The 135,979-nt window shown below is 35.1% G+C and overlaps 1 protein-coding gene across 1 annotated transcript; it reads right to left on the bottom strand.

Annotated features, from left to right (window-relative positions):
• Positions 1–34,362: 34,362 nt before the first annotated feature.
• LOC101891345 (protein encore) lies at positions 34,363–104,405 on the bottom strand. The gene is made up of 18 exons (XM_005181332.4): positions 104,215–104,405; positions 101,361–101,633; positions 101,165–101,299; positions 58,539–58,703; positions 54,277–55,438; positions 54,069–54,225; positions 53,841–53,991; positions 53,439–53,762; positions 53,163–53,371; positions 52,767–53,015; positions 43,110–43,462; positions 42,872–43,047; positions 42,537–42,803; positions 42,412–42,471; positions 42,033–42,357; positions 39,776–41,970; positions 36,171–36,276; positions 34,363–36,108 (listed from the first exon to the last, which is right to left on the bottom strand). The coding sequence occupies exons 4-18, from the start codon at positions 58,674–58,676 to the stop codon at positions 36,047–36,049; spliced, it is 5,934 nt and encodes a 1,977-aa protein (XP_005181389.1). The 5' UTR covers positions 58,677–58,703; positions 101,165–101,299; positions 101,361–101,633; positions 104,215–104,405; the 3' UTR covers positions 34,363–36,046.
• Positions 104,406–135,979: the final 31,574 nt, after the last annotated feature.

Genomic DNA, 135,979 nt, shown 5'->3' with positions numbered 1-135,979 from the left:
GAGATACAGAAGCTCAAATAAGGGGAAAGAAAGCATCTAGGTATCAAGACAACAGGATGCAGTGACAGCTGGGATGGCAATCAATGAATGAAATGTGTAAAATAATTAAAAAATGAATAAATAAATATTTTTTACCATTGAAAAAATAAGCTTTATAAAATATTACTTTCGTAAGCTTATTCTGCAATTACAAGAATAAGCTTATGAATAAGGGTTCCTTTTCGATTATTCTATAATTGTTAAACAAACATTTCTCAATACTTTCTCAAGATTTTCTCAAGCTTTAGGCTTATGTTTGTAAGCTTATTAAAATATTATTCTCAAGTCAATTTGGTATGTTGGGAAGTCATCGGCTGGCTTCTTCGTAGATGAACAAAGGAGTTTTAGGTTGACATAGGCCCTAGGCTCCTTTGTTCATTTCCGAAGAAGCCAGTCGATAACTTAAACCAGCCAGATAAGCGCTTTATGTATTTCCACCTTAAGGGCTGTATTCACAACAGATCTTGTGTTAGCAAAAATATTTGTATGTGTGAAATTTGAAGGGAGTTGAATGCTCATTTGGCTTACTTTGAGCATTTGGTTTCTAAGGAGTAGTCCGATCAATCTACCATCTTTATAACCCATCTTGTGTTGATGGAAATATTGAGATGTGCCAAAACTGAATGGAATCGGATATTAATTTCGCGCTTTATAAGCTCCATGGATATTTAAAATTTTGACCCTTTGTGTAGGAGGTAACAGAAGGAGTAGACCGATATGTCCCGTCTTCACAACAGATCTTGTGTTAGTAGAAAGAAAGGAATGTGTGAAATATAAAGAGAACATGATGCTTATTTCGGATTTCATAAACCTTTTTTGTTATTCAAAACTTTGAGCCTTTGTGGGGAGGTACCAGAACGAATGGTCCGATCTCTACCGCCTTTAAAACAGATCCTGTGTTGATAGATATAATGAGGTGTACCAAGTCTAAATGAAATTGGATGTTTATTTCGCGTTTTTTTTTTGAGATTCATGGATATTCAAATGTTCGACCTTTTGGGTGTGGGAGAGGTACAAGAAGGAGCGGACCGATAAATTCCATCTAAACGCCAGACCTTGGGTTAATAAAATTATTGGGATGCGTGAAATTTTAAGACAATCGGACTTTTACATCACATTTTATTGTTCATTTTTGCACCTGACCTAGCACTGACGCAAATGTTAGGGTTTGCAAAGTTGGAGCAGACTCAGATTATCGTTGGTCTTTCTGTGCAGAAAATATATTTTTTGAAAATTTCGACCTGTTGTGGTGGAGGTACCAGAAGGAGTGGATCCGCATTGCCCATCTCTGAATTCGATATAAGTTTGACAAAAAATTACGTTGTATCAAGTTTGGATACTCCCTTCAAGAGTTATGATGCGCACCAGCCAGACAGACGGACGGACGGACATAGCTAGATCGACTCCAAATGTCCTGAAACAGATTTGGTCCAAAGAGACCTAGGGTCTAAAACCATTATTTAGATGAGGCACGTTTTGGCCGTATCAAATGATATATACCCTCTGTAGCCATATGGCTGAGGGTATAAAAATTAAGTCGTCTGTTGTTGAATGTACCCACGAACGATGTGTTAAAGTTGAAATTGAATCCCAGATAGAGGGACAATATTTAAAATTGTAATATTACCCATTAACATGGAAAATTTGACTTTAGTTGCAACTGTATTTGAAACTTCAAACTATTTTCATTCACAATTGTGTTTTTTAGGTTATTTAGGTTATGAACATGATACAGACTTTTTACGTATATAATAATTTTTAATATTTTATAAGCTTGTAATTTGGAGGTCATACACACACATACACAATTTGGGACTCGGAAAAAAACAAGCCTACGCTAGTGCATATGTACGTTCTAATGAATATATACATATATAACGGAATGCTCAAAAATGCCACCGTGTAATGCACACGTACGTTTTTATTGGATTGAGACAAAATTTTCCGTACAATATTTGTTGGCCCCAGGACGAACCCTTTTGAAATTGGTGAGAATCGGTTCAAATTTAAATATTGCTCCCATATATATCTTCAACCGATTTCGGATTTCGGCACCAAATGACCTGAATTTTGCCACATCCGACCGATTTCAATCTAAAAGCATACACATACAATTTGGAGACAATCCTTTCAGATATAGCTATAGCTTCCATATATATATTTTTCATCCGATTTGGGGTTTTAAGTCCCTCACTTGCGTAATATGCACTCCACACGAATGATATTTGGTAAATTTTTTGCCAAATATTATTGAGATCGGTTCTGAATTTTATATACATTCGAAATGCATCATCCACCATATATATAATATCAGACCAAATTGGATGCATTTTTTATATTCGGTCTGGTATATCTATTGCTCCAATAAATAGTTTTTAATAAAATCCTTATCGAAGGCAGAGGTAGAGGTACGAAAGCCTCCGTCAAATTTGTTGAAAATCGATTCAGATTTGGATATAGATCCCAAATTGTGACTACTCTAAAGCCATGATACGCATCCATATAAGATTCATAGTTGGTTTGATCTACTTCAAATTTTAAAATTCCCCAAAATGTTATATTTTTTAATTGCAAACATTCCATTTTCTGCTATTATTAATTTCTGTTTTAAACACGTAAGAAAATAAATTGTCAAATGTCAATGTAGATATTGCTCAACATTGAAGATACTAGATAGATATACTCTTAGATATATTAATCCTCATGACTTTTGCTCCCATAAACTGTAATGCACACAGGTAATGCAATTTATTTAAAAAATTACTTGAATTTTTTTTTTTTTTTTTGTTGTGTATGACATGAAATTGTAGCTCTATAAAATAGGAGTTAGCCCGGCTATTGTAAATATCAGTAACAAACAAAACATATTGAAACTCTCTCTGGCGTCGAAGTCAAACGAAAATGGAAACATGACCATTGACAAGATAATAGGATCCCTCTATTGAGGTAGATAAGTATATCTGATATAAGGTTTGAGGGATGAATTACCACGCACCCTCCTACAAGTGGATGACAATGGAATTGCCCACAATCTCTTTATTTCATTACATCAGGTCGACACACACACATTTAGTTGGCTATGTTTTGGTGGTACCTAATGCCACTGACAACAGGTGGATGAAGGTCAATCTGCCATTGATGTATTTTTTCTATTTGTTTTGGTAACCGCACATTTTCTTCGAGATGCAATTCTAGTAAATTTGAGGCATCAATTAAGCAACAAAAATATATGTTAAAGACATCTAAATTCTGGCATTGAACAATACAATATTGGACCTCTGAAGCAGCCAACACATGTTTCCTCTTTCATGTAAAAAAAAGAAACCTTTGAGAAGATCAACAAAAAAAGACCATATCGGTCAATAGACAGGGACGAATAAACACGAATCAAAACGCTTGGACGACGTTACACGTGTGGTCAATGCAAAAGATTTTGAATTAGTTTCTGTGATTATGTTTTTGTACATTTGTTTGTAACGCGATAATGGAAATGAAATAGACTGAGATTTTTTGAGTAAATAAACAAAAAAAAAAAACACGAAAACGGAATGAAGGGCCTATATTTGTTTACAAAATCACATCCTTTCAATCGTTAAAGATTTATTTCAAATATTTATTTATTTTTTATACCCTACACCACATAGCGATAAGGGCATTTTGTCTTTGTGCATTTGTTTGTAACATGAAGATCTTCACAGAATAAAGTTCTAAGTTGATTTATGCATGTCAGTCCGTCCGTCCGTGTATTCTTTTGAACAAAATGCAGGTCGCAGTTATTATCCGATTGAGATGAAATTTTGCAAACAATATTTGTTTAGCCCAAGGAAGAACCCTACTGAAATTGGTGATCAGATTTAGATATAGCTCCCATATATCTTAATTGTGTACCAATTGGCTAATATAAGTCCAAATGACCTGTATTTTGGTACATCCCACCGAATTCAGTCCAGAAACCAGAAAATCGGTTACGGGAGCTCTACGAAATATGCATAGTGGTGTAGGGTATCATATAGTCGGCCCCACCCGACATCTGACTTTTCCTTACTGTTTTTTTTTTTTTTTTTGTTTTTTTGAATAATTGTCATATAATATTATACAATGCACTCAAGAACACAATTGAATTTGACATTTTTTCAAGATGTTAAAATCACAGAGCTCCTTTGAATTGTACTGCTTTTTTTGTGTAAAGAATTTTCAAGTACAAATTTGAAGATGTGAAGGAACAGAGATTTTTTACGAAATTGAAAATATTTTTATGTTTCGCACATTTTTTTTTTTATTTTCCAATTCCAACTTAAAACGTAATTATGTACTTTGACAGAGTAGATGGAACTCACTTGGGCTTTATGTGTGATTTGCTCATAACCGTGGTCTATAAAGCAAAAAAGAAAAGAAAAAGAAACCAAGGCTTTCGTAAAGTCGACCAAGAGGACTGGTTTGACAACAATTTGTCAATAACTTGACTCACTTTGAATTTCAAATCACAATATTTCTTTTGACGGCAAACTTAGTTGTCAGATGGTCTTACTGGCCGAGGATGCGTAATTAAAAATAGTTTGAATGGGTTTTCGATTTTTTTATGGATTCCCCGCAAAAAAACTCTTGGCGGCACGACTTTTAACTATATACTGGGTGAGATGAAAAAAACTGCAACAAACTTCAGACTGCTGTCATTTCCAAGGCACTCGTCCGACAGCTGTTAAAATTATTTCAGTGACAGCTTATTATATTGTTTACAAGCGTACAAAAGAATTTTGGTGAGAGTTTTCCAGAAAAAAAGTTATTCCTGATGGAATTCAAGCGTGATAGTGAGATTTCTTTATATTACGCTGGAAAACCATAAGTGGCTATTGTTCTAACGAGCATTTAAATGATAATAAATCTTTTGTGTCTCGTACCATCGCTCGTTACCGTGATATTGGTGGTAAACGGAAAGTAAAGAAGCGACTTGATCGAAACCCGCGTCGTTGTGGCTGAAAAATGGCTCGTGAGCTGAACATATCGCAATATTCCATTCTGCAAAGATTGAAAAATGAGCCATTGAAATTCCAAAAAGTGCAAGAACTTACACCGCAACGGAAAGGAAATAGACTCAAAATAGCTAAAGAGTTGCTTCGCTTCCCGAAAGTGGTAATCTGCCCATTTTTTTCAGATGAAAAAGCATTCATTGTCCAGTAGTTTGTAAACAAACAAAATGATCGTTTTTACTTGCCAAAGAGGTCAGCTAAAAATGTGCACCTTCGGTTGGCCATCAGAACTCAAGCGCCGGCCATGGTGAGTGTGTGGACCGCCGTAACAGCCGGTGGTCGTTCTCCGCTCATATTAATCGCCATTGCATCAGAATAAATGCTGAATATTATCGCGAAAATATTCTCGAGGATGTATTAACGCCTTGGGCACGCAAACATTTTGGCCGCAGACCTTGGACATTCCAACAGGACTCAGTACCATCGCAATGAGAAGGCGCCACCCAAGAATGGTTGCAAAATGAAGTTCCTCGCTTCATTTCCAGCGCACAATGGCCACCAAAATCTCCGGATACCAATCCGCTGGACTATTGTGTCTGGAGTATTTTGGAAAGCACGTTTGGCACTAAAAATATCAAAGTGTCGATCACCTCATGCAAGCGCTTCGCCGGGAATGGACCAAAATACTTCAGAGCAACATTCGGGCAGCGTGTGACGGTTTCATTGGCCGGTTGAAGGCCATAAATCGTGCCAAAGGTGACCAATTCGAGCAAATCTAAACTTATTCAAAAATTTGATGCTATTTCCGGCATTTTTTGCTTTCATTCAATAAAATTTAAAAAAAAATGTCATAATTATGGCGTTTGACTTTGTTAAAGTTTCTTTATCTCACCCTGTATAATGTACTGATTTTTTTTTTAATAAATAACATTGTTAGAAAAATTCTGCTTTAAATAAAAATCATTTATTTATTTCATTTATCATTTACTAGCTGGCCCGGTCCGCGTTGCCGGCCCGTAGTTTTTGTCTATTATGCATATTTTCCCAAGCATAATTATTCACTGATATGACTGATATAAGTGTTCACGTACTGGTCGATTAAAAGTGTTTTGAAATACCTGTGCCTATATTTAAGCCGTGGGCTTTCATATTTAAACCGAGGGCTTCAAATGTGTGGATGTACAAATCTATTAAAAAGTATATATTAATCGTATCCCCATGTAAGGGATTAAATTAATTTTTAGTATGGTAAAAATCGTAGCAAAATTTTCCAGTCAAATGAGCAATAATTTGGAATTTACTGTATTTTCTACACCTCATAACTGAGGGCCGAATGATTTAAGAATAGCCAAAGTTAATTACTTTTTTAAACCCAGTAACACCTTACATTGTGCATTAGAGTCCTCATAAGTCCCACTAACCATGTCTGTCTATTTGTCCACCAAAAGGTGAACTTGAGGGGGTACTATTACATGGAGAAAATTCTAAAATTTTGTAGATATCTTGAAATGTTTGTGTAAGATTTTCACCCCGCAAATACACATTTTTAGCCAAATCCTTAGAAATATGGTAAAATCAGGAGGTACCTTTATATGGGCACTACTCCGACCTACATTGAAAACTTTCTTCTACCTCTTATAATCCAAGATGACAAATAGAGGCCAAATTAAAAATATAGCGGAACAGCATAGCATGTCAAACTGAAAAATTCGAGTGATTTAAATAAGTAAAAATAGTTTTATCCACCTCATAAATGAGGACAGAATGATTTCAGAATAGTCAAATATAATTACTATTTTACACCCATTACCGTAAGATGGGAATTAATTTTATTTGCCATTTAAATTGTAAGTTGGAGACCCCATAAAGACCATATTTTTCATCATAGTATAATTCAGTGACGACTCAACAAATATTTGGTCCCGTGCTACTTTCTTATATTTGTAATTTGTTCATGTTTTCACAAATTATTTCATATAGATCTACATCCCAAATATACGTTCCTAACCAATATTCTCCTGGGGGTCACAAATTCAATAGAATACAATATTTTCTTTTCTGACCACACATTAGATGTGAAAGTGGACTTGGGGATACTCTAATATGGGGACTTTACTTAAATAAATTCCTATGTGGCACTCTGTATGATGGTTCCCCACCCCAGAGTAGCATAAATACAATTTTTTAGCCAAATCAATTGATGAATGTGGTCAAGACAAATATTGACCTTATTCTGAAAATTTCAAATTTTATGCGAAGAGGTTCTCTACCCCTTAGAAACAAAGATGCCAAATAAGGGCCAAACAAAGAAAAAAGTGGCCAAGACCGCAAAAATATCTTAAATCATACGGAGGTTATATAAATATGGGTTAAATAGGGTTGTACCCTTATCCGAGAATTATGATCGATATCATGACCTGCAAAAGCGATTTAAGGTATATTGAATGTTTGGAAAGGATATAAATCCTTTTCTTACTAAAAGTCCCATTCGCTCTACTATTTTGCACCCTTTATATTTGGTATTTTACTGATTGCACTCCCAAAGAATTTTGCATTTTGAGCTCTCATTGGACGGATTATTGTCACATGAAAGAAGTAGGTCCAGGCTTTGAAATGAGCCCCATTAGGTTTTTTTCGGTCATTTTTGTTTGTTTAAATGTGTTCGCATCTTCCAGCTGAAAAACGGTGTAGGCCCTGGAGTTGAAAGGTAGATGTCAGTTTACATAGTATTTCGCACTTATTTAATTTTTTGGTAAAAATTATATAGATTGAAAAATTATTCTTTATTTTGTTCACAAAAAATTCCATTGAATTCAATAAGATAATACAAATTGAAAAAATCTTCAAGTTGTTCGCTGAATTTTTACAGCAAATGTTTAAAGATCCTTGTAAAGATTGTCAATAGAATGTACTATTATTTTTAAATTCGATTCCAATGATTTTTTTTAGATTTTTTTCCGATTTGAGAATTTTTGCAATGAGATCTCTTTTTTGTGATTTTTTAGCGATTTTGAAAAAGTAATTATCTTTAACTTTGGTGTGACCGCGTTCAATTATTTCGATATTCCATTTCGCCACCACCTAATTCGGCACTACACTTCCATGTAACCCGCCATCAATATCAGTTCTCAAGAAATCAAGTCAATTAATTCAAATTAAAAATTCAAAAATAAAATATAAAAAACACTACAAATGTACATTAGAAAAAAGTAAGTCAAAATGGAAAAAAATCATGCAAAATAAAACATTACTATTGTACATTTCAAAAGTCAAAATGAAAATGTTAATATATCACATTTTACGTGATTTTTTTGGATATTATCCTTTTCGGAGAGGAGACAATTCCGAATTTGTGTGAATCGTTAAAATCAGTCCAGCGATTCTTAAGTTATAAGCGTAGTAACTAACACAACTTTCTTTTATATATATAGATTTGTATTTGATTATTATCAAACCCAAATAAATGTTGACTAAATATGTAAAAATGTTTTGTATTTTGCCTTAAAATTCTTCCTTTGACAACGGGAATACGATTTAAATCCGAGCAAAAACAAAGACTTTGATAAACACACATCTTATTGAGTATATTCTGAAGAATAACCTTGGAACATCCCACATCATTCGCATTACCATCTGAAAGAGCACTGTTCCTAGTAAACTGTGTGACAACTTATTTAACTTAAACAATATTTTACAAAAATAAAAAAAGTGAGCGTGTGACCGACCACAGAAACCTTACTCGGCCACATGAAATGGCCCGATGTACCTGAGTCGCTGTGCGTGTGTGTGCGCAGTACTACGCCAGAACGAGTAATATGCCGCAAGAAATACCAACAGGAATGCTGGCTGCAAAGACAAGTGAAATGTCAAAGTATGGAATTTGACAAGGGTCAACCTGTTGGTCTATCGTAGGATAATAAATTTGTTGTAAATTCTCCAATGGCATCTGAGAGTGCCACTAAATGTCTACACCTTCGCTTAGCTGTATCGTTGTGGGCAATGTCTAGATATCTAACAAAGGTCACAGATGAAAGGATGAGTGCGACGCTGCCATGTGTCTCTCTTTGTGTTTCGTTCTTCAAAAATCTCGCAAGGCCAGCACTGTTTTTGTCTGAGGCTGGTAGTTGGGTAACCGATAGATGCATAGATAGCGCCCAAGCTGAACACAAATTTATTGGAAGCAGCTCAAGATGTCATGTCAACACTTACCCCCATACTACTGCACCAGCGCAGCGGCCAAATCAAATGGATTAAGATTAGCTCTATCGCCGCTTCACATTGTTTCTGGTGACATTTAAAAATGTGGGCTGGTAAATGGAACGAAACGAAGCTGCCCCTGTGCGTGCCTGCTGTTTGGATTGTTTGATGGGCATCCATAATTTAAATTTATTGATATTTGCTGGAAGCCTTTGAAACTCCTATTGTTATTTAAATTTCGTATTGGTTCGAATCGTAAGATGCAACTTGGTAGACATATATCAGAATTCAAGCTTTACACCAAAAACCAATAACTGATGACATATTATTTGGTGAATTATGACTTCTTTAGGCAATGGTCTTAATGTAGCATAAAAGGTAAACTAAAACTAGTAAAGAAAGGCCACAAGTCGGAAGGGACCGAATTTATGATACCCTACTCCACTTTGCATATTTATGTAGTAGCACTACCCATAATAAATAAAAGTTTTTATGGGGAATTTATGCGAATTAAATCATACCAAATATGATCATGTTGGAATGCGTATTATGCAGTATGCGTATTATTACAGCATTCATAATCTGAAGCAGAATGGAACTAATATTTGGGAGGTATATCCTACTCTGATTCGATTTCCACTAAATTAGACGAAGGCATTTGAGCCTGAATCTATTCTCATCAAAATCCATCCTTTTTGAACTTTGTAGGCACTTTAAACGTGAAATCGGATGAAGACATATATGGGCACCAGCCATACATTTTAAGGCAATACTGTTATATGGAGGCCATACCAGCTCGAAGTTTAATATGTCCCATTTCAATACAGATTACAAATGACAAAAATGCATTAGAAATATTATATAAATATGTTAATCCGAAATCGCCAAAAAATGGCGGAAACCCGTAAAGAGAGGCATCGAATATGATATATGTGGACTCAAAATATATTCAAAAGGATTTTCGTATACAAGTAAAAAAACATAAGTTCGACCGGGCCGAACTTTTAATACCCTCCACCCTAGGGTAAAGGAAACATTAGGACCCATTATGACCCACAAATACCAATTTTTAGACATATTCGTGGGGAAAATGTGGCAAAAATCATCAAAATATCGAATATCGGGAGGTACCGCTATATATGGCTATACAAAAACGTGAACCTAAACATACAATGTTTCGCCACCGCAGCTAGAACCTATTAGAACACACAAATACCCTTTTTAGACAAATCCGCGAAGAATTGTGACAAAAACCATCAAAATACCGCAAATCGGAAAACGTGGAACTAAAAATGCAATGTTTCGCCACCGGAGCTAGAACCCATTATGACTAACAAATATCAATTTTTAGACAAATCCGCGAAGAAATGTGACAAAAACCATCAAAATACCGTTATATGGGGGCTATACCAAACCGTTATATGGGGGCTATACCAAAACGGGAACGACATATCTCATTTCAATACCAACCATCCTAGACACATTACAAGTTGATCTCCTATATTTTGACGCTCTACGTCAAATAATGTGGGCTGTATCGGCTGTTTAGGCAGACAGACGAACATCGTTAAATCGACCTAGAAATTTATGCTGATTATGAATATATTTACTTTATGGGGTCTACGACGAATATTTAGGGATGTTACAAACGGAATGACAACGTTAAAATACCCTCCTTTGCAAGGTGGAGGTTATAATAAGAACATGGTTGCGAGGTTCTGACTGACTGAAATGTTGGTTTTAAAGGATTGCCATCTAAATTTAAAATTTTTACTAGTTTTCTGTTTCCGTACTTTATGGGCGGAGCAGTTCTCTCAGATCGAATTTAACATGTCTCCCTTTTTTTAGTTTTGAGAAATATCTCCATATCTACTGCATACTAAATGCAAATATTGAACTTAATTGCTTCTCTTTGCGAACAACATCTTATCTGTTAATAATATTTTTTTTTAATAAAATTTTTTCCATGCATATTGAACAGTTTATATACATTTCATTCTTTATATAATGTCACATAGCCCTTCATTTACGCCCTATGTCGTGTTAATTGGTATTCAAAAAAACATTTGAAAATGTCTCTATATATTTCCGATATTTGGCGATATTTATCAACCAAGTGCTCCTCATGTATTCGTGATGGCGGCAATTTTGGTATTTTGTCACACATTATTATCCGATTACTAGCCAAAACGCTTAACTTCAGCGATATCTTAAACATTAACCTCGTAAAAAAATTCATGAATATTGATCATTGGTTGACAACTGTAGGGTGACTGCAATATGCAGACAATTTTATCCAGTTTTGGTCGAATTCAAACCCTTAATATTTTGAGAACATCTTCCAAAACAATAGCCTTATATTCTGACCTCGTAGCGTGATTACTATTTAACATGGATAGACGGACGGACGGACATACACAGCTAAATCGGCTCAGCTCGGCGACATAGGTAGATCCATACATAGATTCCTATGTCTTGGAAAATATTTCGGGGTATTACATAATTTTTGGCCCCGGCAATCTTATAATACCCAAAAACATAGTGTTTTAGGGTATAAAAAAAAATATGGGAACATTTAAAAAAAAATTATCAAGAAATGTTTACCAGTAAATTATATGGAGGCCTCACTGATATACCGAACCAAGGCACCGTATATGGAAACTCTGTTTACCCTGTAAAGCACAATGTCAAAAAGTGTTTCGTTCCAAAGATGACGGTAAAAAACCTAAGTCAACGACTGTCATTTTCGATTTTTCGACAAAGCAAAATGAACCAAGTCAGTGTTTTCTACAAATGGATAGTAATAATAGCAGTGATAGTGATATTTCCAGTAATGAAGATGAGGAATATTTGCCTGCCCCAAAAATGATGAAGACGGAAATGACGAATTTTTTATGTGTAAATATTTGTTGAAACCATGGTAAAATGAAGAAGGTAAAGTCATTTCAAATAAGCATATCCATCTCTGCATTTTGTGTAATTTACTCTGTCAAATTTCCCTGGCTAGAAAGCAGGTTCCCATCTCTGATTTGTATGTACAATCTATATATATAAAAACGGGTAGACCGATTTGAATAATTCGTCATACCCCGAGTTAGGTTTTTAAAGAAAAAATATTGACCACGCCTACTTTTACGCCGACTATTTCGATTTATCTAAAATCCTTATATTTCCCAAAATAATGAAGATATCGGTTTGAGAATTATTACACGAGATACTGTTGGCTTTCCATCCAACCCTAAGTATTTATTTAGGGGCTGACGAACGCGCCTACTTTTAAATCTGTCTCTCTATATGTAAAAGAAAGATGTGTTAGTTACTACGCTTATAACATAAAGACCGCCGGTATGATTTTAACGATTCAGACAAATTCGGAATTGTCTATTGGTAGAAAAGCATAAAATCCAAAAAAAATCATTTTCATTTTGACTTTTAAAATGTACAATAGTAATGTTTTATTTTGCATGATTTTTTTTTTTCATTTTGACTTACTATTTTCGAATGTACATTTGTAGTGTTTTTTTTTTTTTTTTTTTTTTTTTTTTGGAATTCTAATATGATGTGTAGTTTTTTTGGGTAGTATAAAGCGACACGCGAACGGATAAAACTGTTATTTATAGATTTTATGTATTTATTGGATAATACGAATAATATCATTTCAGAAGAGAATAAGATATGAAAATTCTAAAATCGGGAAAAATAGAAAATTTTTCAATGGAATAATAATTTCAAAATAACAGTACATTCTACAGACAAACTTCATAAGGACCTTTAAAAATTTGCCGTAAAAAAATCAGCGAACCAGTTGAAAATTATTTTTCTTTTTTCAATTCTTTCTTTTTTCTATATTGAAGTGTACATTTCCTATTGTTTTCAATTCTGAATGAATAATATTAAAAATGAAATGAGTGCGTAATACGATGTTAAATGTCGATCTTTCATGTATAAAATTGGCATTTAGCTTTCAACTCCAGGACCTTCAGCTGGAAGAAGCGAACACATTTATACAAACAAAAATGACCGAAAAGCGTTATGGAGTTCACTTCAAAAAGTGGACCTGCTTCTTTCATATGACAATAATTCGTCCAATGAGAACTTAAAATGCAAAATACATTGGGACTGCAATCCGTGAAATACCGACTATAAAGGACGCAAAATAGTAGAGCGAAGTCCTTCCAGAAAATTTTCCTAAACATTCAAGATACCTTTAATCGTTTTGGCAGGTCATGATATGGGTCATAACCCCCGATAACGGAACAACCCGATTTCAAGTATATTCTACATTTTAACCATAATTAAAAAAAAAACCATCCTTGCAAAAAATGAACGTTTTAGTATCACCGGACAACCGGACAGATGGACAGCCGGACGTACCTCGCTAAATCGATATAGAATTTTATGCTGATAAAGAATATATTATGGGTTCTAAAATGTATATTTCGAGGTGTTACAAACGGAATTACAAACGTAATAAACCAAGTCAGTGAAAGGTATAAAAATGTAAACATATAGTTGCATGACTTTACCTTCTTATTTTTTGAAACCTTAAATGTTCCTTTATCTCTGTTAACATTAATTTATTTAAAAAAAAATAATAATTTATTTTATTTTCCTAAAAATCGCAATGATTATCAATTACAATAGAAGCACCCGCAGCTGCCAGCTGCCAGTCGCCAAACCAAGACATGACTTAAAATAAAACTCCGAAACTAGTGGGTAATTAATCGCTAAAGTTAACTATATTTAGTCATATAACGAACACTTTATTTTATTTTTTTGACTTGGTTCGCTTTAGCTGTGAAACTTTGAAATTTTATTCAGAGTAATAATGAACCAAAGTAGATTTTTTTGTTTTTGAATATTTTTCTGGTAATATATTTAAATTATTTTTATTTTAAATTAATATCATTAGTTAATTTTGAATATAGGCTTTTACATTTTCTTTTGGTAGACTAAAATATTCCTTCCAGATATTAAAGGCAGTGCATTTACTTTACCTCTAAATATCTTCGAATTATGTTTTTATGACTTAGTTCGGTATAACTGTGAGCCCTTCATATCAAGTTAAGGGATCAGATTTTTAGAATTGTGTTAATGACAGTTTACTTGAGATCGTTGAGTAATTCCATGAAGTTGTACTAAAATGCATAATCATCACCGCCTCTACGCTTACCTGCACGAAATTTGATTTATTAACAAATGCTATATTTGGAAAAAATTTATAATTATAGATATTATTCATAAAAAAATGAATATTTGGAGATGAAAAACGTGGTATTTGTTTTATATATTTTTTGCAAATTTTGCATTGCTTTTATTTTCTTTTTTCAAGATTTTGAGCTATATAGCAATGCGAAAGCGCATGTGTGAGAATTTTTTAATTTCTTCACATCTTTTCAAATTTTCCCTCCGCATTTGGGTAATACGGTCGAACAAAGAGCATTTTGTATGGTTCTCAACAGAAATAAACAAAAATGTAAATATTGGTTCACGTACCGGCCAATTTAACTGTTTTCAAGATCGAGTAACATGACTGTAATTTGATGTTTTGCAATCTTCTGCGCAGTAGACTTCTTGAGATTGCAAAGCCAAATATTCGTTTGAGAGATATGAAAGTATCCAGAATGATAATAGTACATATTGTATCATTTTGGAAAGGTAAACCCCTTTTTGACTTTTTGGAGTTTTTTTTAAAAAAAGTCGGGTACAAATATCGACACTTTAGATATAACTCCTGAATCGCAGTAAATTACCCCATAATGTCACCACATGTTGAATAAGTATAGTATATCCGGATCAAACCCGGTCCTTGGTCGCGGACTTTTGTGTCCAATATCCGGGTTAGTCCCGCAAAGTAAAAAAATCCCAGAGGTTTTACTAAACTATAATTGTCCCCATGATGCGACCAAATCGAAACAAAGGTTTTCGACTATAGGTCTCTTTGGACCAAATCCGTCTCAGGACATTTATAGACCATATAGGGGTGTCCGTCCGTCTGTCTGTTTGGCTGACTGCTGCGCACGATAAATCTTGAAGGAAGTATCTGATTTGGTCCAAACTTGGTACATCGCAATATTATTGTCAAACTTAGATCGAGTTTGGACATGGACAACATCGGTCCACTCCTTCCAGTCAAAAATGGTGAAATCAGAGTCCAGTTGTCTTAAAATTTCACACATCTTAACACTTTTATTAACATAAGATCTGGTCTGATCTTCTGGTACCTTCCCACGAAGGGTCAACATTTTGAATAGCCATGAAGCTCGTAAAATGCGAAATGAGCATACGATTCCTTTCAAACTCGACAAATGTTAATATTTATATTTGGTATAACCAAAACGATAATAAAATGTGAATTGAGCATCCAATTCTCACACATCAAGTCAATATCTGTATAAAACGGACTTTGGCGGACGGTACACATCTGTCGGCAAAATCGACTGATAGTTTCTAACTTGTTGAAATATGGATTAATAAATAGGAAATCACGAATTAAAATTTATAAAATGTTAAATTACAATGCTGCCTGTGATCACTCCTGCGAAAGTATAGTTGTAAGCTGAAAATGGATTAAATCTTATAATCCAGAGACACGAGCGCATGGATCTGGGCCCGTAATGGTTACTTCTACACTTATGTGCCTCCTTACTATGGAAGGCATTTTACGTTTGTCACTCCGTAATACATATATTCTAGATCAGCGTAAAATGCTAACTTAATTTAGCTATTTTCGTCCATGTATTGTGATTACGTGTCACAGGAATCTAAGATTTTGCACAGATCTGTTTTCAATTTGCAGGTTCACGACATCATATGATTTTAGCCAAATTCGTAAAAAGCAGATATACCTCTGTCATTTTGTATTTTTACGTTTTAACCAGTATTTCCTAGAGAATTGTTTAAAAATCAGCTAAGATCACGTAATGGGTTCTACCTCCTAAGGAAGAAGCATATAGTGAAAAAATATGGTGCGATAAAAATAAAGGCGTACAATAACTTCATTGGGAATTTCGAACTATAAATTTATATTCGAATATTTATGCCCTACAACACTATGTGTTCGGGGTATTATAAGTTTGATTGGGCCCAAAATTATGTAACCTCTCGAAATATAGGTTTCCCACATAGGAAAGTATATATGTATGTCCTGTCTAGCTATGTATGTCCGCCTGTCCATGTAAATTTTTAATCACTCTACAGGTCGCAGTTATGGCCCGATCCTTACGAAATTTAGAATTGAGGTGGGGCTAGGGCCAGAATTGAAGACTATTGCTTTTGGAGATAATCGCACAATATTTAGGACTGACAATTTTCCTGATTTTGCAGTTTCTCTCCAGGTCGCAATTATAGACCAATCAACGCGGAAGTTAGCATGGGGCTAGAGCTTAAGGCTGGGCAGAAGCCTTCCAATTTTAATGGTCATCGGATAATATTTAGTGGGTGAAATAGACCATAACATTTTGTTAAATAAAAGTCAAATTTTCCATTAAACCGCGAATATTTTTAATTGCTGCAAAATCACAAATAGACGAACAGGTCAATTCTGACCGTTATGTAGATACCGATAGTAAATATATCGTATATATAGCGAAATATATACAATGTGTATATACAAAGGAAGGGGATGTAAGCTAGAATGCTTATATCTCAAGAATGGCTGGACGGATTTTGACAAATTTTGTCAATTCAGAATGCCCTCTTGGCATAAAAGAATAAAATATAAAAAAATCGCATAAAATCTGAATAAATCTTTTTTGTCTCGTACCATCGCTCGTTACCGTGATACTGGTAGTGTAGCCCGACGTCAAGGAAGTGGACGGAAGAAAACAGCAACATCTTTCTGCTGATGTTGCTGTTTTCTTCCGAAAAGTAAAGAAGCGACTTGATCGAAATCCGCGTCGCAATGTTCGAAAAATGGCTCGTGAGCTGAACATATCGCAATATTCCATTCGGCAAATATTGAAAAATGAGCTCTGGATAAAGCCATTGAAATTCCAAAAAGTGGAAGAACTTACACCGCAACAGAAAGAAAATAGACTCAAAAGAGCTTAAGAATTGCTTCGCTTGGCCGAAAGTGGTGAACTGCCGAATTTGGGTTTCTCCGATGGCAAAACATTCGTTGTCCAGCAGTTTGTAAACAAACAAAATAATCGTGTTTACTTGCCAAAGAGGTCAGCTGAAAATGTGCACCTTCGGTTGGCCACCAGAACTCAAGCGCCGCCCATGGTGATGGTGTGGGCCGCCATAACAACGTCGACGTTTTAAGAAACCAGAGCAACGCGATCTTTGGTCTTACGGATCGACGAAATGCTAAATCATCCGCGCATATGTTAAAACGAATAACAAATTAAAACTAATAAGGAATGAACAAAATTCGGGCGTACCAACTACATGATATCCTACACCTCTATGCATATTTAATAGCTCTTTATGTGGAATTTGTGCAAAGAAAAGTATGTCATCCATTATAGTTGTGGAATGAATATAACGGCTATGGAACTTATACACGGAGCTTAAATATGAAATGGTACGATTTGGGTAATACTTGGTAAATTGTGGATATTGTTTTTAAGACAATTATATACATTTTTGGCATTTCCTACAGTGGATTTAAATCACCTTTTTTGCTTATGTGTGGCCTCCATACAATTTCGCTTGGTCCTTGTACATGTAAAACAAGTTAAAAATTATCAGTCGGTTCTGCCGACAGATGTATATCCTCAGTCAATGTTCTGTTATGATTATTCAAATATATTTGGACTATATTGGTTATTTCCTACACTTTTTATGCAATATGCGATAATTTTTAGACAATTTTAAAATGTGCGTGAGGTACCAGATGTAGTCGCCCGAAATATTCCATTTTCATAATTCATGTTGTGTTGATGGAAATATTGAGATCTACCAAATTTGAATGGAATTGGATTTTAATTTAGCGTTTTATGAGCTTCATGGATATTTAAAATGTTGACCCTTTGTGGCTGAGGCACCAGAAAAAGTGGACCGATATATCCCATTTTCACACCAAACCTTGGGTTAATAACAATAATGTATTGTGTGTAAGTTTAAGACAGACAGACTCTTTCATCACATTTTATAAGAGTTATAATTATTCAAAATTGTTACCCATTGTGGGGCAGGTACTTGATGGAGTGGACCCATATTGCCCATTTTCTCACCTGACCTAGAACTGATACATATATTAGGATTTGCAAAGTTGAAGCAAAATCGGACAATCCTTTCTCTTTGTGTACAGTAAATTACTTTCTTTGAGGGAGTGAACCGAGGTTGCCGATCTAAGTTTGATAATGTACTTAGTTTGGACGAAAGCGGATTCTGCCTTCGAGAGTTATCGTGCGCACAAGTCAGACAGACGGACGGACATCGATAGATCAACTCCAAGTATCCTGAAACGGGTTTTGTCCAAAAAGACCTAGGGTCTAAAACCGTTATTTCGATGAGGCACGTTTGGCCGTTTCAAATGATATATACCCTCCATATAGCTAAGGATATAATAAACTCTATGCTAGAGTCTTGGAATGTTGGAGTTATTCCACAAAATAGAATCGAAGAGAAAAGGATTAATTGCAAAGTCGTTACATCGGCGCTTTTCACTACAAGAGCTGAATACATCTATTTACATAAATGCTACCGAAATACGTCGGGCGTACAAATATTCACTGTCGAACAACTTCAACATGTTTGGAACTTTTTTTGAGCTAACCTTGCTTTTATTTGGTTGAATTGAAAATATGAACCATTTTACTATAATGCGGACGAAGAGTATTTTTGAACGGTACGTTGGGCATTAGTTAAACCTGTATCATCTTCTTCTCTCGAAGACCGCTGAACAGATTTTCCTGGAAGTTTCCATTGACTGAAAGTAACATAAGCCATACACATTTTTGAAATTTCACTTGGAACTGAGGATATAGCGTCAGAAACGGAGGTACCTCCAAAAAATTTAGAATTTATATGTACATATCTATTGATCGATTACAGATTCGCCAAATTATATTGAAATCGGTTAAGATTTGGATATAGCTCCCATATATATTTTCGGCCGATTTCATATATTTGATGGATAAAACACGCTGTGTACGCCAAATTTCAATGAAATTTGGTGGAATTTATCTAAAAAATATTTTCCAAGTTATATTGAAATCGGTTCAGATGTAGATATAGCTCCCGTATACATTTTCGGCCGATTTCATGTATTTGATGCACCAAACACGAAATGTATCTCCAATTTCAATGTAATCTAGAAATAAATTTGTAAAATAACATTGAATTCGGGACAGATTTGGTTATAGTTTCTAAATACATTTTTCCCTTGATTTAGTGTATTTGATGCACCAAACACGCTATGTATGTCAAACTTCAATGAAGTTTGAAATGTGTAACAGAATTTGGCTAACTAGGCTAACAGTAAAAAAATCTACTTAGTTGAGGCTACGTTTATTACCGGGAAATATGTAGGTTGATAGTATTGCTACCGAGGATCCCTCCAATAGCTACAAAAATGACGTTTAGCTTGGTTGGCATTTGCTATGACAATTAATAAATCCCAAAGACAAACTCTTCGTGCTTGCGGACTAAATGGTTGAAAAAAAATATATATTGTATATCCTAAAGCATTACAAAACATTTTGAAGCGCATCGGGTTCTGCTAGCTCATATGTAAATACATATGTTCAACTTGAGTTGAGAAAAATTAAAAATAGGTACCTAGCAAAAGTATGGATCAAATAATACAATTCATTCGCCGGTGCATGAGTCGTCCAGTCCATTTTGTTTCTATAGCATGAATAAAATGCACTCTTTGGAATGAGTCGCAAGGTATAATCGAAAAAACTTCTATTCATTCGTTCTAATGAGATTCATTCTATTTTAATGAGATTCATGGTATAATGAAAAATTCAGTTCCTTCATTAAAAGCAAAAATCTGATATAGATTTATATCGAATAAATTTTTATTCAAAAATTCACCATTAAAACGTCTTCTTATTGTTCATTCAAGTGAGTAAGGATTGTTTGCGATTCTGGAACAAATTTCATTTCCGAAGAAAACTGAACCTCAGTTTTCAAATACAATGGCGATGACAAAATGGTGAGACACATAAAGGGATTTTAATATAATCTTTGTTTAGGAATGATGTGCCCCTATAAATCCCCCAACTCAACTGTCCACAAGACGTTTTTTGACCCTTGGAGCTTTTGAGCACCATGGATGGCCTGTAAGAAATTGTGACATATATGACGTATCATACATTCTTCATAATAAGAGTTTGTGGCAGAAACACGGTGATTGAATATTTGTTAAGCTTATCATCTGAGAAATCACCGCACGCATTTCATAAGCAGCTGCTTTCTGTTTCGGTGCAGGGTGCAGAGAGCAAAACTAGAACGATGAACAATAAATGCAATTTGTAACGAGGCAATTCATAGAATTGTGTTCCAGAACCTGCAAGAATCTATTAGTTTTGCGATTTTTCGATATCATAAAGGGAATATCGGTTATTATAGTAAAAACTTTTATATACTTGCAGTTCTGGAACAGATCATAAATGTTGTATTTGTTTAATTATTTTCCACTTACATTGTGACTAATTGTTTGCTTGTTCGACTTAAAGTTAAATACATCACTGTAATTGAAGATTATTTGCCTAACTTTTACTCAAATTATATTTTATTGGAATTACTAGCTGGCCCGGTCCGCGTTGCAGGCCCGTACTTTTAGTCTTTAATGCGTATTTTTTAAAGCATAATAAATCACAGATCTGACTACTAGGTATCTTGAATGTTTACGAAAAATTTCTGGAAGGAATTCGCTCTACTATTTTGCGTGCTTTATAGTCGGTATTTCACGGATTGCAGTCCCAATGTATTTTGCATTTTAAGTTCTCATTGGACGAATTATTGTCATATGAAAGAAGCAGGCCCACTTTTTGAAGTGAACTCCATAACGCTTTTTCGGTCATTTTTGTTTGTATAAATGTGTTCGCATCTTCCAGCTGAAGGTCCTGGAGTTGAAAGCTAAATGCCAATTTTATACATGAAAGATCGCCATTTAACATCTTATTATGCACTCATTTCATGTTTAATATTATTCATTCATTGAAAACAATAGGAAATGTACACTTCAATATAGAAAAAAGAAAGAATTGAAAAAAGAAAAATAATTTTCAACTGGTTCGCTGATTTTTTTACGGCAAATTTTTAAAGGTCCTTATGAAGTTTGTCTGTAGAATGTACTGTTATTTTGAAATTCGATTCCATTGAAAAATTTTCTATTTTTCCCGATTTTAGAATTTTCATATCTTATTCTCTTCTGAAATGATATTATTCGTATTACCCAATAAATACATAAAATCTATAAATAACAGTTTTATCCGTTCGCGTGTCGCTTTATACTACCCAAAAAAACTACACATCATATTAGAATTCCAAAAAAAAAAAAAAAAAAAAAAAAAAACAAAAAAAAAAACACTACAAATGTACATTCGAAAATAGTAAGTCAAAATGAAAAAAAAATCATGCAAAATAAAACATTACTATTGTACATTTTAAAAGTCAAAATGATCAAAATTTCACATTTTTACGCGATTTTTTTGGATTTTATGCTTTTCTACCAAGAGACAATTCCGAATTTGTCTGAATCGTTAAAATCATACCGGCGGTCTTTATGTTATAAGCGTAGTAACTAACACATCTTTCTTTTACATATAGAGAGAAAGATTTAAAAGTAGGCGCGTTCGTCAGCCCCTAAATAAATACTTAGGGTTGGATGGAAAGCCAACAGTATCTCGTGTAATAATTCTCAAACCGATATCTTCATTATTTTGGGAAATATAAGGATTTTTTTCTTTAAAAACCTAACTCGGGGTATGACGAATGGTTGTACAAAAAATTATTCAAATCGGTCCACCCGTTCTCAACTGATTCCATTACCAACGAACAACAATTGATTTTTATACCCTACACCACAAGGTGGTCAGGGTATTATGTCTTTGTGCATTTGTTTGTAACAGGCAGAAGGAAACGAGATAGACCCATAGTTCCTTTTGATGATCTGCATAGAATCACATTCTGAGTCGATTTATGCATGTCCGTCCGTCCGTCTGTCCATGTATTTTTGTAAACAAAGTACAGGTCGCATTTATTGCCTGATCCAGATGAAATTTTGCAAAAATCTTTTGTTTGGCCCAAGGACGAACCCTATTGAAATTGGAGATAATCGGCCAAAATTTAGATATAACTCCCATATATATCTTCGTCCGATTTGCCTTTAATTGTGCACCAAACGTGTAATATCAGCCCGAATTGTATGGAATTTTGCATATTTTGATCGAAATCGGTTCAGATATAGCTATAGCTCCCATATATATTGTTCATCCGATTTGCTATTTTTGTCCACCGCCGCCGTAATATGCACTCTGCAACAACAAAATTTGGGGAAATATATCAAATACAGCTCAGAAATACATTTGCTAAATTTTATCGAGATCGGTTCAGATTTGGATATAGCTCCCATATATATCTTTATCCGATTTCAAATTAATTGTGCACCAAATGGGCAATACAATTCCGAATTTAAAAGATACAAATGCTTCGGCATATTTAGTACTTTGAACTTTAAATTATAATTATAATCATAGCGTGTATGATTGAATTCTCCCATAAAAACTTTTAATTGTTATGTGGAGCTGTACTTAATTAGCAAAGTGGTGTAGGGTATCATAAAGTCGGCCCCGCCCGACTTGAAGACTTTCTTTACTGGTTATGAAGTAAGTTCTTCTTTTAGCAAAGTATCACCTCGTGCCAAAACCCACAAACCCATACAAAACTTACCGTCCTTGATGAAGATGAACTGTATGCAGGAAATGTGTTCGATAGCACCAATATCGTGACAATATTTAGATGGATACTGACGGATAGATAATCAATTATACAGGATGAGATGAAACAACTGCAACCAATTTCAGACTGCTGTCCTTTCTTTCCAAGCCACTCGTCCGACAGCTGTTAAAATTATTCCAGTGACAGCTCATTATAATGTTTACAAGCGTACAAGAGCATTTTGATGAGAATTTTCCAGAAAAAAAATTTTTCGTGATGGAATTCAAGCATGGTTGTGTGATTTGGCTGGAAAACCACAAGTTGCTATCGTTAGAGTACTCCAGCATTTAAATGTGAATAAATATTTTGTGTCTCGTACCATCGCTCGTTTCCGTGATACTGGTAGCGTAGCCCGACATCAAGGAAGTGGACGGAAGAAAACAGCAACATCAGCAGAAATGGTTCGAAGAGTAAAGAAGCGACTTAATCGAAACCCGCCTCGCAGTGGCCGAAAAATGGCTCGTGAGCTGAACATATCGCAATATTCCATTCGGCAAATATTGAAAATTGAGCTCGGGGTAAAGCTATTGAAATTCAAAAAGTGCAAGAACTTACACCGCAAGAGAAAGAAAATAGAATCAAAAGTGCCGAAAGTGGTGAAAGCAGTTTGTAAACAAACAAAATAATTGTGTTTACTTGCTAAAAATGTGCACCTTCGGTTGGCCAACAGAATCAAGCGCCGGCCAGGGTGGTGGTGTGGGCCGCCATAACAGCCGATGGTCGATCTCCGCTCGTATTAATCGACCGTGGCATCAGAATAAACGCCGATTATTATCGAGAAAATATTCTGGAGGATGTATTAAAGCCTTGGACATTCCAACAGGACTCAGCACGCGCCACCCAAGAATAGTTACAAAATGAGGTTCCTCTCTTCATTCCCAGCGCACATTGGCCACCAAAATCTCCGGATACCAATCCGTTGGACTATTGTGTCTGGAGTATTTTGGATAGCAAGGTTGGCACTAAAAAATACCAAAGTGTCGACCACGTCAGGCAAGCGCTTCGCCGGAAATGGGCCAAAATGCCGCAGAGCAACATTTAGGCAGCATAATTCGGGTCAAAGGTGACCAATTCGAACAAATCTAAACTCATTCTAAAGTTTGATGCTATTTCTGACATTTTTTGTTTCATTCAATAAAATTAAAAACAAGTAAAAAAGCTGTAAGTCCGGTCGGACCGAACTTTGAATACCCTCCACCATTTGGAACGAATTTGGTAATTCTCAAAAACAATAAAATCCGTTAAAAATTCTGTTAAAATCTTAAAAAAAAATCACATGTAGCTGTTAAATTAGGTTTTATATGACGACATGGACCTGCACAGATAATAACACAGATAACACTCTGAACATCGAATACCCTATTTGAAAGAATTCAGGTGAATAATGTCGCTAAAATCAACAAAGGCACAATTATATGGGACCTATACAAAGACGTGAACCTGCACGAGAATTTTCTGTCTGAGGCTGTAGTATCCAATACAAACTTCAAATACCAAATTTTAAACAATTCTGGTGAATAATATAGCTAAAATCATCAAAATATCGAATATCAGGGGGTACCGTTATGTGGGGGCTATACGAAGACGTGGACCTGCACAGAAAATTTTCTGTCATAGGCTGTAGTATTCATTTCGTACTTCAAATACCAAATTTGAAAAAATTTCGATGAATATCGTCGCAAAAATCATCAAAATACCGAATATCGGGAGGAACCGTTGTGTGGGCGCTATACTGGAACGTGGACCTACATTTTCAATACCAATAGTCCTGCAGACATAATATACATTTGAGTAAAATTTTATCAATCTACTTCAATTCGATCGGATGATTTCCACAGACGGATAGACGGACGGACATCGCTAAATCGACATAGAATTTTATGCTGATCAAGAATATATATACATTGTGGGGTCTAAAATGTATATTTCGAGGTGTTACAAACAGAATGACAAACTTAATATACCCTCCATACTATGGTGGAGGGTATAAAAAAAAGGTAAAAATTATGACGTTTGACTTTGTTGCAGTTTTTTTTTTTTATCTCACCCTGTATATGTGTACATCAGTCGTACGATGAATTCCGGAAAAAGAGGTTCAAACCCCGTAGAGTGGGCAGGGAGTTCCCCACGTTAGGGTGAAATCTCCGAAACGATTTCACCTCTGCCTTCTAGAATTCCTTGCCTTACAAATGTCTCGTATCGTATGTGGATGATTGCACGATCATGGCATTGGGTCCTGTCGTTGATGGCTTACGTTTTTGGTTGAACATATATTTCAAAGAGTTTGATGATGCCTGCCAAGCGAGGAATATGAAAATATCCGCCACAAAAAACGGCCATACTCTTTCATATATTTAACTAGTAGTGCACATCCAGAAACACATAATTCCGACCACAAACTATCCACAACATCTAAATGTGATTCCTGGCATTCAACAGTATGTTGAGCTATATACTATATGCGATAAATTAAAAAGTAGGAAGAATGTCTTTAAGGCGATAACTTGCAGCTCTTGGTGCGCATGCTGGTGCAACGCAGTGGAGAAGAATTCAGATCTGCCAAAATGCCGCTCACAGGACAGCATGACACCAGTGGACTATTTACATGATGTTCGACCCTTGCGTCAGAATAATTACAAGTGTTCGTTGCAATACATATTTGGGTGTTACCGTGAGATAACATGATATGGTGTCTGGATGGACATACATGATCTATAGAGGAAGATTCAGAGGTATGAAAGAGGGTATCTAGATCAAGAAGCCTTTCAGACACCCTAAAAAGCATTAATTCTGATGCAGTCACCATTGTTATCAACCACTGCAGTATGAACGCCGTCCTTGGTGGGGCCGCATACAACGCTCTACCTTTTTAGCTACACCCCCGTTGAATATATGTTACTGCTACCATAACCGATCGACAATCAATCCTTATCCGACGTCGCTCTGGATAATAGGAAGCAAGCTCATTCTGAACAGCGAAGCTTTAAAAATATGTCTTAATTCTTTATGAACTGATATGAGACGAATTGTCCAATGTCCATATAAGGTCGAGCAAAGAGACTTCTTTTGACAAAAATATGGAATTTTTGCAACGAATTGAGATAGAAGGCTGAAATTTTGCACACATGTGTATTTCGCCAGCAGGAAGGCTAAGTCGGACCACGTTTTCGTTTTGAAAGGTATTTTTCGACGGATTTTCTTTTTGTTTTTTGAAAAATTTTAAGTTTCTTCCAAATGGTGGAGAGTATTAAATGTAAAATTAAACAAAAGTTGGCTCCGCCGAACTTTGCCGCTCTTTTACTTGTTTTTATTTCACCTCTCGACTGGAAATGTCTCCCAACATACAACCAACCGCTGTTCTTCTACAAATATATGTCGTAATCGACAAATTTTATAACATCTGTGTCTGCCAATGTGTCTTTAAAATCGACAATATACGACTGTATAACACTAGAAATATTAAAAGACATTGGAAAATAGTACAATTTTCAAATACTTGTTTGAGATGTAACAAGCAAAAAAACTGTAAAGTAAAATACCATCCACCGGTTGAAAACATTTTCTACCAGTGTCGATATACATTATTTGAGAGTTATATATTAGGAACTTACAATACCAAATTTCAAAAATTCTGTCGGAAAATGCAGCCAAAATGAGTGAAATCTCGAAAATTGGGTATAAATATATATGCATCAATATGGAAACGTGGACCTGTAACGCTGTATAACATTATAAAAATTAACAAGTAACATACCCTTGACGCAATGTGTAGACAATTTTCTACCACAAGGATTTTTATTTTTTGCGAGTCAGAAATACCAAATAAATCCCGTGCTTTTTGTGGCCTAAATCGTCAAAATACTGTTATATGGGCTCTATAGGAAAGCTCGAAAATGTTTTGCCACTGGAGGGAGAACCTATTACGAACTACAATTACCAAAACAAATCCGTCCGGCCGTTATCGGAAGCATAGCTGGATGCTACGCGTCCACAGGTTGCGGATAGTGGAACGCCCAATAGCTGCGAATAAATAAGCAGTCGCGGACAACTCAGCGGTACCGGGGGGAGAGTCTCGGAACAAATATCCGAGTGCCCATGATCCCTGGTTCGACGAGACGAACAACTGGCGCCTCAAATTATCCAGTGATCGGTGTTGGTCTACCGAAGATTAAGACCCTCTAACGCTGTTGTGTTACGTAAACCGTGCCCATCAGTGTTCCTCGGTTCGCAGTCAGGGTACCGACTTTATTCGTACGGTTGCCTCACTGATACCTGGGCGCCTCAGTGAGTAACAGGCTTAGTTGCCAAGTCCTTACTATGGTAGGGAGGCTATGCCATAGCGGACCTCGTCTCCTCCAAGTCCGACACTCACATGGAGAACAAAAATATAAACAAACAGAAAACCAAACCCCCCAACAAACACCAATGACACTATTGCTCCGGAAGAAGCAACGACCAAAGACCGGCTACAGGACTCGATTTTTAACTCGGGAGGGGACGACTCGATACTGAATTACAGTGACGTAATACAAGACAGTATCCACAAACACAGTGAACAATTGTCCGCTCTCCTGGAAAAGACAAAAACGCTGAGGCTCAGTCAGGAAAGTGTTCCTTCTGGCTTAGAACACTCCCAACGATACTTGTGCAGAGGGATCATCGTCGATCACCTCCGATGTTACAAGCCTCGATCGGCAAGACGCCATCAACGTAGGTGCTGGCAGGAATTCTACCAGCAACCCTACCTCTCACGAAGGCGCCGACCCGAAGGAGGCGAAAGCAAGGCGGAGCTATAAAAGGTCGGTAAATTACTGCAAGAAATTTATCGGCCAGGACCCCGCGCAGATAACGGAGAGTGAGAGGATTCTGATTAAGATGGACCTCAAGGTAATTGCAAAGTTCGAAAAGAACCACCGAAAAGAACCATCTGCTATCAACAGTAGGGTAGACCCACCCGTGGTTCAGTCATGTGCTGTGAAAACCAGGAATCTAAGGATTACCTAGTCACCGCAGTATTTGGATTTCGCGATCTCTGGCAAGGCTGTGATCTGGCGGCTGTATCCTTAAAGGACATCCCCTGTAGTAAGGTATTGACAGCTTGGGTGCCACCAACATCTGTGGATCCGGCACGCATCCTGACCATACTGGGCAAACAAAACCCCATCCTCAGAACAGACAACTGGCGTCTTATCAGTTCAAGCACTGAGGGAGGAGGCCTGGTCATCAAAGTATCTATGGATGCGGATGGCCAGGAGTACCTTCAAGCTGGTGGGGGAAAATTGCACTTCGGCACCGGCTGGATCCGTTTTCGACTAACGCCGTTTCATTAGGAGGAAGAAAACAGCAGCTACTTAGCATCATGCAGATTAATCTGCATCACTGCAAAGCAGCTGCTGCTGAACTCCTCCTATCCCTCACGAAAGCTGTAGTAGACATAGCCCTGGTTCAGGAACCCTATATATACAATAATAGGGTAACTGGACTAGGGAGTGCGCAGTACGTCTCTTAAGCGGTCTCCAATGGCGATAAGGTAAGGACGTGTATTGTTGTCAAAAAGAGTTTAAAACTTATCTTCCTTGGCAACTACAGTGGAGGAGCCGTTACTGTGGTGAGAATGGAATCTAAATCCGGGAGGGTTCCCATTTTCATCTCTCTCTACCTACCGTATGAGCGACCTGACCCATCTGGCCACGAAGTAGAGGAGCTGCTTAAAGATCTGGCTGGCAAAGGGCATCTAATTATGGGTTGTGATGCCAACGCACACCACTTCCAATGGGACAGCAACGATACCAATGTCAGAGGCGAGTCCATTTTGATTTTATCTTGAAATATAATCTCAAAATATGTAATAGGGGCAATGATGCAACATTTCAAATCAAAGACGGGGCAGAGGTCAGTGACCTCACCCTTACTAACAAGGATGAATCTCTTATACAAGACTGGAAAGTTTCTACTGAGTGCTCGTTTTCAGACCACCGGAAGATAGTTTTCAAAATCTTTGTAGAGGGAATTCATCAAAAACCTCATAGAAACCCAAGGAAGGCAAATTGGGACAAATTTATGGAGCTGGCTATACATAGGCTTCACTGTATCGACAACATGGTCTTAACCATGGTACAATGATATCAAGGTAGGGCCATGGTACAATGAAGAGAAGGTAGGTCAACTTTGAAAAAATTGCAAGTATAGAGGTCTACCTGTTTGGCTTGTAATGTCAGAATTACTATCAAAACAATAAAAAAAATCAAACAACTTGTTGCATGTATTTTGAATAAATAATTAAAAACCGCGAAAACTGAATGAAAGGTCAACACTTCTTTTTAAAACCAGGTTCTATATATCTCTAAAAGATTATTTCGCTACAAAAACTCTAGATTTTGTCGATGCATACGATGAAATAAACATTTTGAAAACATCCGAATTTGAATGTTTTCTGAACAATTTGTTTTGTTATTGAAAAGAAAACACATACATGTACAAATAAAGATGACATATTAAGCCAAGAAAATAAAAAAATTGAAATCATATGGTATCATAGCCCTACCTTGATATCATTGTACCATGGGTAGGGCTATGATACCATATGATTTTAATTTTTTTTATTTTCTTGGCTTAATATGTCATCTTTATTTGTTTATGTATGTGTTTTCTTTTCAATAACAAAAAAATTGTTCAGAAAATTTTCAAATTCGGATGTTTTCAAAATGTTTATTTCCAACGTATGCATCGACAAAATCTAGAGTTTTTGTAGCGAAATAATCCTTTAGAGATATATAGTACATGATTTTGAAAAGAAGGTTTTGACCTTTCATTCAGTTATCGCGGTTTTCAATTATTTATTCAAAATAAATGCAACAAGTTGTTTGATTTTTTTATTGTTTTGATACTAATTCTGACATTACAAGCCAAACAGGTAGACCTCTATACTTGAAATTTTTTCAAAGTTGGCCTACCTTCTCTTCTTTGTACCATGGTCTTAACCTCAACCCTCGATATAGACAACTCCGTAAATGCGATAACGAGTGCCTTGTTTGATTGCTATGAAAAAGTCTGTCCCCTAACCTACCCAGGCAGAAAATGTCAACCAGTTTGGTGGTCAAAACATTTAGCCAAGTTAAGGAGGGACAGTAGACGATTGTACAATAGGGCCAACAAGACCAAACTACGTATGGACTAGGAGGCCTATAAGACATCCTTTAACAAGTACAACAGTGAGATCAAGAAGGCCAAGCGCACATCTTGGGTATGCTTCACCGAGTCGATAGAAGGTGTCAGCGATGCCTCCAGATTTCGTAAAGTCCTTTCGAAGGATCCTAAATCCATAGGAAGTATAAAACGGACTAACGGCACATGGACTGACTCTGGACTTTAGACTCTCAATCTGCTAGCCAACACCCACTTCCCCGGCTGTATTGACACGGTAAGCAATCGGCAAACCGATCAAGTGCATCGTCACTATACGGCTAGAGACCAAAACTTGGCTGACAGAATTGTAAGCTTATTCAAAATTTAGTGGGTATAAACATATTCAAGCCTTTTAAATCCCCAGGACCAGACGGCATTATTCACGCTATGATCCAGCGGGTCTCAGCGTCAATATCCCCAATACTGGGGGAGATTTTTAAAGCCTGTCTGTGTCTATCTAACATCCCGGAATCATGGAAAGAAGTCACAGCCACTTATATCCCCAAAGCGGGGAACCTAGTTACTCACTTCCTAAGGACTACTCTCCTTCCTATTGAAAACATTGGAAAGGCTGATAGACATAGAGATCAGATCCTTACTACCCAAGACTGCCATCAGTACTGCTCAGCATGCCTACATGAAAGGTAAATCTGTTAAAACAGCGCAACATGATGTCGTAGTTTATATAGAGAAAAACATGAATGGCTCCTTGTTCACCTTGGCTGCCTTCCTCGATATTGAGGGAACCCTTAACAACGTCACGTAAGAATCCATTCATGCTTTACTATCAAAACTTAAGGGCTAAGTACATAAGAAGCTTGAAGTCATGGCACGGCCTATTTTGTGACATTTCACAAAGGAATTACAGAGCCGCACTAAAATCCTGCCGTCGTTTTCCATTATAGTTTGTCATTAATATGCCTAGCCATGACTTCAAGCTCTTAATGTATTTGCACCCTTAAGGTACCCCAACTCCTCATAGACTGGGTTGATACCATGCTTAGCAGCAGAATCATCAACCCGAGCATTGGAGAAACATCCGTCAGGAAATCGGTCACTAGGGGCAAGCCGCAAGAGGGCGTCCTATCACCATTACTCTGGCTTTTGGTTATTAATAACATACTCATAGATACAGGGAAAAAAGTAGTCGCATACGCTGATGTGTCGCCCTATTAATTGCCGGAAAATTCCTGTAAACAATCTCTGACCTAATGAAGGGAGCTCTAGTCACCCTATCACGATGGGCGCTTCGCAATGGACTAGGCGTGAACCCATCAAGACAGAGCTCGTCCTTTTCACTAAGAAACGTAAATATCCTTCATTTATACCACCGATATGGAGATTATAGATGAATTCACTTTAAACCTCTCACCAGAAGCCAAATACCTTGGCACTATCCTCGACCGCCAATTAAGTTGGAAGAGCAACGAGCTAAGAGAGGAACTCCATAGGTAAAAGCTGGGGCCTCAAACCACACATCATTAAATGGATGTATGAGTCAATCGTTCGCCCCATTCTATCCTATGGATCTCTAGTATGGTGGCATTCCTTGAAGAAGTCAACCTACTTACAACACATTAACAAAGTTCAAAGAGCCGCATCCCTACTAATAACGGATGCCTTCAGGAGCACGCCTCAAGCAGCACTGGACACTCTACTGGGCTTAAGTCCGCTGAGTATACATGTAGAGGAACAGGCATTCAGGAGTGCTCTTCGACTCAGAGCATTTGGATATTCTGCGATTCTAAGACGTGTAAGGAATGTGGGAGTGGTAGCCAACTCTATATTTCACCACGGTTGAGCTTCGACCCACCTGACATACACATACCTAACAGAGACGCCTGGGCCCATAACAACCCAACTTTCCGCGGCATAGCTGTTTATAGCGACGGTTCATTCTATTCTTCTAGGATGAACACAATGGACCTATAGGTCTCCAAGTGGAACAGTTGCCACATGATAACTGCGCGTCCTTTAACCTAACCTAAAACAAATCCGTTACAAAATGTGGCTTAAACCATCAAAATACACAATATTCAAAGGTCATATGGGGGCTACAGTAAAATGTGGACCTGTATACACAATGTTGTGCCATCGGAGGTAGAACTCATGAACCCATGTGACCCATTTTAAAATATATTTGGGTGAAATTTTGTCCAGCCAGGGTGATATCCAGAGGCGGACAGACAGACGGTCGGTCATAGCTAAATTGGCATAGAATCTTATGCTGATAAAGAATATATATACTTTGCGTGATCTTAAAACGAAAGGAAAGGCAAGCTTAATATACCAACCCCTCTCCATAGAATGGTGGAAATTAACAAATTTGGAAAATGACAATTTTTAAACATTATCTACCTGTGGCGAGATTATGTATTTGAGAATTATACATTGGAACTTGCAATACCAAAATTACAAAAATTCCGTGGAAAAATGCATCGAAATGGATATGTCGTAGAAGGTTGTACATGTTCATTGACCCCACTCCTTGATAGTCCCATCATCCGTCGTCTTGAGAGCGAGATACGACCGTACTTTGGAGAACTCCATGTTTGGACTTCTTGTCCTGGTACTAGTTTGAATATTCCGAAGTTTCAAACTTCACCGGAGTGTAGTTCTCTATTCATCCTCAAACAGTGTGGGTGGTTGACTGTATAAAATGCCATTTATAAGGGCTACTAACATTGTTCTAGGACACAGTTTGATCTGGCTTAGTCCTTAACTAATATGTATGGATATAGCACGCCATATGTCGTGGTACTATGTTGTGGATGTAGTGTGCGTTGATGGTTGGCTTTGGACGCTTTGGATTACTTAGCTCTCCTGATGACACTTGCAATATCGCCCATCGTAAACTATGTTTGTACCGGAGATGGTCTGTTCGACAGTTTCTTAAGTTTTCGACTGTCGAAAAGTTGTAAACATCATATACGTATATAAAACGTTGAAAAAGTATCAGAGATCTTAAGACCTGAGGCTGGCGTTTTATTCCCAAAACATAAAACTGTAAACAAAATGCATATTGCCTTTTACTGTCTCGATCAGGCAATAGATGGTAGACGACATGGCAAAAATGCATTAGAAAATTTACAGAATTATGTTATTCAGATGTCGTGAAAAAATGTCGTTAATATAAAAATCTGCTAAAATCCTACTAAAGTGTCTGCTATGTTACATTATAACATAATGCAATGTTACGATACGGTGTCATAATATATTTCTCCACAACCAACGCCATCTATTGAATCAATGCAACAATGAAATGTCCCATCTTATTATATGCCTTTGTATTCAATCACCACGATTCTGTCAAAAACTCTTATTATTTGTCTAGGCTTACGACTGTTTCGACGTATGTATGATTCATCGGAAAATATGTCATCTATGTTTGGTACCTCCTTGGCGCGAAAAGATCTAATACAACGCCCTATCTAATACAACGCCCGGAGTGACGACAAATAGGCGGTTAAAATATCTGGCGCATTTCTTCAGATCAGTCACTGTTACGTCATTAAAAGTGATTGACGTTCTATCATTATTTTTCCCAGAGTTCGAGAGCGATTTAAACTTCATCTACAGTCAGACAGATCAGACGACTTTGAACGACGGACGGGCAATTTGGTCTTATTTCGGCTATTCGACAAGCAGGTATGACTAGGCCTAAAGTTTCTCATCCAGTGTTCCGACATATAACAAATCATCGAAAGAAGAAATTGTGACATACGAATAGACTCACATAACAAACTTGATGGTTCATAACATAATCAGGACTTTTTCACCAATTAAGGCAAGGGACCAGATCAGGTGTTTGCGGTGCTACTTCAAAGGGAGATTTGCTTTATTTCCTCCTATTTTTCTTGTTGTTTTCCATTATACCCTATTCATTATGGGCTTGTGTGTAACCTTACGACAAATGACCAATGCAATGCATATTTAAAAATTACTTCAATTTTGCAGGAATTTATTAATGTTTTGGTTTCGAAAATATAACAATTCTTGCATATGATACAATGAAATCAACTTTCAATGAAATTTTTATAAACAAAAATTTATGAAAATCATAATTAAACAATAACAAATGTGTGTACAGGGTGAACAAATGAAACGTGTTAAAGAATACATATTTTCGGTAAATAATAATAGTAGTAAATGCTAGGGCTAACAGTACAATGTATATTTTATTTACACGTCAGTTACTACATTTAATGCTCGCAGCACAACCATGGCAATGAAAGATGAAGTTTGGAAAATGTATTGAATGTGACATATGCGACAATGACACATGGTAAAAATCACGTTCGTTCTACTCACTTAGAAAGGGCACGAGCTGAACGCAATCAAGTTGCGTCGCCATTTAACTGCAAGTCCATGGAATAATTCGCAATGGAGTCTTTTATTTGTTTTTATTTTTATATGTTATATATTTTTTAAATATATATTTATGTATATATATTTGAATAATTTCATTATGCTACCTTAGGTAACTATAAATAATATTATTTATTTAATATATATATATTATATGTATATATAATAAATTTCATTTTAAATACTATAAAATTATTTGTATGATTTTCATTTCTTCAATATATATATATATTTATCTTTATATATATGTGCATATATAGTGTCACATGTGTTAATGAGTTATACCTATGTAAAGTTTTATCTTTTCAAGGGTATATAAATCAATTAATACATGTCACAGCATATATTTCCATGGAGTTTTCAATACATTTTTAATATGTATCTATGTATATGTTAAGACGGAAATACATACATACATATTATATACATGTATTCGTATATAGCATTTATCTTGTGTATCATAAATAGTTATTTTTATATAGTATATTTATAGTTATTATAATTAAGTTTATTCTTATATACTCAATTAAAATGACTTAATTATGTCACTGGTATATTTCTAGTGTATCTGTATGTATGTTGTTTTGGTGTGTATGTGTGTGTTCGTTTGTGTGAGTTCGTGTGTCTGTGAAGGCGTATCATTGGGAGTAAATGTGTAAACGTGTTGTTTTTTCAGAATCTGTTCTTAAAAATTAAGTATTTTTTGTTTGCTATCGTTATGTTCTATTTATGTTGATGGCACAGAAATTGTTGCACAGACACGTTTCCCTTATTACACGAATGGAAGTTGTTGCTGCACTATGACGGTATTAGCTCAAGAAAACTCGAGTCACTTTGATCTCTAATGAATTCTGTCTAGATGGTCGTTTCGTGTATAATTATAAATGACAGACTTGCGAAAATTTCTGTTTTTTTTTTTTTTTTGTTTTTGTATGCAGCACAGATATTTGTAGCTATGCGTGTGGGAACGTATAGATGACAGTTGGATTAAATGATTGCAGTATATTTTTCTGGATGCTACTCTTTACCTATTAAAGCCAATGTTTTTGTATGATTTTATAATAAATTTCGGTTTTGTTATGATTTTCAGTTTTCTATTGTAGTCCAAATCTAGGCCAGTCCGAAAATATAAAATATATTGTTTCCGATCCTGCTACTACGACGACACACAGTAGTGGCACACAACATCTTCTGTTTCCGTTTGTGACTTCCTTCATTTTTAATGTTCCGTCAGTTTATATCTATTTTACAACTAAGCCTAATGATTTTTATTAGATTAGTTACTTTTTTGTTTTGTTGTCGTTATAACTTATTCTAATTTAAGGTTTTTGGTATAGCATCATTGTGTTTACGTTATTGTTGTGACCATGCCATCAATACAACCGGGGATATCAACGAGGTCGTGTTCCCTTATAGTTGGGGTTGGGATGACGACCAGGATGTCGAGGTTGGGCTGCAAAATAATGAACAAATTTTTTGAGTTTATTTTGGTGTTTAACACAAATTATACTATACCTGGTATCATCATATTCATTGCTGGGTACATACCCGTCACTTGCGCAATGGGAGGTCTTAAATCTGTCGACGGCGAGCGACGACTATTTGGTAAAGCTACGGAAGGCTGGAATTGAAAAAGTACAAATATTGATGAAACGTTAAAGCATAAATGGAGCGGTAACAAGGATATAGATGTACAAGAAACAAGGAGGAGGGCGTAGTGAAATATACGAACATTCTTATAAATCATTAAAGAACGAGATCTAACAACTCAAAGTACCCAGAAGAAGGATTACAAAAATCAGCGCTAACATCAAAATAGCGCAGCACCAAAATAGCAGCAAGGCAGCTACTGCTTAGCCAACAGAAACAAAATTTATTTTTGAGTTCTGTGTTACTTAAAAAATTCCTTATTGTAAGAAATGCAATAAAAATCGCGTTTTTATACATTTGATAGTTTCATATATAGACAATGTGCAAATGTTATTGAAGCCTATCAATTTCAATTTATTTTATTTTTATGAGATATTATTCAATAAATTTAGAAAAAAATATTGGTAAGTTACAGTTTTAAAATAAACTTAGATTAGCTGACGAGCGCGAAAACATATGTACGTATTATATTAATTTGTACGTTGGCAACACAAAACCACAAAAATATTCTTTCGACAAAGACGAAAATAGCATCAGCCGAAATCAAAGCTATTTCTTATTTTTTGTGCTGCATTTTTAGCTTTATTGTTGGTTAGCTTATCAAAAACGAGCTAAATAGCTATGTGCTGAACTAAATAGATCAGCTATTTTAGCTTTGTCTGTCAATATTTAATAGCAGTTGCACTGTACGGTTAAGGCTAATTTCAATAAGTTCTTTATTTTAAACCTGATATTTAGATATCAGGATATAGAGTTAAGGTTTGTAATTATATAATAACGAGTGGGCTGTTATCCGCAGATGGTAGCAAAAACAATTTGTGCTTACAAGAGTTTGGAATTAACAAGTACTCAATTAGTGATCCCTGAATCTAACACCATATAAATCCGCTAGATTTTTTAACACTCAATGCCGATTTCGGACATCGTTAATGTCCTACTTCCTAATGATGCCACGTCTTGGTTTACTAATGATGCCATGTGTCGGTGTCGTCGCCGCCTACTTGACTCCCACCGCAATTTTTAGTTCAGGTTTCGCCATGGAGATTAGCGACTTTGTTCTCTTCCAGAAAAGTTTTGCACAAAATGTTGTTCGAAATATTAATTTAACCAGTTTAGTTGAATCTTCCCTGAGTAGAGTTTTTCTATCAATCGGAAGAATTGACAAAGAGTTGGCTTCTTCCAGTGATCCACATCCATGTTTTCTGCCAATTCATTCGCCGTTTCATTGCCAAATATGTTTCGATGGCCAGGAACCCAACAATGCTTAACGGATAAATTGAAGTCGATGGAACTTTTAGAAGATCAGTATGAGACTCTCTTTCACACCCGATTTCGTTGGATGTGTAACAGTTTAAGTATGAATTCTCTACATTTTTTTGGAATGGAATTATGATGCAGTTTGTTGCACTATTAAATCTCGTAACGTTTTGATATTTAATAGCAATCAAGAAAACATTATTTTATTTGCCTAAGGAACTAAAACGTTTGAGTTTTATTTCTATTCATTTCTCCCACTTTTCATCGGAGCGCTATTTCGGCGCCTGAACAGTGACAATAACTTAAACTACATTTCACATTCACTCATTGATTCCGTCAATCTTATTATTTTATTCTGTAAGAATTTTGGATAAAATTATGGTACGTCTTTCAACTCAGTTACATATTTAGGTGACACTTGGGACCCTTTATACGAAAATTTAAGAATCTAGCTTTGTTTGGGCTTTGTTTAAAACTAATACTGCAAATACACTACTATTTCAAGAATGTATATATTGAATTGAACTTGGTCCCGCACATCCTATGAGATTCACATCGAAAGGATAAAAAATATTTTAAAATAAAAGTACTCTCATATAATTACACCTAAGACTTCACATTGGCTTTTAATTTTCAATTACTATTCTAAAGTTGGTCAGTCAAATTCTGCCTATAAATTCGATCACAATACGAATTTTGGCGGATGTACAATTCTGATCTTAAATGGCGTTTCCCTTGGCGGAAGTTATTCCGTTGCGATCGAGGGTAAGGTACCTCATTTTCTCTGTATGCTTAAATTCCCTTACACAGAAAACCTGACTATAAGATTGTATAAAAAGAGCTCCTGCAGATAGCACCCAAGCAGTTACAGCATCGACAAAATTCCTTGAGCGTAAGGTGGTCCACTGGGGTCAAAGTGGCGGGATATGTTCTTTGCGTAGGACACTTACCACCATCACACTTAACTCAGACCGACCTATTGCTGCTTAAAGGTCTACAAGGTTTGTATGCCAGTGCTTTAAATGATGCGTATAGTGACTTCAGTATATAGATTCTGCCTGTACGAATAAAGATGGCTTGCGCAGACGATATAAGGATTATTTCAAGCTCAGAAAAATATTTAATGTTTATGGCAACATATAGTCTCCACATTTGTGTCGGAAGAAAAATCTTCAATATTTGATGTTAAATCGATTCGTTACGGAGCGTAGAACGGGTTGCCGTCGGAATGCATCTGGTGTCAACATTTTGACTCTGTGGAGTCCCATACTATATTTTTATGCCTCCGTATAATAATCCTGATAATGTATGGGAAGATAAAACACTGTTAGAAGGGGAGGCAGAAACTATGCATAAATACTTTATCTATACAAAGTTGTTAGCATTTTAATAAATATTCAATAACAAAATTGAGCATGTTATAATGCAAGCCATACACGAAAAAAACTGGTTGTACAACTTGGAGAGGTTCTATTCAAGATTGTATCGTTTGTGGCCCGGTTGTGCGAAGTTGTGTCTCGGTTGTACAAAAAATCAATTTTTTTTGATATTTGGCATGTTGTACCAATCAATTGTAATGTTTGTGGGCATGTCGCATACAATTTTAATTTGTATTTATTTTCAAAGAGGCAACATCATTGTTTTGCACATCAAAACAACACGAAATCCAATCAAATGTGTCATTTCAAATAAAATGTAAAAAAATAAAAAAAATATATGAACTGGAATTTCAAAAAATAATAGTAAATAAAGACTAAGGCTATTATAGAGCACGAAATTATTTCCAGTGTCATCTTAACTCAAATGAACTCTTCCAAAAGTGAAGTTGTACAAAGGGGTTGTATACAAAGTTGCATCGTTTGTGTCCGAAACATACAAATTGACAACCCTCTAGGTTGTACCAACGGTAGGATCGTGTGTGATTTAAAACTTTTCGCAATTCTAATCAGCTCCATCTGCTATGTAAACTTTTTAAGAAAAGTCAACATCAATTTAATGTTTTTAATAGTGAAACACATAAAACAGTTTTCTTATAATAAGTCTATGAATATATCAAATGAAAAATAATATTCGTTACAAAATGTTATTTCCATTGAAAAAAATTCATTTCTCTTTTTGATATAACAAAAATTCTGCCCCTGGTTCAACTAAAACGGGTTTTCAGGAAAAATAAACTTTAATTGAGGACGATTTTGCAAACTACTTCTACTTACGTGGGCGAAATATGTATGACCATATTTAAAGTACAATCCGGATGCTCCCGGATTGTATGTCCCCAACAGTGGCTGAGGATGATGGTGATGAGCAACTGTCGCAGCAGCTGCAGCCACTGCAGCGGCATTCGCCACGTCGGCTGCAGCTGCAGCGGCTGCTGCACCTCCTAGAACAGCTGTGGTTGTCTGTTGGGGCATTGCAGCGGCTGCAGAAGCTGCTGCGCCACCAGCTGTGGCTGCTGCTGTTTGTAAATGTGGTGGAATGTGTGCAGGTCCTCGCGCCGTTGCTGTTGTAATGTACAGCGAAGGTGGCGGCGGATGGTGAGGAAGAGCAACTTCACCACCATTGTTCTGAGCATTTATCATATACGAAGGAGCGGCGTAGCAGCTGGCAGCAATCGGAGTTGTAACGTTGGAAGAATTGTTTATACTGTTAGGCGAATTGTTGTTGCTATTGTCATTGCTACTACTCGCGTTTGTGCTTGGCGAATTCCTTTGCGATGCAGGGTTCCGCCGAGATTCCACAACATTTCCACCACCAGAATTGTTCGGTACTGTGCCCTTATGGCGGAATGCCGCTGCCGAGGCATTCAGTCGCATTGGAGGCTTCGCAACGTTTGTTATTGGTACTGCGCTAGAAGCTATTTCAACGGTGGCAGCAGTCGCAAAACTGTTATTATTCACGTTTCCGCCACCAGCATAACTGGGAGGGCCACTCAGTAAAGGAGTTTGCGGTTTCTCATTAACATTATTACCCCCCGATCTTTTCATCGAATGTGTTCTAGAATTTGTGCTACTGCTACTAGGGGATGCTCGAGTGTCGTTGTTATTGCTGTTGCCCAATAAAGATGGCGGCTTACTTCCACCTCCCCCATTGCTACTATATCCACCTGTGTTGGATGAATTTTGCCGACTTAAACTGGCACTTTGATACGGAAGATTTTTCTTTCCACTTCCTCCGCTATTTCCGTTGTTCCTCTTTTCGTATGCATTTGAGGAATACGTGTTATGGGGACTATTGGTATTATTTCCACTACCGGACTGATGATTTTGATCTACGTAGAAATGGGGAGTCGAACTAGTGCTGCTGTAATGACCTGTATTGTTGTTCATAATGGGGGGAGTCGAAAACACAGGAGGGTTCCGCTGAGAGTGATGCTGATTCGAGGGCATTGAGTGCGGAGTGCTGGGAGCCGATTGCGAGGTACTAGTGTTGCTCGTGCCTACGGCCATTCCTGCGCTCCCAACCCTAGTCATATAGGTGGGATTACCACTCCCATTTTGAGCTGCGTTGATCAGTGATGCCGGATCTACAATTGGTATTGCTGCCGGACCAGGACCGTGTATTGTATGAGTTCCAGCCGGTATACCCGCATGTGGATTCGAATGGTGAGTTGTTGTATAAAATGGCGTAATCACAGTATTAGCGTGAGGAGGATTATGTAAAGCTCCCGCTGATGCGCCTGCGGCGTGTGCTTGTATTTGTGGATTGCTATGCTGAGATATGATCGCAGCTTGCTGAGCCATTCCCGCGGCAGACTGGGGGCCTAGAGTTGGGGTCGCGTTTGTTGTATACGGAAACATATTGGCTGGAAAAATGGTTGCATGCTGTGGAAGGGCATACATTGTAGCTGTAGCGGATGCCGCCCCACCGGTGCTGAGATCTGTTGCAGCTGGGGCTCCGGTCGCCGCTGCAGCCGGTGCTGTTGCTGCCAATGTCAGTGTAGGCACTGGACCCAATTGATATGTAGTCGCACTGACGCCGTTCGACAATGCGGTAGCTGTCAGCACCTGTGGACCACCATTTCCGCCATTGCTCGAGAAATGTGAGGGATTAGGTCGCTTAATCCGTCCTGTTCCATAGTACGTTGTGCCGCTGCTGTGATTGTTTCCTCCACTAACCAGTGCAGCACCTGTATTAACATGTTGTTGATAACAATTCGGTGCTGGCCCATTTTGATGGGGAGTATTCTGAGAGCATCCGCCATTAGCACCTTGTGTATTGTTTATGTTTGCGGAATTGATTGACGGTCCAGCCGTCGTATTAATACCATTAGGACCTGGTGCATTCACGCCGCCAGCGACGTGGGCAGAACTAGCAGGCCCCGCTTGTGGTGGAGCCTGTGCAGTTAACAGTGAGGTGGCGGGTACAGCTTGTTGAGGTACGTAGTATGTCATGGTTTGGCCCCAGTATCCTGCATTGAATCAATTGTGTTCTATTCGTTAACGACACCAATAATGTCATATTAATACTTACCATTGTATGGGTAAGGATATCCAATGGGATACGTTGTCATTGGTATTTGCTGCAGTTGACCTGTTGATGCAGCTGGCGCGGCGGCAGTCAGTGGCGTCCCTGCTGTTTGAAACTGTTCACCGGAGTATATTACTTGGCCAGGATAGATAGGAGTACCATTGGTTGTTGTAAACTGGGCAGTTGGATAAGCAGCTACTGGTACCATTGTCGTAGTACCACCTGTTGGATATATGGTCTGTGTTCCGGGCGGTAAAATGCCCGTTGTTTCCCCGCGTTGTTGTGATGGGTCAAACACAGGCATTAAATACCCTTGGAATTCCCCTTCCTAAAATACGAAGATGTAACCTATTCTTATATTTTACAATCCCTTGAAACTTACCACAGGCGGTGGATAAGCGTAAATCATTCCCTGCGGCACAGCATAAATGCTTCCATCAGGCTAAAAGAATAAAGGACCATTTTATTAGTAATCACACATTGAAGCATGTCTCAGGTTTTGCATACCGCTTGCTGATATGTGGTAGTACAATATGGATTACTTCCATTCGTAGTATTTGTGTGAAATATTGTGGAACCATCGGGAGCTTGGTAGCTTTGAGTCCAGCTAGTTCTAGGCTCCTCGGAAGACCGTTTGGTCAGTGTATCACTATTGCTAAACGGCGTAGAGCGGGCCGAATGGGGTGTTTCACGATTCTGAATTTGCTGCTGTTGATGGTGTATATGCGGTTGCTGTGATGATATCACAATATTTGTAGGGGTTTGACTGGAATTCTAGGGATCAAAACGGTAACAAGTTATTGAAATGCGAAACAAACACACAGACTAGCTGTTCCGAATACCTCAAACTTTGATAGGTCTTCTTGCTCACTTATGGGTATATTAGGACTTGTTGCTTGGTTCTTAAATTTCTGGACTTCAATCCGGTCGTAATTCTTCGTTGATGTTGTGGTGGTTATGCTGAGACAGCCATTGGCCGAATTATCACATTCGTCGTTATCATCTTTATTGGAAACATCTGAAAGAGCGACATGTTATGGACAACACAATTAAATAATCTAGCTGCAGCATCTTATTTACCACCACCATCATGGTAATTCATATCACCCGAGTTATTGCCAATTGAATCGTCGCCCTCATTAACCGTTTGCGTTGATGACTCGGATACAGCCTCAGCGACAGCGACAGGTGGCGGTGTAGCATCAGTGGGATGGAATTGCTGTTGGCATTTCGGATGCTGCTGTTGCGACATCATTTGGTGACCTTTATTCTGCTTCTTTCCAGTATTTTGCATTGCATGTGCTTGTTGTGGAGAAGAGATACTCTGTACCGAGTGATACATACTGGAGCCGGAACCACCGCTACCATTGTTACCACCAGCTGTAATTGCTTGATTTGGCGGAGGATTGGACGGGTCATAGTGGTAGACCGTACTGCAAATAAAAATAAATAACAAATATGAAATCATAGCACAATTTGTCACCGATCCATTCCAAATAAATGATTGCCGACAGATGAGTTTATATGTATGAATAGTGGTCACATTATGATGTTTAAAGAATAAAAATATTAATTAACCAAAGGCAATAATAATTGCAGTGTTACTTGGTTTTAAAGGCTTAAGCGTGTTTTTTATATTTTGAGCTTGAGCTTGAACTTCACAAACTAGTGGAAGTATTCCTTTCAATACAATCAACCAGAATTCATTGATAATTTAACCCTCCACTTCAAGTGAAAACACGTTGCAAATTATGCTCGGATCACTAAAATGACAAATAATGTAAATGCTTTCACCTATGATGATCTTTGTTCAGTTAGGTCGACAAGAAATACTTTGGAGGGCCTCGTTTCTGATTTACCAGCATCGAAAATACTTATATTTATTAAGTGTTTGGTAATGAGAATGCTAAAGCAGATGTTTTTATGCAGGGAACATTTTAAAACAACTAAAATAACAGAATGGCGTACATATAAAAGCATTGAGCACAAGAAGCAGAAGGTGCTGTGAGAACAGGTAACTTACAAAATCATTCGATGACGAACCAATTCAGATCTATAGTTAAGTGTAGTTGATCTTTTATACAGTCTGATTTGGTCTATGATTTCATGTGCAGGACGTACATATGTTACAATATATTCGATTATTTAAATAAAATACATAACTAGAAAGTAAACGTTTTTTGCTTTATTTTCTCTAAACAAAGCTGTCATAGAGAATTTATTTTAATTTTTAATTATATTTTAGAGCCTATTCAACCCTTTGTAATAATTTGTTTTGACTCAGATTTATAAAAAAAAGCAAGTAAGCAAAGGCTACAGTCGTGCGGGGCCGACCATATGATACCCTACAACACTACAATATGTTAGAAGCCCCTTTATGTCCAAATCCATTTTGGAAGATTTCGCTTTTGAAATTATGTCATAGATCACTGCCCAGATACTACCCTTAGTTTTTTGACCAGGGACATTTGTCCAATATTTACGCACTCCGTCGTGCTGTTAGTTGTTGTGGTCTATTTTAAAGCTAAATATAATCCATTCTACCTCTATTTCGTGTCTTTGGTTTCTATTTGTGACCTTTATAACGGCTGCAAAATTAGGAACATTTTCAGTTGTTGGTCCATTTCAACCCCTAAATATATTGCGGACATCTTTGAAAACAATAGGCCTAGCCCTTCTGAGCCTAACGATGCCCTTGTGAAAATTTTCGTGAGGATCGGACGATAATACCAATCCCAATGTATATAATAACCTGACCCTGTGTTGTAAGGTAAAAAAATTAGAAAATGTACACTTCAATATTATAAGCCAAAATGAAAATATCGCATGCCATAAAAAATATGAAAAAATACAAAAAATGTCACAAAATACTACAATATCTATACTAACATCGTTACTGGCATCTTTTTATGCAATTCTTTTAGATTGCATATTGCAAAATCGGTCCAGCCATACTTGAGATATAAGCATTATAGCTAACGTCCCTTTCCTTTGTATATATACATATATACGATATATTTACTATCGGCATTTACGCAACGGTCAGAATTGACCTGTTCGTCTATATGTGATTTCGCCGGGATTAAAAATGGAAAATTTGACTTTTATTTAACACAAATGTTATGGTCTATTTCACCCACTAAATATTACCCGATGATCATCCAAATTGGAAGGCTTCTACCCAGCCCTAAGCTCTAGCCCCATACTAACTTCCGCGTCAATAGGTCTACAATTGCGACCTGTATAGCAAATGCAAAATCAGGAAATTTTTCAATTTTTGGACCATTTCAACCCCCTACATATTATGCGATCATCTCTAAAAGCAATTCTGGCCCTAGCCCCAACTACATTCTAAATTTCGTGAAGATCGGGCCATAATTGCGACCTGTAGAGTGATTACAAATTAACTAGGACAGACGGACGGACGGACATACATAGCTAGATCGACTCAGGTCGGCGAGATAGGAAGATCCATATATACTTTCCTATGTGGGAAACCAATATTTCGAGGTGTTACATAAATTCTGGCCCAATCAAACTTATAATACTCCCAACGCATAATGTTGTAGGGTATAAAAAACAATACTTGTATTATATTTTTAAAAATTATGCTTCAATATATAATATATAATCAAATGTCAAAGATATAAAAATTTAATAACTTCAGCAATGTGTTATAGAACCAGTTTCGGTCTCAAATATTGTTCACTTTATAATAAAACAGATTAGTTTCATTGGATTAAAAGAGAAATTGTTCGTGTAAAGGTGCAGTAAACGAGAAGATACTGAATGCGATGCTGGCGTTAATACAGCTAAAGCCCATTCCGGTTGTGTAGATCTGGCAACGCTGATATTGAACATTTAAGTTTCTATCATGGTAGAATTTCTACCATGGTTTCTAGGGTATAAAAATTGTCATTGAAAAGCTAAGTAGGCATGCAAAGAATTGTATGATGTTGAATTGAAAAACGATGAAACTTAAAGATCTGAGTGTGTTTTTGAACCGCGGGTCATTGCATTGGCGACTGAGGTAAATATTTAGCTTAGCTGGAGAATTGCAAGATTAATTGCATCAAATTGTAAGGAAAATTCAAATTCCCTTGCATTAAATTGCAGCGAAAAGACATTAAATTGTCGGCATTGACTGATAATAGTCATCTGTGGGAAAAGATAATTGTAGCATACGGAAAGACATTTGATTGTTTTGTATTTAATTGAAGATAAGGAGAACTAGGGACATTAAATTGTCGTCGGATTGTGATTCCGAGGTTGTGGGACCGAGCTCATCTCTTTTCCTTTGTGATGCCATAGATAAGGCATTTCTGCGCACAGAGTGGGAAAATGGTATCGTTCATTATCCATATATCTAGATGCAGAGGAAATAAAGGACACCGCGAAGAAGAGGAATAAACTACTGTATTTGGGTGGCACACAACTCCAAGAGGTTGTATACATCAATTCCGGAGCACTTGCTGCGTCTGACGATACAACTGATGCTGATGTGCTCAAAATTCAAAATGTCATTTCGACGAGAAAAATGATGAGATATTAGGTAAAAATATATAAGACAAGTTCGTTGATAATTGGGCCCCAAAAGATTTGAAGAAACGACTTCTAGAAAGAAAATATACGCTCACAGGAACCATCGAAATGTGTCCATGAACCCATGAACAGATAAACAACCAGACAGGAACAATGAAATTGCCCAATGTATCTGTCGATATTAACAAGATCGAATCAAAGAATCAACAGATTGAATGTGGCTGCTAAAAATTCAAAATGCAACAGAACATGCGGGTTTATTGGAAATTTTGCTTGCAAATACAAGTCGAAAGGTTTGAAACGCAAGCAGCCGGGTTTTGGTTACACAGATGCGAAAAGGCGGAATTATTCAAACATTCAATTTGTCTCAAGCGACGGTGTGAAAGAAGTTGGATCTGTGCGTATGCTGGAAATAATTTACTCAATGTGAAAGCTGGGTTCGAAGCGGTAATTGTCATTGATCTAGTTTCAAACTTGATCTCCTCGTTTTATGTAATTAAGAACGGCCGTCAATCACTGCTGGGTCGAGTTACTACTATCGAATTGGGCGTTTTGTAACTAAGACGTGGGGTAAATCAAATCGAGAACTGCCATGTCTTTCCAAAAATAAGTGGTATTAAAGTTTTGCTGACAATTGCCATGTCTGTTAAACCTGTCCAACAGCCATTGCGGAGAGTACCATCTGGCTTAGAAGAGAAGGTAGAAGGAAAATTGAATGAAGCTTCGCAACAAGAGGGCCCAGCCCATGGACATCTCCAATAGTAATTTATTTAGAATATGGCCATATTACGGAAAAATTAACCGCTACCAACATTCGATTCCTTCATGACCCAGCAAAAGAGTGCTAAATATTTTTCTATGATGGATCTCAAAAATGCGTACCACCAGTTGGAGTTAGAAAAAGCAAGTCGCGAGATAACCACCTTTATAACTGCAAAGGTCTATTCAGATATAAACAATTATTGTTTCGGCGCCAGAAAATTTCCAAAGAATAATGGAAAGCATTTTGGCGGCGTGTAACTGCGCCATAAACTATTTGGACGATATTATCGTGTTTGGGAAGACAGAGGCTGAACACAACGGAAATCTTAAAGAGGCGTTGGCAGTTTTGGAGAATGCGAATGTCATGCTGAACAGGGATAAATGTATTTGGATAGCAAGAAGGCTGCTATTCTTAGACCATATTTTGACTGACAACCAATAAGAGGGAATTAAGCAGTTTCCTGGGTTTAGTCACCTATATAGGGAAATTCTAACCAGATTTGGCTGATCTTACGGACACGCTCAGGGATTTAATAAAAAAAATATATATTAAGTTCGACTGGAGTCATCGGCCTTTCTAAAACTTAAACAACAACTGGCCAGGACTCCAACATTATCAAATTTGACCCAAAAAGGCGCACTCGCTTAATAGCTGACGCAAGTTCAGTGGCCCTCGGAGCGGTTTTGTTGCAATTTTACGACAGCATGCCACAGGTCATATTATTTGCGAGCAAAAGTTTATCTGAGACAGAAAAGGAAAGTTTGGCTTTGGTTTGGGGCGTTGAACGGCTTTACTATAATCTGGCGGGCATCAAGTTTGAATTGGAAACAGACCACAAGCCTCTGGAAACAATTTTCAAACCTACATCAATCCACCCGCTCGGATAGAGCGAAGGTTGTTACGCCTCCAGTCATTGAGATTTAAAATCATTTATCAGGCTGGTAAACATAACATCGCCGACTCATTATCCAGATTATGCAAAATTGAACATAATACGTCTTTTGATCAACAAACTGAAATCAGTATAAGCTCAATAATTGAAGAAGCCGTCCCACTAGCAGTATCAATTCTTGAAATCGTGGAAAAGAACCAATTCGATCTTTAGCTAAGGGAAGCGGTCGAAAGCATCAAAAATAATTCATGGACTTTGGTTACATCCAACCTATATTTTCCATTTCGACTAGAGTTATATACGTAGGGCAATATTCTCCTACGAGCTACCAAAATCGTAATTTCTGGCCGGTTAAGAACGAGAGTTCTAGCGTTGGCGCATTAAGGTCATCCAGGCGAAACGGTGATGAAGCGACGGGTGCGATCAAAAATATGGTGGCCACTAATAGTCAAGACCGCCCCACCCAGCAACGATGACTCGTCGTGTTTTACCAAAATGGTCCTGGTTATGCCGAGCAATGGATCTTTTAGGACAATTACCAAACAATGATTTCATATTTGTGGTCATTGATATTTCTAAAGAAAACTACATCGAACGAGATAGTCATGGATGAATTGTTCTCTCGACTGAGCTACCCAAAGTCTGTTGCCACAGATAATGGTCGTCAGTGACGAGTTTATTTTTTATTTTATTTATTTTCAATTTATACAGTAACCTAGCCCATAGGGACATGGACGGTTCCAAAAACTTCTATACATGACTACTCTAAATTAATTATAATACCATTAATCTTAAAAGTCTTATTTAAAATTAAACAAATTAACACAAAAAAATTAACAATTGATTGACGGTTCCAAAAACTTCTATAAACGGCTACTCTTAACTATTTACAATATCCTTAATCTTAAAAATCTTATTTAAAACTAAATATAAAAACAAACTAACAAAACAAGAAAAAAAGAAGAGCAAAATTTACAATTGATTGAATCATTAGAAGAATCAGCTATGCAAGGGAAACACAAAAACAAATGACCACAAGAAAACTATGAAAATTTTGAAACAATATTGAAATGAGCCTTTTATTTACGCTTATAACATTCTGGGGAAGAATTATATGTCTTAGGATTAGGCAGATTGTTTAAAATGCGAGCAATTCTTACATAGAAGGATAGAAGGATTCAAACGTGGTACAACCATTTTCGGGTTCTTACAGATCGAGAAAACTTAAAAAGATCCAAAAGAGTAGCAGGTGTCTGCAATATAAAATAAAATAAAATGTTTCTAGAAGAACAACACTGACCTTAAATTCACAAAACAACCAAGAAACTCCTTCACAGAAGGAGGTACATGATCACGATGTTTGGCACAAAAATATATCGCATTAACCTATGAAACAATAGTTTTAACTTACGAAAAGCAAAACCACATCTACCCTATTGCGCTAACAAAAATATCGAAACCATGACGTCTCCAACCTATTGGCCGCAAGCGAATGGAGAAGTAAAGAATATGAATCGTTCGACTGTCAAACGTCTGCGAATAGCTCATTGTAATGGAGCAGACTATAAGAAGGAAATTCAAAAGTTCCTGTTTATGTACAATGTCACCCCTCATGGAACAACTGGGAAAGCTCCTACGGAACTGCTTTTCAATCAAGTAATTCGGGACAAAATACCATCTATATTTGATGTCGGTGAAAACATTTCGGATGCGGATGCGGAAGCCAAAGACTTAGACGCGACCAATAAAGAACAAGGAAGAAAGAATGCGGACAAGGTTCGCAGTGCAAAGCAAAATAATATTCAAGTAGATGACAATGTATTGGTGCAAAATGTGATTTTCCCAAATAAATTGACACCGACATTTGGGAAAGAACCATGTGAAGTTGTTGAGCTGAAAGGAAATGATGTCACGATTCGTAAAGATGGCGAGCTATACAGGCGCAACGTCAGCCACCTGAAGAATTGAAGTTGGGGAAGTTTAATATTTGTGTACACTGCGTTGAATCTTTTTCTCACCGTTGAACAATGTCCATAGACAGAATGTTGAAAATAACCATTAATTTGCAAACTGCTTTGGGAATTTAAATTCAAAGTAGAGCTGTAATATAAGTTTGGGGAGTTCAAAAAAGAAAGTATTTTGGAAGAAGTATATCCAACGACTATGTGTCGCATTACACACACATCACAACACACAACATCCCTTAACAAGAGAAGCGAGTAGACCAGCTGAAATTCCTTCAGAAATGCTGAAAAGATGAGGATGACATGAAAATAGATCTTCTCACACGTTTGATCGAACCGGGGCTGCGGAGTCGAGTCATTTCTGGTTAAGCACTTACTCGAGACAAATTGTTTACAAACACGACTTAGAAATTGACTCCAAAAAAAAAAAAAAAAAAAACGAAAAATATTTGTACTCGGTTGTTTAAAAATCCGGCCTACCGTATATTAATTGGTCTTAATCAGTCAGATTTTGATATATCTCCCGTGTAAAGCTTCCTCCGAAGTAAAAAAGTAAGCAAAGGATTCAGTCAAAGTAAGCAAAAGCTTTAGTCAAATCAAAATTATCTTTATATAAAGTAATAATAAAAAGACTCACAACTCATTTTTCGGAGAGAAAACATGTAAAAATGTCAATGATTTTCTTAAAGAGAATTCGGAATCAAAATCGAAATTGCTCGGCTCCGACTTAGCAACCCTGGCCACCAACCAAAAGACTGAACTAAATTATTATTTATATCAATGTCTAAAAAATATGACAATGTGCGTAGTAAATACCGACTTATCAGCATAACGAGCTATTCTCCTAAAATATTTATAAGAATTATAAACAAAAGGATAGCAAAAAGAATAAATAAATACAATAAACGCAAATATGTATTTTTCTATTTAATATACACAGCGAGAGAATGTTCAAAGAATTGCCTGAATGTGAATAGCATTAAATTACATGTCTGGACTTCGAAGCCAATTAACGCAATACAATTTTGGAGCTAATAATATGGTTTAAAACATGTTCAGAAAATAAATTTATTGATTGTTTGCAAGAACAATCAATCCCTGATATGTCGAAAGAGTACAAAGATTCAAATTTATGGATGAAATAATGTATCTAATAGAGAACGATATAAACATCGAGGAAGATTTACAAAATATGGTATCTGACCAGTTTTATTATATTTCGTTGAAACGAATATTAAAAATATCTGGTCAGCGCAAAATATCTAATTACGGACGTAAATTATAAAAAAGTGAGTTTTTATCTGTCATTAAAAATGGAAAATCGAACTATTAAGGTTACTATTGAAGACGAACCGACCGCAGGCAGATTTATTCTTTATATTGAAGAATTGAAAATTTTCGATTATACGAAATATTTTCTTTATTTATTGAATCCTTTTTATAGTTAAGTGCTTTCCAGTACTCCTTTGGTTTCCTTACAACGATTCCCTAAGTTCGCACATTTGCTTTTTTTACCAATAAAATATTACTAGGACTCATCCCTTGTCATACATGTTACATAGGATTTCTGAAAAGAAATCTATACACGTACGTTGGGAATACAATTACATTACAATTACTAATACATCGTAATACAAATTTTTCAGCAGAAAGTAAATTTCTAGTTATGTTGCAGAAGTTGTAAGGCATAGAATATTAAATATTGCTTTCAAAATAAAACTCATTTAACGTATAAGTAACATATTTGAACCGACGAAGACGAACCGACCGCAGGCAGATTTATTCTATATATTGAAAATTTTCGATTATACGAAATATTTTCTTTATTTATTGAATCCTTTTTATAGTTAAGTGCTCTCCAGTACTCTTTTGGTTTCCTTACAGCGATTCCCTAAGTTCGCACATTTGCTTTTTTTTTACCAATAAAATATTACTAGGACTCATCCCTTGTCATACATGTTACATAGGATTTCTGAAAAGAAATCTATACACGTACATTGGGAATACAATTACACTACAATTACTAATACATCGTAATACAAATTTTTCAGCAGAAAGTAAATTTCTAGTTATGTTGCAGAAGTTGTAAGGCATAGAATATTAAATATTGCTTTCAAAATAAAACTCATTTAACGTATAAGTAACATATTTGTAAACATTTAAGTTGAGACCAAGCATTTTTTTTCAAGATATTTACAATGTCATATAATTCGTTTAACCCGCTGTGATCAACGTTTCCCCAATAATAACGAGGCTTCACATAAAAACAGGTAGAAAATGATTAAAATAACTAAATTTTGGGCTTCATTTCTGAGATATGACTTAGTGGTCGGTCCTTTGTAATTGCTTGTCAGCAATAATAAAATCGATATGTTACACATGCTTTCATTAGTGTGGCGCGGTTTTAAATAGTTTGGTTATTATCAAGTGCTTGCCATAATATAAGTGGCTAAGGAATATTAAATCCAATAGAGACACACATGTTCGTTTTAATGTTATGCGAGAATTAGTGGTGACAGTAAGTAGAGCTAAAATTGTAATTGTTTTCTTGATTGGATTAAAATTTTGTAAATTACCCGTCTGAATTTAGGATTGGCTGTAGGGTTTGTGGATTGATCAGAACACTGCCTTTTGGCACATTCGAAATATCTGTAACGGCCCAAACAAGTCCGCAAGGGGGCAGCGATGTTGCAGCATCAATGTTCTTCTCAATGTTAGCGATGATTGAGGGGTCTGGCATATGCTGTTCATCACTACCGTCATAAATATCGGTTGGCGATGGTATGACAGAATCGGACTGAACCGATTGAGTGCGTGTTTTATAGCTAAACAACGGAGTGGTAAAATTAGTTTTTATCCATTGTTTTTATGTTTTGTTTCATCACGCAAAAGTATTTAACTAACATTTTGCTTGCAAAACATACAAAAATTCATTGTATCTGTAATCGGAGAAAGCCACTCTTTAAACTTACCCACTACTAGAGGGAGACAGTCTCCATGATGTATTCGTACTCCCAACCGATTCTTGTTTAGAGAAAATTCGATTATTGCCACCACTGTTCCCTTTATTCGAATTCGCGGAATCGCCTCGCATCAACGGAGGAGCGCTGCTCTGTGAAGGACCGTAATTATTGTAGTTACTTCCTTTTGTCACCACACTTCCAGCACGACCATCTGGCGACTGAAATAGAAACATTTTGCATGCGTTATATAAAAATGAAATGCGTTGTAACACCAGTTGCACATACATTTTGTATTTTGAGTACTTTTCCACTGGAGCGGCCTCGGGAAAATTGCTGTTGTTCAACTGAACTAGTCCAGCTGATGTAATTGTTGTCGTCATCTGTACTGCCGCCGCAGGCCTCATTCTGACTTCGATTGAAGATACGCGAACGAGCACGATCATAGTCTTCTTCCCGTTCTTCGAAACTCTTTGCCTTGCGATCCAACATTCCACGATCGGGACATAAATAGCTACTTTGGCGCGCCTCATCGAAACTGTGTGTGTCCCGCTTTAAAATAGACTTCCGCGAATCGTCGCGGTTATGGATGACCAACGTTTTAAAACGTATCTATATGTAGTAGTCAGAAACAAAGAGAGAGAAGGCATATAAGATGGGATTCACTTTGTGACTGCTGGATGAACTTACGTCTGGTATGCGAGTATTTTTGGTCGGTGCCACAATTACACACTGTTGCGTTTCCGTGTCGACATTATGTTCCATGCCAAAAAAGGCTGCAGTTCGATGTATCAGCATTCGATTGTACGACGAAGCCTGGGGAAAGCGTATTTCGCCCCGACTATGCAATTATGTACATGGAAGATAAATATATTGCTTAAAGGTACAAAGTGACATTGTACAGGGCATATTACTCACCTTCCCTCCTGCACAAACTCGATAAGGTCCTTCTCTACCTTCAACAAGAATTGGCGATCCTTAACATTCTTGTTCAACGTCTCCTTAAAGAAACTGAGTAGATCGGTGCCGCCGTGATCTGTGTACTGTTCGTTGGAATTTTCTGAATTTGTGAAGACTAAGGAAATAAAAATTGATACAAATTATTGGAAGTACAACTGATACGCACCTCTAGAAATAAATCCGGATGTGTTGTTGCTGCTGTTCAGGCTACCATCCATACTGCCGCCTACACTTGCACCACCACCTCCAGGACCACAATTGCCACTTGTGTTCGAGTTGCCCCCACTGGATCCCCCGCCGCTTATATTTTTCAATCGTGGTTTTGATCCTTTCGAATTCGAGTTAGTGCGGTGCTTCTTATTTCCACCGGAACGTTGTTGATGGTGTTGTGCCTGTTGCTGGATGTGTTGTTGTTGTTGTGATTGAGACTGCTGCGTATCCAAATAATGAATGTCTTCGTTAGAGTTTACACTATTTTGGCTATCGTTGCGCGGACAACGGTTCTCTTTGTCGTATACAATGTACGAAGTTGCCTGTTGCTGCTGCTGACTATGACTTCCATCGCTAGGATGCATTTGATAGTTCATTGGAGAATTATAGACGCTGTTGGATTGTGGGGAGGAGCTGTGGTGCTGTTGTGGCGATTGAGAACTATCTGTTATCTTTAATGCCTTTTGTAAGGCATTACCGGCATTGTATGACTGTTGCTGGGGTTGACTGTAACTCTTACTTGAAGAGGCAGAATTTGAAGTGACGGTTGACTTGTTGTGCGTATCGTTCGATCCCGATACTTCGCCGTTTGACTTTTTGCTATTGCCAGCATTGCCTTCGCTGTTATTATTTAGACTATTTGAACGTTGGTTTGGTGGCAGTTGTTGTTGCCCGTTACTGTTGTGACCACAATTGGACGTTCCTCCTCCAGAAGTGCCAGCACCTCCACCACCTTTGGATTTAGGAGGACTTAGTTTTGGGAATTCTGTCTCATTACACAGTGAAACATTAGTGTGTTGTTGTTGCTGCTGCTGTGTCTGTTGGGATAGCTGTTGCTGCTTGTGTTGACTAGTTACAATCACAGATGGTGTGTCCACTATGGGGGAATTGCCTCTTGTTGCTGATGATGATTGTGTATGCAATTTATTGTTGTTATTGTTGCTATTGTTGTTGTTAGATTCGCCAACATCCATGTGATGGTGTTGCTGCTGGTATCCATTCGGTGACAATTGTGGCTGCGAAGACGACTCAGATGTTCTAGGAGTGGGAGTACGCGGTGGTGATGTAGCCTCTCGCATTGCATGACTCCGTGTTAGGTGTTTCCCCTTCATGGTACCCTTAAAATAACAAACATATTTCAAAATTATGCTATGTACCCAAAGAATCAGACTTGAGAACAAAATCCAAAATAACAGAACAAAACACCATAAATGTGATACCCTCGAATTATGATGGGCAATCCGTTCATTTTATTCCAAGGACCACTAATAAACTACTTAAAAATCAGGTTTCTTTCCCTAATTCGTAAGTAGTGTATTCATTTCCAATATAATATCAGATGTTGTAATCATTAAGTTCTCATTTCGAATAAAGCTCAATGATCTGGAATCAATATTTAACGAATACACCACCGAAGTTGAATCCAGCGTCAAGATCACAAATTTCAATTCAAAACTCTTTTTCCTTAGCATAGTCATGTAGAAGGGTTATCCTGCAGTTTGACCGGATCCACAAGACCAAGCACGATTTCGCGGCATTTGCCCTACATTTACGCCCTCTGTAATTCAAAATTCGTAGTTGATATTCGAGAATTGCAATTGTAATTTGAATTATTGCAGTTATAATTCAAAATTTTCAAATTGTAATTCGAATGATTCGATTTGTAATTTCTAATGGAATAATTCGAATTACAACTGAAATAATTGGAATTACAATTGGAATTCTCGAATTACAACTGAAATAATTCGAACCATAAATGAAATTCTCGAATTACAATTGAAATGTTACGAAAAAAAAAATTGAAATTATTCGAATTATAACTGAATAAGGTGTAGATTCCTCTGAATATTTGGCTATATTTCCGATATCTGACCATATTTGTCAACGAAATTAGAATCTATTAAAAGGTCGGAAGTTCCTTTTAGGTGTTTGTGATTGCGACGGGAATTGATTTTCAGAATTAAAGTATTCACATAAAAGTTATCGTCCATTTCACCATCTAAATATTATCTCATGACCATCCAAAATTGCCTTCAGCCCAATCCTACGCTCTAAAGCAATGCAAATTTAGGCGTCGATTGGTTCCTTTCAATCCTAAATATATTTGCGAACATCTTCAAAATTAATAGGGTTATATTCTCTCAGTGATTACAAATTAACAGAGAAAGACGGACGGACACATATAGTGAGGTCGACCCATCTCCGCAAAATATAAAGATCCATATTCTATTGTCTACGGCCAATATTTCGAGGTGTTACAAACTTTTTGACCCAATCAAACTTACTCAACACACAGTGTTGTAGTATCTATATGATACTAATTGTGTTGTGTTTAATATCACATATTTTGGATTAGAGTGTAGATTTGCTCGTTTTTACTCGCGAGAGTGCCAGAACCGGGGTATTTTGTGTAAAAACCAAAAAAGATCAACAACACTAGCTTGTTGGTACAGGTTGGGAACAGGTAGAGGTTGTGTAAAAACCAAAAAAGATCAACAACACTAGCCTGTTGGTACAGGTTGGGGACAACGCTGCATAACCTGTTTCTTTTTCATCTGTGGGTTGGAGAAATACACTTACTTACAAATAAACCAACGATATGACAAAAATTAGAAGAGTAGTCGGGAGGAGTAGATTAGTAGAAATTCAAGCAAATTTTACTCTCTCTCTCTCTCTCTAGAAAACGAGTGAAGCAAGCTCCCCCTACCACGGTACAATGATATCAAGGTAGGGCTATGATACCATATGATTTTAATTTTTTTATTTTCTTGGCTTAATATGTCATCTTCATTTGTTTATGTATGTGTTTTCTTTTCAATAACAAAAAAATTGTTCAGAAAATATTCAAATTCGGATGTTTTCAAAATATTTATTTCAATGTATGCATCGACAAAATCTAGAGTTTTTGTAGCGAAATAATCCTTTAGAGATATATAATACATGATTTTGAAAAGAAGTGTTGACCTTTCATTCAGTTATCGCGGTTTTCAATTATTTATTCAAAATAAATGCAACAAGTTGTTTGATGTTTTATTGTTTTGATACTAATTTTGACATTACAAGCCAAACAGGTAGACCTCTATACTTGCAATTTTTTCAAAGTTGACCTACCTTCTCTTCATTGTACCATGCCCTTTTCCACATTTTTTGAAATTTTAAAGTTAAAGATTCCTTTCAATCCGTTGATGTTAGGTATATACTGTCTTCCGTAATATTGTAGATAAAAGTGAGAATGTTTTTTGTTCTTTACGGAAAAAAGGGTTCTACTTAGTTGACTCGCCTAGTTCTTATATCTGCAATAATACTTCGGACCAAAATAATCCTCGTATTTTTATCTGCAATATTGCCGAAGGCACTATAAACCTAAAATTGACGGATTCCAGGGACTCTTCTATGTATTTTGTCGCACAGTCTAATTGAGAAAATCTAGGCCATCGAACGGCATGCCTGCATTATCAGATATTATAAATCCCCAATAATGGCAAATTTCTGTTGTTATATGTATTTTTAATTCTATAAGTACCTCCGAATTGTCAAACAATGACATTTAGAGTCAGACGATATGTTCGAATGTCACCAACCACATCTGTTATCACAATAAAAAGGTAAGAGTATTTCTGATTGCACATGCAAAAGATGTGTCCAACTGAAGGACAAGGAACAGTAAAGCCTTGAACTCGCCATACAACAAATTGCGTAATTGTTTGAGTATAAACATTACCATTTTTTCTAGGAAAGCCGTTGTGACTGAAAGACAATTTCCAAGAAAACACACGATTTGTGTAAACTTTCAGAGATTCATGTCTGGATTTCCCCCTCTTTGAACACACATTTGTGGGCACAACGTTCGCTGGGACGTACGGATACATATCCATTGTCATTTTCAACAATTCCGTTGAACATTCCCCCTAATTCTAACCTTGGCACATCGAACGAGTTAATGACAGCCACACGAGCGGAATAATTCAGCTTAGGAGCTTGCATGTGTACAAGTGTACAAGTGTGCGTGTTTGCATTTGTCTGTGCGAAGTCCTTTGAACAGCGTGGAAATGAAACATGCGCACATGCAGCAAATACTTTTGTTGGGAATTTTTACAACTGACTCATAACATTTAGGCGACTAGTTTGGACCGAGTGGAGTACAGGAGGAATGGTTCTACTCAGCAGCCTAGTAAGAATATGATATACCCGACTCAAGATAGGTTGACAGGTACTTACCCTTCGATTCATTCCAAAGCTATTCTGCCGACCCAATGACTCCTCGCTGTTGTAGTCCTTTTGTTGTTGCGCCTGATTGGATGATGACATATTTGGAATATTTGTAGCCACAGCTACCTGGGACTTTGTGGAACTCATAATCACAGTAAATATATTTTATTAAATCTGCAAACAAAGAAAGATAGTAGGAAAATTATAATCGATGCTTTCCGAAAAGGAATTAGAAAAATACAAGACATTTAGGTATACGAATACAGATGGATAGGTGGTTGTAAGCTGCCTACAGCTCGCGAGCCAAACGCAAAATTTGTACAAGGCAAATTTGTGATTCACTGCATTTCCATTAATATATTTCTGTAAATTTTTTTAATTGCTCTCAACTTTGCAACCATCCTCTTTCATTGCGGGAAATTTGTTATTCTCCGATGAGACTAATGTGCGTGTTTCTGTGAGGTGGCTGGCATGCCGCAAAGCGCCCTGACCTTTACAAATCGATGATGTGTAATTCATGTTGGTTGGGTGGTTGGTGGAACGGCTAATAATAACAGCGTTTATTGCATGACTGTTTTTTGTTTAACTTGATAGAAACGCGTTAGAAACAGGATGTGACAATTGGAATCCCACAAACCCAACGCTCAGAACTTACAAATCCAAAAGAGAAATTAGTAAAGGCTCTAGGAGAACAGGGACGTTTTGCTTGTTCCGCCGTTAAAGTCCCACAACTTTGTAGCTTATTTAGTACCCACACTAGTATCTTCTAAAAATGTACATTTTCCAACACTGCTTACGAAAATGGATTTCGCATTTATTGCCCGATCCAGATGAAAATTTGCACAGATCATTTGCTTGGCCCAAGGACGAAGCCTATTGAAATTGGAGATAATCGGTCAAAATTTAGATATAGCTCCCATATATATTTTCATCCGATTTGCCTTTTATCGTGCACCAAACGTGTAATATCAGCCCGAATAGTACGGAATTTTGCATATACACCCAAATTAGGCCTAAAAATAAGTATGCCAAATTTGATCGAAATCGGTTCGTTATTTTTGTCCTCCGCAGCCGTAATATGCAATTTGCAACAACAATATTTGGGGAAATATATCAAATGTAGCTCAGAAATATCTTTGTCAAATTTTATCGAAATCGGTTCAGATTTGGATATAGCTCCCATACATAACTTCGTCCGATTTACCTTTTATTGTGCACCAAACGTTTAATACTTGTCTAAATGGGATGGAATTTGGCACTTTCGACCGAATTAAGTCTAGAAGCTAGTGTGTCAAATTGGTGAAGATCGGTTCAGATATAGCTATAGCTTCCATATATATTATTCATCCGATTTGTTATATTTGTTACCCACAACCGTAATATGCACTCCGTAACAACGATATTAAGGGAAATATATCAAATACAGCTCAGAAATATCTTTGCCAAATTATATCGAGATCGATTCAGATTTGGATATAGCTCCCATATATATTTTTATCTGATTTATTATTTGTGCACCAAATTGGCAACACATGTCCGAATTTAAAAGATACAAATGCTTCGGCGCATTTAGCCCTTTGATCTTTAAATTATAATTATAATCATAGCTTGTATGATTGAATTCTCTCATAAAAACTTTTAATTGTTATGTGGAGCTCTACTAAATTAGCAAAGTGGTGTAGGGTATCATAAAGTCGGCCCCCCGACTTTAAGACTTTCTTTTATGTCCCTTCCTTTTCAAATTTTTATTTTGCAGTTCTTCCTTAAATATGGACGTACACCTGGCAAGAATTTTGCATTTATTTCAGACCAAATATTTTGTTATTTTCACGCCTTTTAGAGGGTATAAAAGTCAAGGAAGAATATAATCTACAACGAAAACTTAATTATTAGTCTGATTAGTCATGTAAGACTTAAGGTGGAAATACATAAAGCGATTATTAAGCCGGCTTAAGTCATTGGTTGGCTTCTTCGGAAATGAACAAAGGAGCCTAGGGACAAAATAGAACTAAGTCAACCTAAAATTCCTTTCTTCCTCTACGAAGAAACCAGCCGATGGCTCAAGCCAGCCATCGTAGAAATTGGTTTCGCATAGAACAAGTATGAAGACAATATCCCGCCTTGTTTCCTACAATGCTGGTAACAGATTGTCATCCCTCATTTTTAGTCGAATTGGCATTAAATTCGTTACAAAATTTTTTCAGCTGTTAACTCTGTGGATTTGACCCTCAAAGTCGGACCTAATGTTAAACCTCATTCGAGGTGTACTATTATTTTTGTAAAATCTTCCACTCTCCTACGTAAATATTTTAGATATGCAAATAAATTTTATTTAGAAAATGGCAATGCCATATTCAAATTAGCAAATGAGTCTACCGATACCGCTTTCCCATGGCAGAGACTTTTCACACCAAATAAGTTTAAAGATTCTAATTCTACTATTTAGCACTTAGTGCTTTCGACACCCTTTTTTTAGTAACCCAAAGGTAAGACTAACAAAACGAGTAAACTTCATCAGACATAACTATAAACCAAATTTCAGAATTGACAGTGCAATTTTAGTACTATTACCAGGACCATTTTCGTTAATGTTTTGTTTTGGAACATGCAAAAAACTTTTACATTCTTGTAGTTCTGGAACAGACCAATTATTTAGTATTTCATACTTTTTAGAACAAATCACCAAAGGTAAGGTTTTATCTGGTCTTCTATGTCTCTCTCATCTAAAAAGGTACTTTTCTTGACGGCAAAATTTACGCGTGGAAATTGGACTAAATAAGTTTATCAATTGTTGCTTATGACAAGTAAGTTTCTGTAAACACGAAATTTTATTTTCAATTTCAATAACTTAAGCTTCTGATGTTTGGAAAACATAGTATATCATTCCACTCTCCAAAAATGGAAATAAACCTAATTTGGTCGATTTCTGAGGAATAATAAAATTAAGTGTGATTCCAAAGTTTTTCGAAAAGCTAATTACTAAAACTCTAACCACTGTGTCAGTTCTCCTTCAATTCAATGGAGGATTCCTTTAAGGAAATCAAACCGATGCAGTCTAATTTATTACGATTGAAACTTTACTTTATTTACAAACAGAAGTTCCAACTGGATTTGTCCATATCTAAAAATGAAATACAAACAAGTTAAAAAGTATCCGTCGGTTTTGCCGACTGATGTATACCCTCGGCCAGTGTTCGTTTATTTGAATATATTTTGACTTGCGTTATGATTAGTTAAACTCTGGACCCTTTATGGGAGAAAGGAGTGGGCCAATGTTGTTTATATTCTCATCTAAATGTGCCAGATTTTTGCTATATTGACTACTTCATTCATCTTTACATGAGTAATGTTATATTTTTTAGAAAATTATAGAATGTGCGTGAGGTGCCAACTATAGTGGACCGAAGAATTCCACTTCATCTAATACTGAAAAAAATATTGGGATGAGCATCTGACATTCATTTCCAAGTTTTACGAATCATTAGTGAAAATTTAGAGCTTTTCTGGCGGAGGTACCAGAAGGAGTAAGCCGATGAATTCTATATTCACATCAGATCTCAGGTTACCAAGTTTTAAAAGAATCGCTGAACTGTTTCGCGAATTAGAAGAGATATAAATATTGAAATTTGTGACCTTTTGTGGGGAAGATACCAAAAGGAGTGTGCCTATATCTATTATCTTCACACCAGATCTTGTGTTAATAGAAATATTGGGATGTGTGAAATTTAAAGGGAATCGGATGCTTACTACTTACTGCTTACTACGCATTTTTAAGCGTTTTCGTTATTCAAAGATTTGATCATTTGTGGGGGAGGTACCAGAAGGAGTGGACAGATATATTCCATCTTCACCCCAGATCTTAGACTAATAAAAATATTGTGACGTGGGAAAATCGTAGTGAAGAGTTAAAATTATTCTAAATTTTGACCCTTTGTGTGGGAGGTACATGTTGGAGTGGACTGATATTTTCCATTTTCCCACCTAACCTAAAACTGATATGAATATTGGGATTTCCAAAGTTTGCACAAAGTGGTATGATTCCTTCTTGTTCGTTAAGTAAAATAATTTTCGGTGAAAATTTTGACCTTTTGTGGGGGAGGTACAAGAAGGAGTGGACCGATATTGCCCATCACCGAACTCGATCTAAGTTTGATAAAAATATTACGATGTCCCAAGTTTGGACCAAATCGGATACTCCCTTCAAGAGTTATAGTGCGCACCAGCCAGGTAGACGGACGGACATCGCTAAATCGACTCCGAATGTCCTGAAACGGATTTGGTCCGTTATTTCGACGAGACACGTTTTGGCCTATCAAGTGATATATACCCTCTCCAGCCATATGGAAGAGTATGTATTATAGTTTCTTCTAGAGTCCCACAGGAAGTCACCAAGAATCACTTTTTTCTTTATTTAAAAACTATCTATACTTCTGGTACCTCCCCCTAAGAGGTCAAAACTTTTGAAACTTTGTGAAAACTTTGCAAATCCTAATATTTTTATCAGTGCAAGATAAGGGTTCGAAAATTGATAATGTAGGACCACTCCTCCTGCACAAAGGTCAATATTTTGAATAATTATAACCCTTATAAAATTTGAGATATGAGTCCAATTACCTTCAAATTTCAATATTTCTACCAACGAAGATCTGGCATGGAGAACGAAAAGATCCGACCACTCCCTCTGGTACCTACGTTGATTTTCTTGAAATTTCACACGTTTCAATATTTCTACTAATACAAGATCTAGTACGAAGATTGCAGATATCGACCCTTGTACCTCCCCCAAATCACAGGGTCACAATTTTCAATACTTATATCTCTCAAAACTTGCGAAGCACGTAAGCGAATTTTTTCAAATATGGTATATCTATATATTTCTCTATACTTTTCGAATGACGAATGGGAATGATTTGATTATTTTCGAATGGGCTGTTTTAACTTAAAGATAGAAAAACTTACAATAACCAATGTATATATTTTTTTGAACTACAAACTATAATTTTAAAAAAATCTTTTTAAATACCTATGAAGGAGTAATTATTTTTACAACATTTCAAAGGCGGCTTTCTACACTATTCAAGTCTATAATGACTTCTTCAGAGTTAACACTATTTTACAGTTTTACAGTATTTCAAAGGAACGAAATTTTAATTAAAATGAATAAATATTACCTTGAGTGAATTCACTGCATGGTAGTTAATGTCGATGACCAGTTGTTGTTGTTGTTTTTACATTAAGTTATGTTACTACTATCCGAGGACACATACCAGGAGGAATAGGGACACATTAACACAGGTACATACATATGTACGTGAGTACAATTAAAAAATATATATTTGTATATAAAAATATCGCTAGTTGTTTTTGTTCCTTTGGAAAATTTGTTTTGAATTTTATTACATTTATTTTTGTTGTCAGTTTTAGTTGAATTCACATTGCACTAATCATCAGGTCGGAAACTTATTGATGTTTTAGTAAAATTCAGTTCTTTACGTTGGCAGTGAAATGGGCCAAAATGAAGTCATGATAATTTGTTTCGGAGTTCTCATTTTTTATATTTTATTATTTTGATGTTGTTGTTGCGTTTATTGTTCATTTAATATCACATTTGGGACAACTAAAAGAAAACATGTTGCATAAAATATAATTTGAATTCTCTCTCTCATAGTCGGGATCATAAGGGGGTATTCAAGCTTACTTCCGCTCGACACATATTTATATAATTGTTCGAAAATAAATATCAAACTCTTAAGGATCGTTGCTGAAAAAGTCCAATACAGCGACAACACTCACATAGGCACAAACAAGCACTGATATCCTCACGAGATACCAACCGCAAAACTCGGAAACAACACATCCGGCTAATCGAATCGAAAGTTGTACCCTACACCATCACAACCCGGTAAAAATAGTTATCAACTAATGACTTTCGAACAACTCCTTATTTTAACATGAGAATGTCATTGGAAGTAAGTACTTCCTAGTATGTGCAACTTAGTATATAAAAGTCAATAACTATGTATTTATTTTTGGAGAACGAGAAGAAAGTATTATAGGTGCCACTGTATGTATTCATGTGGGTCCTTTTGTACACAGTATTGAGGGTACATTATCTTTGTCATTCCGTTTGTGAGTCCTCGTAACAATCTTTTCAGACCCTACAAAGTAAATATTCTTAATCGGCGTAATATCTGGCATCTTTAATTTGAACCTTTCATATATAATTTTGCGTTTTAATTTTACCGACATTTGTAGGTAACTCAAAAAATGCGTTACAGAATCCCACTACGGGTCTCAAGTCGAAGCATTTAATAAACATTATATGCACGTGAATGGAAGAGAAAAACTTATTTTCCATGTGGTGCACATTTTGCTGCTCATTTTCACTCTTTTCCGATAGTCTGGGTCAAGGCCTATATAAGGTCGACCAAGAAGACTATTTTTGAAAACAATTTGACAATAAACAATGTGATTTGAAATTTAATATTAATAATAAGAGTCAAATCACAGTAGTCTCTTGACGGCAAACTTAATTGTCAGATGAGCTTACTGGCCGATCTTATGTAGGCCATGGTATTTTTCAAGCAAATTTCATGTATTGACTGGCAATTTGACATTCAGTTTTAAGTGATGGTGTGAATACTAATTTTTAGCTAAAGTATGTTTTTCAGCTCTAGAAAATTGTCAATAATAGAGGAGCTTTGTTTTCAAAAATTTTGATTTATTTGGATAAAGCTGGGTATATTCTTTTTTCAAACAAGTCATGACATGTTTACATACATGTCACATGTGCAAATATATCATTGGGGGATTCCTCTTGGTGAACACCTAGTCAAACTTGACATAGTTTTTCGCCAGTTCGACCTCATTATGGTCCCAATTGTTTTATGCAAACGCAATCGATATATTAACATACAATGATGTGGGAGCAAACGTGATTGTTGATCGACTTTATTCCAGACGTTTGAAGAAGATATTTTACATTCCATTTTTTTTTCAATCTGATTTAAATCCGTATGGTCACGCTTCACTAAAATACCAAGTGCATTCGATTATGTGCACAATGTTATTTGCGAAGGTCGTACCTGCACACACACACATATTTACATTCGTATACACACGTCCCGTCCCCATGTGCATGGCTAGGGCTGACACACAAAGTTGACCCAAATCTAAAGAGCATTTTTCGTACTTCCCTGTCCGACAGACACACGCGCTGTATCCAATTTTATCGGTTCCCGAACAATTAGCCATGGGCAAATGGCGGTTCTGTGTCCCTCGCGAAGAACTTGGGTCAAAGTGAATCACGATCGCAGCCTAATGCATTTATAGTAAAAATAAGAACTTGCAAATGATGGAATGAGGTTGAAGGAAAAGGCAACTAGGACACTTGTACGCTCAAAATAACCAAACATTGAGAAAATGTGAAATGACCTGGCCGATTAAAGTGACAACAGCGGCAGCACCAGTAGTGCAGCATTCGTCGAAAGGAAAGGAAAGTACCTTATGGTTTGCACAATGAAAATGCAATAGCTCAGCTGTGAACCGAGACAGAGAGAAATATAATGATAAAGGACTTGCGCTTTACAACAACAGGAAGTAACAACCTGCGAGAGCAACCAAGGAGCAAGAGCTGAGCACAAGGCCTTCGAAACATTGAATGCTTTTTTGTCCTACGACGCTCAGACATTTTGAATGACTTCCCGTGAACCAAAATCTCATTTCAGGAAGGAGGAGCGCACGAAAACTGTATTTCAAGGGTGTCTTGTAACGGAAAACCCCCACAATGCAAGCTCCAGTGAGCGGCCTAGTACAACAAACAGAGAAATAAATAGACTTGTCAACAGTGTCCGAATGCAAATACAATTCCACGAAATCGAGAGCGGAGAGAAAAATTGTTTATTGAGGGCGACACATCCCGATACCTGGCACAACAAACACGGTAGAGACCCCAACAACGGCAACAACAACGCCAATAAATGAAATCAGGGCGACATAAATTGTAGGGAAAAGATTATGATTAATCACGAAAAGAACGGAAGAAATATTTAATTCATTTTGGGCGCTGGGGGTTTACACAGAACTTGGGCAACGCCAGATGAGGAATCACTCGATGTCGTGTCTGCTCTTTTATTTATTTTTTCTTTGGGGTTTTCTTTTGTGATTTTTCATCATTCCGTTTTTCACGACCATTGCGCCGAACGCGACAACAGCACTTGGGGACAGGCTGACAACCTGACCGACTGACAAGACGCACCAACCGAGTACCGACCGATGCACGAAAACGGACCGAGCCCGTTATGACGACGAACCACAGAACGTGTGGTTAAAGTTTGTGTGTATCTACATGGGCGAAAAATTCACACTCACACATCCATGCAGCCAAACATAGATACAAGCTCGTGTATCTATCACATCACATCCATGTATGTATGTACTATATGTGGTATCAAAAGATTTTCAATTTTTATATGACTTTTTCGATTTTTTCTCTTGGATTTTCCAGTGGGGAAATTCAATATTTTCACACCTTTTTTAAAATATTTTCAATTGGCAGCAACGGTGTCAATGATTTTTTTCATTTCGGCAGACACAGGACGACCTATGGCGAACGTTTGCAAAGAGCTGATTTTCTTTTTGGAAATTTTCTTCTATTCTTCTTCTTTTTCTTGTGAACTATTTTTGCTGTTTTTCTTTCACCGTTCACGACAACGCTGTCCACACGTATCTATGGCAGACATTATGGGAAAACGTACAAATTGATACTGGGCCAAGTATTTCTGGGTTGATTCCGTTATTGTGCCTAAACGGATTTATAATACACAGAGCTCGTGCTGATGTCTCTCTCTCGGCGTTCCTCTCATTGTGTCCTCTCCTCACTATAGACGCTCTCTTTCGGAGCTAAGAGTTCTCCGACTGTTTGCAAAAAAGGGGGAAGTGGGCAATTGTTCAAATATCCAACAACCAAGATTTGTGTGTGAAAATTCGAACCAACAACAACAACCAACTACCAAAACCAAAACAAATGAAAATTATATTTTCACGATGGCTATGTGATGATGATGGTTGTTGTTGCTATTGCTGTTGCTGTTTTTGTAACGATGTTGATGATGACGATGAAGAGGCCCCCTAGAATACGACACACAATGCATCAGATGGACGGACGACTTCCAACCAAAGAGACGACCAAATGTTTTCCTATTTTCAAAAACGAAAATATTTATTTACATACCAACGTACATACAACCATACCAACACATACATGCATATATACGACACGAGGAGAGTGTAGTGCGTAAAAGCTTAATAACTAGAACAGGTTAAGGTAACCGCCGCCGAGGCAACATCAGAAGAGATTGTAACAGGCCTGTCACACAAACACGACTACTTGGGCATTGGGGTGAAAGAGAATCGGATAAGGGTTGCTTGCGCTTCCTCGCATTGCAACTTGATTGTATTCCCGAACAGTCTTCACACTGTTCCGCTTAAGTATACGTACACTTAAGGCCTGTATCGATATTGCGATACGAATTTGAATGCGAAACCAAAATACCAAACATTAGAAATATCCGGTAAATTGGGTAAATATCTGCACATTAAACCCAAAAGTAGTCATTGCGTGGAATATGTAGGCGCTTTGCATAGTTACCAGTGGCGCAGTGGTTACAGCACAATAAGTCTTTTCAAGTTCCGTCGATTTTGGGTAATCAGGAACTTTGTACGTTTGAAGTTGTGGCCATGTAGATTTTGGTATTTTACAAGTTTCAGTTTTTACCATCTGAGCTCTGCTTGTGAAAGATTGTGTTTGAAGATATTACTAGTGGCTGATCCCGCTCTAGCTGGTTCGTCTGCTTTTTCGTTACCAATAAACCCCCTTATAAACCGGGATCTAAGTAAAAACTACTCTGGTCAGACGCCCTATCTTAGCAAGTTCTTCTTTACATTCTTTAACTAGCTTTAATACGAATATGTTTGAATTCAATGCTAGGAGCAACGCTTGCCTGTCGAAAAAATCCAATTGAGTTTGGTGACTGATTGCATACCTCGATTTAATGATGCGCCTCAGGGTCACAATCAAAAAATTCATTGCTCGTCGTTCTTAATAAACTCACCAAGAACCATATCGCAGTGCTATAGGGAATTTACCCACCATATGAATAAATTCCGTATCTAACCATTCCAAATGAGTTCTTTTTAAGATTAGATTTTTTTTGATGGATTTTAAAATTTTAAAACCACATTGTTTTTTTTTCTTCGCATCAGCCTTTGCATAAAGATACATGTGTAATTTTTGTGTACATGCAAATTTTTAGCCTCAATAAACTAAATGCATTCACTCATTATCTTTGTAAATAGTACGCCAAAATAAGTAAGATGTGATCTAATAGATGTATTTTTTTGGCACACGTCTTACACCACTTCAACACTATTTTTTTTTTTTTTTTTTTTTGAGAATTCCACTGCACTTGATTCGCTCTCTATTCGTTGTTTGACCTTTAACTATGGAAAAACGACTTAATTCTCCACACAACATTTCCTGAGCGAACATTCATATTTGTACATTGTTCAAATACAATCACCCTCAAAACAACAATAAAAAACATGAATTAAAAGTATATAACTTTTAAAGAATAACACATTTGAAAAAATTAATTACTTTTTCTATTCAGTTTTTATTCACATTTCGTGTCATTTGGTTCATAATAATATAATAAAAATTTACATACAAACATGGAAACAAAATCTGTCAGTGCTGCAAAAATTCACTTCGAAAATTGCACAAAATCGTATGGTACATATGTGAAGTCAGTCGGAAGATGTAAAGTCAGCCGTTTTAATTTTCGATTGTCTCAGAAAAACTGAGCATTAGTCAAATCCACTCCAAAATATGTTTTAAGAGTCTTAAAAATAACAAATGTGTAAATATCAATCAGAGTCGTCTATTTGATACACTACACGGCTATACATAACGAGTAGAGCTACCTGTAACAAATAAAAGTTTGTATTGGGAATTCATGTGAAGTATTGAGAATTTTTGTGAATACCAACTATAAACCATTTTTTGAATGCGTATTTGGCCTTACAGCTGTTATAATGTGGAATCAGAACCGATCTCGATAAAATTTGGCAGAGACATTTCAGAGCATTGTTGTAGTGAGGGACTTAGACACCAAATCAGATGAACCATATATATGGAAGTTACAACCATAACTACCGATTTTCACCAAATTTAAATTAGATTCTTCTAGACTGAAATCGGTCATATGTGCTGAAATTTACTTTATTTTGGTGCACAAAAGTGTGAAATCGGATAAAGATATGTATGGGAGCTATGTCCAAATCTGAACCGATCTCGAGATGAGCTGTTTTTATTTTTCAAATAAGGTTGTTATATAGTTCATATTATGGCTGTATCTAATATAACAAATCGGATTAACTTTACTTATATAAGCTATAGCTGCTATACAGGGTGAGATGAAAAAACTGCAACCAATTTCAGACTGCTGCCACTCGTCCGACAGCTGTTAAAATTATTCCAGTCACAGTCAATTATATTGTTTACAAGCGTACAAAAGCATTTTTCCAAAAAAAAGAGTTATTCGTGATATATTTGGCTGGAAAACTACAAGTGGCTATCATTAGAGCACTCCAGCATTTAAATGTGAATAAATCTATTGTGTCTCGTACCATCGCTCGTTACCGTGATACTGGTAGCATAGCCCGACGTGAAGGAATTGGACGGAAGAAAACTGCAACATCGCAGAAATTGTTCGAAAAGTAAAGAAGCGACTTGATCGAAATCCGCGTCGCAATGGTCGAAAAATGGCTCGTAAGCTGAACATATCGCAATATTCCATTCGGCAAATATTGAAATATTTGGTTTTCTCCGATGAGACAACATTCGTTGTCCAGCAGCGAATATTATCGCGAAAATATTCTGGAGGGTGTATTAAAGGCTTGGGCACGCAAATATTTTGGCCGCAGACCTTGGACATTCCAACAGGACTCAGCACCATCGCCCAATAATGGTGTGGTGGTCGCTCTCCGCTCGTATTAATCGCCCGTGGCATCAGAATAAATGCCCAATATTATCGCGAAAATATTCTGGAGGATGTATTAAAGGCTTGGGCACGCAAATATTCCAACAGGACTCAGCACCATCGCACTCAGCGCGCGCCACCCAATAATGGTTACATTTCCAGCGCAAAATGGCCAAAAAAATCTCCGGATACCAATCCGTTGGACTATTGTGTCTGGAGTATGTTGGAAAGCAAGGTTGGAACTAAAAAATACCAATGTGTCGATCACCTCATGGGCAGCGTGTGACGGTTCCATTGGCCGTTTGCGTACCAAAGGTGACCAATTCGAAAAAATCTAAACTTATTCTAAAACTTGATGGTATTTCTGACATTTTTTGCTTTCGTTCAATTAAATTAAAAAAATGTAAAAATTATAGCGTTTGACTTTGTTGTAGTTTTTTATCTCACCCTGTATTTTTAAAACATGCAACAATTTGTTTTTTTTATGAATGTCCTAAATTGCGGTAAAACACAAAACATGAAAGGATGCTGTGAATTTTCCGAAAAAAATTATTTCAACTTAGTTTCATACCAAAAGTTAAATATTTGTTCACATGGTACAATAAGGAGGTAGAACAGTTTCTTAAAACTACAGAAATACACCCTCGGGCTATAACCGCTTCCTGTCAGAATTGCTCAAAATAACATGCAATTTTTTTTTCCTTCTTTTTTGATATGTTTCCTCATTTTGAAATGAGTTAAATAGTTCCAAATATAAATAAAATATCTCGATGAGAGCTGTATTGAAAATGTTCTGCAATATTAAATGGAACCTTTTGGGGGCACCGTTATATTTTAGAACTATATGGGGACGGATATGGCTAAACCGTCATATAATTTTATGATGATGAAGAATATATCATTACCAGAAATGTCCGAAGGTGTACCTACCAAAAAATCAAAAAAGTTTTTGATTGAATCTGATATATGAAACTTAAATACACGCTCCTTCAAAATTTAATAACTTTTACTATGCTTTTCAAGAAATTCCGAAAGGCGTAACAGTTTGCTGTAATTTGTATTATACACAAAAGGCGTAAACCACATTATGTGAAATTATATTGCAAATATTCCCACCGAATTTTGGTATTTTTGGCTAGAATTTACCATTACAAACAAAATGTTAAAAGCCCCATAAATACCAAGTGTTCAAAAAAAAACTAATTCGCTTTAAAAGACCCAGAAAATCTCTTCAATGCTTTTTTTGCAAATTTAAAATGCGGCTGTATAAAATTCGGATTACTTTGTAAAATTTGCCGAGGGCAGTCGTGCTCAATGGCTAAGTCATGAACTTCCAACAAAAGGGGGAACATGAAATCGAAGAACACCCGACTGTAGAAGCCGACTTTTGAGAGTATGGATGTGATAAAAAATATGTCAGGAAGTCTATACAATAGTTAACCAAATAATAACTTAATGGCTTCTGTTCCAATGAATTTTATGTATGGAGTGTACCAATGGAAAACCATTGTGAACCTTGGGAATGGTAACACTTGGAAAAATAGTTTTAAACATTTTTGTAGGAGACTTTAAAATCTTCATATATTTATACAACTTACGGTTTTGATAAATGATATTTTGAGCTACTGTGATGATAAATTAAACAATAGTATCGATATGTATATTAATTTTAATTAGGTTTTCATTCTCTCAACATGTCTATGTTAGACCAATTTCTAAAGTTGAATAAATGAAGATGATGCCGGAAGGACCGATTTAAATACATCACCCAAGAACAACAAAATAGATTAGATGATTTCCAGAAATGTTGAAGCTTTGAATCCTCTTCAGATGTATACGGAAAGGCTAAGAGTTTCAAAAAAGTAATTTAAACACCTTCAAGACTTTAACATCGTATTCCAGGTTATTGTCACCACCATTATGACAACACTCCTTATGATAATTAAACGTTACATTTCTTCATACGAACCAATTGTATTCTTTATTTATATTCTCACTTTAATGCATATTCTCTGTATTTTGTCGATAAATTGTGGTTTGGTTTGTAGTTACTAAAATGAATATAAAGTAATAAAAGGAAAAAACTGCAACCAACTTCAGACTGCTGTCATTTCTAAGCCACTCGTCCGACAGCTGTTAAAATTATTCCAGTGACAGTCCATTATATTGTTTACAAGCGTACAAAAGCATTTTGGTGAGAATGTTCCAGAAAAAAGTTATTCGTGATGGATGGAACCAAGCGCGATAATGTGATTTTTTCACATTTAGCTTGAAAACCACAAGTGGCTATCGTTAGAGCACTCCAGCATTTAAAAGTGAATAAATCTTTTGTGTCTCGTACCATCGCTCGGTACCGTGGTACTGGTAGCGTAGCCCGACGTCAATGAAGTGGACGGAAGAAAACAGCAACATCAGCAGAAATGATTCGAAAAGTAAAGAAGCGACTTAATCGAAACCCACCTCGCAGTGGCCGAAAAATGGCTCGTGAGCTGAACATATCGCAATATTCCATTCGGCAAATATTGAATAATGACCTCGGGGTAGAGAAATTGAAATTCCAAAAAGTGCAAGAACTTACACTGCAACAGAAAGAAAATAGACTCAAAAGAGCTAAAGAGTTTCTTCGCATGGCCGAAAGTGGTGAACTGCCAAATTGGGTTTTCTCCGATGAGAAAACATTCGTTGTCCAGCAGCTTTTAAACAAACAAAATGATTGTGTTTACTTGCCAAAGAGGTCAGCTGAAAATGTATATTTAGACTATACAATACTCACCGAAATTGTTTAAGATGTCGTATTTGAAGTTCGTAATGGATGCTACAGCCTGTGCCAGTAAATTGTCTATGCAGGTCCAGTTCTTCGTATAGCTACGATATAACGGTACCTCCCTATATATTGTATTTTGATGATTTTAGCCACATTATTCACTGTTTATTTCAAGTTTCAATTTTGAATATGGTGATGGCTTATGACAAACAATGCCTATGTAGGCCCACGTTCCACGTTCGTTCCAAATGGTGGAGGGTATTCAAAGTTTGGCCCGGCCGAACTTACTGCTTTTAAATTGTTTTGTTTACATCCGTATTTAATTTTTCAGGCGACAATGAGAATGCATTAAGCAGGTACTGAAAATATCGATTTTATCTACAATTTAGCAAATTGGGCTGTTTACCCTTACAGCCAGTAAAATGGAAATATTATATTCGAAAATTTAACATATTCGAACTGCCCCAAATGTGTACATAATTTACCTAAATAGTAGAATAACTAAAAATATGAACTTTTCGAGAGATCAATTTATGTTTTTTTTGCAAATCTTTTACGTTGATTTGTACCTCCAGATTCAATTTCCACGTCTTCGAAAAGCTCACATATAACTGTATCTCTCTATATTAGCTATTTTTCAAGATTGATTTTGGTCTGACAATGGGCACAGTCATCTCTGGTAGAAAATTTTGCAGATAGGCCCACATTTTAGGAATTGTTTCAAATTTGGTGTACCTATATAGGTCTATGAAAGTACCTATATAGGTCCATATCACAAGCTTTTGATATTGAGTATTTTTCCGGTTTTAGACACATTCTTCAACGAAATTATCTAAACATTCGAATTTAAAGTTCCAAAAAGGTCTGCCACGCTCTGGCATATAACTGACTATGATTTTCAGCTGATTTTTTTTAATTCTTCAAGTTTTTTTTAAGTGGTGGATTTTGTTTGTTGGTTTTGGTCTGCTCTTCGATTTTTATACTCAACAATACACAGGGGTAAGGTATTTTCTCTTCGTGCATTTGTTTGTAACATGGAGAAACGAGCGAGATTGACCCAAAGTTACTTTTGAGGATCTTCATAGAATCACTTTCTAAGTCGATTTATGTATGTCAGTCTGTGCGTGCCTCTGTCCATGTATTTTTGTGAACAAAATGCAGATCGCATTTATTGTCCGATCCCCATTGAAATTGGTGACAATCGATTCAAATTTAGATATAGCTTCCATATATATCTTCAACCGATTTCGGGTTAATTGTCAGACCAAACCACCTGCATTTTGCAAATCCGACCGAGTTCAAGCACATACAATTTGAAGAAAATCGTTTCAAATATAGCTATAGCTCCATATATATGTTTCCCCTCACATGCAGTCCACAAAAATGAAACCTCTGTCAAATTTTATTGTGCACCAAATGGCTAATACTGAATTTTGTCAATTCCCACTGAATTCATTCTAAACACAAATACATCAAATTTGGTGAACATCGGTTCAGATACGCCATTGCTCCCAAAAATTTGTCTCATGCAATTTGATGTTAAAGTCCCTCACATGCGTAAAATGCATTCCACAACAATGATATTTCATACCGGGCATCAGATACTGCTCGAAAATACCTTTGCCAAATTTTAACGAGATCGGTCCAGATTTTTATATAACTGCGATAAACATCTTCATCCGATCTTACGGTTATTGCTCACCATATATGTAATATCAGCCCAAATTAAATAGATTTTTACCATCTGGTGTATCCTATTGCCCCAATAATTATTTTTTTTTTTTAATATAATCCTTATCGAAGTCATATCATGCACTATACAGCAATGTTATTTGGTATATAGTTAGTATGATCTACTTCACATAAATTCCCAATATAAACTTTTTTGTTACGGGAGATCTACTTAATAGGCATAGTGGTGTATGGTATCATATAGACGTAACGTTCTATATGATACCCTACACCACTATGCCTATTAAGTTTCGTGTAAACAATTGAATTAAATGTGCAAGAACATATGAAATGTTTATTACGGCGTTTGGCGAGTCAACAACCTAAAAAAACATTTAAGGTTTAAAGAAAAAGATTATGAGTAATCGTCGAATCACTATCTATTACCGTTCGCTACATGTCATCACATTTTTACGGAAGTCTCAGACATGAAATGTGCGGCAGCAAAGGCTGTTCCAAAATTGCTAATTTTTAAGCAAATATGACATCCCCATATACCTCAAAAAGGTTATAACAGGTGACAAATCTTTGCAACCAAAGCACATCACCCCTATGAAAATGTCCAGAAGAGCCAAGACCGAAAAAAGCACGTCAAGTTCAGTAGAATGCAAAGGTTTTGCCCTCTGCTCTTTTTCGACTACAATGGCGTGGTGTATCATAAGATATTCTATACACAGAATTATGGATTTTACATCATGATAACGCCCCAGCTCACACAGTGATGCTTGTGCTCATCTTTTTGACCAAAAACAAAAGCATTATCACGCCTCACACCCACCTTATATATTAAAATAAATCAAAATTATTCTCAAATATATGTCTACATGAAAGTGTTCAAGTAGTTTTAGGAACTGTATGTTTTAGGAACTCCACATCCCCTAATTAATAGAAGGTTTTGGGTGAGATCCCTTTATGAAACAAGGGATACAGATGAAGTGTTTGTGCGAACATTTGAACACCTTTATCGCGCCGACTGAGATCAATTTTAAAATTTTGAAATTATTTGAAATTTGTTTTCATTGCTGAAATACGATTTGACCAAAAGTTCGAAAAGAGTTCGAGTATCTGCAAAGTGTAGATTATTTTTGACTTTGTTGTAAGTTCTTCTTGCTAAAAACTACCATTTACAGAACCATCAATAAATACGTACTTGTTTTACAGAACTCAAAAGTTAAACAATTTTTAACTTTGCCATCTGGAACACTGCGCCGTTGCATATTATTATATTGGAAATATAAATGTCCATTCAGTATCAGCCTTAACACCGTTAAATTTATTTATACTGTTTTTATTCGATCTAAATTTAAAGATTTCCCTTGAGAAAGTCTATTCCAATTGAAATACAATTACAAAGTTTTATGTTTGGTTTGGTTAATAACAACACTGACTCTAATAAATAAATTTTTTGACGGTGACTTTTGTTCGCTAGTGTATATATGGCGTATTGTATTGTGTAGCATTTAATGTCCACACATATTTCGATCACATAAAAACATAATATACAGGTAAAAAACAACAATAGATACCTTGCTACATAAATTGCTCAGGTTACAGATATGTTTTTGTTTTTGTCAAATATTTTTTCATAAATCTAATTACAGTAGCTCAAATTTGTGTATTGTGGATAAAGACAATCAATGCATATCCAAACCTCTGCACATCGTACCATAAATTTAGTTCCCATTGAAAATCTTCATATTAGTTATTTACAAATAGTCCCAATGAAGAGTCGAATACCATTAAAACACTTTAATATACATATGCCCCCTGAAGATGTAATATTTCAACTCCCTTTCATCTAAAAACTTGAGTGAGTTGAAGCACTGCAGCATTTAGATGCAGTTGTAAACGGAGAAACGAGGCAACTAATTATCAACGGTCGGATAAGCTTTTGCATTGCATTATTGGAAGTGTACATGATTATGAAATGAATCCATGTTATTGCAACAACAATAGGTAGATTGTGAGCCACGCACGAAAACACACGTACACACAAATATGTTTGATTCAATTAAAAGGATTTAACCAGTTTTATGATGTGCAGCTTCTCTTTGTTCGTTAATGCATCCCTCATCAGTTTTCCTCTCTCGTGGTCTTTCACACGACTCTCGAACTGATGTCCTATATTTGGAAACAAAAAAAAAAAAAAAACATTATTATACCTACATACGTGGTAACTGCATTCAAGTCAATCGCATTATCTCCTCCGTCTTCATAGACCCGTAACACATTGTGCATGCGAGTTGCATAAATAGTACTGCAAACAAATTTGGTCCGTTTGTACTTAGTTATGCATACCAAAAAAGGTGGAAAAGTAATCTCTACATTTGCAACATTCCAAGTGAGTTTTTACTTGAAAATTTATAAAAGATTTCCTTATCAAAGGAATACTGCTGGTCCATAAAGTCAAGAAAGAGTTGGGCTGGAATCGGAGTCTAGACACGACTTCGCAGCACTGCGCAAAACAATTGAGCTGGAATCGGAGAATATTTAATCCAGAAACTATAATTGCATTCATAATAAAAATGACACCAAATATAATTTTTTTTAAATTAAAACATTAAGAAAATAACGGAATTTTAGATAAAAAAAATATTAAAATGCATTGTATTTGTAAAAAATCAAAATGATTGCGGACCTATAATGGACGGGGAATAAAAGAAATTTGCGGATAAAAGTGGTTCCCTTAATCAAGATCCGTAGGCTTTTCCCGGCACGCAGAACATCAAAACATGTACTTGAACGAAAGCATGTGGTTAAACTGACATACGGGAAGAACCTAAGCTTCTTCAGGTAGATGCACCACAGTGAGCTTTGCCATGGTTAAGGAAAGTGCGCCGTTCAGATATTATGAAATCAGTCGATCTGACTCTGGAGGGCATTATTGCGAGATATTCTGATCCCTAAATGACAAGTTATCAAGTCACGTCATTTGTCAGAACAGGTGGCTATGAAGAAGTGTTACAGACTGTGACACTGACATTGTATTCGAGTGGGGCATTCTCATTTAACATTCAAAATGTGGACAATCAATCAGCTCAACCAACGCTGACCCCTTCCAATCAAAGTATACTCAATCCACAAATTCCACTATCACATCAGTCTTTACTCAGGGTCCGTTGCAATTGAATTGCAAAAACGATGCATAATCCAGGGTTGAAACATCGCCATGTAGCATAAGATGCTACGCTATATGATGCTGGTCGAGAAATGGAGGAGTTACGTACTTCGACGACAACCAAGCTAACTATTGTCGGGGGTTTGTTCTATACCGGCACGGTGAAGGCATTCCGGAACGAACATATACACACTGATATGTTGTTTTTACAGGTCAATCCGGCATGGTGCATTGATTACTGTCAATAGTGGCAAGGGTATTATGTATTTGTGCATTTGTTTGTAACATGGAGAAGGTAGCGAGATAGACTCATAGTTACTTTTGAGGATCTTCATAGAATCACTTTCTAAGTCAATTTATGAATGTCAGTCAAAATTTTAGGCACTTATTTCTGTGCTGTATCTGATATCCGGTACCAAAGATCATTGTTTTGTATATTACGCATGCGAGGGACTTAAAACCTCAAATCGGATGAAACGTATATATGGGAGCTATAGCTAAATCTGAATCAATTTTCACCAAATTTGAAGTGTTTGTTTCTAGGATAAATTTAGTCAGAATTGCCAAGATTCAGTGTAATTGGACTGATATAAGCAATTTGGTGCACAATAAACATCAAATCGGATAAAGATATATATGGGAGCTATATCCAAATATGATCCGATCTCGATCAAATTTGACAGAGGAGACATTTTATATCTGGTGTCAAATATCATTCTTGTGGAGTGCATATTACACATGTGAGGGAGTTAAAACCAAAAATCGGATGAAACGTATATATGGGAGTTATAGTTTGCACTTTCTTTTATGCTGAATTCCGTCGGAATTGCCAAAATTCAGTCCATTTGAGCTGATATTGGACATTTGGTGCACAATAAACTTGATAACGTATAAAGATATATGGGAGCTATATCCTAATTCTATCCGCTCTCTATAAAATTTGACAGAAGCACCATAAGTTTTCTGGTACCAAATATCATTCTTGTGAAGTGCATATTACGCGTGTGAGGGTCTTAAGACCCCAAATCGGATAAAACATATTTGGGAGCCATAGCTATATCTGAGCCGATTTTGCTATATCTGATGTACTTGCTTCTAGAGTGAATTCGGTTGGATGTGCCAAAATTCAGGTAATTTGGACTGGTATTGGCCATTTGGTGCATAATTAACCCCAAATCGGTTGAAGATATATGGGAGCTAAATCTAAATTTGTGCCGATTCTCACCAATTTCAATAGCGTTCGTCCTTGGGCCAAACAAATGTTGTTTGAAAATTGTCATCTAAATCGGATAATAAATGCGACATGCATTTTGTTGACAAAAATAAATGAACAGACGGACGGACTGACATACATAAATCGACTTAGAAAGTGATTCTATGAAGATCCTCAAAAGTAACTATGAGTATATTTCGCTTCCTTCTCCATGTTACAAACAAATGCACATACATACATAATACCCTTACCACTATGGACAGCAATCAATGCACAATGCGGGATTGACCTGTAAAAACAACATATCAGTGTGTATATGTTCGTTCCGGAATGCCTTCACCGTGCTGGGATAGAACAAACCCCCCGACAATAGTTTGCTTGGTACAATGTAATGGATGTATTAGAAAATGTTGTGGTTGAATTACGCAACGCCTCCATTTCTCGACCAGAATCGTATAGCGTAGCATCTTACGCTGCATGTCGATGTTTCAACCCTTGATTATGCATCGTTTTTGCAATTCAATTGCAACGAACTCTGAGTAAAGACTGATGTGATAGTGGAATTTGTGGATTGGAAAGTATTTTGATTGGAAGGGGTCAGCGTTGGCAGAGCTGATTGATTGTCCACATTTTGCATGTTAAATGAGAATGCCCCACACGACGTGGGGGACAAATGACGTGACTTGATAACTTGTATCAGACCATCTCCCAATAATGTTCTCCAGAGTCGGATCGCCAGATTTCATAATATCTGAACGGCGCACTTTCCTTAACCATGGCAAAGCTCACTATGGTGCATCTACCTGAAGAAGCTAAGGTTCTTCCCGTATGTCAGCTTAATCACATGCTTTCGTTCAAGTACATGTTTTGATGTTCTGCGTGCCGGTTCTTGATTTAGAGAACCACTTTTATCCTCTAATCTCTCTTATCCCCCGTCCATTATAGGTCCGCAACCATTTTCATTTTTTGCAAATTTTCATACAATGCGTTTTAATTTTTTTTTCTAAAATATCGTTATTTTCTCAATTTTTTAATTTTAAAAAAATTATGCCAGGTGTAATTTTTATTATGAATGCAATTATAATTTTGTGTAAATATTCTCTGATTCCAGTTCAATGGTTTTGCGCAGTGCTGCGAAGTCGTGTCTAGACTCCGATTCCATCCCAACTCTGTCTTAACTTTATGGTCCAGCAGTGTTCATTTGATAAGGAAAAATTATAAGTTTTCGAGTAAAAATGATTTTGGAATATTGCAAATGTACAGTTCACTTTTCCACCTTTTTGGTATGCATAACTAAATAACCACAATTAAGCACAAACGGGCCAAATGCAAATAAAAAAATCCATTTCAGGTTTCCGACAAAATGGGCAACATTTGTAGCCGATTTTGCTATAATTATTAAATTAGGCCAATGGTTCTATTTTTATTACCATTCTATTTATTTTGCCGTTTCTTAAAGACAAAAATAATAATAACTTACAAAACCAGTAAGAAAATAAGCCAAGTCGGGTGAGGACAGTTATGAATGTTTAAAGCCTGATTTTGTAAAAATAAGGTTACTTTCAGTCGAATCGTTCGTATTCAAACGTATTCGTTTTAATATGGGTTTTTATGAAATTTCAAAAACTTTGGTCCATTTCAGAAAACTTTTGTTATGTTAGGGTTTCCATAACCATTATTTTGTTAATTTTTTTATTTAATTTCATTAGGAGTTGTGCTGATTGTGGCAAACCCAATGAATTCTAAATTTATCACAGATTTGTAAAATAAAATTGAAAATTGTCAAGAAAAAATTTACAGAATATGGTCCTGCACGATCCGCTATCAAAAAGTTGATATGTCAAATTAGTTCATATATAAATTCCCCGTCATACACATACAATTTTGTAACAAATAGCCAATTTCTGTTCATAACATGGGTCTCCTCCTATCGTTTTTACTGACATTTTCGTTGGTTTTTTCGTTACAAAATCCAAAAATACAAGGGTGTATGTGGGAGGGGCTCTAGCCTAATCTGAATCGATTTCCACTAATTTTAACTGAGTTATCGTTTTCTATTATATGTAACCACTCGTAACATTATCATTGCTATCGAGTGTATATTGTGACTTTGGCAAGGCCTTAATATAAAATCGGAAGGAACTTATATATGGGAGCTATAGCTTAAACTGAAACGATTTGCACCAAAAATTGATATACTTGCTTCTAGGCTAAATTCGGTCGTATGTGACAAAATCCTTCCCATTTGCTCACATATTACGAATTTGGTGAGAACTAAATATAAAATCGATCGAAAGCATACCAATTTATAACAAATAATTTAAAATTAGTTTAAAAAAAACACAACTAGTTATTTTTTGATTTATTTCCTTTACGCCAACTCACTATTTTAACATAGGGATGACTAGGCAGTGGACAATTGTCCATTCCTGCATTACTTTGAAACTAAATATAAACTAGTTACTTTTAAACTAACTATAAGCCAATTACTTTTAAGCCAATTTTTAGAGAGAAAATCGTTTAGTTGAGAAAATCGTTAGTTATAAATGCATTATTCTACAACTAACTTCAAATTGGTTGAAAAGTCATCTGAATATCAACCAGTAGTTGTTACTTTGCTTTTTGATCTCCAGATGGCTTTTCAACTAATTTGTAGTTAGTTGTAGAATAATGCATTTATAACTAACAATTTTCTCAACTGGTTGAAAAATGCCCCGCTGGTAAGTTAGTTAGTAAATGCATTATTCTACAACTAACTTCAAATTGGTTGAAAAGTCATCTGAATATCAACCAGTAGTTGTTACTTTGCTTTTTGATCTCCAGATGGCTTTTCAACTAATTTGTAGTTAGTTGTAGAATAATGCATTTATAACTAACGATTTTCTCAACTGGTTGAAAAATGCCCCTCTGGTAAGTTAGTTAGTAAATGTAAATGCATTATTCTACAACTAACTTCAAATTGGTTGAAAAGTCATCTGAATATCAACCAGTAGTTGTTACTTTGCTTTTTGATCTCCAGATGACTTTTCAACTAATTTGTAGTTAGTTGTAGAATAATGCATTTATAACTAACGATTTTCTCAACTGGTTGAAAAATGCCCCGCTGGTAAGTTAGTTAGTAAATGCATTATTCTACAACTAACTTCAAATTGGTTGAAAAGTCATCTGAATATCAACCAGTAGTGGTTACTTTGCTTTTTGATCTCCAGATGACTTTTCAACTAATTTGAAGTTAGTTGTAGAATAATGCATTTATAACTAACGATTTTCTCAACTGGTTGAAAAATGCCCCGCTGGTAAGTTAGTTAGTAAATGTAAATGCATTATTCTACAACTAACTTCAAATTGGTTGAAAAGTCATCTGAATATCAACCAGTAGTTGTTACTTTGCTTTTTGATCTCCAGATGACTTTTCAACTAATTTGTAGTTAGTTGTAGAATAATGCATTTATAACTAACGATTTTCTCAACTGGTTGAAAAATGCCCCGCTGGTAAGTTAGTTAGTAAATGCATTATTCTACAACTAACTTCAAATTGGTTGAAAAGTCATCTGAATATCAACCAGTAGTTGTTACTTTGCTTTTTGATCTCCAGATGACTTTTCAACTAATTTGTAGTTAGTTGTAGAATAATGCATTTATAACTAAAGATTTTCTCAACTGGTTGAAAAATGCCCCGCTGGTAAGTTAGTTAGTAAATGCATTATTCTACAACTAACTTCAAATTGGTTGAAAAGTCATCTGAATATCAACCAGTAGTTGTTACTTTGCTTTTTGATCTCCAGATGACTTTTCAACTAATTTGTAGTTAGTTGTAGAATAATGCATTTATAACTAACGATTTTCTCAACTGGTTGAAAAATGCCCCGCTGGTAAGTTAGTTAGTAAATGCATTATTCTACAACTAACTTCAAATTGGTTGAAAAGTCATCTGAATATCAACCAGTAGTTGTTACTTTGCTTTTTGATCTCCAGATGACTTTTCAACTAATTTGTAGTTAGTTGTAGAATAATGCATTTATAACTAACGATTTTCTCAACAGGTTGAAAAATGCCCCGCTGGTAAGTTAGTTAGTAAATGTAAATGCATTATTCTACAACTAACTTCAAATTGGTTGAAAAGTCATCTGAATATCAACCAGTAGTGGTTACTTTGCTTTTTGATCTCCAGATGGCTTTTCAACTAATTTGTAGTTAGTTGTAGAATAATGCATTTATAACTAACGATTTTCTCAACTGGTTGAAAAATGCCCCGCTGGTAAGTTAGTTAGTAAATGCATTATTCTACAACTAACTTCAAATTGGTTGAAAAGTCATCTGAATATCAACCAGTAGTTGTTACTTTGCTTTTTGATCTCCAGATGACTTTTCAACTAATTTGTAGTTAGTTGTAGAATAATGCATTTATAACTAACGATTTACTCAACTGGTTGAAAAATGCCCCGCTGGTAAGTTAGTTAGTAAATGCATTATTCTACAACTAACTTCAAATTGGTTGAAAAGTCATCTGAATATCAACCAGTAGTTGTTACTTTGCTTTTTGATCTCCAGATGACTTTTCAACTAATTTGTAGTTAGTTGTAGAATAATGCATTTATAACTAACGATTTTCTCAACAGGTTGAAAAATGCCCCGCTGGTAAGTTAGTTAGTAAATGTAAATGCATTATTCTACAACTAACTTCAAATTGGTTGAAAAGTCATCTGAATATCAACCAGTAGTGGTTACTTTGCTTTTTGATCTCCAGATGGCTTTTCAACTAATTTGTAGTTAGTTGTAGAATAATGCATTTATAACTAACGATTTTCTCAACTGGTTGAAAAATGCCCCGCTGGTAAGTTAGTTAGTAAATGCATTATTCTACAACTAACTTCAAATTGGTTGAAAAGTCATCTGAATATCAACCAGTAGTTGTTACTTTGCTTTTTGATCTCCAGATGACTTTTCAACTAATTTGTAGTTAGTTGTAGAATAATGCATTTATAACTAACGATTTACTCAACTGGTTGAAAAATGCCCCGCTGGTAAGTTAGTTAGTAAATGCATTATTCTACAACTAACTTCAAATTGGTTGAAAAGTCATCTGAATATCAACCAGTAGTTGTTACTTTGCTTTTTGATCTCCAGATGACTTTTCAACTAATTTGTAGTTAGTTGTAGAATAATGCATTTATAACTAACGATTTTCTCAACAGGTTGAAAAATGCCCCGCTGGTAAGTTAGTTAGTAAATGCATTATTCTACAACTAACTTCAAATTGGTTGAAAAGTCATCTGAATATCAACCAGTAGTTGTTACTTTGCTTTTTGATCTCCAGATGACTTTTCAACTAATTTGTAGTTAGTTGTAGAATAATGCATTTATAACTAACGATTTTCTCAACTGGTTGAAAAATGCCCCGCTGGTAAGTTAGTTAGTAAATGCATTATTCTACAACTAACTTCAAATTGGTTGAAAAGTCATCTGAATATCAACCAGTAGTTGTTACTTTGCTTTTTGATCTCCAGATGACTTTTCAACTAATTTGTAGTTAGTTGTAGAATAATGCATTTATAACTAACGATTTTCTCAACTGGTTGAAAAATGCCCCGCTGGTAAGTTAGTTAGTAAATGCATTATTCTACAACTAACTTCAAATTGGTTGAAAAGTCATCTGAATATCAACCAGTAGTTGTTACTTTGCTTTTTGATCTCCAGATGACTTTTCAACTAATTTGTAGTTAGTTGTAGAATAATGCATTTATAACTAACGATTTACTCAACTGGTTGAAAAATGCCCCGCTGGTAAGTTAGTTAGTAAATGCATTATTCTACAACTAACTTCAAATTGGTTGAAAAGTCATCTGAATATCAACCAGTAGTTGTTACTTTGCTTTTTGATCTCCAGATGACTTTTCAACTAATTTGTAGTTAGTTGTAGAATAATGCATTTATAACTAACGATTTACTCAACTGGTTGAAAAATGCCCCGCTGGTAAGTTAGTTAGTAAATGCATTATTCTACAACTAACTTCAAATTGGTTGAAAAGTCATCTGAATATCAACCAGTAGTTGTTACTTTGCTTTTTGATCTCCAGATGGCTTTTCAACTAATTTGTAGTTAGTTGTAGAATAATGCATTTATAACTAACGATTTTCTCAACTGGTTGAAAAATGCCCCGCTGGTAAGTTAGTTAGTAAATGTAAATGCATTATTCTACAACTAACTTCAAATTGGTTGAAAAGTCATCTGAATATCAACCAGTAGTTGTTACTTTGCTTTTTGATCTCCAGATGACTTTTCAACTAATTTGTAGTTAGTTGTAGAATAATGCATTTATAACTAACGATTTTCTCAACAGGTTGAAAAATGCCCCGCTGGTAAGTTAGTTAGTAAATGCATTATTCTACAACTAACTTCAAATTGGTTGAAAAGTCATCTGAATATCAACCAGTAGTTGTTACTTTGCTTTTTGATCTCCAGATGACTTTTCAACTAATTTGTAGTTAGTTGTAGAATAATGCATTTATAACTAACGATTTTCTCAACTGGTTGAAAAATGCCCCGCTGGTAAGTTAGTTAGTAAATGCATTATTCTACAACTAACTTCAAATTGGTTGAAAAGTCATCTGAATATCAACCAGTAGTTGTTACTTTGCTTTTTGATCTCCAGATGACTTTTCAACTAATTTGTAGTTAGTTGTAGAATAATGCATTTATAACTAACGATTTTCTCAACAGGTTGAAAAATGCCCCGCTGGTAAGTTAGTTAGTAAATGCATTATTCTACAAACTAACTTCAAATCGGTTGAAAAGTCATCTGAATATCAACCAGTAGTTGTTACTTTGCTTTTTGATCTCCAGATGGCTTTTCAACTAATTTGTAGTTAGTTGTAGAATAATGCATTTATAACTAACGATTTTCTCAACTGGTTGAAAAATGCCCCGCTGGTAAGTTAGTTAGTAAATGCATTATTCTACAACTAACTTCAAATTGGTTGAAAAGTCATCTGAATATCAACCAGTAGTTGTTACTTTGCTTTTTGATCTCCAGATGACTTTTCAACTAATTTGTAGTTAGTTGTAGAATAATGCATTTATAACTAACGATTTTCTCAACTGGTTGAAAAATGCCCCGCTGGTAAGTTAGTTAGTAAATGCATTATTCTACAACTAACTTCAAATTGGTTGAAAAGTCATCTGAATATCAACCAGTAGTTGTTACTTTGCTTTTTGATCTCCAGATGACTTTTCAACTAATTTGTAGTTAGTTGTAGAATAATGCATTTATAACTAACGATTTTCTCAACTGGTTGAAAAATGCCCCGCTGGTAAGTTAGTTAGTAAATGCATTATTCTACAACTAACTTCAAATTGGTTGAAAAGTCATCTGAATATCAACCAGTAGTTGTTACTTTGCTTTTTGATCTCCAGATGACTTTTCAACTAATTTGTAGTTAGTTGTAGAATAATGCATTTATAACTAACGATTTTCTCAACTGGTTGAAAAATGCCCCGCTGGTAAGTTAGTTAGTAAATGCATTATTCTACAACTAACTTCAAATTGGTTGAAAAGTCATCTGAATATCAACCAGTAGTTGTTACTTTGCTTTTTGATCTCCAGATGACTTTTCAACTAATTTGTAGTTAGTTGTAGAATAATGCATTTATAACTAACGATTTTCTCAACTGGTTGAAAAATGCCCCGCTGGTAAGTTAGTTAGTAAATGTAAATGCATTATTCTACAACTAACTTCAAATTGGTTGAAAAGCCATCTGAATATCAACCAGTAGTTGTTACTTTGCTTTTTGATCTCCAGATGACTTTTCAACTAATTTGTAGTTAGTTGTAGAATAATGCATTTATAACTAACGATTTTCTCAACAGGTTGAAAAATGCCCCGCTGGTAAGTTAGTTAGTAAATGTAAATGCATTATTCTACAACTAACTTCAAATTGGTTGAAAAGTCATCTGAATATCAACCAGTAGTGGTTACTTTGCTTTTTGATCTCCAGATGGCTTTTCAACTAATTTGTAGTTAGTTGTAGAATAATGCATTTATAACTAACGATTTTCTCAACAGGTTGAAAAATGCCCCGCTGGTAAGTTAGTTAGTAAATGTAAATGCATTATTCTACAACTAACTTCAAATTGGTTGAAAAGTCATCTGAATATCAACCAGTAGTTGTTACTTTGCTTTTTGATCTCCAGATGACTTTTCAACTAATTTGTAGTTAGTTGTAGAATAATGCATTTATAACTAACGATTTTCTCAACTGGTTGAAAAATGCCCCGCTGGTAAGTTAGTTAGTAAATACATTATTCTACAACTAACTTCAAATTGGTTGAAAAGTCATCTGAATATCAACCAGTAGTGGTTACTTTGATTTTTGATCTCCAGATGACTTTTCAACTAATTTGTAGTTAGTTGTAGAATAGTGCATTTATAACTAACGATTTTCTCAACTGGTTGAAAAATGCCCCGCTGGTAAGTTAGTTAGTAAATGCATTATGCTACAACTAACTTCAAATTGGTTGAAAAGTCATCTGAATATCAACCAGTAGTGGTTACTTTGCTTTTTGATCTCCAGATTACTTTTCAACTAATTTGTAGTTAGTTGTAGAATAATGCATTTATAACTAACGATTTTCTCAACTGGTTGAAAAATGCCCCGCTGGTAAGTTAGTTAGTAAATGCATTATTCTACAACTAACTTCAAATTGGTTGAAAAGTCACCTGAATATCAACCAGTAGTGGTTACTTTGCTTTTTGATCTCCAGATTACTTTTCAACTAATTTGTAGTTAGTTGTAGAATAATCCATTTATAACTAACGATTTTCTCAATGGTTGAAAAATGCCCCGCTGGTAAAAGTCAACATTTTGACTAGAATAAACGTATACCCCGAATTATCTCAAATGTAAAGCTTCGTTCTCCTATAGTTCGATTGTTAGGCGAAGGTCGAATGTTGTTATTATTACATAGATCTGGAACCAATATTTTCCTGATATATTTTTTTGTATGTGTTTATGATATATAGTTATTCAAAAAGGTTATTTGCCGGAGCCACGAGACCATTCTAAGTTTCTTACATATACGTTGTTATATATTCGATATCTGACTACATACATCAACGGCATTAGCTTAATATAAAGGTCAGAAGTAACCTTTTCATGCATTTGTGATTTGACAGAAAGTAAATAACTAACAAGTATTAAAAATTAATTTTTTTCACCCCAAAGTTATCATCTATTTCACAATCTTTCGAGGCATTACCAACAATGAGTCAAAACTAACTTTTAAAACACTAACCATAGAGTGGTGTCGGATATAATCATCATACTTCTTAACCCTTTCAGTGTCAATGAAAATTTTTGTCGATATAAAATTCTGAAATTCCGTACTAATTTACTAAAATGTGCTCAGAAATTCGAAAACGAAACTAATAGAATAGAACTGCAATATTTTTAAATAGCGAACGTGTCTGTTATTAAAAAATATCAAAAATAACGGTTCGTAAGAAAAACAAAAAATGGCAAAGAAAGAGAGTACTTTTAAATGTCAAATATATTTGACAAAAACACTGAAAGGGTTAAGATTCATGAGCCATATACGAACATGACCAAATCGACAATGAAGAACGTATGTCTCATTTGTGTATCTCAGAGATTTGATTCTATGAAAATGTATGTTATTGAATTAGACGCTCCCTTTTCACCTTTTAAAACCAGGCATATCCATATCAATAACATATTGTAAGGATGACGCCTGGAAAATTCCTCTTCATGCAGGTGGTCAATGGACGGCACACGGCAGCATTGAAAATTCAAAAATGTATCAGCTATTTGAATAAATTAAAAGATTCAGCCAACGCTCATAATTCGTTTCGCTCTTCGGAGGCTAAATCGGAGAAACTTTCATCTAAAGAACATCCATTATAAGTTCAATGTATTTCTGTGTGGGAATTTTGCCAAAAAAGTAATGTAAACTTACGAGATTTAGACAACTGCAAAGGAAAAAACAAACAACAACAGTGCCCGGGACGGACACTAGAAGGCACATAGAGACTGCTCGATAAATTTGTTTACAAAGAAGGTACAATAAAGACCTGTTTCGCACACGCACACACACACACACACTGACCCGACGTACATGTTTTCAAAATACAAGAGAAATTGTTCGAAAACATAAACTGTTGTAGCAAAAAACACATCGCTGTTTTGTCCGCCTGCTGGTGGGCGAATGATGACGGCAAGCACAAGAATCGGAAGCAGGTTAAAATACCAAAATAGAAAAACACTCTGAGAAAGAAACAATGTAAAGAATGTTTGTTTGAAATCGAAATAAGAGTTCATTGTGTACTGAAATAAAAGGTCGCATATTTCATCATCTCAAAGTGGGCTGTTGGTGCGATCGCTGTGTAAGAAGTTGTCTCTAGAGCGAAATAATGGCGTACCAAGCATGTATATATATCCTAGAAACTATTGATTTCAACATTATATTTCGATAAAAAAAAAATAAATCCACACACTGAATACACAACCGAACAGATTAAAAAATACGTCCTCGTCAAGTGACGTCAAAGTGACGGAAAGTGAGGTCTTAGCGTTCTAATCTTCCGAACTGGAAGACGAAAATGTTTCACATCAATTCGCGTATGCATTTATACATTGATGCGTGCGACTTTGCTAGATTCTAATTTTCAATGCCAACTTCATCCATATCATAAGCTCAACTCGAGAGAGAAACATTATTTTTTTTTAGATTGACTGTTACATATAAATCAATACAAATTTCGGCAATTGATCTATAATTACAAATATTTGTTTTGGATTAAGTTTTTAATATTTTATAGAACTCAACATGTCTTTGTTTACGTGGCCGGACAACTCTTTCTATTGGAAAACCTAGTCCTACAAAAGCGATGTTCGATTACTGTATGTTATTACAAAAAGTAAACACCAAATTTAAACGATTCCGTAAAAACTGTGTCTAAAATCGTCAAAAATCGCATATCGGGAGGCTCGGTTATAGGAAAACGTGGCCTTTTATAGACAAAAATCTGTGGCAGGAGGAAGAACCCATTAGGAACACCAAATACTAGTTTTAAGCAATTCCGGTAGAAAATGTTTCCTTAAACGTCAAAATGACGAATATCCAGATATATGAGCGATATTAGAATACGTGAATGGACATTCAAAAAGAATGACAATGTTTATATACCCTCCTTAGTATGGTGGAGGATATAAAAAGTAAAATCGGTGTTCTTCAGAAGTCATTTATACCACCCATCAAGAACAAGTTAAGAAATTATTAGCGCTATACCCCGAGAACGCAAACTGAAGATTTAAAAAAAAAAACAAAAGTAACAAAATACACAAAAAAGCTGGAGGGTTATATGAAGGGCTCACAGCTATACCGAACTAAGTCATAAAAACATAATTCCAAGATATTTAGAGGTAAAGTAAATGTATTGCAATTAATTTCTGGAAGCAATATTTTAGTCTACCAAAAGAAAATGTAAAAGTCTATATTCAAAATTAACTAATGATATAAAGTTAAAAGAAAAATAATTTAAATATATTACTAAAAAAATATTCAAAAACCAAAAACCTGCTTTGGTTCGTTATTACTCTGAATAAAATTTGAAGGTTTTACAGCTAAAGCGAACCAAGTCAAAAAAATAAATAAATTGTTCATTTTATGACTAAATATAGTTGATGTTCCGCTTGTAATAAGCAACTGATGTTGATAGCTTTGGAAAAGGCAATGCTTTTTGAATGTCGAAAGTACAGAAATAGTGCTCATCAGATGGCACTTCTGTATTCAGTGAGTCTCGAGCTAGCTGTGCTGCTTTTAAGTGAAGTTCCTTTTGCCAAATTAAATTTGTATTTTCGTCTTCATCGAATTTTATTTTCATGTTAAGTTCATCACATATTCGAAAGGTATCCTTATTCGGTCTGTGCTCCAGTGGTCCATTCCAACAAGTACCTCCCCCACAAAGGGTAAAAATTTTAAATAATTATAACTTTTATAAAATGTGATGAAATTTTCCGATTGTGTTCAAATTACACAGATCAGAATATTTTTATTAACCCACGCTCTGCTGTGAATATGGAATATATCGCTCCACTACCTCTGGTAACATCCCCACAAAGGGTCAACATTTTGAATATCCATGAAGCTCATAAGACGCGATATTATTCGATTTCATTCAGATTGGGTACATTTCAAAATTTCCTTCAACACAAGATCTGTTATAAAGATGGTAGAGATCGGACCATTTCTTCTTGTACCTTCCCACACAGGGTTTAAAATTTTGAAAAACAAAACTGAAAGAAAATGAAATAATCATCCAACTCCCTTTAGATTTCACACATACAAACATTTTCGCTAACACAATATTTGTTGTGAAGATGGAATATATCTGCGAAACCCTTCCGGTACATCACCCACAAGGGGTCACAATTTTCAATGCCTTTATCTGTCATAACTTGCGAAACAAGTCGATGATTCTTTACAACTTGCTATATCTAAATATTTCTCTCAACCAGAAACATGAGATGAATATGGAATAATGTACGATTTTCTTGTAATTATGCCCATACTAATATTTAATGTGTATTAGGTAAAGTATATAAAATAAAAAAGCAGTATGTTCGGTCGGGCCGAGCTTTGAATACCCTCTACCATTTGGAAAGGATTTGGATATTAAAAAATACTTTTAAAAATCATAAAAATACCGAATATAGAGAGTTATCGTAATATGGGGGTATATACGAAAATGTGGAGCTGCACAGCCAAGTTTTGTCATAGTCCATTACAATATTCAAATAGGGAACTTGAAAAAATCCGGTAAATAATATCGCAAAAACATCATAATACCGAATACGAAATATTTAAAAAAAAATTGGTGAATAATGTCATTAAAGTCATCAAAATACCGATCATTTCCAATACCAAAAGCCCTGTAGACCAAACACACATCTCAGTAAATTTTATCAACCTACTACAAACGCCTCGGAAGCTAGAATGATTTCCACAGATGGACAGACAGATGGATGGACATCACTAAATCGACATTGAATCATTGCTGATATCTATATATACGCTGATTCAAAGTGAAACACACTGACTTGGTTCATTTTTGCTTTGAATAAAAACGAAAATGACAGTCGTGGACTTAGGTTTTTTAACGTTATCTTTGGAACGAAACACTTTTTGACATTGTGCTTTACAGAGTAAACAGAGTTGTCATATGCGGGGACATTGGCACTAGTTTCGGCATTTTTTATTTTTCATGACTTGGTTCGGTATAGCAGTGAGCCCTCCATATATGAGAGCTATGGAATAATTTCGACCACTATTTAACATATGCGCACTAATAAGCGTCAATGTCAAATTATACCAGATTTTATTAGAATGGGTGGCATTCTAAAGTATGGATCTTTTCCGCCATTTCTGCAATAGAAGTAATTTCAAGCAGCAAGGCCTAGGCCACTGAGCTAAGATCCACCCACTCATCCTCAAACAGTTGTTCATAACAGGACGAAGTTCATCTCGAATTAGTATATTATGATTTTTCTATGAACAGTGAATGGTTCGATTTGATTAAAACACAAAGTTCGAATGTGAGCGAAGTCATGTCGTGTACATCTGCTATGTATTTGATAACTGAAAGAATTGCCCATGAAAAAAATTGGCATAAATGGCATTTGATAATCAAAACAATTTTAATTTCATTTCGGTTTATGGTAAATAAGACTTCAGTGGATTATTTCTAAAAAAACCAGACAGAGTTTAGTTTCCACTTGCAACGCTTTTGGTTACACTCTCACAATTTTCTTCCATTTCAAATATTATAAAAAGTCCAAATATACTTCATAAACAATAATGCAGAGAAAACTCAATTGACTGTTTGACTAACACTTGTTGTTGAAAAAAAAAACGCTCTCAAACGCCCATGCTTGATTACGGATGAAGTGATTCAAACAGATTGTTCGATATGAGAAAAAAGAGATCTTTTCATCATGTAAGAGACCGAGTATGATTGAATTACCTTCTACGGGAAATAGTTCTCCAGCCTGCAATGATATGATGTTGCAACGAACTAAATCCTAAAGAACTGGTTAAAAATCCAATACTGATGTGGGCACTCAATACCTTATGGATAATCAACGCAAGAAATCCATAAAGAAACCCGTCAGACACCAATGTTGTGGCTTCTGGCGATCAATGAAATTCTCATATATTTCGACCAACGTAGGACTACCGTATTCGCTTGCTATGAAATGTGGTAAATTACCAACCACTGCTGAATTGATACAGGGTGTTTTGTGTCCAATTGTGTCACCCAAAAAAATTAAATTGTTATTCTCCAAGAAGCGCGAGAATAATAATATTTCGATAGCAGTGCTGAATGGAGTAAATCTTATTTTTTTAAATACACACTTAACATATTGGTATTATCCTCAAGCAGCGTCCAAATTGGAATATCGAGGAGTATGCAGTATCTTATTGCACTATGCTCCTGCAGGAACGCCATAAAGACGCATTATCATAGGTGTAAATGACATGGCCCCCCATTTTCCAATTTTACAATAAAGTTGGATGATGTAAGGGAGCTTAATACAAAATTAAACAGTTTATATACTGACAGCATTGGTTTTTATTATAATATATTGGTTTTCTTCGAAACTTGGTTAAAAGCATATATATTAAATAGTGAAATTTTGTGTTCAAAATATCAAATATTGCAATTGATGTTTTCCTGATATAGACTTTATTGGCGTTTCCATTGAATTGGGCAAATTTAAATTGTTTGTAACTTGTACTTATATTCCACCCTCATCTTCACTTGACATTTATAATCAGCATTTTTATTTCTTGGTCATTTTAATATACTTTCCAGTAGGTGGCTTCCAATGCCAGATTCTGAAGCGTTGATTACTTTGCCATCCAAAACGAACAGTACCCAGTATACATTCGAAGTTATTAATCGTTTTTGTGACAAAAATCTGCATCAAATAGGTAGTGTGAAAAATCCCCACACAAAAATTCTTGATTTGGCGTTTGTTAATATAACACAAAATTTTGAAATATTAAGAATTCCTCCGATATGCACTCCTAAGGCAAAATCAAAAAAATTAAACTTAAATTCAGGTATGGTTTGACATATATGTAGCGGAAGTGAATGAAACAGCCAGTTCACGAAGAATTCTTTCTAAGGACCCCAAAAACATAGGTACACCAAACAGGGACGTACACAGAAATTCATTTTTAAGCCACCTCAAACGAACTTACTACGCTAAACCAAAGATTAAATAACTAAATATAATAAAAAAACTAGCAAGTGCCCGCTACTTCGTTAGCGAAAAGCCCAATTTTATAGTCGTTCCACCAGTTAATTTCAGACCTCAAATTGCACAATTTTTTCATTATTTCAGCTGCACCAGTTCGATGCCAAAAAGAAAAATAGAAAAATTATTACTTCTTGCACTTCAAATTATTACTTCTTGCAGTCATCAAAATCTTTCCCCACCCAAATCGAAATTGTACACTAAAGCACACATTTTCATAACTACCTGTATCATGCAGTCCAATAGAAATTATGGTACAATGAAGTAAAGGTAACCTTATTTCAAATTCCCAGCTCTGCATTTTCTGCAATTTATCTTGTCAAATTTCAATGCATAAACAACAGTTCCCATGTCTGATTTTGTGTTTGTATGTATGAAGTTGAAAAAAAATTTAAACATATGATTACATGACTTTTCCTTCTTAGTTCTACCATGATAGATATCATACTTCCAAATTTCAGGGCTCTATCTCCAACGGTTCACCCAAGATTTAAATTGTACCATATTTGGTACCATTTAGTACAAATACATAGACATTTCAAATACTACCCATGGTACAATAAGGAGGTAGAACAGCTTCGTAAAACTATAGAAATACAGCCCTGAGGCTATGCCCGCTTCCTGTCAAATTTACATTCAACAAGTTGTTTTCATTTATTCGATATTTTTCCTCATTTTTAAAATGAGTTAAATAGCGCGAAAAATGAATGAAATGCCTACATTTTCTTTCAAAAATATGGTCTATACTGTTCGATCTTTCAATTCCATGGCAAAACTTACGAATAGCTTTAATGCGCGTTCCGCAATTTACGTTTCTTTCAATCATTAATTTTGGAAATATTTTGTTATTTTTTTTTTAAACAATAAATACATACACAAAATTGGCAGAAGACGGACACACTTAGAAAAAAATTGTAATCAGCTGGTGGCTTTATCTTACCTTTTTATAGTACCATGATACTACCCATGGCAGAAGAATATAAGTAGACGAGTCGACACAGCTGCTGGGACAATGAACTGTCAAACCAATTTTGGAATTGAAAATGTTAAATGAAAAATTATTAAAATTTGTAAAAATTGTTGAAAAACGCAAATTATAATAGCCTCCGATTGACGTAGTATAAGAAAATATATAAAAATCTATTTATATTTCAAAAAACATTTAAATTTTTTTGACATATCAATGCTCCCAAGCGTTGATGCATCTACCTGTATTCTTCTGCCATGTTACTACCTTAATTTCACAGTCCTAGAATACAATAGTGAACTAATTTCGAAATTTCAAAATTCCAGCTCTATCGGTTGAGCCAGATCGAAATTGCGACAAATTTAGCACCATTTAGTAGTTTTCCTGCACATAAGTAAAAATTTCGAAAACTTCATCCAGTAATGTTAATTTCAAATTTCAGGATTCCTGCTCCATCCGTTCCTCTAAATTCAAAAGGTACTAAATTTAGAATCGTTTAGTACTTTCCGTATTGATGAGTACACACTCCCACAACTACATACTTACATCGACCCTACTCCTCAACCTTGATCCCTATTCCAAATTTCAAGTTTCTAGCTCTAACCGTTCACATGACACGAAATGGTAGTAAATATGGTACATTTTAGTACTTTTCGTACATTTATAGTGCGAATTTCCAATTAACTCTTTGGTACATCCATCACACACACATACCAAATTTAAGAGTTCTAGGTGAACTGGTTCGTCAAATACAAAGTTCCTTTTAGTACTTTTCGAACCGTTCTAGTACGTATCTCCAAAAACCCAGCCTCATCTGACCCCTACGGACCAAGAGCGACCCTCATCCAAAATTTCAAGATTCTAGCTTCATCCGTTTCGTCTGGGCGTAGGTGAATCATTAAATCCAATCCTAAGTCTTTTTATGATTTTGTTAATCTAAAACGAAAAGTTTCCTCAAAGCCCTCAGTATTGAAATATAACAATAAAGAATTTGTCACAGGCACAGATATTGCTGAATGTTTCGCAGATTTTTTTGCCACAACCTATTCCAGTACATCTTGCCAAATTAAATATTCGTATCCTTATAAGTTATCACAGGCTGATCAAATTTGTATGCCTTTTCTACAACGTCAGGATGTGTACAATAGTCTGCGTAGTTTAAAATCGATTAAATGTCCAGGACCGGATGGCATACCTAATATAATTCTTAAATATTGTTCAGAAACATTAGCACTTCCGTTAACTATATTGTTTAATTATTCACTGAAATTTGGTCACTTTCCTACTTTCTGGAAAAAATCTTATATTATACCTTTACATAAGTCTGGTAGTCTTACTAATGTGTCAAATTATAGAGGAATTGCAAAATTAAGTGCCATACCAAAATTGTTTGAAAAATTAATTACTGCAGTAATTTCACAGAAAATTCAATCTATATTGAGTCCATATCAGCATGGTTTTCGTAGTGGTCTTTCAACTACAACAAATCTTATACAATTTACGCCAACAGTATTAAAAGGATTTGTTCAGCGTAAACAAACTGATACAATTTATACTGATTTTAGTAAAGCTTTTGATAGGGTTAACCATGAACTCCTAATATATAAATTAAATTATATGGGTTTCAACACAAACTTAGTCAAATGGATATCATCTTACTTAAAAGATAGATCACAACTAGTTTTGTTTGAAGGGTATCTATCCAAAACGATTAACGTTCCATCGGGTGTTCCGCAAGGAAGTCACCTTGGACCGGTCCTCTTTCTTTTATTTATCAACGATTTACCTAATTCCATAAATTACTCGAAATTGTTAATGTACGCAGATGATATTAAATTATTAATTTCCCATAATTGTGATAAACGAGCCAGTTTACTTCAAAACGATTTAGATAGCCTTTTTAAATGGTGCAAGTTAAATTGTATGGAGTTAAATTTAAGCAAATGTAAGCATATGTGCTTCTCCAGATCTTCTTCTCTGATATTACAATATAATATTGACGGTCATTCATTATTAACTGTAGATTCATTTGTCGATCTAGGCCTCTTGATGGATCCAAAATTAAATTTTAATAGCCATGTAATAACAATGGTAAATAAAGCAAATGGTGTTTTAGGTTTTGTTAAACGGTGGGCCAAAGAATTTTCTGATCCATATATAACAAAACAGTTATTTACGTCTCTTGTTAGACCTATATTGGAATATGGTTCTGTTGTATGGGATCCTCAATATGCAATATATTCAGATAAAATAGAATCCGTGCAAAAACAATTTCTGCTATTTGCCTTACGAGGTTTACATTGGAATAGTGATTATGTTTTGCCTTCTTATGCTAGCAGGCTAAAATTAACTAGATTGCCTACACTTAAAAGCAGACGTATTATGTTGAACTCCATGTTTGTACTAAAAATATTAAATGGTTATATACCTTCAGATTTTCTAATTTCATCTATTAGAATTAATGTTCCTTTTATATCTAGTAGATACTACCAATTATTATATACTGATTTTCACCGCACGAATTATTCAATGGGCGAACCTCTTAATAAAATGTGTGTTGACTTTAATTCTGTGTATTGTAATGTAGATTTTTGTATGAGTTTAGAAGTTATTAAATCTAGAATAATTTTATTTTTAAACAATAAACATACATGTTTTATTATTTGACAAACTAGCTGATGAATTAGATTCTGTAGCTGGTTTTAAATTTCCTACTGAATTCCCATTATGATGCGGATCATGATGTGTACGCGATCCCTCCGTAAAGGGAGGTCGCCCCCTCCGTCGGCAGGGGTGGGAATGTGAGGCGTGGGAACGTTCGAAAAAAAAAAAACAACGTTGTTTTTCTATTATCAGGTGCTCAATTTCTGTTATATGAAAATTTGAAATGGAACATTTTACAGAGAATTTTTTAATAGAACAAGAATCCAGCAAATAATAATAAACATTCCACATTGCACAGACTTGAAATTTTATATTAAAAAAATATATTCAAAACATGTATTGAATTTGACTCTAACATTTAGTATAGTGAAATCAGGTAGAAACCCGTTATAAATGTTAAAATAAAAATTATTACATTTTATATATAAAAGAAAGTTGTGTTAGTTACTACGCTTATAACTCAAGAACCATGATCTGATTTTAATGATTCAAACAAATTCGGAATTGTCTCTTGGCAGAAAAGGACAAAATCCAAAAAAAAAAAAAAATATATAAAATAATATAAATATGTAAAAATGTGAAATTTGAACGTTTTCATTCTGGCTTTTGACATGTACAAACGTAATGTTTTATTTTGCATGATTTTTTTTTTAATTTTCATTTACTATTTTCGATTGTACATTTGTAGTTTTTTTTTTTTTTTTTTTTTTTTGTTCTAGTATTATGTGTGGTCTTTTGGGGAGTTAAAAGCGGCAACGGAAAAAACTTATAGTTATAGATTTTATGTATTTATTGGGTAAGTGAAACTATACGAATAAAATCATTTAAGAAGAGGATAAGCAATGAACAATATCAATGTTTTATTGTGTACGAACGGTTTTTTCAATTTGATGATGATGATAGATGATGTCGAAATAATTTAACGCGGTTACACTAAAGTTAAAGGATAATTACTTTTTCAAAATCGCTAACAAAAAAAGACTGCCTCTTTGCAAAAATTCTAAAATCAAGAAAAAATCGAGAAAAATTTTTCCAATGGAATCGAATTTCAAAATTATAGTACATTCTATTGACAAACTTCGTAAGGACCTTAGAACAATTGCTGTAAAAAATCAGCGAACAAATTGAAGATTTTTTTTTCAATTTTCCTACATCGTGCTTCAGTTGGAAGATGCGAACAAATTTAAACAAACAAAATTGAACGACAAAGCGTTATGGGCTCATTTCAAAACTTCTTTCATGTGACATTAATGCGTCCAATGAGAACTCAAAATGCAAAACTCATTGGGACTGCAATCAGTGAAATACCGAATAGAAAGGGCGCAAAATAGTAGAGCGAATTGGACATTTAGTAAGAAATTCTTTCAGAAATTCTTCCTAAGCTTTCAAGATACCTTAAATCACTTTTGCAGGTTAAGATATGGGTTATAACCTCCGGATAAGGGTACTACCAAATTAAAGTATATTTTACATTTTTTAATGATCGCAAAAAGCGATCACGGTTTGGTACCACCATACTATTATTTAAGCTATTTTCGGGGTTTTGGCCATTTTTTTTCATTTTTTTTTTTTTGCCATTATTTGGTAAAATTTTCTATTTTCGGAGGAGGGCCCATCTTGGTCTTGACCACATTCATCAATCGATTTGATAATTGCCCACATTGGCATTTATTTAAGGGTAGTCCCCACATTAGTGTACCCCCAAGTCTACTTTTCCAACCAATGTGTAGTCAGAAAAGAAAATTTTGAATTTGTAAATATTGTTTGAATATTGGTTGGTAAAGTAGATTTGGGATGTACGTCTATATGAAATAAACTCTGTCAAACTGGGACTCATTCAGTCGGAAATTGTGGCAGAAACATGAAAAGATACGAATATTAGAAAGTATCGTCATTGAATTATACTATGATGGAAAATATGGACTTATTTCTGTCTCCAACGCACAATTTAAATGTCAAAAAAATAATTCCCATCTTACGGTAATGGGTGTAAAAGAGTGAGGTGGACAAAACTAAATACCACACAGCATGGTATTTTAAAAGATGGAAATACAAATTCGAAATAACAGCTAACGGCAACGCGGACCGGGCAAGCTAGTATTAGATATAAGTAACATAAACATTTTCACTCAAGCTCTACAAACGCAATGAACGACATCTGCCGAGATGATTTGAGCGTCTCGTTGTCTATACATTGTTTTGTCTATGTCAAACATTTAATATGAACATGAATAATGTTAAAAGCAGAAAAATATGAGAAAGATCCGTTCAAGTCAATATTGACATTAACTCGATAAGCTCACGAATATTACAAAAATTCAAATTCAAAAACTTTCAGGGATAGCAATTTACTTTCAAGTGTTATGTACATTTTTTATAAATCCACAATAATTTCGACAGAACTAATAAAACTTTGCGTGGTTTGTACATTTGTGCATTAAATTGGAAGACATTATATATGGGTGCTATAAATCTTGGCCAATTTCAAATAAATTTGTAAGACATATTTCAAAGTTGTATATGATATCGGCTTTGAAGAAGCTTGAATATCAAATCGGCTGGAACACACATGGGAACTATACCAATATCTGATAGGATTTCAATCAAATTCGAAGGTTGGATAAAAATGCAATGCCGAAGTTAATTTGAAATGTCATGAAATAGGTGTGGAAAAGATGTTATGCCGAAAGTTTGGTGAAAATTCTTTGCCAGAGGTTAGATGAAAATGTCATGCCAAAAATGGGTGTCATGCATCATATATCTTTTGGTCTACCCTTTGTTTGATTTATATACTTACCCAAGCGACTGTTCAACGGCAACAATCGGTTTTGTTCCTTTCTTGATTGTATTCTCAACTGGTGCTGAGCTTACATTTTATCCAATGGTGTCCATTTTGTTGTAAAGCTTCCTATAGCAACATTCCACAATAAATCTGTAAAGTAATTTTTATTACTATTTATAGAACCATATCAAATTAAATATAAGCTGCTTACTTGTAATTCTTTAAACAGATTATTTCACAAGTTATAGCAAAGTGTTTTAGACCCTCCTCTAAATCAATGTTTGCAATGACAAATATGTCCCATTAACGTAGTAACTGGCTTACATTTCCTCTAGAATCCAACGACGAGAAGATGATGTAATTGTTCTGTTACTATGTGATACCTTCTGTGTTTTGAAGACTTAGGTTGTCGTATGCTGAGTTTAACGGTAATCACTTTTATTTTGAGTTATTTCTAATCGTACGGTTGTGTGTGAACAAGGGTCTAAAATTAAACTGTTATCGTCATTATTTTGCTTTAAAGGTTAGATCGAAATTATTAAACAATATCTGACCAAGACAATCTTCGTATAAATTTCGTTTAAATATTAAATTGGTTATTTTCATTTAAACACACAACGTAGATAACCTCAATTTTAAAGGCATTGCAAAATAAAACAAACTATTTCGGTGAAATGGAAAGGTAGCAAAATTCCAAAGAAATTTTCTGTCCGCCTAATTAGTAGGTCGATCCGTGTGTTTACAAATAAATCGCGAAAAAACTGTAACAATGATATTATCATGCGATCTAATTGATTATTTTTTATATCCTACAACGCTATGTGTTGGGTGTTTTATAAATTTTGAAATATTCCTATAGAAATTTGGCATGGACGTGCGGTTGCATAGTCAGATTAGAAGCTTATAGGAGGTGATCGCAAGATATTTAGGTTTTAAATGGACCAAAAACAGAAAAATTTCTTGATTTTGCAGGTGCTCTACAGGTCGCAATTACAGACCAATAGACGAAATTTAGCATGGGGCTATAGTTTAAAATACGGAAAATGCAAATAATAGCCAACTCGTATCCAAATATTTAAAAAAAAAAACTTTTAGGCTGGAAATACATAAACCGCTTATCTGGCTGGCTTAAGTCATCGGCTGGCTTCTTGGGAAATGAACAAAGGAGCCTAGGGCCAAAATCGAACTAAATCAACCTAAAACTCCTTTGTTCATCTACGAAGAAGCCAGCCGATGACTTAAGCCGGCCAAATATGCTCTTTATGTATTTCCAGCCTTAAAAACTAACGAATATGTAGTCGCAAGTCATTACTTTACATTTAATTAAACAAACAGCTTTTGCATATGTATGTCTTCTCGATTTGGTTTCAAGCATATTCAGAAATATTTGTTTGAGTTATACGGTGCCGACCCTGTGATACCCTACAACAATATAATATGTTGGAAGTGCCCTCAGGTCCAAACTCATTTTGGTCGTTTTCATTTTTAATATAATGCAAGGCCGGTGACATTGGCCCTACATTTACGTGCCAATCGCTATTCAAAACAATTTCATACAAAAGTTGTGGCCCATTTTACCCGCTACATATTATTACATGGCCATCCAAAGTGCTGCGGTTCTGCCTTTTACAAAAAAAATTGCAAAATCTGGAAAATTTTCCAAATTTCAAAAACAATAGGCTTCAATTCTGACCCTAACTTTCTAGGTTTTTATGAAAATTGTGTTTAGCTAGGCTCTATTTTACCCGCTAAATATTGTCCTAAATCATTTTTTGAATGTGAATGCATGTAATTCTAAAAACATTTTATAGTCTAAAAACATTTCGTGAAAGCTTTTATCGAAATATAGGAACACGGGTCCCTGCATTTTGCCCTAGCACACATCCCAAAATTTTAGATCAAAATGTCAACTTACGAATCATTTTAATATAAGCAATTATGTTCCTACTTTCCAAAATGGCTTGGAGAGGATGTACTAATTTGGTTTATTTGGGCATTTGAATAAGAGCAGGCGGAACTCTATTTGTAAAAAATCAAATTGTAAAAATGGTCAAAATTAAAGATACCTTTTCTATAATGTAGTTTTTATAATTTATATGCGCAGTCCCGGGCAAAAATTAATACACGATATTAGAACAAGAGCGCCAGTAGTCGGCACTTAAAAGATTTTCTTATTTCGTTAATGGGTTAAAAATATGAATGTAAAAAAGGAGAAATTTTTCGTAATTTTGAAAATCTGGAAATATGGATATTTCCCTTAGGGGTATGTGGTTATTATGTCACTCCGTTTGTAAGACCCCCAAATAATATTCTATGTCGATTTAGATTTATCCGTCTGACTGTCCATCTGTGGCAACCACTCTAACTTCTAAACGAAATAAAGTTGGTTGCTACAATTTTACTCAGATGTGTTTTAGTGTGATAGTGGGCTTTATAGGTCTAACTGTAACACCAGATATTGCCCCATTTTGCAAGCTCTGGAGGTAGAGGGAATTAAAAGTTTGGCTCGGTCGATCTTAGCTGCTTTTTAAATGTTATTAACTCTGGCTGTTCCCTGCTTAAAAAGCGAATTCTAATGCGAAAGTAGCATTGACTTTTGACCACTACTGTAATGTTTTTTAAGTTAGCTCTCATTATACAAAGACACTTTTTTCAATCATTCTAAGTACGATTCTCTGACTATTTCGCTTCTTATGGCTCACATGAATGTTTCCTTTTCCAATTTTTTTAATTTTTTGCAGTACCCTTCTTCGTAATAACAAAAAATATTTCTTTGTTATTTCAGTTGTCCATTGAGCGATCACTCGTTAGCGACGGCTCCAAAAATGGAATCAAAACGAAAAGCGACGCCGATCAACTATCGTCAACTGACTTGGTTACTGGGAATAAAAATTTGCAATTTGCAAACCCAAAAGAAAAAATAACAACAAATAGTGAAATATGTTGTTGGGTAAAAATAAACCAGTGTATGTGTGTCCATAAAAATGAGTATAAACAATTTTATTCACCTGCAATTTGCTAATTTGTTTGTTTTGATTTTCGAATTAATAAATCTTCGAACTCACTTTTGATGAAAACTTGAATATTTCACAACTGCACACCATAGAATTTGCCACGAAAATCTCTCAATACACTTATTTTCTTTTTAGTTTATTTATTTCTATCTTGGACACAAAAAATATAATATACGAACTTGGCATTTATTTTTTCACAACCATTTCTTTTCAATTAGAGTTGTGTCGTTCCGAAACGAACCCGTTCAAAGGAATTATTCCCTGATTGGAACTATCGAAGCAACATAAGCAATTTCATTCAGATTGTTCCTTGATTTTAGTTCTTCTTTTTCTACTATGCTTCGCTCAGTGACAACATTTACACTTGCTCTGTTCCAGTACCTGCAAGAATCTTCTAGTTTTGTTATTTTCTTCGATAACATAAAGGGAAAATCGGTTATCGTAGTGAAAACTTTCACATTCTTGCAGTTCTGGAACAGACCAACTGTGGCCGAAATTGTGCCTTGCATTGACATTATGGGGGACAAAAGAAAGTCAAATGAGGTAAATGCGTCTGCCTCAAACTTTTTTGTTCTAATTCGGCATTAGAATGTAAACAACGAGTTTTTGAAAACACTTGCTACTTTACCAACTTTTTTATTGCTCTGCGTTACAAAACAATAGAATAACAGATTATGGTCCGTTCTTATATCTTTCATTTATAGTCCACTTTTGTTATCCCTTACTTTATGAAAAGTGAAAGATAAAGTTCATGATCCAAGTATTGGATCAACCCTGTTGTGATTAGTTCAAAAAATTGTGGTGCTCCGTGCTTTTGAAAAAAATTAATAGTTATTGCGTTATTAAATTAATTAATCTGGTAAAAAAGTGTTTAAAAGTGTTCAATAGTGATTTGTAACTCAAAGTGATAATTGGTGTAGTGTTTTAAAATCTTGTTTTGTGTTTTAAAGTTATATCAATTTTAAAATTGTGTAGTTTTACATTTTCCTTTTATCCTCTTTCTTTTGTTACATTAGCTAATTAGTTGTTGTAACATTATCGTCTTGTTTTGTTTGTCATCTCAAAAGAGTTGCCAACATTAAAAAAAAAAAATAATAAAAAAGAATAAATATAAATAACAAAAATTCCAGCTACAGATCTAATCTTAAATAAATATTTGGAACTTGTGTATTAAAAAAGAAATAGATATAATTAAAATAAAGAAAATGTCGTGCCCTTTTGAATTGTGTAATATTGTTGCAGAGGATGAATTGTGTGTTACCTGTTAGTTTTGTCTTAATCAATGGCATGCAAAATGTGCTAGGATTAATGCAAAAGTAGTAGACACAATTAGAAATAATGTTGGTGTTCGTTGGTGTTGTGTGCAATGCAGGAAACTCTCTGCAGACTTTTATAATTTTGTAAAGGATTTGCAGTCGGAATTGACATCGATGAAAAAAGATTTTTCCTCATTATCACTCCGATTTGAGAATTTCTCTACATTGTTTGAGAAATACCAAGAGTTAGATGAGTTTGTGTCGTCACCGTCAGTTTCTGGACAGAAACGCAAAAGGGCTGCGAAAAAGGCACCAACTAAGGGAATGTCTAGTCGCAAAGCAATAGTTTCTGTTGAGAACACTGTTCCACAACCGGTCTCAGTTAATATCACTGATACAACTGAGACTGGACGTGAACAGTCGTATGCCAGTGTTATTACACACCCAGTTCCGGTAGATAACAGCGGTATAGGTAAAGGGGTAATTAATACTGATGTTATGAATATTGATAGTGAGGTTTCTAAGAAAACCTCACAATCTACTCGTGACATACAGGAATTATCATTTCCTTCACTTATCACTAGTGATCGTCCCGAGACTGCTACTGGCAAAACTCAACCTGTCCAAAGATCATTATCCATGGCCCCCGCCATGAAAATGATATTTGCAACAAGGTTTGCACCAGAAACAACGGCCGATGACATAAACTATTATATAAAATCAAAAATTGAGGGAGATTACTTTTTGAAATGTTATAAGCTCCGATCTGCATTTTCTGAAAGTAGATCTTCTTTCAAAATCGTTGTGCCTGACAATATTTTCGTACAGTTGATTTTAAAAGAAATTTGGCCTGCTAGGGCATTTATTAAAGAATTTGTGGAGAGATCCGATAATTTAGCTCATTTGCCTCTTAGACCAGACTCGGTGCCAAAAAACTAAATGACTCATTTTCTATCTGCTATCAGAATGTAAGGGGGCTTAATACAAAATTAACCAGTTTATATACTGATAGCATTGGTTTCAATTATAATGTATTGGTTTTCTCCGAAACTTGGTTAAAAACATCTATATTAAATAGTGAAATTTTATGTTCAAAATATCAAATATTTAGAAAAGATCGTGTTTGTAAAAAAGGTGGTGGCGTCCTTATTGCAGTTGATACCAAATATACCACTAATTTAATTGATCTAAATGATTTTCTTGATATAGAATTTGTTTGTGTTTCCATTGAATTGGGCAAATCTAAATTGTTTGTAACTTGCTCTTATATTCCCCCCTCATCTTCACTCGACATTTATAATCAGCATTTATCAGAAATAAATTTAATTACTGAAAAAATCAAAGATTCCGATCGCATTCTGATCCTTGGTGATTTTAATATGCCCTCTATTAAATGGCTTCCAATGCCAGATTCTGAAGCTTTGATTCCTTTGCAATTTGAAATGAACAGTACCCAGTATACATTTGATGTTGTAAATAGTTTGTGTGACTTAAATCTTTATCAAATAAACAGTGTAAAAAATTCCCACGGAAAAATTCTTGATTTGTAAATATAACACAGCATTTTGATATATTCAGAATTCCTCCAATATGCACTCCTGAAGATATATACCATCCAACTTTATATATCTCCATGACTCACAGTTATGTAATTGAAGAAAGTCAGTCCGACTCATTTAAAACAGTCCTTAATTACAAAAAAACTAATTTTCGAAAACTTAATACCCTCATTTCCTCCATAAATTGGGCTTCTGTGTGCCTGTGTAACAGCCATACAGATTTAGAATATGTAATTGATAAATTTTATGATATTTTAAATAGATTTAAACTGGAATGTGTTCCAACCACTAGAGTTAAAAATTCAAATAAACATCCATGGATAACCCCTGAGTTATCAAGTTTAAAAAATTCTAAAAATAAGCTTTTTCGTAAATATAAAAAATCAGGCTTAACAATAGACTACACTAATTACTCTGTTGCTAGATCTAAATATACTTTAGAGTCTCGTAGATTGTATAATCTTTACCTAGACAAGATTAAAAATAATGTTAAATCCAATCCTAAATCTTTTTATGATTTTGTTAATCTAAAACGAAAAGTTTCCTCAAAGCCCTCAGTATTGAAATATAACAATAAAGAATTTGTCACAGGCACAGATATTGCTGAATGTTTCGCAGATTTTTTTGCCACAACCTATTCCAGTACATCTTGCCAAATTAAAGACTCGTATCCTTATAAGTTATCACAGGCTGATCAAATTTGTATGCCTTTTCTACAACGTCATGATGTATCCAATAGTCTGCGTAGTTTAAAATCGATTAAATGTCCAGGACCGGATGGCATACCTAATATAATTCTTAAATATTGTTCAGAAACATTAGCACTTCCGTTAACTATATTGTTTAATTATTCACTTAAATTTGGTCACTTTCCTACTTTTTGGAAAAAATCTTATATTATACCTTTACATAAGTCTGATAGTCTTACTAATGTGTCAAATTATAGAGGAATTGCAAAATTAAGTGCCATACCAAAATTGTTTGAAAAATTAATTACTGCAGTAATTTCACAGAAAATTCAATCTATATTGAGTCCATATCAGCATGGTTTTCGTAGTGGTCTTTCAACTACAACAAATCTTATAGAATTTACGTCAACAGTAATAAAAGGATTTGTTCAGCGTAAACAAACTGATACAATTTATACCGATTTTAGTAAAGCTTTTGATAGGGTTAACCATGAACTCCTAATATATAAATTAAATTATATGGGTTTCAACACAAACTTAGTCAAATGGATATCATCTTACTTACAAAATAGATCACAACTAGTTTTGTTTGAAGGGTATCTATCCAAAACTATTAACGTTCCATCGGGTGTTCCGCAAGGAAGTCACCTTGGACCGGTCCTCTTTCTTTTATTTATCAACGATTTACCTAATTCCATAAATTACTCGAAATTGTTAATGTACGCAGATGATGTTAAATTATTCATTTCCCATAATTGTGATAAACGAGCGAGTTTACTTCAAAACGATTTAGATAGCCTTTTTAAATGGTGCACGTTAAATTGTATGGAGTTAAATTTAAGCAAATGTAAGCATATGTGCTTCTCCAGATCTTCTTCTCTGATATTAAAATATAATATTGACGGTCATTCATTATCAACTGTAAATTCATTTGTTGATCTTGGCCTCTTGATGGATCCAAAATTAAATTTTAATAGCCATGTAATAACAATGGTAAATAAAGCAAATGGTGTTTTAGGTTTTGTTAAACGGTGGGCCAAAGAATTTTCTGATCCATATATAACAAAACAGTTATTTACGTCTCTTGTTAGACCTATATTGGAATACGGTTCTGTTGTATGGGATCCTCAATATGCAATATACTCAGATAAAATAGAATCCGTGCAAAAACAATTTCTGCTATTTGCCTTACGAGGTTTACATTGGAATAGTGATTTTGTTTTGCCTTCTTATGCTAGCAGGCTAAAATTAATTAGATTGCCTACACTTAAAAGCAGACGTATTATGTTGAACTCCATGTTTGTACTAAAAATATTAAATGGTAATATACCCTCAGATTTTCTGATTTCATCTATTAGAATTAATGTTCCGTTTAGATGTAGTAGATACTACCAATTATTATATACTGATTTTCACCGCACGAATTATTCAATGGGCGAACCTCTTAGTAAAATGTGTGTTGACTTTAATTCTGTGTACTGTAATGTAGATTTTGGTATGAGTTTAGAAGTTATTAAATCTAGAATAATTTTATTTTTAAACAATTAACATACATGTTTTATTATTTGACAAACTAGCTGATGAATTAAATTCTGTAGCTGGTTTTAGATTTTCTACTGAATTCCCATTATGATGCGGATCATGATGTGTACGCGATCCCTCCGTAAAGGGAGGTCGCCCCCTCGGTCGGCAGGGGTGGGAATGTGAGGCGTGGGAACGTTCGAAAAAAAAAAAATAAAAAATAAAAAAAAAAAAAAAAATAATGTCTCCCTTCCAGCTCAGCTGATTACCAAACAATCTGTCAATTAAATTTTGACTTCGCAGCAACCAAAACAAACTTCAAAACCATGGTAGACGAATACAAGTAGTCGTATCGCATAGTCGTTGGGACAATGAGCTGTCAAACCAATTTTTAAATCGAAAATTTTAAATGAAAAATTATTCAAATTTGTAAAAATTTTTCAAAAAGGCATATCATAACAACCTCCGATTGGTGTCTTATAACATAACTTATAAAAATTTACTTATTTAAAAAAATATTTTTTTTAAATATCAATGTTCCCAAGCGTCGATGCATCTACCTGTATTCTTCTATCATGCAACAGAACTGTTATACATACAAAAAATTTACAACAAACATATTCGCCACAAAATTCTTCTGTTAAGGCGAAAATATTTATCTCCGCCTCAAGCATGAATTTTGACATTTCATCTGATAAAATTACAGCTGTTTTTAGATTAATTCGCCGAAGGAAGAACGTATAATTGGGCCAAGATAAAGTTTATATTATTGGGTTCTCATGATTAAGGGCCCCGTCGACGATCAAAATGCATGACATCAAAATCGTGTACGTGTGCATGAAGCTTTCACCGCACAAGGTTCATGCATTCATTTTGATTTCGTGCTGTGCAGACAATGTCGATAACGGACAATATATTTTTGGCGATATTAGTCGTGTGCTTAATATATAAAGAAAATGAAAACGGTAAGAGAAATAAAAGAATCTGAATGAAAGAGTGGTACAAAAAAGAAATGAATTCACGATTGATTATTATTAGTTGAAATACGAGGGTCATTGGAAGTTCCACTCATGGCTCAATGAGAAAGGTTGCTCAACTTCGAAGAAACTAGAAAAATGCAACTATGTGCTGGTGTCTTATAGTGTCAAATAGACTTTAAAATATTCAACAGTAGGTTTTGTCTATTTTTTATTCTTTAAACAAAATTTTTATTTTGGGAAAACCCGCGAAACGAGACTGGAATTTCAGGGTTATTCCACGAGATGGAATCTAAAATAATAGGACAATACAGTGTTATCACAAAATTGTACAATTTGTTACTCATTTACCTCGAAAACTTGCAAATTTGAAATAATTTCAAATTATTGCATTTTTTATTCATAACAATGCACACATATACAAAGTGTGTTTATGTTTTGACATGATAAGGGCACCAAAAGAAAAAAATTGTATTTGGGGGGTAGCTTTGTTCTACCTTCTGTAATTGTGCCATGGTTCCACTTACGAGGAATTGTTAAACTGGTTGAGTCTCTAATTAATTTTTCGGTATTTCATCATCAATACTTCATATTAATTTTCGTTAATAACCCGATTGTTATATTTTTCACATTTAACAACCCAAAGTGCTGAACGACCCGTAAACTTCCAACAACTCAAAAACATGTTTGTTTTCTCAGTATCCGACATCTCTTTGAAAAAAGAGATGTCCCTTTGAAAAAAAAAAAAAAAACGTCTCAAATGAGAATATGCATGATCTCTCCACCGCACACACGTCAAAATCGAACGTCGTGCACGATAAAAATCAAAAACAACAAGTTAGAAAAATCGTCCGGGCCGAACTTTGAATACCCTCCACCATTTGGAACGAATTTAGAAAGTTTCAAAAAATAAAATACTTAAAAAAATCTGTTAACATTTTAAATAAACCGTATATTACCGTTATATTGGGGTCTATACGACGTGGACCTACATAGGTATTGCTTGTCATAAGTCATTACCATATTCAAATTCGAAACTTGAAATAAACGGTGAATAATGTAGTTAATCATCAAAATATCGTATATAGGGAGGTACCGTTATATCGGAGCTGTACGAAGACCTGGACCAGCATAGACAATAATCTTTGTTAGGCTGTAGCATCCATTATGAACTTCAAATACGACATCTCAAACAATTTCGGTGGGTATTGTATATAAACTCGTCTAAATACCGAACATAGGGAGGTACCGTTATTTGGGGCCTATACGAAGACCTGGACCTGCATAGACAATTTTCTGTCACAGAATGTAGTTCAAATAACGAACTTTAAATACGTAACTTGAAACAATTCCGGTGAATAACGACGCTAAAATCATCAAAATACCGAATATTGGGAGGTACCGTTATATGGGGGCTATACGAAGACGTGGACCTGCACAGACAATTTTCTGTCATATGCTGTAGTATCCATTTCGAACTTCAAATACCAAATTTGAAACAATTCCGGTGAATAATGTCGCCAAAATCATCAAAATACCGAATATCGTGAGGTACCTTTATATGGGGGCTATATGAAAACGTGGACCTACATGGCACATTTACGAACTTAACCAGCCTACTGGAAAAATAAACATGTGTGCAAAATTTTAGACTTCTATCTCAATTCGTTCGAAAAATAGCGTGATTACAACAGACCGACGGACAGACACACAGACCGACATCATTAAATCGATTTAGAATTTTACGCTGATCAATGATATATTTACTTTGTTGGGTCTGAAATGAGTATTTCGAGGAGTTACAAACGGAATGACAAAGTTAATATACCCTCCATAGTATGGTGGAGGGTATAAAAACACAGAAATATAAATATACTAGCTGGCCCGGTCCGCGTTGCCGGCCCGTAGTTTTTGTCTATTATGCATATTTGTCAAAGCATAATTATTCAAAGATATGAATGTTATAAATGTTCACGTACTGGTCTATTAGTTTTTAATTTTTATTCAAATGAGCAGTAATTTGGAATTTACTGTACTTTGTACACCTCATAATTGATGGCTAATTGATTTAAGAATATCCAAACTTAATTACTTTTTTAAACCCATTAGCACCTCAGATTGTGCATTAGAGTCCTCATAAGTCCCCCTAACCATGTCGGTCTGTTTGTCCGCCAAAAGGTGGACTTGAGGGGGTACTATTACATGGAGAAAATACTAAAATTTGTAGATATGTTGAAATTTTTATGTACGATTTTCACCCCCAAATATACATTTTTAGCCAAATCCTTTGAAATATGGTAAAATGCGAAACATCGACCTACATTGAAAACTTTCTTCACCCCTTATAATCCAAGATGACAAATAGAGGCCAAATCAAAAATATAGCAGAAAAATATAGCATGTCAAACTGAAAAAAATCACGTTATTTAAATAAGTAAAAATAGTTTTATCCAACTCATAATTGAGGGCAGACTGATTTCAGAATAGTCAAATATAATTACTATTTGACACCCATTATCGTAAGATGGGAACTAATTTTATTTGTCATTAAAATTGTAAATTGGAGACACCATAAAGTCCATATTTTTCATCATAGTATAAATCAATGACGATTCAACAAATATTCAGTCCCGTGCTACTTTTATGTTTGTAATTTGTTCATGTTTTCACAATTTATTTCATATAGATGTATATCCCAAATCTACGTTCCCAACCAATATTCTTTGGGGGGTTACAATTCAATAGAATGTGAAAGTGGACTTGGGGATACTCCAATGTGGGGACTTTACATGCATGTGGCAATTATCTGTACGATGGTTCCTTACCCCAGGGTAGCATAAATACAATTTTTTAGTGGTCAAGACCAATATGTGCCCTACTCCGAAAATTTTATGCGAAGAGGTTCTCTACCCCCTTAGAAACAAAGATGTCAAATAAGGGCCAAAAATAGAAGAAAGTGGCGAAGACTCCAAAAATGGCTTAAATCATACGATGGTTATTTATGATCGATATCATGACCTGCAAAAGCGATTTAAGGTATCTTAAATGTTCAGGAAGAATTTTTGGAAGGATAGAAATCCTTTTCTTACTAAAAGTCCCATTCGCTCTACTATTTTGCATCCTTCATATTTGGTATTTTACTGATTATACTCCCAATAATTTTTGCATTTTGAGCTCTCATTGGACGGATTATTGTCACATGAAAGAAGTAGGGCCACACTTTGAAATAAGCCCCATTAGTATTTTTCGGTCATTTTTGTTTGTTTAAATGTCTGCGCATCTTCCAGCTGAAGCACGATGTAGGCCTTGGAGTTGAAAGGTAGATGTCAGTTACCATCGTATTTCGCACTTATTTCATTTTTTTTGGTGAAAAATTGTATATAGAGAAAAAATATTCTTTATTTTGTTCGCAAAAAATCCATTGAATTCAATATGATATTACAAATTGAAAAAATCTTCAACTTGTTCGCTGATTTTTTACAGCAACTGTTTAAAGATCCTTACAAAGTTTGTCAATAGAATGTACTTTTATTTTAAAATTCAATTTCATTGGAAATTTTTTTCGATATTTTCCCGTTTTGAGAATTGTTGCAATGAGATCTCTTTTTTCGTGATTTTTTTTAACGATTTTGAAAAAGTAATTATCTTTTAACTTTGGTGTGACCGCATTAATCATCTATTCCGTTTCGCCACCACATAATTCGGTACTACACTTCCATGTAATCCGCCATCAATTTCAGTTCCCAAGAAATCAAGTCAATTAAATAAATTGGTATTAATATTCGAATACAAAAATGAAATATAAAAAACACTACAAATATACATTAGAAAAAAGTAAGTCAAAATGGAAAAAATCATGCCAAATAAAACATTACTATTGTACATTTCAAAATCAAAATGAAAATGTTAACATATTACATTTTTACGCGATTTTTTTGGATATTATCCTTTTCGGATAAGAGACAATTCCGAATTTGTATGAATCATTAAAATCAGTTCAGCGTTTCTTAAGTTATAAGCGTAGTAACTAACACAACTTTCATTTATATATATAGATAGATTAACATGCACTACAATCTCAATATTTTTCCAGGAAAAATTTTAATCATGAATAAAAAGAATTTATTGTACAATATTTCTTTGGAAAAAATACAATTATATCCTCTTTTCGTCTAGTCTTGCAGCTCTGGAATAATCCATGGCAAAATTACAGAATTTTTTACTGTCAAAACATGTACATATTATGTGTATGAATTGTTTTGAATAAAAATAAACATAATTTGAAATTATTTCCAATTTAGAGACAAGAGAAATTCGTATTTTCCACGCTAACGGGCAAGAAAATGTAGAATTTTGGGATGAAACAATCTTGTCCTACTATCCATAAATATTGTTTGTGATAAAACTATCTTGGATTCAATTTTATTATAATTCTGTGGAAAAATGCTGTGAAACATACTATTTTGAAGGCTGTGAAAAGTGTCTAGTAAAAAATGTAAACGATTTAGCAAATTGACTAATTAAATAATGTGAAAGAGTAGTACAATTTTTTAAAATTAAAGTAAGACAAATCGAAATTATAAAAATAAATAGTCTCTTTCTACCAAATTGAAATTTGTTGTGGAAGTCAAAATTTTCGTTTAGGTGGTTTTTTTAAAATTGTTCTTCTGCAAAATGAACTTTGCGGGAAAAATTAAAATTGGTATATTGAAATAGCACCTTCCCAGAGATGAGAGAATTTAGCAATGCTACAAGACGAAGGCTTGGGTGTGCCACCAGAATGGGCTAACAGATTATAACGCTTTTCAACGAAGAAAAAATGTAGAAGCAGACTAGTCGGACCAAATTCTTTTAAATATATTATTTTTAATATTTTATATTTTATTTTTTTGAATTGAAGAAATTGAGTTTTCAGACACCTTGCCTTAGTAAACATAAACATACATTTAATGGAAGCAGACTGTAATACAAAAATTTTACATTTTGAATTTTAATGAAGTAATTTAGGGTTGCTCTTTTTAAAATATAAAAGGGAAACAATTTTGCAAGTCTTTTCTTGAAATAACATTACTAAACGAGTCAGTTGGTTATAAAAAATGGCGGATAAAATATAAAAAAATGGAATGCAAAAAGTTTTACATCCTTGCAGTTCTGGGGCTGGATTCTTGTTCTATGAAAAAGTTTTCATTTCACATTTTCATAGAACAAGAATTGAAATAAATAATATGGTTGTGTCTTTTTTAGCACGTAATACAAAATTACTTTATGGTACGGGTAATGCTGAAGTTAATTCTACAGAATGAATCAATACAAGTATGGACGACGCGGCTATTTTCAATAAAACTTCTTCCTACATAGCCCCATCTTCTTAAGACGATGGTTACGAGAAGTTTTTACTCAGACACCAAAAGCCCTAGGTATAAGTGAAACGGATTTGGTGATATTGGTGTTCTTGGAATATATATCAGGATATGTAAAAAAGAAAGCTGAATCTTAAAAAATACGAATTCGCGAAAATTCGTTAATTTGGGTTGGTCAGGTGTCAAAGGGATCGCTAAGAAAGCATCAGGGGCAATCCTTTCGCGTGCTATAATGATGGAGTTATTTTCATTTAAAACTTTATATGTATAGTCATTTTTGAGTATTAAGATACAAATAACTTATGTCCGTATCTTGACCATCAACGGTGTATTGTAATCACGCTATCTTTCGAACGAATTGAGATAGAGGGCTAACATTTCACACACATCTGAATTTTGCAAAACCGTTTGCAAAATGCATTGCAATTTTTTTATTTGACGTCCATAAATTGTCAAATTCAAATTTTATAGTTCTTCCTTAAATATGAACATACTGTTGGAACTTTAGATTTCTTCCCGACCAAATACTTTTTCACTTTAACGTCTTTCAGATGGTTTAAAAATCGAAAATACAGGGTGATATAAAAAAACTGCACCAAAGTCAAAAGACATAATTTTTAAATTTATTTTAAATTTTATTGAATGAAAGCAAAAAATGTGGGAAATAGCATCAAATTTTAGAATAAGTTTAGATTTGTTCGAATTGGTCACCTTTGTCACGAATTATGGCCTTCAAACGACCAATGAAACCGTAACACGCTGCCCGAATGTTGCTCTGCGGTATTTTGACCCATTCCCGGCGAGGTGCTTTCATGAGGTGATCCACACTTTGGTATTTTTAGTGCTAACCTTTCTTTCCATAATACTCCAGACGCAATAGGCCAACGGATTGGTGTCCGGAGATTTTGATGGCCAATGTGCGCTGGAAATGAAGCGAGGAACCTCATTTTATAACCATTCTTGGGTGGCGCGTGCTGAGTGCGATGGTGCTGAGTCTTGTTGGAATGTCCAAGGTCTGCTGCCAAAATATTTGGATGCCCAAGGCTTTAATATTTTCGCGATAATATTCGGTCGATTAATATGAGCGGAGAGCGACCATCGGCTGTTATGGCGTTCCACACCATCATCATGACCGTCGCTTGAGTTCTGGTGGCGAACCGAAGGTGCACATTTTCAGCTGACCTCTTTGGCAAGTAAACACGATCATTTTGTTTGTTTACAAACTGCTGGACATCGAATGTTTTCTCATTCGGCAGTTCACAACTTTCAGCCAAGCGAAGCAACTTTTGAGTCTATTTTCTTTCTGTTGCGGTGTAAGTTCTTGCACCTTTTGGCATTTCAATGGCTTTACTCCGAGCTCATTTTTCAATATTTGTAAAATGTAGAAGCACGAGCCATTTTTCGGTCACTGCGGCGCGGGTTTCGATCAAGTCGCTTCTTTACTTTTCGAACAATTTATGATGATGTTGCTGTTTTGGTCCGTCCACTTCCTTGACGTTGGGCTACGCTACCAGTATCACGGTAACGAGCGATGGTACGAGACACAAAAGATTTATTCACATTTAAATGCTGGAGTGCTCTAACGATAGCCACTTGTGGTTTTCCAGCCAAATATAAAGAAATCACAATATCACGCTTGAATTCCATCACGAATATCACGCTTGAATTCCATCTAGAAAATTCTTGCTTTTGTATGCTTGTAAACAATATAATAAATATAATGGATAATTTTTATCAGCTGTCGGATGAGTGACTTAGAAATGACAGCAGTCTGAAGTTTGTTGCAGTTTTTTCATTTCATCCTGTTTTCATTTGTCTACGACTCAGTGTTACCACCACAGAAATTGCACATTACCCACGGACGGCGAAAATGGGAAAAATTACACATGTATCGAAATTTTTTGATAAAAGTTACTTTTTAACAAAAATAACTATATAGCCCAAAAAAAACTTAAATTCAATGTTTGATAATAATATCAAAATAATCGGTAACAGTTCGAAAAAGACTACTAGATGACGCTGTTGTCGACTTTCTACCTAAGAGCAACTGTGGGATGGTAATAACGTGCCCAACGAATGATAATTCGGTTCAACAAATAAATAAATGACACCAAAGACATAAAATAATAAGATGGGACCAAAGACCTAAAACTATAAAGATAGGACAAAATGCATTTTCCAATAAATTGTCAATTTTTAGTTCTAGGTGGCGTTAAAATCGACTGGAAAAAATGCATTTCTGAAAGCTCTCTCCGGAAAAATATGGCTCCTAACATTGAGTGAAATGTTGTTTTTTTTATAAAAACAATGTTACCAGTCTTTTTGAAAATAAAAAAGCTTAAATTAAATAAGTCAAATGCAGACATTAAACACTAATCATTTAAACGGGGACGCCGTCAGTTCTAGTATATTACAAAGCGGCCGATAGAAAAACCAAATAAATATTTGATTTAGTGGATTTAGAAGTCGACACTAGGGATAGGTAATGAAAAGCAATATTCGTCTCTCCGCGTGGACTACTTACAAAAATAATTAATTTTAGAAATCTTTGATTCGCGGTAGCCGTTGCGGGACGTACTAAGAGGAGAAAATCTTAAGGCTCGGCCAAAGGCAGGCTACTTACAAATATTATGAATACATTGTAAGAAGGCGGGCTTCGGCCGGGGCTTGATATTTTCCCTCGCACCGGCTAACGCAAACCCAGGTTTACTACATTTAACAGCAAAGCAAACAGTCATACTCCCTACTTTATCATGGGGGTTATGATATATAATCTCTGTAATTGCAATGGGGTTATGACCGTGGGGATAATGTCCGGGCGCCGGCTTTGAATATTTCATCTATATATCTATATATATAAAAGAAAGTTGTGTTAGTTACTACGCTTATAACTTAAGAACCGCTGAACTGATTTTAATGATTAATACAAATTCGGAATTGTCTCCTATCCGAAAAGGATAATATCCAAAAAAATCGCGTAAAAATGTGATATATTAACATTTTCATTTTGACTTTTGAAATGTACAATAGTAATGTTTTATTTTGCATGATTTTTTTTCTATTTTGGCTTACTTTTTTCTAATGTACATTTGTAGTGTTTTTTATATTTAATTTTTGAACTCAAATATTAATACCAATTTATTTAATTGACTTGATTTCTTGAGAAATGAAATTGATGGCGAGTTACATGGAAGTGTAGTACCGAATTATGTGGTGGCGAAACGGAATAGATGATGTCGAAATAATTTAATGGAATTGAATTTTAAAATAAAAGTACATTCTATTGACAAACTTTGTAAGGACCTTTAAACAGTTGCTGTAAAAAATAAGCGAACAAGTTGAAGATTTTTTCAATTTATTATTCTTCTTTTGTCAAATGTTTTCAATTTGTATTATCATATTGAATTCAGTGGATTTTTTTGTAAACAAAATAAAGAATAATTTTTCACTAGATACAATTTTTCACCAAAAAAAAAAAAAATGAAATAAGTGCGAAATGCGATGTTAACTGACATCTACCTTTCAACTCCAGGGCCTACATCGTGCTTTAATCAAACAAAAATGACTGAAAAAGACTAATGGGGTTCATTTCAAAGCGTAGACTTATTTCTTTCATGTGACAATAATCCGTCCAATGAGAGCTCAAAATGCAATTTTTGGGAGTACAATCAGTAAAATACCAAATATAAAAGGTGCAAAATAGTAGAGCGAATGGGACTTTTAGTAAGAAAAGGATTTCTATTCTTCCAGAAATTCTTCCCGAACATTCAAGATACCTTAAATCGCATTTGCAGGTCATGATATCGATCATATATAACCATCGTATGATTTAACCTATTTTTGGGGTCTTCGCCACTTTATTCTATTGTTGGGTCTTATTTGGCATTATTGTTTCTAAGGGGGTAGAGAATCTCTTCGCATAACATTTTCGGAGTAGGGCCCAAATTGGTCTTGACCACATTCATCAATTGATTTGGCTAAAAAATTGTATTTATGCTACCCTGGGGTAGGGAACCATCGTACAGATAATTGCCACATAGGAATTTATTTAAGTAAAGTCCCCACATTAGAGTATCCCCAAGTCCACTTTCACTTCACATGATTTGGCTAAAAAATTGTATTTATGCTACCCTGGGGTAGGGAACCATCGTACAGATAATTGCCACATAGGAATTTATTTAAGTAAAGTCCCCACATTAGAGTATCCCCAAGTCCACTTTCACATCTAATGTGTGGTCAGAAAATTTTGTATTCTATTGAATTTGTAACCCCCAAGAGAATATTGGTTGGGAACTTAGAAATATGAAAAAAATTGTGAAAACATGAACAAATTACAAATATGAGAAAGTAGCACGGTACCGAATATTTGTTGAATCGTCATTGAATTATACTATGATGAAAAATATGGACTTTATGGGGTCTCCAATTTACAAGCTAAATGACAAATAAAATTAGTTCCCATCTTATGGTAATGGGTGTAAAATACTAATTATATTTGACTATTCTCAAATCAGTCTGCCCTCGATTATGAGGTGGATAAAACTATTTTTACTTATTTAATTCACGTGATTTTTTTTTCAGTTTGACATGCTATGTTGTTCTGCTATATTTTTGATTTGGCCTTTATTTGTCATCTTGGATTATAATGCCTTATAAGGGATGAAGAAAGTTTTCAATGTAGGTCGATGTTTCGCAGTAGTTCCCATATAAAGGTGCTTCCTGATTTTACCATATTTCAAAGGATTTGGCTAAAGGATTTGGGGGGTGAAAATCTTACACAAAAATTGTATATCTACAAATTCATATCATATCTACAAATTTTAGAATTTTCTCCATGTAATAGTACCCCCTCAAGCCCAATCTGAGGTGCTAATGGGTTTAAAAAAGTAATTAACTTTGGCTATTCTTAAATTCAGCCCTCGTTTATGAGGTGTACAAAATACAGTAAATTCCAAATTACTGCTCATTTGACTAAAAATTAAAAATTAATCGACCAGTACATGAACACTTATAACAGTCTGTGAATAATTATGTTTTGGCAAATATGCATAATAGACAAAAACTACGGGCCGGCAACGCGGACCGGCCAGCTAGTATTAAATAAAAGTGTAAACGGGGGTAGCGGAAATATCAACTTAATTCGCCAAAGATGGCACAAACCTCGAAATATTGTTTCTACACCCACGATTCCTCACCCAGCTGGTCGATTTAGCTATGTGTGTCCGTCTGTCCATTTTTATTTGTAATCACGCTACAGGTCAAAATTATGACGCAAACCTTACGAAATTTTGCGTTGAGTCAGGGTTAGGGTCAGATTAAAAAGCTTTAGGGCTTGAAATTGACTTTGTAGTTTGCGAGGCCATAATTGGGGCCTAATTTTGCCTTTGTTACTTTCAGGCGATGTCATAATATATCTGGAAATTTTCGGGAAAATAGATTAAACAAGTAAGCAAAGGTTATAGACGTGCGGGGCCGACCATGTGATACCCTACAACACTACAATATGTTTGAAGTCCCCTTATATCCAAATCCATTTTGGAAGATTTCGTTTTTGAAATAATGTCAAAGAGCCCCGCCCAGAGGTTACTCTTAGTTTTTTGGACCGGAGAATTTGGCAAAAGTTGTATTCCATTTTACAGCTAAATGTAATCCAATGGTCATCCAAAATGCTAGACTTCTTCCCTGTCCTTAACTCACTTTCGTGAGGATCGGACGATAATTGCGACATGCATATAATACCCACAAAACGTAGTGTTGAAGGGTGTAAACATTTAGAAAATTTACAATTCAAAATTGTAAGTCAAATTGAAAAAATTGCATGCGATAAAAAATATGACAAGAATTGAACAAATGGAACAAAAAATATTCACTTTTTTATTGGTATATTTTTCCGCGATTTTCATAGATTTTCTGCTTTTCTGGCAAAATACCATTCCGAATTGATGGGAATTGTGAAAATCGGCACTCCATCAGTGACCCTCATTACAAACTTAAGAATTCTAGCACTACTGGTTCGTTAAATAAAAAGGGTACCTTTTAGTACTTTTCGCAACGTTCTAGTACGAACTTTCAAAAATGCAACCTTATCTAACCCTTGCGAACCAAGAGTGACCCTTCCCAAAACTTCAAGATTCTAGCTTCAGCCGTTTCGTCTGGGTTTTGATGGATCGTTAAGTTATTCAGCCAATCAACAACTTTACTCTTTTAATATTGATTGTCCATTCGACATGACATTTTACACTGTTGGTTTGGTTTTTTATTTATTTTTTATTTTAGTTATTTTCGATTTAACGATTAATTTTTATATTATTACTTAAAAAGGCTGACTGACCTTGTTCCACGAAAATTCAAAAAAGAAAAACATCAGAGTAAACGAGAGAACGGATTTTAATGATAGTGTTGGATTATTTAAAATAAATTAAAAACAACAATAATGGGATTTTGCCTGACGATTTTGCAACAACAAAATACTATGGTATCCCAAACAAGCAAGCCAAACACTGTTCTATTAATAGACACAGGCACGGTCGACGAAGGGGTTTTTGTTGTAACAGACAAAACAAACTTACATGGTTATGTTACTTCGTTCAGGTTGAACGAAAGCATAACAAGTGGAGAAAGATGTAAATGTTTATAAGTGCGGTTGTAAGATTTAGAAGATTTTCCAAAAGAATTTTAGTTTTATGTAATTCTTTTGTTCCTCTTCTATTGAGCTTACGATCTCGTCACTTGGGTAAAAAATGTTTTTTGTCATAGAAGTTATTTTTTAAATAACTTCTGGGGAGAATATCCCAGACAAGAAACAAGGGAACTGATGAGGATTGGTGGCTCTTTCCGAAACCTAGGTATTCCCTGCCTTACCCCCTGGTAAACATTACCATCGTTCTCCACTCATAAACAAACGTTGTTTTTATAAAAACAACAATAATGGGATTTTGCCTGACGATTTTGCAACAACAAAATACTATGGTATCCCAAACAAGCAAGCCAAACACTGTTCTATAAATTAAAACTATTAAATTATATCTAAACTTAAATTTCAAACAAGACACGTCAACAACTACCTAATTATCATTTATCAATGATGCCAAGAACTTTTTTGTTCTGTTATAAACATATCATTATTGTTTTACAGATAACTTTAAGGTAGTTAAAATTTTTATTGCAAGAAAATCCTCACAAATTCCGCATTTTTTAAAAAGATCCCCACTAGATCCTTAAGTCCCCAACTTGAATTTTAACAATATGAAAAAATATCCCTTTTTTTGGAGAAAATTCCTCAATACTGGCAACACTGACTGTGACATAACATATTTTTCCACTACCAGCGCCATCTGTTGCAGATAAGTAACAATGTAATGTCCCATCATATTATAATATGTGTCTTTGGTCCCATTTTATTATATTATATGTCTTTGATGACACATACCAGTTTACTTTCTGACTACAAGATGGCGTGTTCAGTCGTTAAAAATAATTACCAACACAAACATCACATTCAAATTGTAGAGGGTAATAATGTTTGCAATGAGTGGTAGTTCGGTTGAAGAAAATATCAGTTATCACAATGGTCGGTAATATGTGAATTATGAAAACAAGATGGCGCCTCTATGTATACATTGAATGCTAAACAGAGACATCTTGCTGACGTTGCAAAACAATTTCTTAGAAATTCAAATTAAAATTTTGGAATCTAAATTTTAATTTAAAGTGACGCTCTAGATGTCACTTTTAATAAGCAGAAAATAGAGTCCACTCTTGTTTAAATTGGCAATGGAAAACTTGTATCGATTTCTTTTTCAAGCAAAGCAGGCGAAATAGTTTTGTCTACACAAACGTTTTAAATATTTCATTTATTGAAATAGAAATCCGAAATTCGTAAAATACACATAAAATTGGAGTTTTTCTTCGCATTGATATTCATTGAAGATCCAGAAACAGGGGTATCTACGGTGGAGGGTAGACGAAATTTGGTTCGGCCAATCTTAACGCTGTTTTTGTTTTTTCCCCAGGAAAGACTAGTAAATTGAAATCCCTGACGATGACCCTTCAAAAAGTGTTAAATATCCTTTTCCGAGTTCATATGAATCTGGGGTATCTCTGGCAAATATTTTGAGCTATTACAATAAAATAAATACTATTTTTCATATATTCGATAGCAAAATTACACGCTTGTGTAAAAAGCCAAATCTAAAAATATGGCTCAGAATAATTTAATTTAAGAGTATTTAGTAAATGCTAGCGAAACAAATGCATTTGGGTGAAATATGAATGAATTTATTTTTATACCCTCCACCATACCGTTTGTATTTCTTCGAAATACTCATGATAGACCCTACAAAGTATGTATATTCTGGATCGACGTAAAATGTTTATACTATCTAGCAATATTCGTCTGTGTGTCTGCCAGTCTGTCTGTCCGCCCGTCCCACATTCGTCATTTTGATGATTTAGCGACACTTTTTACCTGAATTATTTCGTAATTTTTTTAATTTCAAAATGGTGGAAGGTATTATAAGTTCGACCTGGCCAACCTTAGCTGCTTTCCATTGAACAAAAGCTGTTGGTCGTAAATGCATGTTCGTACTGTGTGTGGTGCACGCAAATAAGAAACAAGTTTCTTATCTATGTATATAAAAGAAAGTTGTGTTAGTTACTACGCTTATAACTTAAGAACCGCTGGACTAATTTTAACGATTCATACAAATTCGGAATTGTCTCCTCTCCGAAAAGGATAATATCCAAAAAAATCGCGTAAAAATGTGTTATATTAACATTTTCATTTTGACTTTTGAAATGTACAATAGTAATGTTTTATTTTGCATAATGTTTTTCCATTTTGACTTACTTTTTTCTAATGTACATTTGTAGTGTTTTTTTTACTTTTTTATTTTTTTTTTTGAATTCAAATATTAATACCAATTTATTTAATTGACTTGATTTCTTGAGAAATGAAATTGATGTCGAGTTACATGGAAGTGTAGTACCGAATTATGTGGTGGCGAAACGGAATAGATGATGTCGAAATAATTTAATGGAATCGAATTTTAAAATAGAAGTACATTCTATTGACAAACTATATAAGGATCTTTAAACATTTTCTGTAAAAAATCAGCGAACAAGTTGAAGATTTTTTCAATGTGTTATTCTTCTTTTGTCAATTTTTTTTTTCAATTTGTATTATCTAATTGAATTCAGTAAATTTTTTGTGAACAAAATAAAGAATAATTTTTCACTATATACAAATTTTCACCAAAAAATTAAATAAGTGGGAAATACGATGTTAACTGACATCTACCTTTCAACTCCAGGGCCGACATCGTGGTTCAGCTGGAAGATGCGAACACATTTGAACAAACGAAAATTACCGAAAAACCCTAATGGGGCTCATTTCAAAGCGTGGAACTACTTCTTTCCTGTCTCAATAATCCGTCCAATGTACAATCAGAAAAATACCAAATATAAAGGGTGGAAAATAGTAGAGCGAATGGGACTCTTAGTAAGAAAAGAATTTCTATCCTTCCAGAAATTCTTCCCAAACATTCGAGATACCTTTAATCGCTTTTGCAGGTCATGATATCGATCATAACTCACGGATAAGGGTACAATCCGATTTCATATTTATATAACCATCGTATGATTTAAGTTTTTTTGGTGTCTTGGTCACTTTTTTAATATTTTGGACATTATTTGGCATATTTGTTTCTAAGGAGGTAGAAAACCTCTTCGCATAAAGTTTGAAATTTTCAGAGTAGGGCCCATTTTGGTTTTGACCATATTCATTAATTGATTTGGCTAAAAATTGTATTTATGCTACCCTGGGGTAGGGAACCATCATACAGATAATTGCCACACAGGAATTTATTTAAGTAAAGTCCCTACATTGGAGTATCTCCAAGTCCACTTTCACATCTAATTGGTGGTCAGAAAAGAAAATTTTGTTTTTTATTGAATTTGTAACCCCCAAGAGAATATTGGTTGGGCCACGTTTTGTTATAACCCTTATATAAATGTATCCCTGATTTCAGCTGTGACCGTGGTCTTGGCCACGTTTTTCAACTGATTTGGCCATTATTTGCTGTATTTAGGCTACTTTGTGAGTAGAGAACCGTCTTACAGAAAAATATCAACATACGTAAATATTTTGGTACAGTCCCCATATAGTCCCCAGGCCCGCCGATCTATAGTGATGTTTACCGATTGGCGGACAACAACGCGGGTATTGTTTAATCGTCATTGAATTTTACTATGAACAAGAACATAGACTTTTTGGGGACTCTAATGCGCAATTTGAGGTGCTATGGTAATGGGTGTAAAAGCGTAATTAACTTTCACTATTCAGAAATTGTTTTGATTAGTCGAATCAATATTTATATTAAAATTTGTTCACCTTTATGAGCTAGATTTGTGAAATATTATGCTATGCTAAATTTGCATTAAAGACTAAAACTACGGGCCGGCAACGCGGACAAATCCGAGGAGAAATGTGACAAAAATCGTCAAAATAACGAATTTCGGGAGGTACCGTTATATGGGGACTATACCAAAACGTGGACCATTTTCAATACCAACCATCCTATACACAGTACAAATTGTTCTGCTAAATTTTGAAGCTCTACGTCAAATAATGTGGGCTGTATCGTAATTTAAATAAACAGACATACAGACGGAGTCTATGACGAACATTTAGGGATGTTACAAACGGAATGAAAAAGTTAATATACCCTCCTTTCCAAGGTGGGGGATATAATAAGCATTAAAGACTAAAATTACGGGCCGGCAACGCAGACCGGGCCAGCTAGTATAAAATACATTCATATAAGAAATTAACGCATTTAAGCTTTTTTAATGATTTTTTTATTTGCGTGCATTTTAAACACATTCTTGCACGTTTTCCGATTAATGTGTGAGTTGTTTGTCTAGTTCTTATATCTTTGCTTTGTTGATTTTCGTTAGCTGGCAGGGGAATTAGAAATTCTTTGAATAAACACATAGCCAACGTTAAATCATAGAATTAATAGCAGCGAGCATTTGCTCTCTTATACTCACAAATCTGAACAACTTGACCCTGATCTTCACAGATAAACAAATGTATGTATGTTTGCCAGCACTGGCGACGACTAATAACCACCGACTGACCCACTATGATTTATTGATTGCATAATACGTAAATGTTACTACGGAAAATGTCCTACGAAAATAATATACATATTCTCTTCGGTGTCTAAAGGAAACGTCCTGGGATGCATTCAATTTAATATATTTGGGTACATTTTAAAGAATGCACTACTCAAGTCATGTACTTTAACGTATTACATTATTTATTTATTTATTACTAACTGGCCCGATTCACGTTGCCGGCCTTAACGCATTTTATTTTAAAGTATAATAGTTCATAGATCTGGCATATGTAGGTGGCACCATTTTTATACGCTCCACCATTCTATGTAGGATATATTAACTTTGTCATTCCGTTTGTAACTCCTCGAAATATTCATAATAGACCCTACAAAGTATATACAGGGTGAGGACTGCAACCAACTTCAGACTGCTGTCATTTCTAAGCCACTCGTCCGGAAGGTTCCAGAAAAAAGGTTATTCGTGATGGAATTCAAGCGTGATAGTGTGATTTCTTTATATTTTGTTGGAAAACCACAAGTGGTTATCGTTAGAGCACTCCAGCATTTAAATGTGAATAACTCTTTTGTGTCTCGTACCATCGCTCGTTACCGTGATACTGGTAGCGTAGCCCGACGTCAAGGAAGTGGACGGAAGAAAACAGCAACATCAGCAAAAAGGGTTTCATTCTGCAAATATTGAAAAATGAGCTCGGGGTAAAGGCATTGAAATTACAAAAAGTGCTAGAACTTACACCGCAACAGAAAAAGAATAGACTCAAAAGAGCTAAAGAGTTGCTTCGCTTGGCCAAAAGTGGTGATGAGACAAGAAAACATTTGTTGTCCAGCAGTTTGTAAACAAACAAAATGATCGTGTTTACTTGCCCAAGAGGTCAGCTGAAATATGCATCTTCGGTTGGACACCAGAACTCAAGCGCCGGCAATGGTGTGGGCCGCCATAACAACCTATGGTCGCTTTTTCGCTCGTATTAATCGGCCGTGGCATCAGAATAAATGCCGGTGGGTGTAGGGTAGAGGGTGTATTAAAGCCTTGGTCTCACAAACTTTTTTAAAACAAGTAAAAAAAGCAGTAAGTTCGGCCGGGCCAAACTTTGACATAAACAACAATTCTGTTAAAATCTTAATACCGACGATATAGTGGGGTATATACAAAAACATGGACCTGCTTATGCAACTTTTGTCATATATCATAGCAATATTGAAATGCGAAACTTGAAAAAAAAAAAATCAGTGAATAATGTAGTTAAATCATCAAAATGCAGAATATAGGGAGGTACTGATATATGGGGCTTGTACGAAGGCCTGGACCTGCATAGACAATTTTCTGTCATAGCCTATAGTACCCATTACCAATCACGAGGTACCATAAAATGGGCGATATTCCGAAACATTGACCTACATTGAACATTTTTGAGAAGATGTTTTCTTCCCTCTATGGAACTCATGATGCTAAATTTGCCAAAATTAGTTTGAAAAGTGCAGATAAAATTAAAAAAAAAATACTTGAAATCGTTATATACTCTTATATGGGGCTATATCAAAAAGTTGACCGACATGGCTCAAATGATTCTATATATGAAAACCATAAGACTGTATCAAATTTAAAACTTTATCTAAAATTTGCGATAATGCTTGGTATGGGAACCGAAATCCTTTTGGGATTTTGATCTATAACCCCAGATTGGCTGTTGCACAATGCAATTACTTACCATTGCGCATAGTCTCCGTATAACGGTACCTGCGTTCTAAGTATTTTGAAGTTTTTGGAAGAATTTCCGGTCTACCATTATGTATAGTCTGCATATTGCAGGGTCTTTTTATATACGGTATTTCACTGATTGCAGTCCTAATGCATTTTGCATTTTGAGTTATCATTGGTCGAGTTATAGCCATATATAAAAAGTGGGTCCATAACCATTTAACATCGTAGACTACATCGTAGACATGGGCTATATACATTTTTGAAATTCCACTTGGAACTGGAGATATAGCATCAGAATCGGAGGTACCTCCCAAAATTTTTGATTTTATATGCACATATCTCTTGATCGATTGCAGATACAGTCTCCAAATTTGGAATGCGTAACGGAATTGAGAACATAAATAAATTTGCCAAATTATATTGAAATCGGTTCAGATTTGGATATAGCTCCCATATATATTTTCGACCAATTTCGTTCATTTGATGCCTCAAACACGATATGAATGTTCGATTAAAATAAATTTTGGAATGTGTGACGGGATTTGATCCTAAAATAAATTTGTCAAATTATATTGAAATCGGTTCAGATTTGGATATAGCTCCCATATACATTTTCGGCCGATTTCATGTAATTGGTGCACCAAACACGATATGTATGTTCAATTTTAATGAAATTTAAAGTAAGTAACGAAGTTGGGAGCAAAAATGAATTTGTCAAATTATATTGAAATCGGTTCAGATTTGGATATAGCTCCCACATATATATTTTCGACAGATTTCATGTATTTGATGCACCAAACACGCTATGTATATCTAATTTCAATGAAATTTGAAATGTGTGGCGGAAATTAAAACGAATATACATTTGTCAAATTATATTAAAATCGGTTCAGATTTGGATATAGCTCCCATACATATTTTCCGCCGATTTCACATATTTAATGGACAAAACACGATACGTATTTCCAATTCCAATGAAATTCGGCATGAGTGACTAAATTTGGTACAAAAATAAATTTGACAAATTATATTCAAATTCGCTCTGACTTGATTATAGCTCCCATATATATTCTCGGCCGATTTCACATATTTGATGCACCCAAAGCGAGAGAGACGAAACCTGGCACCAGAAAATTTCCAAATTATATTGAAATCAGTTGAGGTTTGGGTATAGCTAACATATATATTTTGGCCGATTTCATACATGTCATGCACAAAATACGATATATATGACCAATTCCAATGAGATTCAGAATGTGTGGCGGAATTTGGTTACAATAATAAATGTGACAAATTAATTGGAAATTAGTTAAGATTTGGATATAGCTCCCATATATATATTCTCGGACGATTTCACATATTTGACGCACCAATTTCAATGAAATATGAAAAGTGTGGCGGAATTTGGTGTAAAAGTAAATTGTTTTTAAATGATATTTAAATCGGATCAGATTGGGATATTATTTTAATAAGAATCATTGACCCACAACACCTTAGGCTACCAGTAAAAAAGCACACAACTATTAATTTGAAATACGCTTATTACGGGGAAGTATGTTGCTATCTCGAATTCACTAATTGCAATAGAAATGTCACTCAACTTCAAAAGATTGCAGTTTCCTGCATGCTTGGTATTTGCTATGAAAGAAATAAAACCGAAGGACAAATCCTTCGTGTATGCATGTGATAATACTGCTTTTCTAATTGTTTTGTTTATTTACGCATTAAAGTAGTGTAATATTTTTTTTTAATTTTTAAATTTGTTTTTTTAACCAACATATATTCGTAAATAACATTTTGAATACAAATAAAATCAAAAGGGGTAGCGAAGCGCACCGGGTTCAGCTAGTATATATATATATATATATATGTTTGAGGCATCAAATGAACAAAATCGGTCGAACGCTATGCATGTGTATGCATGTGATAATACTGCTTTTCTAATTGTTTTGTTTATTTACGCATTAAAGTAGTGTAATATTTTTTTTTAAATTTTTAAATTTGTTTCTTTAATATATATTCGTAAATAACATTTTGAATTCAACTAAAATCAAAAGGGGTAGCGAAGCGCACCGGGTTCAGCTAGTATATATATATATATATATGTATATATATATATATATATATATATATATATATATATATATATATATATATATATATAAAGTATGTTTGAGGCATCAAATGAACAAAATCGGTCGAACGCTATATCCAAATCTGAAACGATTTCAATACAATTTGGGAAAACAATTTTTTAGATAAAAACCATCACACGTTTCAAATTTCATTGAAAGTTGACATACATAGTGTGTTTGGTGCATCAAATGCTTGAAATGGGCCGAAAATATATATGGGAGCTATATCCCAATCTGAACCGATTTCAATATAATTTGGCAAATTTATTTTTGTTACAAATTCCGTTACGCATTCCAAATTTGGAGACTGTATCTGTAATCGATCTATAGATATGTGCATATAAAATCAAAATTTTTGGGAGGTACCTCCGATTCTGATGCTATATCTCCAGTTTCAAGTGGAATTTCAAAAATGTATATAGCCTATGATACTTTCAGGCGATGTTGCAGTATACATGCAAATTTTCAGGAAAATCTGTTTCGAGCCCATAAATTACAAACAGACAAACATTTTCCTTTTTTATAGATATAGAAGAATATATATATAGAAACACTGACCAGGGTCGAAAGTTCACGGAAGTCACGAAGTTGTTTGGTTATTTTACACGCATACGACCCGAATTCATACGGCAAGACTACAGTTATATCAAATATTTTGATGTACTCATACTTATGCATTATGCGAATGCATTTTCGTCTAAATACCACATAAAAGCTTTGTGTTGGTAATAAGGCCTGCAAAAGACGAATTGTATGAATCATGCTTTTTTCGACACATTGACTTTGTCTATTCAATCATGCGCTATGTATTTGATAGGCAATGACAACCAACAACATCCCCCATTTTGATTCATGTGTGCCATTGTGTAAGGTTCGATCGTGGCATGGCTGACTCGAATATTTCCATGGTGTTCTCCATTAATGCAGGGTGTCAACGATGACATCGAACCGTGTCATCGTCAAATTGTGTGTCATTTGTGTACGTGTGCTTAAATTGAGAGAGTGTGTGTGTGTTACTTTCGACGGTGAGGGTGTGTTTTTGTGTGTGCTGTAATTTTGAAGTAACAAACACCGCGTTCATATAAAATTGAGTTTAATAACAAAATGTGCATAGACATCAACAAATGAATAGAAAAAATGAAATGTATACTGAATAGTCCCAATTTATTGGAGATTGTCATAAAATTTTGGTTATAAAAAGAGGTAAATATTGTTTGCCCATTTTCTATCTACACATAGTGTTCTTTTAAAATTAAAGTTTGTGGGCAGAGATTTGGCTCTCACTCAATAACAGAAGTTGCACAGAATTGAACAATGGAAGTATATAGTGTTGTTACGTGAATTACAGCAGCACTCATTCTCATTTACACCTCACTACCGGAGGCAAACATTTATGAATATATAATCAAAATAAGAAAAATTTTCAGGGGATTATTGTTTTTTTTAATAAGGATTAACATTTTAGTATACGCCAAGAAATTCTTTATTACAAAAAAATTATTTTTTCACATATCGGAAAAGCAGGTAGCGATTGCGCTGTGCCTTCATCACGTGTGTGTCTTTTTCGTTGGCAATTGTTTCATAATTGTTGTTGTTTTTTTGATAGAACATTTTTGTATGACACACTATTCAACATTTCCTTTTATTGGTCATTACATGTTATGACGATGGGTTTGAGTGTGACCGACATGACGAGACATCGAGCATTTGGTTGGATGTCACGCTATGTTATCGTTTGATCAAACAGGGCACAACACGACGAGCGTTTTCTCTCCATGGCATAAAGAGAGAAAATTGTCACATTTACAGCCCTTTAGTTGGTAACTACTTACACAACGGCATCCTAACCCCTTATTCCTACATTATCATATCATAGGAACTTAATACTTACCCAACGACACTTTGTTTGCCTGGTGGGGGTTGGAATGGCCAAGGTTACGAATTCTGATTCTTGTTTAACGACGTTTGACCGTCGGCAAACTCTTCGTATGTTCGTATCTTTGTGTATCTGCTGACGCGTAGATTCGACCCATGTTCATTATGTTTTGTAGTCCGACGTATTCACTCTATGCCACCGGTTACTCATAACTTGGTATAATATTAGTAAGTTATTTTGCATTGCCAGCAATGCAGAGGATATGTAGTTGTCATTACCAGTAATGTTATGGCTGGGCTTTGGTTAATCCTGTTATTATTACATTACGGTCATAAACTGGTACGGCTACTCATGTAAAAGCCGCGCTGAAAGAAAATTAGCCAATATGGAAAACAAGCAGAAATCATTTTTAAGTCTATTAAAGTAAATCACATGGTAAAATTAAGAGGGTAAAGTCATTTCAAATAAGCATTCCCATCTTGGCATTTTGGTCTTGGTTTCACTGCATAGAAAGCAGGTTCCCATCTCTACATAAATAAAATAAAATAAACATTTTGACAATGAGATGTTGTCAAACGAAAAATTTTGAAAAAATTGTAACATATAATTGTATGACTTTACCTTCCTAAATCTACCATGGTAAATCATTCCCGTAAATAAACATATCTCAATTTATGTTTGGTAAAGAGTTTAAAGGGAAATTTAAAAACTTGTGTTTTTCACTGCCACCGAATGTCGTTCTACCCTCTTCATGGATCGTCTAGTAGATATATATGATTGTATGCGTATACATTTTTGAATCTCGAATAAAGATGGTGACTCACTTTTGGGGTGGAGTAATTTCAGCATCATCCGTCCATTCATACTCAAGACAATGAAATCTGCACTTCCTTTTGCCTGGGACCACCATTCATTCAACGCGCTTGCTGGTGAGACCAATGACAATCAATAAATGTTTAGTGTTAAGTTGAATCGGTTTGAACTTGATTGCGTGCATCGTTCGTCCATTCCTCCTTACGTTTTATAACCGCACATTAATGACAAAGACAACAACAACGGCTTTCGATTTTTATCAAATAAACTGATTTTGCGGTTACGAAACATTTCCTTGCGAGCCGATTTCCTACAAAACTACGAAATTTTCATAGGAATTTTGATGTGTCAAAAGTTCTGCAACCTGGATGTTATACATTTATAGGAACGACATTCATAACAAGCCGTCTTTAAATTTGAGTTCAAACGTATGTGGTAGGAAGCTCTGCCTTTGCACAGAGCTGTCTTTTGTCTGCAGTCAGGTACTACAAATATCCGGTATTTTGATGGTTTAAGACACATAGTGCAACGGAATTGTTTGGAATTTGGTACTTGAAGTTCATAATGGGTAGTGATCCCTCAGAATTGTCAATGGAATTGTCTGGGATTCGATACGTGACGCCCAAATCAGCGCCCAGACGAAATCGATGAAGCTAGAATCATGAAATTTTGCAGGTTTTTGGAAATTCGTTTTAAAATGCTACGAAAAGTACTAAATTGCACCAAAAAATGAATACGTTATATTGGACGAAGGGATTGACATAGAGTTCTGGATTTTGGATGAGAGTCACTGATGGAGTGTAGGATAGATGTACTATAGGGTTCTTGGAATTTGAAATTTAACATTTGGTATGAGAATCGCATTGTTCTATATTTGGTATAATTAGGTATTGGGCGAATAAATAGTACATGAAATCTGACATCTATATATATAAAAGAAAGTTGTGTTAGTTACTACGCTTATAACTTAAGAACCGCTGGACTAATTTTAACGATTCATACAAATTCGGAATTGTCTCCTCTCCGAAAAGGATAATATCCAAAAAAATCGCGTAAAAATGTGTTATATTAACATTTTCATTTTGACTTTTGAAATGTACAATAGTAATGTTTTATTTTGCATAATGTTTTTCCATTTTGACTTACTTTTTTCTAATGTACATTTGTAGTGTTTTTTTTATTTTTTTTTTTTTTTGAATTCAAATATTAATACCAATTTATTTAATTGACTTGATTTCTTGAGAAATGAAATTGATGTCGAGTTACATGGAAGTGTAGTACCGAATTATGTGGTGGCGAAACGGAATAGATGATGTCGAAATAATTTAATGGAATCGAATTTTAAAATAGAAGTACATTCTATTGACAAACTATATAAGGATCTTTAAACATTTTCTGTAAAAAATCAGCGAACAAGTTGAAGATTTTTTCAATGTGTTATTCTTCTTTTGTCAATTTTTTTTTCAATTTGTATTATCTAATTGAATTCAGTAAATTTTTTGTGAACAAAATAAAGAATAATTTTTCACTATATACAAATTTTCACCAAAAAATTAAATAAGTGGGAAATACGATGTTAACTGACATCTACCTTTCAACTCCAGGGCCGACATCGTGGTTCAGCTGGAAGATGCGAACACATTTGAACAAACGAAAATTACCGAAAAACCCTAATGGGGCTCATTTCAAAGCGTGGAATTACTTCTTTCCTGTCTCAATAATCCGTCCAATGTACAATCAGAAAAATACCAAATATAAAGGGTGGAAAATAGTAGAGCGAATGGGACTCTTAGTAAGAAAAGAATTTCTATCCTTCCAGAAATTCTTCCCAAACATTCGAGATACCTTTAATCGCTTTTGCAGGTCATGATATCGATCATAACTCACGGATAAGGGTACAATCCGATTTCATATTTATATAACCATCGTATGATTTAAGTTTTTTTGGTGTCTTGGTCACTTTTTTAATATTTTGGACATTATTTGGCATATTTGTTTCTAAGGAGGTAGAAAACCTCTTCGCATAAAGTTTGAAATTTTCAGAGTAGGGCCCATTTTGGTTTTGACCATATTCATTAATTGATTTGGCTAAAAATTGTATTTATGCTACCCTGGGGTAGGGAACCATCATACAGATAATTGCCACACAGGAATTTATTTAAGTAAAGTCCCTACATTGGAGTATCTCCAAGTCCACTTTCACATCTAATTGGTGGTCAGAAAAGAAAATTTTGTTTTTTATTGAATTTGTAACCCCCAAGAGAATATTGGTTGGGCCACGTTTTGTTATAACCCTTATATAAATGTATCCCTGATTTCAGCTGTGACCGTGGTCTTGGCCACGTTTTTCAACTGATTTGGCCATTATTTGCTGTATTTAGGCTACTTTGTGAGTAGAGAACCGTCTTACAGAAAAATGTCAACATACGTAAATATTTTGGTACAGTCCCCATATAGTCCCCAGGCCCGCCGATCTATAGTGATGTTTACCGATTGGCGGACAACAACGCGGGTATTGTTTAATCGTCATTGAATTTTACTATGAACAAGAACATAGACTTTTTGGGGACTCTAATGCGCAATTTGAGGTGCTATGGTAATGGGTGTAAAAGCGTAATTAACTTTGACTATTCAGAAATTATTTTGATTAGTCGAATCAATATTTATATTAAAATTTGTTCACCTTTATGAGCTAGATTTGTGAAATATTATGCTATGCTAAATTTGCATTAAAGACTAAAACTACGGGCCGGCAACGCGGACAAATCCGAGGAGAAATGTGACAAAAAT

This window comes from Musca domestica, unplaced genomic scaffold (assembly GCF_030504385.1).
Source record: "Musca domestica strain aabys unplaced genomic scaffold, Musca_domestica.polishedcontigs.V.1.1 9, whole genome shotgun sequence".
Classification (NCBI taxonomy): domain Eukaryota; kingdom Metazoa; phylum Arthropoda; class Insecta; order Diptera; family Muscidae; genus Musca; species Musca domestica.
The sequence above is the reverse complement of the archived record's forward strand: the minus strand, read 5'-3'. Positions and strand labels throughout refer to the sequence as shown.

Coding starts and splice junctions, on each gene's coding strand:
- LOC101891345 (XM_005181332.4), bottom strand. CDS start 58,676: ATGAGTTCCACAAAGTCCCAGGTAGCTGTGGCTACAAATATTCCAAAT. Junction 55,439..58,538: donor GCTTTGGAATGAATCGAAGG/GTAAGTACCTGT, acceptor TGTTATTTTAAG/GGTACCATGAAGGGGAAACA. Junction 53,016..53,162: donor CTGTCTCCCTCTAGTAGTGG/GTAAGTTTAAAG, acceptor TCCGTTGTTTAG/CTATAAAACACGCACTCAAT.